At 43.4% G+C, this 127,401-nt stretch overlaps 1 protein-coding gene across 4 annotated transcripts; it reads left to right on the forward strand.

Moving 5' to 3' along the window:
* The first annotated feature begins 36,926 nt into the window (after nucleotides 1-36,926).
* LPAR1 (lysophosphatidic acid receptor 1) lies at nucleotides 36,927-104,963 on the forward strand. 4 transcript variants are annotated; one of them, XM_032205714.1, is made up of 4 exons: nucleotides 36,927-36,986; nucleotides 60,042-60,210; nucleotides 72,049-72,796; nucleotides 103,921-104,963. In XM_032205714.1, exons 2-4 carry the CDS (start codon nucleotides 60,151-60,153, stop codon nucleotides 104,220-104,222), a joined length of 1,110 nt encoding a protein of 369 aa, XP_032061605.1. In that variant the 5' UTR covers nucleotides 36,927-36,986; nucleotides 60,042-60,150; the 3' UTR covers nucleotides 104,223-104,963. The 4 variants fall into 4 exon arrangements, with proteins under 4 accessions (XP_032061605.1, XP_032061607.1, XP_032061606.1 ...); XM_032205716.1 differs by lacking the exon at nucleotides 36,927-36,986 and adding an exon at nucleotides 51,104-51,259; XM_032205715.1 differs by lacking the exon at nucleotides 36,927-36,986 and adding an exon at nucleotides 58,644-59,024.
* The last annotated feature ends 22,438 nt before the right edge of the window (nucleotides 104,964-127,401 follow it).

Below are 127,401 nucleotides of genomic sequence, written 5' to 3' on the forward strand. Positions count from 1 at the left end.
GAACCTCAGGATGGCTGGACTCAGCTTAAGGGAACACAACCGGAGCAGCCTCTTTTGCCACTCTTTCTTTCTTTTTTCTTTTTATTTTCCTACAGTTACAAATGCCGTAGCAATTACTTTACTCACATTTTTTAAGCTTTTCTCCACCACTGTGAACAGCAGAAACTCTGGAAAAAAAAAATGCATTTCCTGGAGCTTCATTCATGTTCATTCATTCAGTGTAGCCTCAAGCAAACAGCTGAATGGGGACACAGGATGAGCAAGAGAAATACACTTATCTTAGAATAAAAAAAAAAAAAAAAAAAAAAAGAGAGAAATAGAAAAAAAAATAGAAAGAAAAAAAAAAAACTTCTATGCCAAATTGATATTTCTCTTTCCACTGTCAATTAGAATTATGGAGCAATATATTAACTACTTCTGCCAGCTTCTGCATGCCATTATGAAGGCTACAATGGCAGCTGCAGTACGTGGTCTTGTGCTACAACTGTCTGCAGAGCTCAAGAACCACCCTGATGGGCAGAAAGGGGTTCAAAACTGAGCGTTGTGCTCCAGGAAAGATGGCAAAATCATCTTTTCTGATGATAAGCAAGCAGGTGAGGTTCATTGTGCCACAGTATAATTTTGCTAAAATTACCTAAGTTCAGCCAAATCCATTTCTTACTGTGTTAAAACAGGTATAACTCCTCTGTGAGACAGGTAACTTTTTTTAAGAGTGGTTCAAATGGATTTGGATCTAAATTAAGTCCTAAAAAGCATGCATTCTTGGTTGGGATTATCTTTTAGTAAGTGCCCTAGGAACTGTAGATTTTTTCTGAAAAAGCTTCTTATTGATTTTGCAGAGTTTTGATCAAAGAGCTGTGGGACTGTCACACTAATGGAAACTTGTGATTTTTGGTGCCCCTGGTAGTTTGCATTCAGTGTGAGATAGGTTGTGAAATCAAAAAGGTCTGTAGTTACAAGCACAGAATTAAAGGACACTTTTAAGGAATGTTGAATTTGGTGGTAAATTCCTCTGAAAGCTTTGGCTTACACAAGGACTATCATGATTATTTTATTACTCAATGCCAGGTTTGCTTTTCCCTTAGCCCATTTGATCTTAATGAAATCCACATTGCAAAAACCCCATGCAGTCTGTAGGGAATATATACAACCTTGCATGTTTATTTAATGTTGCTTACTTCAAGACCACTTAGGATGAGGAGAAAGAAGAAGGCTTGGTCTCTGAATGTGCAAAAGTAAAGGCAGATACAAGCTGTGTCAGGAATTAGGGGCACACTTGGAATTAATTAGTTTCTGTATTGCTTTGAGAATATTATACGCTGGGCTTGAGAAGCGCTGCTGATGTCATCTGCCATGAAAGCACAGCTGGAGCGCAGCATGAAGGCAGCAAAGCCCTGGGACAGGATCACACTCTTGGTATTGCAGCCGCAGCCACGTGCAGTTTTCTGGGAACTGACGCTGCCTCACAGAGAAGAAAGTCACTCAGGAAGCATAGTGGTGGTGGATCTGTCCCCGCAGGCAGGAGGGAATCCTGCCCAAAGGCAGGGCAGGTGTCCTTTGGACCTGATGTGGCACAGACATCCTCTGGGTCCGTGTGCTTGTCCAAGCCCTTGCCAGCTGGGCCTGCCTGCATCTTCACGCTGACCTCTGAACGTGACAGGGGGATACTTCTTGCACCAGGGTTTCAGAGGCATCACAAACACCCAACCAGTCCAGTCCCTGCAAAACACCTGGAGCAGTCATATGAGGCTGGCAGAAGAAACAAACAACCAGCCCAATTTAGGGACAGGAGGGGAACGCTTTGACTGGTGTGGCATCAAGCCAAGTCCTGCTGATTGCCTCAAAGCACAGGCTGGGCATTGAGCTTAGACTGGTGATCCCAGCTCAGCACGTTGTGGTGATTTTACTCGGATGGGCAGCCGAGCTCCACCACAACCGCTCTCTCATTCCCCCTCTCCTCTAAGAGGAAGGGGGAGAAAATACAACACAGAGAACTTGAGGTTTGAGATGAGAATGGCTTAAATAAATGGAAAGGGGAAAGAAAGAAACAGAAGAAACCGTAAGTCCATGCAGAAGCACCGAGAGAAGGGAAAAAAAAAATATTATTTTCTACTTCCCATCGATGAGTGATGTTCGGCCACGTCCTGGAAGCAGGGCCTCAAAACGCGTAGTGGTTGTTCAGGAGGAACAGCCCCCTCCCCACGAGAGCCCCCTTTTTATTGCTGAGTGTGACATCAGGTGCTCTGGAATATCCCTTTGGTTGGTTTAGGTCAGCTGCCCTGGCAATGGCCCATCCCCAGCCTGCTGGCTCCTGGGGGCTTGGAAGGAGTCCTGATGCTGTGCCAGCACTGTGCAGCAATAGACACTGCACTGGAGTGACACCAGTGCTGTTCCAGCTCCGAGTGCAGAGCACAGCACTGTGTGGGCTGCTACAGGGAAAGGTGACTCCTGCCCAGGCAGACCCAACACACACATAAACCTTGAGCCAAGCATCTTCTTTGTCAGGGTAGATCTGAACCAAGGAGCAGAAAAAAGTTCTTGTTGAAATGCTAGCTAACCATACGCTGATTTTGCAGGTGCTGTCATAGTGTAAACTTGGAAAAAGAGAAAAAGGGACAAACTTTATGTCAGGCAGAGCTGAGTATAAATCGGAATTAAATGGACTTTGCATGACGACTGTAACTGCAGATCAATTTTCCCCAGAGCTACCTCACTTACAGTTGATGAACAGCATGCACCTTTCCCCTAGCTCCATCTGTTGTGACATTGCCGCTTCCTCGATCACTTTTGTGTGATTCTAATCAGTTTAAGACTGGGTTTCTTCTAAATCCAAGGCAAACAAGAAGCTCCTGCCCAGGATGCAGTGGTCTTTGCAGAATTGGGGCCGTTTCCTTCTGCTTCAGCCCTTTTGTCTCTGGACCTTGAGCAAAGCATTCCCCATACATTAGTGCAAAGTGATGTTAAATCTAGGAAATTGCAGCTGTCTGTACTGATATGGGCAGAGTTTGGCTTTCCCTTCACCCATTGCTAGTAACAGAGCAGCACTTCATCTGCATTTACAGCTTGGTAAATGCAATGTCATCTTTCAGCTGAAATTTGGCTGCACTGTGAATTGTTTGTCTCTCTTCCCTTTCCTGCACAGCTGGAAGTGAATCCCTCTCCAGTCCTTTTGGGATGGGATGAAGAGTGGAGAGGGGGAAAAAAACTGGCAAGGAAAATGCTTGTTCCAGATAAAGTGAGGTAAGCTGAAGTTAATCAAGGCAGCGTCACCTCTTCAGGGATAAGCTGACACTTGCATCAACACCATTTTTTTGGGGGGTAGCATCTGCAGGGAGAGCAAAACCAGCAAAGTTCAGCAGCCTGGGGGAAGGGGAGTGACTGCTGGCTGGTGGTTTGGGCACAGACCCGAGAAATAAGCGTGTGCTCTCAGTGCCCTGAGGTGGGGAGACAGAAGGGAAGCGCCCTGCCGTGCCATGCAAACTGTGGCTGACCCCAGCCTGCGTTCCTCAGCAGTGCTGGAGCTGCATCTGCTCATAGCAGTGCAGCCGCTTCCCTCCCTCCCTGAGAGCAGGGGGAAAATCACCGCCCTGACGAAGCATTTGAAGCGAAGCTGTGATGCACCAGGCTCCCACCGAGCCCCAGCTTGATGCTGCAAACAGCCCGGAGTGTGACTCAGCCCCACGTCCTCCTGCCGTCACCACCAGGACTGCAGTTGGGGCTGCAGGAGGGGCTGCAGGCAGTGGTCAGAGAGAGTCACCTTCTCCCCTGCATACGTGACGCTTGCAGGGCAGGAAAGGTCAGGACCGTGCAGACAGTGAGGTTTTGGGGTTTTGCTTCTGGAAAATACACTGTGGGTTTTTTGTCAGGCTTGAAGTTCTTTTTTCCGCAAGTCATCTCAACAGCAGTCTGCTTACTGCCACACGCTGCTCATTGCAGACATCAGCTTGAACATGCTTTCTGCTACCAGCTTGGGAAACCTACAGCCTCCTGCAAAGGTTTTTAAACTTGCAAGCAGCTGCAAGAACTGAGCACGCAGCTGAGGCCCAACCAGAAAGCCAGATGCACTAGCCTAATTAAGCTGAGGCTGTTTAGAGTGATGTTTAAGTGACACCAGTTGTGAAGTTTTGTGAAGATTAACCACCCACCTCCTAATTGCTTTGATATTCTTCATTCTCCCTGCAAGGGAATTAGTCTCTGCAAGGGCTGGTAGAAAGAAGAGTGAGGAGCATGGCACAAAGAAGTAAATAACGACTGAGTGGAGTTTCTTTTTTAAACAATAAAATGTGGAAAACCTGTAGTTTCTGCAAGGCAGGGTACACCAATAAATAGAAAATTCCTAAGGTCCCTGAGAGCCTAATTAATACTGGCTCAGATTTTCAGATGCACAACCATGCTATTTCCTCCTGTTTGTTAGCACACTACTTTCTTATCAAGACAACAATATTGTATATGTAAGCAACCATAAAGTTGATTTGATGTCAAACAGGGAAGTGTAATACATCTGTTCACTCATACGGCAGCTCTTTAGATTGGGGCAGTTTTCCTTGCAGTGAATACTTGCTCTGGGATCACTCCAAGTGTATTATGTTTCCTAAACTTGTTTGGGGGCATGGCACACCATGAAAGGAAATCAAAGCAAGGAGGAGAGAGCTGCACAGAGCTTCCAGCACCTGCAGCGTTGCAGCTATGGATGATTCCTTCACCCTGGGGTGCCTCAGAAGGACTCTGCTAAAAGCTCCTTCTCTTTGTAACAGTCCTGTTCATTTACATGGTCTGACTTTGTAGTATCGTTCACAATTTCCTCCATATTCTCATGGCTCTTTTTTCCTGAAAAGATTTGCTTTTCTCTTTCCCACAGCTCAAAACAAACAAACAAACAAACAAACAAACAAACAAAAAAAAAACACAAAAAAACCTGTCTCCCATTCACAAGCAGACCATCATACCCACACACCAGTACAGTAATGCAATGATAATCATGACTTGGAGTACACCTAGCCATCAGCAGCAAGCCTGTGACAACTGTCTCCTGAATCCCACCCCAGTAGAAAAGGATAGGTACTCCTTTCCATGACCCACGTGGGACTTTCCCTCCTCTCAATTAGGGCTAGGTGAAACTTATCTACACTCTACTATAGAATGCAGAAATGGCCATGTGTTTATTATTATTATTATTATTATTATTATTATTATTATTATTATTATTATTATTATTATTATTATTTTCCCATGGTACACTATCTTAAAATCCTCATTGGACTCACATGCATGCCTCAGACTTTCACATCACAGACTGTTTCAGCTTGGTATTGTCACCCCAAATAGTGGTCTTACAGGTGAAGCTGTTAGACATCACAAAAGCAGAAAATAAGCTGGCCCACCCACAGGTGTGCAACGAGGTATTTTTTTCTGTCAGTAACTGTGTTTCCATTTTGCTGTCTGTCTGAGTGCCACCAGGTTCGTTTCCAGCAGAGGGCAGAAACAGACACGAGGTTCACCAAGCTTGCATTTGAAGTACGTGGGTTTTGCCAGAGCTGCTCAACAGAGGTGGGCCCAGACCGAGATTTTAGCATCCAGAGGAGATTGACAGCATTCAGTCATGTGCTTGAAACTAAACTGGGAATTCACCACAGCTGTGATGCACTAATGGAAAAATTCTGCATCCAAACACCACCAGCCTTTGGGAATACTTGTGTCTGTGTTTGCACTTTATCCATGTCATTCAAGCCTCTCTCAGATTTAGAGTTTTTCATTTCCAGGGATATGAAAAGTCATTATTTTTTTTGAAGCATACTTCTCATTATGCTTAACATATATCTAATTTCTTAGGCTTAATGTCACTATATGGTCTGCAGAGCACACTGCACAATGGCACCCAGAGGACTATGTTATTGGTAGCGTATAGTTCATGGCAAGGCTACAGAAATTAAGAAAGAATTATATTCTGGAAAGTGGTGCCTGTGTTAAGCAGGTGTTACAGTGAAACAAGCATTTTCATGCAAACAGCACATCCCAGAATGTGAAGTTAAAATAATATATGAGAACCTCTATTTTGGGAGTGGGCTGTATTTCAAAACCTCTATTTTTCTTCTTCTTTCCCCTTGGGATCTTTTTCCCATCTATCTTTGCCACCCTCTCCTGCTTTCTAGTGGTGACCCTGCCAGCCTTGCATCAGAAGAACAAAAAGCCCCACAGAAGGTGCAAGTTTTACCTCTCCAGGAGTAGGTGATGGCTTCAGAGAGGTCAAGGGTCCTTGTAGGGTAATTAATTTCCTCGCCCTGTTCCCTGAAGAATATTTCTGCTATAATCCGGCTGAAAAAAAATATACACAAAACAGAAATTGTAACTTTTGAGTTCTACCTCAAGAAGCACATTTTCTACAAGCAGTTTATATTCCCAAAGATTCCAGTTTATGCACTAAGGTTCAAGTCACTTTTCTCAGTATTGCTGGCAATCAAGAGTTTCTGTGGCCCTTGGTTTTACCTTCCTCATGAACTCAGATTTGCAGGTTTCTTTTCACAAGAGTGCAACTTTGTTTGGGATTTCAAAAACATGGGATGAAGGACTAACCCATACATTTGCTTTGTTGCTTTAATTTGGTGAAAGTCTTACTGCATCCATTTAGCTGTGGCAATGCTGGGTAATCAGAAATTCATTAGCTAAATGCTTTTAACAGCATGAAGCAAGAAAATACCTTCATAGGGAAGGGAAGGGAAGGGAAGGGAAGGGAAGGGAAGGGAAGGGAAGGGAAGGGAAGGGAAGGGAAGGGAAGGGAAGGGAAGGGAAGGGAAGGGAAGGGAAGGGAAGGGAAGGGAAGGGAAGGGAAGGGAAGGGAAGGGAAGGGAAGGGAAGGGAAGGGAAGGGAAGGGAAGGGAAGGGAAGGGACCTTAATGTTTAAGTAATAATAATAATAATAATAATAATAATAATAAGGAAAGAAGCATTTTCCTTTTTCTAGAATACACTCTGGAATTCTTGAAAAAAAGGAGGAGGCATTATATCCTTCAATAAAAATTCTTATTTCTTTGTAATTCTGTTCTGTTACTTGCATGCACACTGCTACTTATGAGTATCCCTCCCACTGGGTCAAGCAGTCACAAGCAAGCAGGGAGGAACAATTCGCCCACACTAATTAACCTTTTTTTTTCTTTTTCCTACTGAGAGCAATGTTCAAGGTTGCAGCTGCAAGCCCTGTGAGTGCCCGCCCTGAGAGGAGGGCCCACAGAAGCAAGGTTGATAGAGCAACCGATAACTAACGTGACCCCAGCCCCTGAGGGCTGAGAGGCACAAGGCTGCCTTGTGTGGTGCAAGGTCCCACGGGGCAGTGTGGCTCTGTGTGTGGGAAACCCATGCTGGCCTTGCAATAACCACAAGAAATTGCTGGGCTGTCCCTCATTTTGCAGATGAAAGCCATTTTTGTTCTCTGGTGCTAGTAAGCAAATGAGATGGCAGGTGGTTTGTCGGATGGTGCTAGCACGTTTGGAAAGCCAAAAGAGCTTACAGAGGCTGAGAAAAGGCACAAAAATAAGGGACTCTGACTAAAGTAGAGAACCGGGTGACGTCAAGTGTCCCTGTACACTGGACTCCAAGCCTAGCTTCCTTCCTCTTCTGTTGAGCATCGTATTTTCTCAATAACCCATGCGTAATCACTTCCCTTCTTCACACTGACATGCTGACTTAGTCTGTCCCAAAGTCTCGCTCGTGTCCTGCTTCCTTTGTGCCTCTGCCCCTGCTGATGCATTTCACCCATCACCTGGGTGCCATCTGGGATGGGGATGAGTCCTCTACTTAAGCAGGAGCCCACCAAAGCCCACTCTGATGCCCACAGGCTGTGTAAGTGGCTACCGGAGTGGGCCAGCACAGACCAGGGACAGGACGGCAGCTCATCCTCCCAGGGTTGCAGGAGCAAGGGAGTACCCTCACTTTGGTTGTGACCGCCCAGCTCCTGGGACAGTTAGTACTGCAGTGAGGATAACCATGAGGGTGAGCTTCTTACAGTGCTGGAGTGGCCTGTAGTAAGGACAGGCTCGATGACAGCAACCTCAAGATGTCTGAAATACCACAGGGATCCTCTAATGGGATTCAGGAATGCCTTTATCCTCGTTTACTGGCTACAACTGGAAAGACATATGATTTTAATTTTAGCTCGTTCTCTGCCGTTTGAGAGGGAGGTTTACAAGAGCATAAACTGACCAGGAGAACAGCTCTGCAGAGCAGCAGTTCACTGAAGTACCCCACAACACTTAAAACAGAACAAAACACTATATAGCATGCACCTCAGAACACCTGATGGAATAGACAAAAATGACCAGAGAATGGTTTCATGCTTATAAGGGTGTATTTTTTTTATGGCTATGTATGTGGATTTGTGCCTCTCCACCAGCCAGCTGAAAGTAGCCACTGTACTAGGCATTTGTAGTTCTTCATACTTAAAAAGCTGCACAAGTTGCTTTACCTCTGATCATTTTGTTAGATCCCAGAACAGATATTTTATTTATTTATTTGTTTGTTTGTTTGTTATCTCTTTTTTGTTTTAGCAAGTCTTCTGGTAGGGTTTCTATAGGATTTGGGCTACATGAAGGAGACAAAGAAACAATATTTATATTTAATATGACCAAAAGAAATGATTGGATGTGTTCAGGAGAGCGTCTGTGCTGCTGAGCATTTCTGAGTACAGTAACAAGAAGAGAAGAAGAAATTAAACCTGGTAAGAATAAGAGGAGGAGCACAATTTGGTGACTCAGACCTAAAAGCTAACACTTGAGGTGGATGATATGGGGCATTGCCTCTGGCTACTATCTTGTTGTTTGGAAAGACCACTTTTTTTTTTTTTTTTTTTTTTTAATAGTCTTTGTTTTGTTGTGAGCAATATCTTGGAACTATGTTTGGGACAACACAACCTAGCAGGAGGAAACTTTGTCCTTGCATCCTTTCAGTAGTTCAGTGTTACATTTAAAACAAAACAAAACAAACAAACAAAAATTAATAGGGATAATGGGTATTTTTATTGGTCCTCTATTATAAAATGTTCCTTATCTACCCTCAAATCCTGCCTTGACAGCACACAACCCTTTCTCACCTCATGTGTGTACCTGGAAAAAAAAAAGGAAAAGAAGCATCTAGAAACCACTTGATCCTTTCTCAACCCACCCCAGACCAGGCTTGGTCACTGCAGCAGAACCTGGGCTGATGCAGTATCTAGTGAAGGTGACCTTTGGACTACACATGAGCAAGGCACTTGTCTGTATTTTGGAGTCCTGTCTCAGGACCTCATGTGTGACACAGGCAGGACTTTTGTCCCCACAGCCCTGCTCATGCCTGTGTGGGAGGGCAGTGGCTGAGATGAGCAGCAGCACGGGCATAGGACATGGATAAATACAATAGCAGCCACAAAGTGCTTAGATATGTACAGTACCCAGAGTCATATCTCTACCTAAAAAGCAAGCGGCAAAGCAATAAAACACTTTTTTATTTTTATTACATTTATAATGGACAAGTGACATCGCTTCTGAGCTGGGAGTTATGGGTCCTGAGGAGTCACTGGTTGTGTTTTTGTTCTGTTTTATTGTGGAGGCCGTGAGAGCCCTGCTTTGTGCACATGTGTGTGCATTCAGGAGCACACTCCTGTGTCAGGAATATACCCAGGGCTTGCCCAACAGGGCCAGGAGGTCCCAGCCCATTCCCCATAACCTCGCCTGGCAGACAGCCTGCAAGCATAGCAGCAGTGACGGGGGCTTTGCTTCCTGGCCGCACAGACTTACTTTCACTTCACGTTTAGGCAAATTTGCCTTCCCCAAGCACAACTGGAAAAGTCAACAGGGATGTCAGGGGTTGTGTTAGCTCAGGCTCTTTCAGAGCATTATTTGGCACAGCGCATTCCCAGGCCCAATAGTACTGAGCACTGAACAGGAAAAGATAACTGGGGTTAACTGCATATAGATTTCTGTTTGTCATATTGGTAATGCCTCCGTCAAGATAATGCCGTATCTCAGCTTAAATTGCTGTGTTATCTGAAAGCCAGCCACTGCCAAATAAAACAAAGGCAAATTCACTCTAAGCTTTCGCCACTCAGGAGTGTTGATTTTAGCCACAGCTGTTTGGTACCAGGTGAGGCCACTGAGTGAAGGTAAAGAGATATCTCTGGATGGGCTCCTGCAGCAGGGAATGGGTGGCTTGACAAGGGAGAACACTGCCCAAAAAGCAACAAAATTACCTGGAGAAGTTGGTCCTTTAAGGCCTTTTCATGCTCGGTGGCAAAAGATGCAGGGGACAGGACTGCCAGGGCCCCTTCTGCTGGCTGTCCCTGACACTCACGCATGGGAGTTTATTTGTCCGAGTCAGGGATGCCTAGATCTGGAAGACAGGGAGCAATTACTTGCACTGGCAGAAGCTCCCATAGTAACCATGGGAAAGCAGCTCAAGTCTCAGTGCAGCAGAGCAACATCTCACAGGATTGCAGGAGAATAAATCCGACCTGTGCTCAGGTGCCGTGGCAGCAGAAATGCGAAGAGGCGAGAGTCACAGCATCGCCTGTGAAAGCAATGCCAGTGAAGTGTCGTAGATCTTCATCAAAGGAAGAGTGCCTCTGGAAAGCATAGTTCAGGCGCAGCAGTGTGAGATGTTAACCTGAACATTTAGAAAAGCTATTATGTGCATTATCACCACAAGAGCACTGTTTATGGCTAAAGCAGTATGTTTATGGCTCAGTAAAGTAGAAGCTCTGCAGTGAGAATTAGACTGTAATTGCATAATGGACCTCCAGTGTATTGAGAATTGTAGCAATGAGATTTTTAAGGAAGAAAATGAGGAATATGGTTCTGAGTATATAAATAGAGCACAGGAGGCTGAGGCTTGGAAACAGAAGAACAAGAAGAGCTTCTCAGCTGGAACTGACCTCCGAACAAACTCTCACTAGTGTGGACAAGCACAAAACACAAAACATTGGGTAAACATTGATCCATCCTTCCTAGAAAATGAAAGAGTGACAAATTAAGTACAGCAACTCATGTTAACAAGAATCAATAATGATGATTAGACAATGAGAAACCATCTCTCATCCAGAAAAATGTTCCTCTGTTCTCAACTCACAGTATACCGAGCTTCTCTCCAGCACATACACTGACACCCTGTTTTCTTCCAGCAAAAGGGAAAGATACACATGTAAAAAGGCTGGCAGTTTTTCTTGATATCTAGTAACTGTTACAAGTTTCAATAATATTTTTAATATATAAAATTATTTACAGAACTGGTTATTTTTTCATTAAATACCAGTATTAAGTAACTATATTCATTCTGTTCTATTCACATTAAAAAAAAAAAAAAATCAGTATTCTTTTTTTTTTTGTTTTGTTTTCTTTTGTTTTGTTTTTTAAGGAAAAGTTCCATAAATGAGAAGAACAACAAAGTTTCAAAAATGAATTGGGATAAATTCCTGGATGACAGGTCTGTAAGGCATAGGAAAGTACATCCTAACATCCCCAACACAAAGAGATGCTAGGGGAACAGAGCAAGGGCAATGAGCTGAAGAGCTCAGCCAGACACCCATGCTTTTCCCAAACATAATCTCGTTATGCTGGTTTTCAGGACCAAAAAATGAGCTGTATGAACCAGGGAGCTGTCCTGGTCAGGTAGAGTATTCTTTTAATCTTACCCCAGTGCAGATTTAGGTGTTAACTGAATTAAAATGTACTGAATCTAACTGGGGAAAATAGATAGGTAGATAGATAGATAGATAGATAGATAGATAGATAGATAGATAGATAGATAAAACACCAGAAAATATTTCCAGGAATAATGCTGATAACTAGTAAGGTGGGGGTAAGAAAACTTGTTCCTTAAAACAGAAGGTAAAGACATACAATAACAAGGACATTTTGAGACATACCCCCCCAAAACTCAGAACAGTAGATACCTTTTTAGATAGAGTTACTGAGAAAATTATTGCGGTTTTCTGTTCTTGAGTGTGGACAAGGGTTAAGACCAGTCTAATGGTGAAGCAAGGGACTGTACTCACTGTGGTGTTCTCAGCTGCACTGAGCAAGCTTAAGTGAAGAGCTGTTTGCTTTCTTGGTGATAAAATTGGGAACATCATTTTATGGGTATCACTGAGGCAAATCTGAGCCTAAACCAGGCATTGGGGTTTGAGTTCAGGCTTTAAAATATTTGTCAGGTGAAAGTGGGCTCCAGATTTATTTAGAACAGGGATGATAGTCACAGGGCTTTCCAGTGACAATATTAGGGAAGCATTCCCCTATGAGCCTTCTAAATCTAGTCTCAGCCCAAAGGTAGGATCAGAGTGAGAGTGCAATAAAACAGAAGTCTAAATGCCAAAGGTAAGTTATGGATGGTGTTTGCAAGTGTAGACCACCATAAATGTAGACCTCTGGCCTAAAGGTCCTTTGAGTAGGACACTTGTAAACTTCCATCTTCAGGGTACCACTTCATCTTGTGAAATGGGCAGGTTGAGATATTTTTTTTTGTTTCAGTACAGTGGGATCTACAGAGCTACGGCAGTGGTGAGAAGCAAACAAAGAATTCAAGACAGTTGGTGTTAGCTTCTAAGAGACAGACATGCAAGTTCCACTGGGTATCACTAAGATAAGTGTAAGCCTAGGGTTAGTCCAGGTACATTAAAGCAGGAGCAGAAGAGCAATAGTAGGGATGTCATTGGGAAGACAGATCCTTGGTTTAAGGGTTTAGGATAAGAGATAGAAGTTGTCTACACTGAGGAATTTACTCTGCCCAACTAATATAGAAGGCTACTCCCCAGCCTACAGTTAGAGTATGTTGCTTCTCAGTATCACGGGTTTGAATTTGGCTTGTAAAAAATCAAAGAAAATATTCTGAGAATGCCTCAAGGTTAAGTTGTGGCAGCTTCCAGTACGGTGCATTTGTGTCCTAGAAGGAACTGTGAGCAACCAAGGAAAGTGAAAACTCACAAAGCAGCAACAAGTTGCCTTATCTCAAAATTCTCTTTTTGAAAACACATATTGGACACAAGTATTGCTGTGAGCATGCATTGGACACACTATGTACTCACCATGAATGGGTGTTGGTTTTTTTTTGTGGAATATCAGCCTCTGTAGGACTGCTAACAGTACTTGAAAACTACAAAGGGACTGCAGTACCTACCTCCAGAAGGACAAAATTTGTCCCATAATGAAGTACATTTTTGATAGTGGGAAAATGCTACACTGCTTCATAGTGGAAAAATAAAAATAAAAAGACAAAATTACCGCAAAACCTGGCTTTAGCATTTGCTTTAAGATTTCTAAATCTGTCTTCCACTCAAAAGCAGATGTGATTAAGATGGTTAGTATGTCTGCACTGAATTTGCAAAGCAAAGTGCTTTCAATGGTCTTTGCCAATCTGTGACCCCAAACACTTTACATGTTTAGCTAAGACGTTTAAGTTCTGTTACACCTCTCTCCAAGCAAACCTTGTTATTTCTATGTGTGAAATGAAAGGAAAACCAAGATGTCTCTAACAGTCTGTGTAACTGAAGGTATTCCAGAGGATGGGAATACAAAGAGATCCATCAACTACCTTTACTGTTTGTATGAGTAGATATTACTGGCATCCTTATTTCTAAATACCAGGGGAGGTTGGACAGACCACAGATTCCAGAATGTTTTATTTCATAGTCTTCTAGTTTGACCCCAAAGTTTTGGTATAGGCTTTGAATCTTCCATTTTGGTTTGTTTTCTAACCTCTTTATTTTGATGTGACTTCAACAACTTATTCAGACCCTCTTGAAAGATATCAGACACACAAAGATGGTAACTTTCTAATGGATTTATATACCCTTCACAACTCTGCAAAAAATTATGTACTGCACTCCTGCTTTACAGCAGACTAAAACACTCTTTTTTTTTTCATTGTGTCACTTCACAAAAATAAATAAATAAATAAATTTACACAGTGTCAACATCAGCATCAAGAAAGTATCCCATTCTGTTTAACTAATGACTTATTATTCTCCTCTTGACTACATGGGAAACATGAGTTGGACCATCCACTGTATAAAAAATGTCTTTCGTTTCTTCTTGGTATTGAAAAAAATTTCAGTCCAGAGATTAGGAAGGGGTGGCCATGTTCCCAATTTGAGCAAAATATGCCCTAATGGTTTGCCCCTAGTATCCAACTCCTTTTGTTGCCTTAGATTTCTTCCTTATTAAACAAAAGAAGTAAAGCCTCTGTAGCAGTCATATAGATTCTTGGAGTACCTCCTATAGGTAGCCCAGCAGAAAGCCATAAGGAAGGTGCCTTGGACTTCTCCTGGACCATTTAGAGTGAGTTATGCTCAAACACTTGTGTGACTTTGCAGGCAACAGTTCAATCCCTGTGTCCTGGGAGTTCTCTCCAATCCACTTGTCTTGGGCAGAATTTAATTGCAGAATTAATTTCTTCCTCTCAGTACAAAACAGAATTAAGAGCTGGCTCATGTGACTTTAATCACGTGCTAAGTGGAAACTATCTTCTAAATGTTTCCATTTAGCCTAACTTGAGTCATTTCTCAGAGGTCAGTGCTGTGAGGATTCAGATACAAGCAATATACAGTAAATGAGGACAGGAGGTTAAGATGAGAAACCAGATGAGCATGGAAACACTCCTGTACAGTAATAAGAACAAATGGATTTGCAGAAATTTAAATTGCTTTCCTGGAAGGGACAACACAAAACCTCAACCTCTCTGTCTTTTTATACCTTCAGTTGCTTTACTCTGTCTTTTCCTTCTTTATTTCTTAAATCTTATTTTTATTTTTTTGTTGTTGTTGTTTTTTCTTTAAAGTACTTCCCCAAGGTGACTAGTCCTGCTCACAGCATCTCTCCATTCATGGGGAATGGATGAAATGCAATAGGACTTAAAAGGCTACCTCATTTTTGATCTAAAATTCACCTAGGGAAAGATTTTTAGTATGGATGAAAGTAAATGCATCATGTAAAATCATCTGATGTGACTTGAACTCTGGGCGTTTAGTGCTTTCATGGCTAAACTGTGAGCAAAGAAAGGTTCTAGAAAATATTAGTCGGAAAGTTGCTCTGTTGTGGTTTGAGAAGGGATATATTAGTGGGGTTGTTGTTTTCATGCTATCAGTTCTCTCAGCACTGACTCTGATGTATTCTTTATACAGAAGCTGCAATTAAACGCCCCTAACGTAACTCAAACTCTGCAAAGCTTTGAAATGAGTTTTGGAGTAAGAGGACCCAGGGAAGTAAAGTAGGATGTGGAGAAGAACAAATTAAATACACTCAAAGGAGAGACCTCCCATGCTGGAAATCTGTAATTCTCACAGGGTTTTCTGGGTCTTTTGTGTAATGGCAAGACAGAGACATGGAAACAGAAAAAAGAGTTTTTTCCATTCAGTAGGGATAATAGGAAAAGGAAAAATAAGAAAAATAGTTTCAGTAGGAAACTTTATGCTTCCAGCCAAATTATCCTGACATAAAATCCCAACAAGGAATGTCTTGCATGTATGTTCACTAATTATACAGGCTGCAAGGATCCATTAAGCATCAGGATGCTTTCGTGCTCTTTCAAACTAAACTCTAACATGTTGAGGCTGCCTGTTATTTCAGGCTGCACATAAATCTGTGCCGAAGTCAGAGGGAAACCTGCTGCATTCACCTGTTGCCCAATCATTCCATGTCCTCACTGAACTATGCAGCAGTGGGGTGTTAAATGGCATGAAAAGCACTTGTGGAACCACGATTTGTTACACTCGTTACCTCTGACCTGCTTGTAATTCACTGCTAAAGGCATACAGCTCACTCTGTTCATGACCCTCCCTCCCATGTGGCACAAGCCTTCTCCTCTCTGTTTACTTACATGCATCTTGGATTTTCCCTGTACTTAAAAAACGTGGTTGGCCAAGTGCAAAATGCCAGAACATCACAACTCCTACATGACGTCCTGTCTCCTACTGAGGAACCGGAGTTTGAAGATTATCCCACTCTTTCTTTGCCTGGGATGTGGCTTTATTCTGGAATATGAAAAATATGTCACTTCCATTCTTTACTGTTCTGTTCCTGGTCTGAATTTAGAGTCATGTCTGGGTGCGTCAGTGACAAAACTATTATTTTTTGTTGGCTTTCATTCTAGCCAACACTCAATAGCCACCCAGGGTAACAGAGAAGGAGCCATCTTCAATTATTTTCTCTACTTTGCTGCACAATAGAAATAGTGTACGTTAGCCAACATTTTGTTAGTTTGCTCATGAAATCAATCAGATTCATACCAGAGCAACTGCATCACTGAGACAAACAATATTCAGAGAAGCAGACTTCTAACTTTTTTGTGCATGAAAAAATTTGGGCTTGTTTTCCTCTTCTCACTTCTGAGAATACTGAGTCAGTTTTGGCTAACACACTTGCTCTTTAAAATACTATCCCTCTTAGCTGATGAAAGAAAGAAAAAAGGATGGCTTCTTTGCTGGAGGAAAATGACACGTTTCATGAAGAAAGATGTGCAGCACTCTGCTGGGTACAATGGTTCTTCATGCTAACAGCTGGCAGTCTCTTTCTAACCTCCCCATCTTCTGACTGAGTATAGAAAATATTGCTAAGGCACTTAGGCAGTTTTCACATTTTCCTGGTGTCTTGGAGCACTGTTTCAATTCAGTTGTGGCACAAAGTTTCCTTGTTGAACTGTGTTATGCAGAAGTAGCTGAGGTCATGTGAGTACACACACACAAAAAAAAAAAAAAAATCCTGCATGCAATAGGCATCTCAGTTCAGCCCCCAACAACTGGTCTCTTCGAGGTGAAAATCAAGGAAGAAAGGAAGGAAAAGGTTGCTTCTTCAAGCATGGGGTGAGCCAGAGAGATTAAATAATTATGTGCACACATTACTTTCTGTGCAGAGTCATGAGTGGCACAGTGTGGACTCCCGTGGTGCTGTCTGCATGAAGGACAAGCAGACAGGATCCTTACATGACTTCAGTTTGCAAACTGGAAGGAGTTCTTCCTTGAAGAAACAGGATATTGGAAGATACATGGATAGGCTGAGAGATTCAGAATGTATTTTTTTCCTAAGCCAGAATTTGTTTCCGCTGCTGACTGATTAAATACAATGGTTAAATCTGGCAACCCAACTGTATAGGGTTCTAGGGGCTGCAAGGATTCAATTAAATTTGGGATAATCAGTTATACAACTGCAGTGCATGAGTGATGATTAGCCCCTGGCAAAAAGCAATGGTGCAAAACAGGAGAATTTCCCCTTCTTTCTCTCTGTGCTGCATGAGCTTCCACAAAGCGACAAAACTCAAGGCCAAGGAAATGTTCATTAAAAGAGTCTTTTGCTTTTCCTTATGATTCTACATTTGTCCAACTAAAGCCCGTCTGTGGCCCATGGCTGTTGGCAATGCAAGCAGTGGCAATGGCAGCTTTGTGGGTTGCTTCAGTGTGAGCAGAGCCTGAGTGCCTAGGAACAGCCCCAGTGTCTCTGCAGGGTCTGCTGTCTGTATCACAACAAGCTGATGGAGAAAAAATACCCATCACAGAAAGAAAAAAACAAACAAAAAAAACACCTACACCCACATGTTCACCCACGTTTTCCTGCCTCACCCTTGAAAGACTCAGTTGGGAACATCTGAAAATGTTTCCTGTCCATGTTGTAGGAGGCAGTGGAGTCTCAGAGCTTTGAATCAAACCCTGCTCACTCCGTGAGGATGTCCACCTTCTCCTGGCTTAGCCTTCTGGTGCTGAGCAGCATGAGTAGAAGGGTTCAGGTAACCTTCTCCCTACTTCATGTACCTTGGTACAGCTGTCTGTATGTTAGTAAACACTTAGCTGTTCTAGTGCACTGAAGTGATCGTCAAATGAACAGGAGAAAATGAACCTCAAATCTGCTATGGGAAATTACCAAAACTCACTCAGAGATGTCACTGTGCATGCACAAGCTGTGCATCCGTCCTGATACTGCTGAGTAACCTAAATGGCTGGGTGTGGCAGTGAAGGGTGAATGCCATGCTGAAGAGCCACCATGAAAGCTCACCTGCCAGTTGCTTGTGCAATTAAGACACCAGAGAGGTGTGTTAGGATGTCCTCCATAAGAAGCAGCAGACTCGCACTGCTCATGATTGAGCAAAGCATACAGAACAGTCAACTAACAATAGCTGCAATGTAAGTCTCATTTGGATCTGTTATATTTTTACAACTAGAAAATGAGACTACCATGTGAATCAGGAACAGTTGCAGCAAAGGTAACAACATGGAGTCTGCTGCTGCTGCCATGAGATGAATACGCCCAGCCCGTTCTTGAATGCCCAGATGGAAAAAAAAAAGAAAAAAAAAAGACAGAAGGAGTAACTTGCATGTGTTGTTCTGGAGTTAGTCTCCCACACCTTTTCCCAGAGGCCTTTCAAAATGTGCAGGAGCTTATTCGTGCATATGTGCACTGCAATCAACTTGAGGTTGCACAATGAATTACACCCTTCAGAGAAGTCCTCAACATGTTGAGCACATAAAAGAGGCGTGATCATGGGTCACATCCATGGCAGAACTGTCTTCCATCACCTGGCCTGAAGGGCTTGAAATTTCTCCTCTAAAGCATGGTTATTTTTATCTCTTCCAAAGAACAACCTATATAAGCCCATGTGCAGCCATGCAAAGACCTAGCATTTATTTCTTTTCCTGAGAGCTCCGAAGAGCCTGGACACCATGACTTGTGGAAATGAGCAGCACACAGACACATTTGTGCTGTCAGGAGGGAAGAAGTAGCATCTCTTCACAAGCAGAGATAGTGCTCAGGTGGGAATTTCTCTCTTTAGTTCTGCTCTCTCCTTCACTGCTGATTCTGTCTGCTCTGAGGTTGTAGTCAGATATCCATCCTCCCTGGGAAACAACCTTAAAAATTTCTCCTGTACACCTTCCTTTCCTTGCTCCTCTGGCTTTCCATTAGACGTTTTCAGGGGAGACTGAATGTTGCCACATTCTGCATTCATGCCCCAGATATTTCCAGAACTTCTTTCTGGATGGTGAAATGATTTTTCCTGCTTGGCAATGAAGTCTTCTACTCTCAAAAAATACCAGAAATACAGATTTTATTTTTTCTCCATCATTATGTGTATTATTATTTTATTTTTAGATTTCCAGTCTGAAACTCTGTTGAGATCCCAGTTCCCACAGATCTCTGCTGGGCGGACTGAATTTCATTTCAAAATTCTCTGGTTCTGTGAACATGTATCTTTGATTTTCACACTGTGCTAAACTGCATGAATGCTGCACGTATCTTACCTGTTCTCAATTGCAAAACTTGTGGTTTCTGTTAGCTGTTATTGTACTTCTCAAACAAAAATAGATATAAAAAATAAACAAATAAATAAATACTGATGATGTTACCCAGGTTGTAAGGATAATTTCTTGGACTTAATTGAATCTGAGCTTTGCTTCATCTACTTGTCCTTATCCAGGTGTTCTGCTCTTATGAATGACTCCGTACATGCATTGTTCAGTGGCATACCAGCAATGAAGGCCATATCAGCAACTATTGACTATCCATACGCACTAGGATGTGTATTGTTCATGCACACATTCATGATCCATCCCTGGCAAGACCTAGTGCAACTGGAAGCAAAGTGCAGGCACATTTTGTAAGAGTATTCATGCCAGATCACTGTTTACTCTTTCTCTTGCACTAGGAAAGAGAAAGGTGGTGTGCTATATCATATAGCATATAACATGTCATTTTTCTCTTTCCTAGTGTTAATAATAATGGCAACTGAGACCAAAAGATGCTTCACAGCAAAGATTTCTTGAAGCTATTCTGGGAGTTTGAAAAACAGAGACTTGTGTTGCATATGCTATGATGGGCTAAGTGGATGTGTCTGGTCTACAGAGGGCTGTTCTCAAAACTTTCCATCCACTGCTCCTTTCACCCCACGGGGTGCAGCACTTGCAGAAAACTTTTCAGACTACAGACAGCTCATAACTCTTTTCCAGACATCACTGTTGCTGTGATTACGTGTTGGGGGCATTTTGACAACAATTTTGTGTTTCCAGTGCATTGGAGGCATCTCTTTTCTTTTTCAGGAAGTGCTGACGAGCTGTGCCACAGCTTCTTTTAAGTGGTACATGTCACATATCGTTAGCATTACTGCTGGGACTTTCATGACTGCTGCTCTATTGTTTTTCATCTTCTCAGTTGCAGCTCGTGTTTCTGACATCTCTATTGGACTGATATTAATGAAAATTTGGCTAAGTTCCCATATTTCACTGAAGGTTGTATTAAGGTGGAACTACACTTTTTTTTTTTTTTTTTTTTTTTTTTTTTTGAAGTTACGTGGTTTTTACTTTGTTTATCTTTTGTATTTATTTACTTTTTTATACCCAAATCTGAGGGTGTTTCCACCTTTGCATTTGATTAGCTTATTCCTTCTTTTGCAGATTGTCACTTGGCACAAAGCTCTGTGTTTCCCCACTTTACTACAGTGTCTGCCCCAATCCTTAGGTCTTCAGTATTTCTTCACATACCTTTTCTGCATTGTTTTTCCCTCCTCTGGCTGTTTGCACATCTCCCCCTCTTTCTTTTCTTTCTTTCTTTTTTTTTTTTTTTCCTCCAGTTTTTTTTTTCAATGAGCTTTGCTCAGAAAGTTTCCACGCCTCTCAGCTCCTCCTGCTCTTGCTCACTGGGTGAGCATTCAGTTGTCCCACATGCAGTTTGAATTGCGCTGTCTCTGGACAACATCATTTTTGCTTCCAGTGTGCTTTTTCTCCCTCCTGTCAAACCCATTCTTAGTAAGGGGGGAGTTTCTCACAGCACTGTCTTTCTTTGCCAGCACGTGCTCTGCCTTTGGTGACTGTACCTACTCTGCATTTTCCATTGTGTTTTTCCCCCCTCTGAAGGCAGAGATCCTGTTTCAGAAGAAAAGTTGGAGTCACACAGGTGCACCTGTACTTTCAATTTACAGGACACGATTAGTATGGCACAGATTTAGCACCTGCTCTGTGATAAACAGGGTATATCAGTGCCCTCTTTTACTGTAGGAACGAGGTGCAGTGTAGAACGTGGCTGAATCTCACCAGAAGCACCTGGTCAAGCACTTTCCACCACTGTGCTCTGTGAAGAAGTTTCTGTAGGTCAATTTCAGACAGACCTGGGCAGGTGCAATTCTCTCACTGTCACAACTGGTGGGTTTGTTACCCCTAATCCCCTCCAGCTGTATTTTCAAAGACCAAAGAGGGCAGAAGGATCTGACCCTGGATATTTTTTTCTGCTTTTTGTCTTTGCAGAATGCTAGCTGCAGTGTTAGTTAAGCTCTCTACTGTGCAAAACTGCTTAAAATAAAATCACATATTTCTGAGAACTGACTGTTCCTCTTATTGTGACTGTAGGAACAACACTGCAACATGATCTCCTTTGTCACAGAAATTATAATGCCTTCTGGCCAAAAGACAGGAGTTCTGTTTCTGCTTAATGGCCCCTTCTGCCAACTCTATTTGTGCTGAGTAGCGTCTTGCTCGGCAGATTCTGCTCTTGAAGCCAAAAGAGGAACCTCAGAATGAGGAAGGGCAGAAGGATTAGCCCCACTATTACATATTTATTCCTAAAATTTTTGCTCAGAGTGCTGGACAATGTTTGAAACCTTAAAAGAAAAAAGAAAAAAAAAAAAAAGAAAGAAAAAAAGAGAGAGAGAGAGAAAAAAAATGAAAGAAAAAAAAAAAAAAAAAAGAGAAACCAGAAACCAGAGCATTAGGAATCTGTTCCATTAGGAACTCAGCAGGAAGGTGAAAAGTTTAAACAACTGAAAAACAGAGTAATAGACAACAGTTGGAGATTGTGGTGCAGATGCATATGTACTAAAATACTAATGGAGTATGTTGTCAAAGATGCAATACCTCTAGTTCAGCCCTATGTAAACAGGCACAGCTCCAGGGGAATAAACCAAGCTTCACCCACTTAAACTCTGAATACATCTCCGTGTGTGTCTGTACACGCATACGGAATCTGGGCTTGAGAAAGGAAGGATTTTACTTGCACATGTTTTGATTTATGTCAAGCATATAAAACCTTCAGGTTTATTTTTTAAGGTGTATTTTTATTTCCTTTAATCAGAGCTGAGCAAATTTTGCAGAAGTCTAGTTTCTTAGTTCTGGCACTTAGGGAGCTCCAGAGTCCTGTTTTCAATTCTTAGCTCTGATAAATTACATGCGCAACTTGAGCAAATCACTAAATCCTTCATTTCTTAATGGGAAATATAATTCTTCCTTCCCTCCTGCTCTCTGCATATCTTACTTATTTAAATTGTAAACTATAGAGACTATAAAATACTGTTCCAGCATATGCATATCTGGCACACTACAGTCCTAATTCCCATGGGTAGAAGCTGGGAGGCAGAAGAGGGAATAGGTGCTACTGCAGTACAAATAATTTCCAGATTCACCAGTAAAGGACTAGGATTCTGTGAAGGGTAAGAAGGCAACTAGGCAGAAATTGCCTTTTGATAGATGAAAGCACATGAGTAGCCATGAGCCACTAGAGCTTTCATCCAACCTACTGCTCACCTTCATCAAAAGGAGAATGCTACACAGCTCAAGATTAAACAAAAGAGCAGAGACATATAATTACTTTCTGTTGGGTTGATTTTCCTTCCTTCCTTCCTTCCTTCCTTCCTTCCTTCCTTCCTTCCTTCCTTCCTTCCTTCCTTCCTTCCTTCCTTCCTTCCTTCCTTCCTTCCTTCCTTCCTTCGTCCTTCCTTTCTTTCTTTCTTTCTTTCTTTCTTTCTTTCTTTCTTTCTTTCTTTCTTTCTTTCTTTCTTTCTTTCTTTCTTTCTTTCTTTTTCTTTCTTTCTTTTTCTTTCTTTTACTCTCTCCTTCCTTCCTTCCTTCCTTCCTTCCTTCCTTCCTTCCTTCCTTCCTTCCTTCCTTCCTTCCTTCCTTCCTTCCTTCCTTCCTTCTTCCTTCCTTCCTTCCTTCCTTCCTTCCTTTCTTTCTTTCTTTCTTTCTTTCTTTCTTTCTTTCTTTCTTTCTTTCTTTTTCTTTCTTTCTTTTTCTTTCTTTTTCTTTCTTTCTTTCTTTCTTTCTTTCTTTCTTTCTTTCTTTCTTTCTTTCTTTCTTTCTTTCTTTCTTTCTTTCTTTCTTTCTTTCTTTCTTTCTTTTTCTTTCTTTTTCTCTCTCCTTCCTTCCTTCCTTCCTTCCTTCCTTCCTTCCTTCCTTCCTTCCTTCCTTCCTTCCTTCCTTCCTTCCTTCCTTCCTTCCTTCCTTCCTTCCTTCTCATATTTTCTAACCAAAACACAAAGCCTTTACAACTGCTATGGTTTGAGTTTATTTATGCATTTATTTGTGGTAAAGGAGTAATGGATTTTTTCATCTGTGCTGATGATGCTGCCTTCTGGCATCCTCAGTCCTGGTTGCTTTTATCCAGTGCTCGCCTTTCAAAGCCACAAGAAGGTGGTCGTGCATGGAAACCACCCCAAAAAAACTGACTGCAGGCAATACTCAGAATGACAGAGATGTTTAGCTTACATGTTCTTTTCCAGAGTCTCTGTTTCTGTATGCCTAAATTGGCTGGCATTTTTAAGTATATACTTGGATGAGGAGACAGAGGAGGTCAAGATATACATACTTGGAAAGGAAGACACCCGAATAAGGAGGAGGAATGTGTGTCCTTGGGTATATACATTTCTGCTTCAAGCAGTCACCTCAGCCTTGGACTGCCAGGCTGCCCTCATTCACTGAGCTGCTCAGATGCATTAGTCATGTGTTGCTTAAATCTTAACATGATATCTAAAATCACTCACGACTATGGGACAAAACCTGTCTTTTCCTGCTGGTAGGAGAGAAGGGTGGGGGGTGGGATTTACTTTCCAAGCAGATGACAGCACTGATGACTCTTTAGCCTTTACAAAAATGAAAGAGAAATACGCTGTCTTCTAAAGCATTCATCTTAGGGGAGGTTTTCAGGTACAAGGAAAAAAAGAAAATCAGTTGAAAAGACAAGTCATCTGTGCTGTCCCCTTATTTCTGTAGTGTAGAGATGATTGAAAGGAGGAGATAGCCACAGTCCTTGGACCAAATGGAATTTTTGCCTGTTTTCCAGATAACATTGTTTGCAAGAGGAAACAATGAAACCCACATACACAAAAGGTCTTTTTTATTTTTATTTTATTATGCTAGATAATCACTTAGGAAAAATTCAGTTTTCTTCCTGTCTTTCCATAAATTGCTACTTTATAATCTCAGAGCAGCAGCACAGAGCTTTCCCAGATTCCCATCGCTGACACATAATCCCAACAAATCCAACTCCTCAGCACAGGTCTCCCAAAATTAAAAGGGGTTCAATCACTGGGCTTGTATCTTTGGCATCCCAAGCCCCCATCGGAGCGATCTGCAACACACTGGCTGCGTGGGGCAGCGGCGGGGGGACGTTCAAAGCCAGCCTGCTTGCAGACTTGCCGCGGGCTCGGAGGGGGACTTGATGGTTTCCAGCTGTGCTTATTCGACGGTTTCCTGGCTTTCCGCAGCCGTCACGTCTGCCATCACACAGCGGAGGCTAGAGAGGCTGCAGGGAGGCTCCTGGCTGCTGTGGGGCCGCTCTGACAGCACAGCACAGGCACCATTGGAGGTAGGCCTCCATGAACTACCAAGGCCTGCACTTCATCCCGTCGTCTTCTGCATGGCTGGCAGTGGGATGTCGTGACATACCTGTGGCCAGTGAGGAAAGAGGCAAGCCTGGTGGCTGTGATACCATTGAGGAGCACTAATTTGTGTCTATGTCATTACAGCAGGGACCTCAGAGTTGTTTCAGAAAGTGAATGAAATTAGGAGAATGTCTGCAGCAAGGCATGCGGCCAGCAGCAAAGATACTCTCGATGCTAATGCACTTCTTGTGTCATGTGAAGCTCAAACCCAGGATTCACGTGCTCCCAACAAGCCAAAATCTGTGGGGTGGCAATGTTTCAACAGCATTGCTGTTTTTTTATGGTAACACCCATGGGTTGCACTCAAAACTGATGCTGCTCTTTGTGTCAACACACAGTCTCTGCACCCAGGAGTTTACAATCCCTGCTGTTGCTGTCGCTAAGCTTTGTGCTGATGCTTTTCAATGGAGCATTTGAAAGGAGATGTCCTCCTCCTCCGCTTCTCCTCCCCCGCCTTTTCTCCACCACTCCTAACTGGCAGGAGTTTCTGAGGATGATAATCTTTTAAAAGATATATGTCTTAAATGATGATCTTTAAATGATATATCACAAAATCCATGCATGGGAAGAAGAGGAGCAAATTTATTGTTCTTGGTTGTCCCTGGGAGGCAGAGTGGAAACCAACAAATTAGAATGGGAAGGGAGAAGGGGAGAAATATTCTCGTCTTGCCAAGGATATTGAAACAAGCTCTTTCTGCTCTGTACAGGGAGTCCCCTTACTCTGAGAGAAAACTTGCTCTTTCTTGTACCCAGAGAATCTCCTGTAACTCCAGTAATGTAAGGCCAATAAATCTTTGGTGTAACAAAGCCCATTCTCCTGACTCACTAGGAAGCAAAACAGGGAAGTCCTGCTGCCTCTTATTCTTAAATTTCATCCAGGGGAGCACGGGTATTTGTTCTGCAGAATGAGCAGCGTAAGGAGTGCTGCAATTCGAGGAGCAGTGCTGCTCTCAGCCCCTGCTTGACTGACTGACCAAAAGAGCATCTGGAAGCCACCCGCCCCGAGCCACAATGAGTGCATTGCTCCAGCCTTCCTGGGAATGTGCTGAAATAGGGGGGTATGTTGCTAGTTTGAAGATGAGGGATTTTGCTGTATCGCACTCCTTTCAAGTGCTAATGGGAGTCACATGCTGAACTACCTCAGCATGCAGACAGTGGTGCAGACCAGTTCATGCAAAGCCGCTTAACTCACGTTAGCCCTCCCCTGACACTGAGAACTTGATTTTGACCTCAATCATTAACTCGTCATTGCCTACAAGACTTGTGTATTTTGAGGCAGTAACTGATTTCTGGAGTTCACAGAAGATAGGCATGTTACTGTGCGAATAACTTTACGGAGGTTTTCTTGTTAGGCATTAGGTCTCCACAAAACATAATCCTTCACTTATTGCAGTAAATAAAAGTTTGGATGAATCACGCTGATGATGAGAACAGGTCACAGCTCAAAAGGCAAGAAAGAACAATAGGGTCCAAAAGAGTTTGGCTGAGAATATGTCCTTTAATGAAACAAATTCAAAAAATATCCTAGCAACATTCATGAAGATGCTGTAAATCATGGTATTCAGAAAGCTTCCTTAGCAAATTTTACAGATTGTTATTAAAAATGGAAAGACTATACATGATAACAGTCTTTTTATGAAGAGAATTTTTAAGCATTTTACCTCAGGACTTTTCACCCCCAGCTGCTTAGTGCTCCAGTCAGATTGTCAGCATGCCCGTTCACCTTCTGGGGAACATGCACAATGGACCTTTTGGAAGCTGGTGTCATCTACACTTGCAACCAGTTTCCCCTACCTGAAGGAGAAATAGTCACCCCTCCTTTACCTTGCCCTACTCTCTGAAATCAGCAGGTCATGGAATCTCAAACATGCAAGTCCTGGGAGCAGACACTCATTCAACCCACCAAATGGGGAAGCACTGTTGGTATGGTTAAAAACTAACTAACTAACTGACTAACTAACTTCACCTATTCACTGCATATGGGACCAGGTACCCCCCTGGTCAGGGTTGTGAGAACTGTCATTATTGCCTGTATTCACCCTCAGCTGGGAAGGACACAGGGTGAAGGATGCATTTCACTTGGGTCATCCAGCTGTCCATAAACCTTAAGAGTGCCTTCAGGAAGAAAAACTGGCTTCTGGCATACACATAGAGGAAGTCCTTCTTTCTTGTCCTTGCAATCTGCTATTTTCCTAAGGATTTCAAACACGGATTTTTGCTGTGTATCAGAAAGTAAGATACATTGCTAGGACAACAGATCTGTGACCACAAAGCTGAAATAGTACACAGAAGTTATTGACTGAAGAGGAGGTGGATTTCTGATCCTTTTGAGGGCATGAATCTTGCCCTGTTTCCATTCTTCCAGCTGAATGGAAAGAGGCACTGTGACACGTCTGTTTCCAGTGATTCAAGCATTACACCACCTGAGTCAGGATTCCTTTTTATTACCAATAGATTGTGTAAAACCCCTAGCTTCAGATGTTCTTCCTGACTAGAAAGAACTTGGTGGCCTTCAGCAGAAAGCAGTCAAAATGGGACATATTTTTAAAACTTCTTCTGAAAGCAGCTCAGGAATGGGGCCACAGCACATGCCATCTAGAGGTAAGGCTCTCAGTATATAATGTTGAGCAGCCTAGCACCTCGGTCTACTTCATCCTACTCAACCTTAACAATTCAAAATATTAACAAGAATTTTTGCTTAGAAGAGAAAAAAAAAAAAAAAAAAAAAAAAAAAAAAAAAAAAAGTTTGATGTATCTGTGTGGGCTGAGATGCTAAAGACCAAACTTCAGGTCAAGCATTTTAATAATCTTTTATTTATAATTCTACTTTTCTATGGGGTAAATGCTTTTGTAGTTCTCTTAAACCTTCACAGGGCTTACAGAGCTACCCTCAATGAGAAGAAAATATCTTAGTTTTTAGCTTTTATGCACAGCTGGAGAGATGGAGACTAATTTTTGCCTCAGGGTCTTCTATGAACAGGTTTTCAGGACAGTTTGAATAGATCAGCCTCAGGCAGTAGTTTTACAATTTTGCTGTTGCTTCTCATGGTGGCATCCATTTAATGACATATTTGAACAGTGTATGTTCTTCTTCAATACCTTATACCGTCAAACAATCCAAAATTTCACATTTTTAAAATTACCGTTATTCAATTGATTTAAGCCCAAACACACAACTGCAGATCAATTTCCTAATTCTGATTGGGGGAAAAATAATAATAAAGTGCCTATTTTAATCACTCATTGTTGAATTTCCAGTTGTTAATTAGGTCCCCAAACTAGTGGGTGTCTTTCTCTATTCTGCTGTGTTGAACAGTAGGAGTAGGCAAAACCATACAGCACAGCCTGTTTCTAATTACACTCTCATATTTCCTCTTAATGAACAAAAAATCTCCACTCCGTGCATTGCCTGTTAACCCCTGGAAAGGTCAGTGCCTTGCTCCTGTAATGCAGCACACGTTTTCCCCTTCCATTTAATACAGTTATTGCTTTCTGGAAGTGAGGATGTTTCTTGCCCAGGCTTGTGCAGAGTTAGGCTGGCCCTTTTCATTCACTGTATGTATCTGAAAACTCACTTAGTCTGCCCTCCAGTACAATACCCGTCACAGATGTTCCCTTGCCTACTCATCCTTTGTGTACACAATTGGTGACTGATAAAGCATGTTTGTCAAAAAAAATAAGTATAATAATAATAAAATCTACATACCCTTGGCTTGAAGATCTTATACTATGGTACAGCAAGGCCTTGGATTCAGGTATTTCTGGTCCTGTCCAACCTGACATCCATTACTTTCATCAGCAAAACTGTAGGAACCTTCAACCAATGTTCTTCTGCCTTACCAAGCAGTAAAGGTGGGCTTTTTTTTGCTCCTTTCTGTCATGGAGGGAAAAAAATATATATATTATGTCAGGAAATTATTCCCAATTAACAAGCTTCTAATTACTTATTCCAGTGTTGAGAAATAAAATTAAACAAACTCTTAGAGAGACATTTCAGTTTTGCTCCTGACACATCTCCTCCCTTGGTGCGGCATGGGGTTGCACAGGCACTGGGGCAGGTGTGTTGGGATTCCTTGGCTTTGGTCTTCTCATTCCTTACTCCACAGTTCCAGCATGGGCTCTTCTCCAGTCCCCCTCGGAGTTCTGTGTTGCCCTGTGTCTCCTTCCTGCCTCTGCTGGGGCAACTCTCCGCTCTGCTTTGCCTGGGAACTGAAAACCTGCCTGCTCCTGAAACCAAACCTAAACATCAAAAAGTGATGTGGCCTCACACCCGTTTCATGGCACAACTCAAAAGCCTGAACTGGAGCTATTTCTGGTTTCTCTCGGGGCTGAGGAGGTCACAGGCTGACAATGTCTCCAATGAATTACCATAGAAATTACCAAAACTTCCTCTGTGCTTTGGACACCTTCTTCCTACTAACATAACGGAGAACTGGACATCCAGATGTCTTCTAAAACCACAGTCCAAGCCAGCAAACTTCTGGCAGCTGCTCAGTAAAGCAAAAGTGGCATCAGGGAAGGTGGGATCATCTCTTAAAAATATAGGGCCAGACTTTTTTCAGGCTTAAAATGTCTTTAGTCGATGAAGTCAAGGGGTCTGTTCCCCTAACCTACTGGCATTAAACAAGTACTTTATACTTGCTTTTCATCATTGCCCTTACTCTGCCTGCCCTACAAAGGCGACACAAAGGAATGACAGGAACATTTGCAAACAAACGCTGCAAATATTATGTGTGGGTTTGTAAACACAAGCAGTGATTCAGCCCTAAATGACCAGATTGCAGCAGGCACTCAGGCCTTCAATTATTAACTAAAAAGGCTGGTCTGGCCCAAAGTCTTCCCTCTGCGATGGGTGAGGCAGAGAGGGGGCATTTCACTGAGTGTGCAGGGTTGGGCTGGTGGGAAGGCAGAGTGGTGGCCCTCATCTCTCACCATCAGCAGGCAGAGCAGATGTAAGGGTGCAATGTGTGTTTCTGGGTTACATGGGCTTTGCTCCCAGGGTGGTGGGAAAAGACTTGAGATGTCCCCACCACAGTGGCTCTCCTCACTCTCCCTTAGGAGGGAGCTGGATCCAAACCCACATGTCCTTTCCATCTGAGGTGCCCCAGAGTGTCCTAGCCCGCTGTTCCAGAAAGACCTCCATGTGTGCACCCTCTGCTTCTGTGCCACATCTCAGATACCCCATAGTATCCAGGTAGAATGAGATGGTGGGGTGAATCCCATTTTACAGCTTGGTTTTGAGGCTGGAGGTCAGCAGTACTGCAGCCCCTGCCTTCAGCATCCCTGAGAAGCAACTCTGAAGTGTAGGAAAAGCAAACCACATAGAGGGCTGCTGGCTCTGCTGTCACTGCTGTCACCTGGTGTCACTGCCTCTCCCATCCCAGCCTGCTTTTTACTCCTGTGCTCATGCACCAAACAGGGAGCTGAGGAGAGCAGACACCAAAAGATCCCTCAGCCACCTTCTTTCTCACTGTGATACTGCCCCAAAAAGCTGCATCAGAACTAGTCCCTGAAAGCCTCAGTGGGAATTAGGAAAAAGGGGGGCACAGGTGGCTCTTGGGAACAGAAAAAAAGCAGAGACTGGGTCTTCTGAGCTGTCTGCATCCACACTGCTCTACACAGAAAGACATCTTTCCCTCTTTCTTCCCGTGTATTTTTTTTTTTTCATTTCATTTTACTATAATTTTAGCTTGCTTGATAACTACAACCTTCAAAGTGCTGACATGGGAGTAAAAGAAAAAGAAATGAGACAGCTGGCTTTACCGGTGGCAGTAGGAATTGCAGCCTCTCCAGCGTCCCAAAAGCTCCTGTCCATAAGGTCTATTCAGACATGGGGCCCACAGGTGAGCTGCAGAGGACAGAGATAATGCTTCAGACCTAACTACAGGAGTCCTGTCTGTGAGAGCAGGTGGCTTCAGAGCTGTGATGAGCTGCATCTAGTGTAGAGTTGAGTGTTGGAGCTGCGAGTGAGTTTACAGTGGAGGTTTAAGCCAGAAAAAAAGGAATGTGCCTGTGGTAACACACCCAAGTAGTGAGCTCCTAGACTGGTCATTAATTAAATCCTGGAGACTGGGTAAATTACTGTAATAGGAATGTTATTTAATGAAGGGGGTGTGTGCTCTAGGGGAAGAGTGTGTCTCCCAGAACCTGACATCATTCCTGCATTTTCATGTATCTGGAAGGAATTTCTCCCTATACGTACACCCATTATTATTTTTTTTTTTTTTGTCCTCGATATTCATCACCGGGTAACCCCCTTGACTGTAACAGAGAGTCACCTGGAATGAATTTGCCCATGCCTTGGAAGAATATATTGTGCGTGGGTCCTGCATACATTATTTAAATGGCAGTACTAAGAAAACAGAATGAAATGTGTTCATCAGCCTGACTGCCAGAGGTGTTGCACACCTGCAGGTCCCATTTAAGCTCAGTGGAAAGTGGAGGCTGAGGCATCTCCTCTTTTGCGTTCTGAGGACTGAATAATTTATCGGGAGGTTATTGAAGGTTTTTAATGGTGCAGTCAAGTCATTATAAGCAAAAAGCTACAAAATCAAATTCAGAACAATGAAAGCATCAGTTCATTAATGGAACAGTTCCAGCCATCTGGCATTCATATGTTCTGTGCTGGGGCTGCTATTGCACAGACATAAATGACCCAATCTTACCTTCAAGCAAGAACTTTCATTAACTGAATATATCCAAATTCTTTACAGTTCAGCTAATATTACAGATTCTGTCCTTGTCCTGTGGTCCTGTGTTTTTGTTTGTTTGTTTGCTGTGTTTTGTTTTTTGTGTGTTTTTTGTTTTTTTTTTTTTGTGTGTGGTTTTTTTTTTTTTTTTTTTTTTTTTTTTAGGGGGGGGGGAGGCGGGAAGGGGAAGTGATCTTATTTATTCATTCATTTATTTTGTTCAGCTACTGCTTCAATCCTAAGCCACATCTCCTTTGGGAATGTGTGTTCCCAATCTCCCTGTCGGCACAGCATCTTTTGGAAAACTTTTAGTGGTTCTTGGTGCCAAAGCTCTGGAAGAAAGAGAAGAGGCAAACTGTATTTCAAGTGAAAATAATAGCACTGATTATAAATACCGTCGCTCCAAATGAAAGCAATTCTAATGTAGGACTGATTTTCTCATTTGTCATTATTTAACTTTTTCAAATGAAACCTTCAGCAGCTCTTCAGAGATCTGACATTTAAGCAGACCAAACTGATGCACAAGGTTATATACAGTACAGAGACATCCATCAGACTATTCCAAGCATTTTTTATTAACCCACTGTTTTATTAGGAGTACAGTGTTCAGCTTACTAGCAGCAAAATATCATTCAGTTCCTGGTGAAAGGGCACAGGGGGATAAATCACGCATTCTGGATGCTGCCTGTGTTAGCTAAGGATGTCCATGAGGAAAAACTCTCCATCATCTGCATCTCACAGCTGCAGACAAAGAAGCGGCTGCAGTAGGGGTGTCAAAGCAGTGCAACCCTCTGGATCCTGCTGCACTTGCTAAAGCTAAAGTTCTTGGCTGTCTCCTTGCATCCTCACAAAAAAAGACAATTTCAGTCCTTCCATGGCAGACCGGGGCCCTGTGCTTGACCAAGAGACAAATTGAAAGCAACAGTCACCTTACAGCTGCCCCGAAACCCAACATTCCTAGTAAAATTAACAAAATGTTAATAGGGTTTCAGTGTCCTGGCAGCTACATGGGCTATTCGGCATCTTGTATAAATGCACATCCTCCCCAAAACAGGGGCAGTGACAACAGGCTGGTTACACCTGCAGCCAAGAAGGGCAGATGCCACATTGGGCTCTTCAGCAATGGCAGCCACCTTGGCCCCAACAAAGCCAGCATCCCACACTCCACACAGCCACTGGATCTTGCGCACTCCAGTACTTGATGCCATGTGGCTCAAAAGATTATTAGCTGCAATGCTAAGGATTATGGTCCTATGCAAGTTACCATCGGATTATTTGGTAACATGTTGAGCTTCTTTACATATCTGACAATAACTTTCTCAAAGCGTCTTACAAACCCCAGCGCAATCATCTGTATTGGGTTTATGTGGCAAGGTTTTGGTAGCATGGGGCTGCAGGGGTGGCCTCTGTGAGCAGTGCCCAGCAGCTGCCCCATGTCAGAGCAGAGCCAGCTCCAGCTGCTCCAAAAGGGACCCACCACTGGCCAGAGCTGAGCCATGAATGACGTTGGATGGACCTCTGGGAGAGCACAGTTAAGGGGGGGAAAGAAGTTCTGGGCAACAGCAGCTGGGAGAGAGGGGTGAGAGCCAGCCCTGCAGCCCCCACGGGCAGTGCAGCAGGAGGGCAGGAGGTGCTGCAGGCAGGCAGCAGCAGTTCCCCTGAGGGCTGTGCAGGGAGAGGCCCCTGGTGGAGCAGGCTGTCCCCCTGCACCCATGGGTCCCACATGGAGCAGATCTCCACGCTGCAGCCCCCCCATGGGTGGAGGAGCCCCCAGTGGAGCAGGTGGATGTGGCCTGGAGGAGGCTGCGGCCCATGGAGAGCCCCCGCAGGAGCAGGCCCCAGGCCGGAGCTGCAGCCCGTGGAGAGGAGCCCACGCAGGAGCAGGGGGTCTGGGGGGAGCTGTCACCCACCCATGGGGGACCCGTGCTGGAACAGTTTGCTCCTGGGGGATGGATGGACCCCGTGGGACGGAGCCGTGTGGGAGCAGGTCCTGAAGAGCTGCTGCCTGTGGGTAGCCCCCACAGGCTCAGTTCAGACAGATGCTGCTCTGCTGTCTGGCACAAGGCTGCTCCAAACATCCTGACGTGGCCCAAATCTTGTCATGGAGATGGTACAGCACGACCATCCAGGATGGGCATGGGCTGAAAGTATTTTCTCAAAGGAAAGGCCGGACTTCCAAGCATGGTAGAGTCATATTAGCCTTCCAGTAACCAGCTATGGTGCAGGAGAACCAGGACGAGCTCTAGGCTGAGCAGCATGAGCCAGTGAGAGAGAGAATTTGTGTGGAAAAAGTAGCTCTTTGACTTGAGAGCTCTCCAGGTTTCAGAGTCCATGGCTCATAGGATGCTGCACGCAACATCCCTAAGTACATAGCAGGAGGCTGGATGAGATTGAACCAGGGCAGAACTACAATGACACAAAGATTCTGCAGCTTTGGGGATAGTGCTGTTTGTTTTCTGCATGACTTTTAATCCATCTGAAGGTGCTCAGGAGAGCAGCACACCTTCCAGCTGTGGGATAATGTTATTTGTTCAAACTTCTCTGCACCCTGCTCCAAACAGATATGTTTGAACAATGTTAGCACTGGGGTTCTGGTATTACAGATATAACCAATAAGTAAAACTTCAAACTCTAGAGAGAACTTTCTTCTGCCTGCATTGCTGTCGCTGCTCTTCATAACATAACACATGCTTCAGCAATGCACTATGGACTGCAGTATTTTCGGAAACTGGAACATTTTTAAAAGCTGCTTACTTATAAGACCATTTCATCTGATCAATAGAAAGTCTATGTTGAAAATATTTTTCAAGTTCTCCAGTCATTCCTACCTCAGAGACAGCGATGTTTACCATTTTTTTATTCACTAAGATACTAATTGCCTTCTCATCTAATACTTCCTTCAAAACACCCACTGCGCTAAAAGATACAACACATTCCCAATCTGAAATGAAATATCTGTCATTAAAAGAACTCCGCAGTACACTGCACAGAGAAGTGCCAGAGTGAAGAGACATCTTAACTGTAAATTCCCTGAATTTTTATTTTTTAATTAAAAACACGAGAGGTACTTTCCAGGCCCAGACTGAAGAGGAATGAGATGTCTAACTTTTCTGGAACTGCATGAGTAATCTTGCAGACACTCAGCTCAAACTGTATGAACACTGAGAATTAAATGTAAATATATCAATGTGTGTACATGCTAAGCATATTTATGATTTGAATCGATTCACAAAACCAAGCACATGGAACTTATGTGGTTTGTTCTGGAAACAGACGCTTTTTCCAGACTGAAGGATGTGAAAACTACTTCCCTATCTAATGTGATTCAGTACATCTGTATGTGATTACAGAAACACGTTACAGACTGCAGAGCAGCATAGCCAAGTCTCATAGAAGTTACATTCATTAAACTCTGCTGGACCATGTGATCTTCCCTGGACCTTCAATATTTGCCTGTTTCTAAGCTTACTGAAGTTCCCCTATATTTTCTAGTCAGAGAAAGAATGGAGGACTGAGATTTAATTAATCATGTTAGCCCTTCAAAAATAACAAGTCACTGTTTCAGGGATGTCTGAAGCTACTAACAGAAATCAAAGGAACTGCAGAGCTATTTCTGCTTAAAGTATATAATTTCACCACTTCTATGGATTAAAAAATGATTTTTTTTCTTATTATTTTTTTAAATGTATGTCATCATTTTGCCATCACATAATTCCATCTCATGCATAGAGCAGCATTTTCCTACAAGCACAGCAAAGACTGCTGTTTTCCTTCAGGCATCAGTAACTCGAGTCACTGCCGAGAAGGTCTTGACTACCAAAGCCATACTGTAACCATCCTAGGTGAGACACTCTTTTTATGGAGTTAAGTGCTGGCAATTCCCAATTCACAGATGCAGTAGCTCTTCCTACAAAATGCCTTCCTACCTGCACCATCCCAGCGAAACATGCTCCTGCATGCTCAGGGTGGTAGGTCTCACCACTGACATGAGAGCCCTATCAGGTTATTCCTTGCTTGAAGCTTTGATAATTTGCATTAATCTTGGTTGTTGTAGGGGCATCGGGGCAACCGAATGAGCACAGGACAGGAACTGTGGACATGTGCAGGCAGTTCCTGTCCCAAAAAGCCAAGGAAAATCCTTTCTCCAATGAAGCTACTTATGGAAAGCATATTGCTACAGAACTGGAGGAATCACTTTTACTCTCTGAAGATCCGCTTTTCAAACAGTAGGTCATGCAGATGACTCCAATTCTGCCCTAAGGGCAGGACACCTGTCTGATTTAGCTGTATGTTTTAAGTGTGCAGTTGTTCAGACTGGATGCAGCCTGTGCATAGACAGGAAGCTAACAAGAACTGTCCTGGTTCTTAGTGTATGGGTGCTAAACCAGGTATTACGGCTTGTGACAGAACATCCATCATGGCCTCATCTGCAATCATTCAATAACTTGCTTTGAGCACAGAAGAAACCAAACATTTTGCCAAGTCAATGGCTTGCTGAATACTTTACAAGTCCTTTGAGCATGTTGAATACCAATCTCTGTGCTAAAGCACAGTGCTGAGCACAGAATAAAGTCCAGGATTTTGTGGGGCGTAAACATCTGTCTTCGTGAAACACACACGCATACACAGACATACCCATTGTTGATGCACAAAAATGCATTCAACTCTTTCCTAAAGGGAAAGAGCTCCCAGCCAGCCATGACAACAAGAAATCTGGTCATGCTGACACCCAATACCTGTCAGTGACTGCTGAGGCCAGTGTCATCACTGTGTTGATGATGCACAAACAAAGATCTGCCTTCAGGATAGCTACCTCTGCTGGTTTCTGGTTCCTTGAGAAACAGAAGAAAAGAGTGCTTTAAATGGGCTTGGTCTTTTCTTTCATTATAGGCTTTTGTACTGCTGCAGGCACTGCCGCCGTGTTTAGCTGTAAGTAATCTCTCCAAAAATCTCTCTACAAGCATGTAGAAACACCTAGCCATGTCAGCCACTAGGCACTGAAACTTTGCACCAGATGCGTGCACATGCAGAAGCGGCCTCTAGATGCTACTGCAATCCAACTAAATCGGATGTCGCCGGACAACAAAACTCGCGGCGAAAAAAAAAAAAAAAAGAAAAAAAAAAAAAGTCATTTGAACCTGTTTTTCTATAATGAAATAACTCCTCTAAGCCTGGACAAAGCACCCGCTGTGCAACCCTGCCCCCTCCCAGCTGCTGGCGTTTGGTGAACCTACGGACCGATCCCTGCAAACTCCTGCCGCCGACATCTCCCGGAGGTCCGGGCGCTTTCGCAGAGGCAGCAACTCTGTCGCTCCAGCTGCGTACCGCTTCAAAGTTGCTTTTTCCCCGAAAAAAGAAAAAAAAAAAAAAAAAAAAAAAAAAAAAAAAAAGATTGCAGTCGGTCCTCTCCTTCCCCGGCACCGTGCGGGGACCGGCGGGGGGCTGCGGGGGCGCACCTGGCCCCCGCCCGGCGAGGCGGGCGGAGCGGGGGAGGAGGGAGCCCGTCCCGTCCCTCCCCGTCCCTCCTCCTCCTCCTCTCCTCCTCCTCCTCCTCCTCGCCTCCTCCTCCTCCTCCTCCTCCTCCCTCCCTGCGCGCCGGCGGCGGCGGCGGAGCCGCGCTCCCTCCATCCGCGCCCGCGGAGCCCCGCGCAGCCCCCGCAGGTAAGCGCCCCCCGGACCCTGGAGGGATGCCCGGCTCGCCTCTCCCCCGGGTCTCCGAGCCCGCTGTTGCCCCTTTTCCCTGCCGGGTTCCCGGTTTCTGAAAGTGGTTTTGAAGTCCCGTGGGTGTGCGGTGATGCCCGGTGCGGTGCGAGGAGGAGGAGGAGGAGGAGGTGCGCCAGTGGGGAGTGGGCTTCAAGGGCTGTCCGTACTGGGTCGGACCGCTGCTTCTGCCGGGCTAGCGCCTGCGAGGTTGGCCTGGAGTAAGGAATGGACACTTGTTTGATTAAGGGTCGCTAACAGTGCTGCTATTGTTCGATGACTTAGAGCCTGTCCACATTTTCTTCTTATTTTATTTTATTCTTTTTTTTTTTTTTTTTTTTTTTTTCCCGTGAAGCCGCTTTGGGTTTAGTTATACCAAGTTGAGGCAGTGGAAAGAGTCCCAGCGTTAAAAAAAAAAAAAAAAAAAAAAAAAAAATGGTTGCCACCTTTCTCTCCTGACTTCTTCACTTCGGACGATGAGCCCGCTGAAGTCAGGCAGAAGCTGCACTCCTGTGTCCGTGGTGCTGGCAAAGGTGCGGGATGGGCAGGGGATGAATGACAAGCACAAGGGTAGGGAGTAGAGGAGAAAGGCTGGGAGGGTGGAGAGCGGGAGGGAAGCTTTAGGACAAAAGCCGTTAGCAAACTAAAGTGAGAAGAGGGAGGTGGAACCAGAGGGACCAGCTTTGTTCCTCTCGCTCTTTTCTGCATGTTCTTTTCAGATAGCTCCGCAGTGGGAAAACCTGAAAAACCTTCTTCCTGTGAAAGTGCATGAAAAGTCTTCTGTACAGCTCTTTAGCAGAAAAAAAAAAATGTTGGAATATGTAAACATTTTTTGTCTCGTGAAGCTCTCGTTGAAACAAGCTCACACCTCTCTGATTTCTCTTGCAGCTGAGTGTCCATGAATAAATTAGAAGCTGCTCTAATCCTCACTTTCTCCTTGTTTTTTTTTTTTTTTGTTTGTTTGTTTGTTTTGGAAAATCCGAGGCAAACTAACTTGCAAGAGCCTCTATAGTCATCCTGCACTCCCAAAGGGTCAGGGAAGTGGGGTGGCTGCAGCCGCTGGCTCTAACAAACTTTTGCTCCTGTATCTTTTCAAAGAAAGGCTCTTGCATGCTAGGTCCAGTTTGGTGCGCCGTACCATTTGGTCTGAAATGAGTCACCCTCAGGTCTGAGACTCATGTTTCAATTTGGCAGCCAGGACTGCGTGCCATGCAGCCTCGTTACTCCTGTGTTAGGATGGGTATAGTGTAGTATTAAAACAATATGTTCTGGCAATTCCAGCCATGGGCTGAAGCAGCACTGTCTGCATAGGCGTAACTGAACTTCTCTCCTGCAGCTTGCCAATACTGGCTCTAGGCATGTTGTGCATTTCTCCTTAAATGATACACGCTCTGACTTAGAAAAAAATTTTTGATACACCTCTCTTTTGTTGTTGCTTTTATTAATTATTAACTACTAAAAATCAGGTGTTGCCCTTCTCCAGAATAGTTTGACATTGTCCCATCCTATGCAATTGTACATACACTGTGGTTGTTCTGTCTGCAAATTAGTTTCAGCTGCAAATAACTGAGGAAATGTTATTTAGGAATACTGGGAAGCTGTTCTGTGCTCGGCGTGGTGCTGCTCTTATCACTCCCTATTGCAGGTTGCACTGGTTAGACCCTTGGCTGCCGCAGTAAACCTTGTTCTGGGAAGTTATCTGTAATTGTGCTGGATGGAGTGGGAAAAATACTGACTGGTGTCTGCTTTCTTTCCCTCTCTTCAAAACAAATATTGAGGATGGAATGATTAAACAGCTTTTGAGACAAAACACGTGTGCAGTGCGAAACTAGACTGTGTACCCAGCTTTAATATGTGAACCTAGCGTGTGAGTAACAGGCCATCCTGTCGCTGTGAGCAAGGACACTTAAGGCCACATGGCTTTCAACAGTAGCTCTGGAAGAATGTGTTCTTACCTAAAATACAATTTCTTCACTACAAAGAAATGGGATGAAGTAAAAAATAGTCTTTAAGTTGGTCCCCTGGTAAGAGTCACAGTGAAACTATGTGGGGAGCCCAGGGGTGTTGAAGGAAGCGTTTTGCCCTGTAGCTGAAGCTTAGGTAGAAGTTATATAGGGTTAGCTTTTACATCTCTATGACAGGCCATTAATAATGCTTGAATGAATAATTAATGGTTTCTCTGTAGCCTCTCCGTTCTAACCTTGCCTTGTCCAGCATTCAAGGGTTTAAACTGAATGGTGAGAATTCCTGCCAACTATCTTTTGTCACAGGGGGACCACCACCATCCTACCTTTGGGTATACAGCAGCTTTGATTGTTGGCTCCTAGAGGTAAGCAGCCTCCGTCGGGTATCTGAAGAGCTGGCTTTGAGCACCTCTAGGTGGTGACCTGCCAACACTCACTGAACACTAGCACAGTGTCATTGCTGTGTGGATGGCTGCTTTATTGTATGGCCTCAGGTGAAAGCAGGCTCTGCCAAAATCCTGAGGTAGTTCTGTTGCTGGATGAGGAACTCTTTGTAATTGCTTTTCACGGTATTGGTGATGGTCCAAGGACACCCAGAACTGGGGAGTGGGAACAGGGGGTACTGTCAGACTGTTTTCCTTATCATTTCCAAAAACAATTTGAAATTTGATATATTCATGGGAGATCTCCCTCCCCCACAGAAAATAAATAAATAAATAAATAAATAGATAAATAAAAGGTGTGTGCAATTTAAGGGACACTTACAGTTAGTTTATATCCATCTAGATGAATGACTTCTAACTACAAACAGTGCTAGCAAAAAGAAGCTGTTTTACTGGAAGGAGGATAGAACAAACAATATTTGATCCATGCAGCATCTTTAGTTATTTGTGATTTAGTTATTTGTATGTAATCTGTTATTTCACTGAGTCTTCCTTCACAGTGGGTTATATTCATTTTTCCTTTTTTTTTTTTTTTTTTTTGGCATTTTACTAGTAGAAAAAGAAAAGGAAATGAACAGACTGACTTCAAAAAGTAAACAGAGCGGTTGAAAAAAGACAAAACAAAATTGCGGGAGTTATCAAAAGGCAGCTGTAACAGATGAAAAAAAACTATTTGCACTCTTTTTTTTAATCTCCTTTCCTTTAAGTTTGCTTCCCCTTCAGGTGAGGTACCCATTTGGGTTCTTACAGTTTAATGATAATATGAGGTGAGAACACTGCCCACTGCTCTCCAGAAAAACCTAATCATGAGTGACTCACGGTGGTGATGGCTTGAAATGGTAGTGATTATACATGCGTAATTTTGCTTTTCCAGGTGATACTGCAGAAAGGTGACATGTCTCAGTGGTGCCCCTTTTGGACTGAACTTAAACATTTCTCTTTTTGTCTGCTTTTTCATAGTAAACTTCATCAATGACCCATTGATGTCAATGATGAATCTGTGTCAAGATTGAACGGCTTTGGATCTGACCCAAGGCTAATGTGTCACTCTGACAGAACTATGAAATTATTCCCAGGGCAGAGGAAAGCTCTGTCCAGGGAAGAAGAGATGCTCTTCTGTTTAGATTTCAGGGGACTTGAATTTTGGTTTTCTTCATTTGTCTTCCAAGCTCAATTGATCTAAAGCAAGTCGTAGCTACATTCCTGCTCTTTCACTGCTGTTCTGAAGGAAATTGAACATCTGAAGCAAGTCTGCTGCCTTATTTTGATTTTCAATAAGCTAGAGGAGAATTCTGAGAATGGTCTGTCAATGTATATCAAGACCTTATTGCTTTCACCCAATGCTGTTTTTTGACGTCCTGTCACTCTTCCCAAGCAGATGAGAAGCATACCTGGTTTGCAAAACCTCGGTCATTGCTTGGCTGAAAGGTTGCACTCTAGGATTAAATTGTTTCTTCATTTTTAATATCTGGTGCCTCTGATTCTTGAAATAGTATTCGTTTGTTCAATGTTTAGTGCTGGTAAGGAAAAGAGCCCATTTAGTGTCAGTTCAGGTAGAAAACACATGGACTCATCCCACACGGCCCCACTCCATGATCATTGCATTTCTCCAACAAGCCCTTGAAACAGACCTTTTGAGGTGGTTCAGGCTCTGCATTTCTGTGTGGGGGAACAATAGCCATGCTTGGAGCAGTGCAAAGTCTTCAGCTTTTCCTGACAGGCACAGCCTGGAGTGGTTTGTTAAACACATTTTTCTGAGTCCTGCCTTCATGTCCGACTGGATCGAGCTCCTTCTTGACCCAGATAACGTCGGCAATTACGTGAGCTCACATAAACGGGAGAGTGCCGGCGCCTTTACCCCAGGGTACAGAAGAATTTATTCATAAAACGAACATTGTTCATCACATCACATGTGGTGTTTTCGCCACAGGTACCACTTGTGAGAACTGCGCCGCATTTTTGTGCCGACTGGATTATTTTTGTTTAAAGTTACTTTAACTCAAGAGGCGTTGGAACTGCTTATTTTCTTTGGCTTCTGCGTGGCATACCCCAGATAACATTTGGAGGTGCTTTCACCTTCTATTTAAGAATACAAAGGTGCCAAGTATGCGAGTCTAATATTGTCTTTCTGCATCTGCTTCTGTGAATAACAGGCAAACCTCTCCAGAATTCATTTTTCTAAACTGTTGGAAAAAAGTGATGATGAGCTGGGTGTCTGCATATGATGAAGTTCACCTCTGTGCAATACACCAGTGTGAGGCCTGCACACCATTTCACCTTTTCCTCAGGAATTTACATGCTGCAGTGACCCTCTGAGTAGGGTGAATTTCACAGGCACTCTCTAGACAGTGCACTGTTTCTTTGCCAGTTAGAAAATGTATTGCATACTGTACTGCTTGCAGGAGCAAGCAAAAAAGCGTTGGATTGACATCAAAGGCAAAATCTTTCTGTACAAAATGCTGGAGATTTTTAGAGTGGTAAAAGTCTGGCAAAGGAAATGCATACTGTTTTTCATTGTAAGCCCCTCTCCCTCCCTCCTCCCCCTCTTTTTAGGGAGTGTGTGTCAAATACGAAATGGTGCCAGCACATTATTTATGGGAGCAGTTTGCAGAGACTTTTCTTAGAAGTTATTTAGCCATTTGGGGATGATTGTTTTCAGCCTGGATGGAAAAATGTATGTACAACTAGGGCAGTATCCTCTTTTTTCCCTCTTTTTCTTTGTCATGAAGAAGCTAGCTGCAGCTTTGTTTAAAATAAATAAATAAATAAATAAAAAGTAGTGAAACTTGTGCCTTCCTTTGAAGGTGAGTGATTATTTAGGGCTGCTGAGCTTAACATGAACTCCAGCAAAAACTTACAGGTATCTGAGCAGTCAAGGAAGTGCTGTACAGGTCACATCCATTTTTTACATGGTTGGTTACGCTTTGGACTGGCATTTGCAGGAAAGGAGAAGGACTGCTAACCTCTCAGGAGTAATATCTACTTGTAATACCTTACAAGTGTGCTGAGTGTCATTTGTCTGTTGTAATGCGGTATTGGTAAAGGATCCATAGCCAATGGATTTCACTGAATGTTCAGTGGTGAGTAGTGCAATCTGTTTTCAGCCTGGGGGTTGGACCTACAAGATGGTGTCCTGAAGCCTCTGGGCTGCTGCTGGTGGTTGCAGGAGAGAGTGAATGCAGCTGCAGTGAGTGCTTTCATCAACATTACAGCTAGTAGAAGGAAATTGTGTGCACGAGATGCCTGTTTGTGTAGCTACTGTTCCCATGCATACCGTGACAGGTATGTTTCCAGCAATTCCCTGGAGAGACTGGGTCTGTAGCTTTACAAGGTATGTACAGTGGTGAGGTGAGCTGCAGTGAAAAGGCGTTGCTTTGATGTGGTAATGAAGCTGTAATGTAGGATGTAGAGGGACAATTTGACTACATTGCCCCAGGTTATGCTTTAGGATTAAACATTTTAGTACATATCTGCAGTTGCCTCATAGCTTTAAACATATAAAACTAATTGTTGAAGCACAAAATCATTCAGGAAATTGCCAGAGGAGTGTACAACAAACCAGAAGAGGTTCAGACAGAAGACAATAAGCCTGTAAGTCCCAAAGGAAAGCATTGCACAGTAAATTCCATACTAATACCTCATGGTACGTGAATATTGCACTTGGAAGAAGGTATCTTTGCAAATGTGTACACAGCTCTGCTGACAAGTCAGGCTGATGGGTTTTTGGCAAATTACTGGTACAAGACGATATCTTGAAAGTTCTCTGGGTCACATCGAGAATACCCCGGGCATTCCCATCTTGTCAGGAGGAACCAGACCCGGGTACAGGAGCACCTTGTCCTCTGTGCCAGTGACACCTGGGACCTACTGGGAGTCACATTTAAAGACGTGTGTACCATCAACATCATTTAGATTCAGTCAAGAAGGGAAGTCTTAGCTTTCAGTAAGTGATTCTTGGGACATTCAGCTATTTCTGTCCATGTGTCGAGTTCAGGATGGTGTTATAATATGGTTTGAAAAATTCCCCCTCTTGTAGACACAAGGCCAGTACTCCAACACAGTCTGTGCTTCCTGTGCCTTGTCCAGGAAGCTGGATTTGCTTATCATTTTGCTCAGATGTTGCAGCATGGTAACTAAATGATAGTCAATGTTTGGAGAAGTATACAGTATTCAAGGAATACCATTGTAAATGTGATATGTTGTACTTAAAGGACACATCCATAACTGTCTATGGGGCTCAGTGGTCTCTGTTTTTGCTTGCAGTCCCTCCCAAAATGCTGCAGCACCTGCACTGAGCACAGTATCTGTGATTTGAGAGCTGTCCCTATGTGGCTAGCTACAGGTCAAGTTCATTTTGCTCCTCTTTGGATGGAACTCATAAAAACTGCACCTGAGAACAGAGTGTATCCCCTTACAGCAAGTATGCAAACTGGAGATGGCTTTTCCAAATCAATGTTTGCTGTCCTCAAGTTCCTTATTTACAGCCGTTGCAGCATCCAATTTCACATGCCCCATGCAACTGAGACTGCAAGGTGACTGAAACTGCAGGATATTGCTGTGATCAAAGCAATTCAGGTAATTAGTGAATAGGCTTAAAACAGGTCCGTAGAAACTTTGCATTTTTGCAAACAGCTGATAGGAATAGCACAGCTCGTTGCCTGATTCTCCAACAAATGCAGTGTGTTTCTGTTCCTTGCTTAAGCTTCACAAGCAAAAGCATCCTAAGAGGCTCAGCCTAGAGAAAAACATGCAGGGAGAGCTGTGCAAGCTGATGACAACCTGATGACAGGAGGGAACCACGTGATTGTTGAACACACAGAAATGCCTTAAAACTAAGACGCCTCGACAAACATTTCTGCTGTGGCTCTGCAGTTTGCATCCTCAGTGTCTCCTTCATGTAGTTCCTTATGAGCAGAAACTACGTTGTCCAGATTTTTGTGACAAACTTCAGATCGAGAGACTTGGTTAACTTCTATCTATTTATTTTTTTCTGAGTGCTCCACAAGGACTGCACAAAGGGGCTCTCAGCATGATCATTTTGGGAAAGCAGTTGCTTTTTGGCACCACAGCATCTGCACTTTAGCATCGGCAGGCATGTGGGAAGGGAGGGAGAGAAAATACCATCCTCCCTCGGATCTGCCAAGACAGGCCATGTGTCTCAGTCAGCAGCGGGCCCCGGCATGATGCTGCTGTGCCTCTGGCTCCCACAGCTCTGCCAGAAGCAATCCCTGCCCCGTATCCCCCTCTGTCATTTCTGCTTGAGGTTTGATCTGTATTCCCCCTCTGCAACTGTGCAGAAGGGACTCTCACTGGTGTGAGCTGCATCTCCACTAGAGGGGGGTGCCAATATAGTTATACCAGGAAACTTTGAGGATTTGGTGAGTTACACTGCCTAATGCATCCCGACAGGCGTGGCTGGTTGTCTGCTGGGGTGAGTGGAGCATCCTTGGAGGCAGAGCTACAGCGGGACCCAGCAGTGGGTCCCAGCAGTGCAGCATCATCCACAGGGGCTGGCCGAGCAACAAGCACTGGGTTTCTCCAAAACGGTGTTGATTCAGCTAGAGCGCTGTGTGCATGTTTGCAAAAGTTTGGCCAACCTCGAGGATGCTGCTGAGCCCTGGGAGAGATGGATCGTCATCAGTGGGCTCGGTCCTTCAGCTTTGCTCTCGGGGATGAGCTGGGTGCCCCTCTGGAATGCCCAAGAAGTCTGGTGGAGGGGTGGACAGCAGCATGCTCCCCTCATGTGGCCCGAATCCCTTCGACTCCTTAGTTTAGGTGTACGACCACAAAAAGAGTTGTAATGGTTCCTCAGTAGTGCTTCTGCTATCTGTCATAACAAGGCTTTGGAGTATGTGTGTGTGTGTGCGCTCAGGTGTTTGTGCCTGTGGTAAAGTAAGGTCCAAGGAAAACATTTGAGGCAAACTACTTAATTCTATTTTTGTTTGTTTGTTTGTTTGTTTAATGTTTTTTTCTTTTTTTTTCTCTTTTTTTTTAATATATAATAATCAATTTTTCTACAGTTGCATTTTTTTAATCAAACTACTTTTTCCCTTTCTTTGCTCTTTAAAACTTGTGCAAAGCAGTGCATCTGACAAGAAGTAAGAGAGAGACTGGCTAGTGCTCGGACACAAACTTTTCCCTCATTGTATAAATGTTGAAAGTACTTATTTTTATTTATTTTTTTTTGTTTTCACATCAATTGCATTCTGCCTTCTGGCTTTTTTTTTTTTTTTTCCTCCTGAATTCCTGGTATCTCCCAGACACACTGCCTGAAATATGTCGTTCCTGCTGGACGGTACATATGCAGAGGACCTAGTCAGAGAAGCTGAGTAATCATTGAAGTATGGTGTGAATTTACAACAACCTACTTAATTCACGTGACCTCTTGTATGCCCTGAAAGCCCCGTCTGCTAAACACAACTCAGAGTTAATCCAAGCCAACTCTTAAAGGGAATTAGTCAAGCTGCGTGCTAATCCCCTGTGTTTACCTGCATATTCAGATATGCAGCAGCCTGAGCTGTATCAAACCTAACCTGATAATTGAGAGGGGAAGGGTTGGAGGGGAATGTGATGAAATTTTGGTGTTTTCTCCATCGTTTCGGGGCATGTTTCAGAAGTGATTTGTATTTATAAATCTTGAATTTGTGGAATGATCAGAATGAGCTACCTGAGGCCAAAACCCCATACTTTGCTGCAGCTCTCTAGTGAATACCTCTGGAGGTGCTGCTCCCAGGATGTTGTGGGGGTATATGGCTTCCTGATCATCCCTAAATGTTGTTCCTCAAAAGCTGCAGCTGGTAGAGGCAGGGCAGTGTAGATGGAGACGCATATAGTGTGGACCAGGGGGTTAAAAGAAGTCCTTTTGATCCCCACCCAGAAATTAGCATCCAACCCCAGTTTTACATCATGGGCTCACAAACTCCACGTGTATTGTTGTGAGCACACTTGCATGGTGGGCAAGAAGTAATTACCTTTCATTTGTCAACATTAGGATTTTTGTTGTCTTGAGCTACTGGGTTCATTGTCCCTCCATTGTGGTGAGATCAAAGGTAAGATCTTATTTCTGGGTCACTGCTGTCCATCAGATAAGTTTGTTTGTGGCCTTGGGAAAAAGCAATGACGTGAGAACAGGGAATTTAAACCCTGCCATTAAGATAATTCTTCCTCGTTGTCAATTCTAAGTTCTTTCAGACTTCGTTTGGCTTAGCTATGCAAAATGCAGTGCAGCAGAAATTACCAGGATAACGGCCAATTGAACTGATGCAGATGTTACAGAAATATTTCTGAATCAGCTTGAGTGTTAATTCTAGTTTGTTCTGAGAGATTGATAAACAGTTACTGCGTTGGTGCTGGCCTGAACCACATTAAGCTGATGCCTTGCAGTCTTTTGTGTAGTTTTCTGTGGGGGTTGGGGGGCATATTTCTGCTTCAGATAAACTTAATTAAACTCCTGTTTGCACACCATTGGTCAGGGTCCATGCAGATCTATATTAAGATGGTACGTTTTGTAATTTGAGGTTTGGGGTTTGGCATGCTTAATTGCGGACTTCCTTGGCTTCAGCATTTCCAGATTATTGTATTTCGTGGTGGTTCATTTTGTCTGAAGAATGAACATGTGTTTTGTGTGTGTGTGTGGAGGGGGTGTATTTGCTTTAACTTCGGTCCCCCTCAGAGCTGTTTAGAGAATTGTGACATTCTGTTATCATCCAGATGTTTTTTATCCAGTGAAAAGGATAATGCCTGAACGTCTAAATACAAACTCGTTTCAGAAGAATGCCAGACTACTACTACTTCTTTATGTTTTAAACAAGAAGTGGATCATGTCAGGTAGGGTTAGCAGATGGAGTCTATGTTGCTGATCCATGGAAGTGTTGAATTGTATTACTTTGCTTTTTATTTTTTGAAAGACATAGTAGAACTCTGTAAGTTATTATGAAGAACATTTCTTGCTGCTTTTCCTGCTGAGGACGCATCTTCGTATTTTAAATGGTGATTTATACCTTGATACGAGGATTTAGCCTACTGTTGTCTTATTGATTACGAAGAAAAGTAATGAGGAGAGTTCTCTTAGTTAACTCTTAGTTAAATTCTCTCCACTACCTGTGAGAGGCCATGCCTCCCCTCTTGGCTCTGTGTTGTGAAAGCTGCTGCTTTCAATCCTGGCATTCAGAATGGCTTCAGTGAGCATCTCCTTGCTTGGGTTTTGTCATTGTTTATAATGGAGGAGGACAAAAGTATGCACTGCATTTCCTTTTTGCATGCCCCCACCCCAGTGATGCTGGTGACAGTTAATGATGCATCCTAAAGGATGAGCTATCCATGGTGACTTTGAACTTTTCTCCCCGTTGGTTAAACTCTTCAAATTTCAAGTCTGCCTGTAGGAATAAACCATTTTGAAAGAGTTTCAGAAATTGTTTTGAAATAGCTTATTTTAGAAGCATTCGGTACTTCAGAAGTCATTATGATGAAAGTGCAGATTATGAAAACATTGTCATATGACGGCAGTTTCCTTGTGGTTGTGCTCTGAGAGACCATCCACATTGAAGTTACTTGTTTACATAAGCCTGAGCACATTGGTGTTACTTTCCAGCAGTCAGTGTCTACGCATATTTTTCTCTTCTTTTCTGGTGATTCTTTTATAAAGTTTATTTTAGAGTAATGGAATGATGTTGAAATTCATTGATGGCATGAGTTATTACTCTGGCGTTTTCCTAGTCTACATTGTCTGTACTTGAAAGAAGGAAATCAGAAGTTCACTTTCAGGGATATCTTATTATTCCAACATTCACTGATTCAAAGAAAAAAAAAAAAAAAGGAAAGAGAAAATGAACAATAGAGCAGCTGCTGCCTACAATTGTTTATTGCAGCTGATGCTGTGGTTAGTACAGATACTTTAAAGAATTAAATTAAATTTTTTTTTTAGTTCGTTTGTTGCTTTTTCTGTTTGCTTGTTCATTTTATCTTATGCCAAACTGATCATTTTGGTGAAGAAGCTCCTAATATAACTGAAGAAACACATACATGCCAGCCAGCATCCCTGTGGTGGTAGATGCCCACTCACCCCCTCAGCTGAGAGCAGGAGGAGGCTCTGCAGCTTTGCTGAGTGGCAAAGTAAAAAGCATCTCTAAGCAGTCTTTAATGTGCAAGAATTAATGAAGGTTGTTAGGAGAAGCTATACTGCTGATAGGTAATGACTGAAATAAGTCTAGATGTTCTGACTGGTGATGGGAAGGCAGCCTATCAGAGGTTGACATGTTGGTGTAAAAGGTGGAAATTCAGGAAAATGAGAAAACTGAGGAAGCCACGCAGAATTTCTTAGATCTTTCAGACAGAGCTCAGAAGAAGCTTTTCAGAGAAGTAGGAAGCTTCAAGAAAAGATGAAGTATAATTATGGAGAAATTACAAGAATATGCTGTCCAACAGATGTTTGTAGAACAGAAATAGCATAAAAATAAGCAGGAAAAAAAAAAAGCTGAGCAAGTGAGGGAATGGAAATTGAATAGTGCAAACTGACCTTGGTCTGGGAAGTACACAAAAGACTTTTAAGAGGGACACCTAAACAAACCAAACAGAAGTTTTGTCTGATGGCAGATAAGATTCTAGAGAGCTCAATATGTAGCAGAGTGAGAAAAGGTGTCTTGTGTTCAGTGGGGGAAGAGAAGGTTATGGACAGCATGGTGGTGGCACTTTTAGCAAAAATGTTAAGATACGACGAGTGCCTCCTGAGTTCTTTGAAGCTCATCTGAGCAGTATGAAGAGAAACTTGGAGTGCTGCTGCATGCCTTGTGGATTAGCCTCCAGCTAGGTGGAATTCACTCTGTACCATAACTGACAAGATTTAGGGAGAGTGCATTTATGATTTCACGTTACAAAACCAAATACTGTGGATTTGTTCTTTCAAAATGTGTTATTCAAAATGTGTTATCTACTTATTAGTAAAACATAGCATTTGCTTTTTAATTTTAGAAGTCAAAATAGTAAAGATGCACGTCCCCTAAAATATCCTGAGGCAAAGGAGTTAATTGTTTTGGACACAGAAAACTAGAAACACTCTTTTTTTTTCTTTTTTTTTTTTAATTTTTTTCTTTTTTTTTTTACTTTTTTTTTTTTTTTTTAAATCAGATACAGCAATGTTTAGTTTCTTGCCTTCATGATAGGATGCTTATGTGCCTTAGAAAAGACCTTTTAAGTGACCCTCTTGCTACCACTGACACAGAGGAGGGAAGATGCGTTTTTTTTTTCCCTTCAGGATGTTCTTGGGCATTTCAATTAATCTGAAAACAAATGTCACAATTGGCTAAATAAGCACCCGTTCTGCTTCCACCAACACTGTAGTGACGTCTCCCAGCCATCTCCTCAAATACCTTTTGCCGTGAGTAACCAGCAAGAGGAAGTTGTGTAGGTATGTGTAGCAGAGCAAGGGGGGTCAGGGCTCTCTGACTTCAGCAGGGATGGACCTGTAGCAGATGCTTGGGGAAGTGGGAGTCCTCCTGCCTTCCTTGCCTGTCATTAGGGTCATCCACAAAACACATGAGAATTTCATGGGCACAGGATCAGGCTCTTGGTTTGCCAGGATAAACGAACAGACAACAACAAAAAACAAGAAGACAAAACAAAACAAACAAAGACTGAAACAATTCCAAGAAAAAGGAGTAGCTTGCAATCTTAGGAATATTCATCTTACTAAAGAGACTTTGTGGTGGCCACAGAAGGACATCTATAGGATGTTTCTGGGGATCAGCATTACAGTAGCTAAAGGAGAAAGGCACAAATGCACAGGTTAATTGCAGATGTTTGAGCTGTCTGCCCTTTGGTGAAACCCAGTGCATAGCTGTGGTCAGCCTGCTTTTGTCATCTTCAAAAGGGCAATGAGGCATGGTGAAAGGCAAGCCAGGCTGGCTTATGGAAATGATTTCCCTGCAAGCTGAATGCTTCAGGATAGTGTATGGTCTACTAAAATTTTTGCACTGCAAGTTTGTGGATAGAGATTTTTTCTTTTATATATATTCAAATTGATCTTCCACTATTTTTTTTTTTTTATTATTATTATTTTTTTTTGGATGGGTAGAGGCTCTGCTGTTGCCCTGCTGGGATGACTGGGCAGGTTTTTCTCCTGCCCAATGTAATGTAAGCAGATGGTTTCTTGGAGGGAGTGACTCTGCATAGCACTACTCTCTTACTGTTGTAAATAAGCAAAGTGTGTGGTAAAGGAGTAACGTGATGGATTTCCTCCATAATGGTGCACTGTTGAGGTAGGTGCAGTTCCACTCTCTGCAGAGTTCATAAGGCTGCTTGGCGAGGAGGCTCCACCTGACACGTTTCTGCATTCCCTGCTGAGCTCTTTGCTGGCTGCAGTCTGTCACGGAAAGATTTAGCAGCAGTCTTGCAGTACTCAAGAATTACTAATTCTTGAGGCCAGAACAATGATCTCTTCCTGATTAGCTACAGAGCCCCTATTCAGAGAAGTATGGCTGATGTCATTTTTTCGAAGCACAGGCTGAGCTGCCAGTGCAGATGACATCGTTTTGAGGTTCTCTGTTGATCATTGTGTTGTGGAAGGCTCCTACCCAATGTGAGTGCAAATTTTATCATGTGCTGAAATAATTTTCTTTTTAGCCTTGGATTACTGCTGAAAACCTCACCTTTCTTCCCTGTCTAAGGAAGGCTAAGATTTGTATTGTGCTCCTGAACATGAAAGACTGAGGCAATGGAAAACATCAGCCTTTTCTAGCTGCAGGAAGCTGCAAAGTCCCCTGGAGCACCTTATTAAAAACCTTGGAGGTGTACAGGTGTGAATTGGCTGAAAGCAAAAGACAGAGTAGAAAAGGTGAGTTCCTCTTTATGTTTTAGTGATACCCTCTTGGATTTCTGCATTTTTATTTGGACTTACTAAGTTAGCTCTCTAAGTTAGCTGAAATTTTTTGGTAGATGCTTTTCAGATGGATGGGCAAGTTGACATTAAATTTCCCAAGGAGTTTTTTATTGTTATTTTGGTTTACGTGGAAGCTAAATGCTCCAGACAGAGATGCTGTTCTCGGTCAAGCAATCTGTGGGGTGGCGTACTGGTAAACAAGCATCATGCTGTTGATGCTGCTGGTGGCTAAGATGTGGTCATGCATGTATTATGCAAAAAGTATGCATCATGCAATCAAAGCCGACATCATGCAAACACAGAAACAGATGTATTGGTAATGTTGGACCACAGCAATAATAAAATCCCTGATACTGTGAGTATTTTGTAACGCTGAATCTCTTCCAAGACAATTGTTCAGGACTTTTTCATCCTGAAGACGGAGCAGCAGCAGTGTAAACAGTATCTGCTTTGACATGTTCAGGGGCTGGGTTAGGTCTGGGCTTGTGAAAGTTTTTGTCCTTCTGCTTTTCTTGCTGCCGATGTCACAAGTGCTCAGATCGTAACAGCCTGAGATGAGCCAGAAAGCAGATGATGTGCACGGGATAAAAGCAGGATGTTTCTGAGCAGCTGGAGCAGGGGATCTCCACTCTCGTGACCTGACCTTGGGGTGCTGCTGCTCCTCAGCGGGCCAGAGCATGCCAGTGGTGAGGCAGCAGGTAGCAGGCACGTGCTGCCCAGAGGTCTTGCCGGAGGCTCCTGCTGTCCCTCCGTGCTTCTGCAGAAGGCCGTGTTAGCCTGCCCTGCTGCTGGCTCTGTCACAAGCTCTCACTGGACGTCCTGTGCACGCTGGAGCTCTGGTAGTGCTTCTACAGCTCTGTGCCTTGGGAGGCGGCCACCAGCTCCATGGATATTATTGCGAAACCTCATCGCCCTGCCATATAGCCAAACGGAGACTGCAGGAGGGAGGGGTTAGTGCCACCCAACTGTGGTTTTGGGGCCAACCAGATCAACGCTCCACTGCAGCTGCCAGGTTGGGTACTACTAACTAGTCATTTGTTGATGACTGTGAAGCATGTAAAATACTGCATTATTCGTGTATCTTCCTCCCTTACTCCCTTTCTCACTCCTTTCCTCCCTTTTCAGCCTTTTATTTAGCCGCTTAATTTGTTGCCTGTTGTTAATTTGTTGTATCAGGTTAGAAATGCATCCTTCTTTTCTTTTAATAATTGCTGTGGAAATGTTTGTGCGTAACCAGTGCATTACATCACTGGTACAGATATCCTGAGAGCAGAAATTACCTGGATGGAAATTGATGTTATTGGATTAACTCACTCAGCCTGCAAAAGAGAGTGTTTCATCTCTTAAACTGTGTCTACAAATAACTGGCCTTTAATGCCAAAGTGAATTAACCATTGATTAGTGAAAAGAAATGACTAATTAATTTCTCCACAGAGCCAGGGATTTGATGGAAAAGTGTCCCTGGGTATGGATTAATTTCCAGTTGCAGTCTGGGCAATGTGTGTGCTGCATTCTGGGGATGGGTTGTTATTTATATAAGCATCTTGTAGTCTATGTCTAAAACACAATTTTTGGCTCCCATCTGATGTGATAACATAACAACAGTGCAGAAAACTTTACTATGTTTTCTGTGAGTGTCTTGATTATTATTTTTTTCTGCAGGACTGAACAGGTAGCTTGGTTTCGTGGCATCTTTAGTCTGTGATAGGTCTTTCCACTCAAACTGAAAAAAATTGGCCTTGCGCTTTGGGCTGGATGTAACTTTTGTGCTATGAACTCTTGCTAGTGGAAAAGAGACAATCGTGTATGTTTTACTCTTCATTTTTTGCAGTTTCTGTAAGGGAGGGATTTCTCATCATTGTGCCTGAACTTATCTATATACTAGCAAATTTCATTAAATTCATGTTTCTAGACTGTGAAGTTAGGCTCAGAAATGTCTGACCTTCCTGGCATAGGCTGTCTCCAAGCAGGTGACCATAGTGCCAACACTGCAAATGGAGTGGGCTTTGTGAGGAGGTGTGTTCTCCACCGTGACCATGGAGGCTGGCATTGCATGGGCTGTAACAACAGGTGTAACTCATGCTATTTGATGGCATCAGGTCTAAAGACATGCTTAATAGTTGCAAACTTTTCCTCATATAAGCATATACATAGACATTGTTATGATGCCGTCAGTGCACATGACATCAGAAACAGATAGTTGCCTTCCGTACTTTTATTGACAAAATCATTCCTGACTCCAGCAGTGTAATTTCAGATTCACTGCTACTAAACCAGCTTAACTGGTGCTGTTACTTTATCCTGCCACTTACTGCTATAGTAAAGGATAGTGGATGCAAAGACAGTCTTTATCCTGCTTGCTGGGGAGAGCCAGGCTGGTGTCAACTATGCTGCAGAAACTGTGGAGCAAAACGTGTATTTGAATGCACACAGCATCAGAGAGGTTTGAAAGGTATGGTTAATTTCACACTAGCTTCCAAGATGGTGACAGATCTTTTGAAGGAAGAGAAGGGGAGGTCCCTCTTCTGATACATAAGATACTTGAAGGGGTTTTTGCAAGGAAAGAGACTCTTTGAGTAAGAAAAAAAACAAACAAACAAACAAAAAAAAAAAACAAAAAAAAAAACAGCAAACTTGTTGCAGTTGTTCAGAAGGATTTAAGGTAAGAACACAGCAATGTGCCACACCATCTACCAGGAAAATTACTTCCTTTTTTGTTTTTATCTTCTGCTTCTTGTACCTAATACTGAATCATAGCTATTAATGTACTGCAGTGTTTTTAATTAGTGAGCAAGCTAGCTCAGGGCACAGAAGGCTATCTTCAATTACAGGCAAAATGCATCCTAAAACAGAGAGGGTGGAAGTGGGAGGAAATATGCATCACAGAGATCATAACCACTGGAATTAATTTAGCTTGTCAGAATGCTTTGACAGGTCATTCAGTGGAGCTTCACGTCTCTTACGCAGATCACTCTGCAAAGGTGTTTGTCGTGGCACACCGTGCGCTGAACTCACTGCGGGATTCAGCAGGCTGGTCCCTGACACAGAAGCAGACAGACTTTTCCTGACACGCCACACGAGGCGTGCCATGTGAAAAGGAGGAGGAAAGTCCTGAGGTGACAGGACAGGGAGCTGGCACACAGCTTTTCCTCCTTTTTTTCTGCCAGTTGAGAAGTAGTGAATGTGTAAAAAAAAATGCAGTGCAGTATGCAAAGGTTTGCAGAGACTCAGTGCTTTGGTGAAGTCAGTGCTGACAGCAGACTTTGGAGCATGCTAAAAGAATTTCACGGAGACCAAGAACTCCTTATCTGCATTTCTGTGGTATGAATTGCCCTGTGCCAGTCTGCTGAGACCATCATTTCACGGTTGCTGGTACCTCCGCTCAGTTATGAAATCATATTGGTATATCCTGTGGTTTTTCAGATTTTTTTTTTTGTTGTTATTTCTTTGAAGTGTATGTCAAGATAAATTTGAAGAGTTGTTGTGAAACATACTTTTTTTTCTGAATAATTTTAAGCAAGTGAATTGTATTTATGTAAACAAATGTGTACACCTACTGTTCAAGGTCTGAACGTTGTATGCAATGAAGTCTTTCCCTGAAGTAACATAAGGACTCAAAAGAGGTAATATCTTTATGTTAGGAAGGGGCAATGTATGCAATGTGCAAAAGAAAGCCAACATTTTTGCAATAGTTCCTCGCAGTCACTATATTAAAGGAAGAAAGAATAGTAAGTTCTCTTCTCCTTTCTTAGCAGCATGAAATTGAAACTAATTTTCTGCCTTTCATTTGTACTTTATGTGCTAGACAGTGTATCTGTAGTTGTTGTTCTATTAACATGGTGAGGTTACTGAAAAGGAGAGAAACACCTCCATAGTAGGTAACTGAAAAGTCATGTTTGTGTTGTAAAATCTCCCCCCTTTTTCTATTCTTTATTAAAAAAAAAAAAAAAAAAAAAAAAAAAAAGATTTTTTTAAAAGATTAAAAAAAAAAAAAAACTCCCCCCCAAAAAAAGATTTTCTTAAACTAAAAGACAAAAGGTTGGAAGAGTCATATTACTACCAAACCTCCCATCTGTATGAAATGGAGCAATCACAGACTTCATAAGCTAAAATGAGCAATGAAGAAGTATTGAGTGTGCTAATACAAATCCAGACCTCTTGGTGCAAGAGCACTGAGTAAAGTTGTGGGTCATCCTTTTGAGTGCAAAACCCCTGCAGGATGCAGGGAGCAGCATAGAGGTGGGCTATATTATCGCCATCACTCTAACAAGTGGAGAAATGAGGCAGCAGCTAGGCTGAGTCATGGTTACAGCCCTTCCCTGGACCACACTTCCTTGTCTTTTTGCCTTGTAAGGCTGCCGTGGCAGGGTCATTCTGTGTCGAACAAGCTCAAGCTTACAAGCAGCAGTTGTCTGGCAAAGGAGGCTGCTGGAGGTGAGTGATGCCAGATGATGGCTCTTGGATGGCAAGGCTTAGGGTGCCATATGAAATGAGGAATGTCTCTGGAGCGACATCTGGAAGTGGAGCCCCTCTCTCAGATCATTTTCTAATTTTCTTGCCTTTCTAAATGTTGTTTGACTGTTGTTGTTCTATTTTCCTTGACAGGCTTATTGGTCCTAGCCATCTGGGGTCAATTAGTACTTAAAATTGTCCTCTTTGTAACTGCAAGTTAGGCTTGTATTAGCTAGAGGTGGCCAGGGAGGGTAGCCTTCTTTGAGCCAAATAGGTTCAAGTTCACACTAAACTAGTATCTTCTAAGTCGTCTAAGCCAGAAACTTGATGTCTGCAGAGAAGCAGTGGTACCAAAGGATGCTGTGATAGGAATGCAGAAAACCTAAGCTGAAAAACAACTACAGTGCAGAAAAACTGATATGATCTGACATGGGAGACAAACCCAAATTCTGAAAATCCAGTTTCCTGTCCAGTCCCAGAGCCTTATTCTAGCAGAGGCACTGTGTGTATTTGTGGTCCAGGTGAGATGTGCAATGATTCAGAATTTGTTGCTACCATTGTGTCACTCTAAATCACAGATATGTATGTGCTATACTATATAATTGTGTGTGCAGGGGGAGGTGTGGGGCGTGTTCGTTTTTTCTGTTATTGTAATGTGTGTTTTAGAAGTGGTTCCATCAAGACTACGTTTCTGTGATGCATGATTGCATTTCTCCTAAGTACTCAAAGTAATGCCAAAACTGCATTGTTCCTCTTTTCTGTGGTCTTGGACAGCTGGTCCAGAAATTATGATGCTTAATCATGATGTGTTTCAGAGCAGCATTTAATTTGGTGAGAGTGCACTCCCAGTCTTCATGTTAGACACCTGCCACTCTGTCAAGTGCCAGCTGATTTATCTCAGTTACCTGAAAACACAGTGTGTTACCATAAATGACTTTCCAAGTGTTGTCGTTTATGGTGAAGTTTCATTTTCTGAAGATGAATCATTTTTTCAGAGGAAAAAGAAAGTCTATAATCTTCATTTTACTGATTTTAAATATGGATCCAATGTCTTTTCCCATGTTTCTTTTGGTAGTTCTGTAGATGGACTCGGTAGGGATGCAACTTATACCAAGAGAAGACTCCATGGAGTGGTGTTCACATGTGGCACCTGCAATTACTGTGTTTGGGAGTGATATGTGGGAATCTGTTTGCAGATTTGGAGACTTTTATTCAGTATATTGTAGGCATTAGGTCATCAAATATCATAAGGGGCCACTCCTGTGCTTTTGTGTAGCAGGCTTCCTGTTTAATAGAGATTACATTTTCTGCCGTAATGCCCCATAGTGAAATTCATTATGAGATCCTATTGCTTTTATTTGTAGTTCTTGAAAACCTCAGGGCTCCACCCTGAACTCACACGGGTATTGAGTTAGGTCCCACCTTTGTTTGCCTGAAAGAAGGCAGCCTGTTTTTGCACCTCACTGAAAGCTCTATCCCCTCGGCATTTTGTTACTGCTGAAGGAGACAGGGTGGGGTGGGAGCAGGGGGGAGAGCCCTTTTGTACAGCCCAACTCTCTTACAGTTCGGCTGATTTTTGGAGCGTAACCATTTGGCAGAAAGTCGTCATCACCACTCGGGTTGTGCTCAGGATGTTGAATAGCTCTGATACGGCACAAAAACAGCAGTGGCCCCATCTTGTGCATCCCCGTCCCTTTCCATCTGTGCACTCCTACCCATGTATTCCTACCCATGCATGACTTCTGTTCGGTGGGCAGAGCCTCAGGTGCCTTAGTCCTGGAATTTTAGCCAGAGAAGCAGCAGGGTAGTGCTTTAGTGGCATGTATGGCATCCAAGATATCATGGGTGAATCCTATGGTGGTTGTTTTTTTTAAGTCTTTTGCATCCTGCTTTTTTAAAATTTATTTTTATTGCACCAGTTGGAGACACCTTTTGCCATGCAAGGTGTATACAGAAGCACCCTCCTTCTCCCTGCACAGATTGAGGGATTGGTGCAGCACAAGCAATGAAAATGTGGGGAGGTGCAGAAGGGGAAAGAATAAATGTTCATATGCCTAGGTGTTTTATTTACCAATCCTGTTGGTTCTGTTTATTGGAGAGATGGTGAAAAATAACTACAGAAATATTGTCTCATCTGTGTTAAAGTACTCATTGCCTGCTACAAGATTAGGCTTATTCTGTCCTTGGTGTACTACCAGAAGTACATAGAGCTAGAAAAAGGGTGAAAAGATTCACGACTTTTTTTTTTTCTTTTGTCAGTTTTTCTCTTCTGGTGTGTGATGATCTCTAGTAAAAAAATAAAAAAATAAATAAATCATAATTTTCTCTTTTCTATATGTGGCAAACAGGATTCTGAGCACACATCTAGTTTTGGTCTAAAATAGTCCTCCCTAAAGTCTGCTTCATCTGTAATATATTTCTTCTCTTCACTATGCAACAGCAGCAACATTTCAGGAGTAAGAGAGTAGAATAAATTTCAACAGAAACTAACAATGAGCTGCTGTAAGGTAGGTTCAGTGTTGTTGCTGTACTTCAGCATGTTTGGAGAATGACAGAAACTAAGGTCTGGTAAGATGTTATTTAAGTTACATTTGTGACAGCTCACAAGACAATGAAAATATCTGCCAGTTGAGGATCTTGAGGCTCTTGATGGAATTTTACTGAAAGTCATAGTCTTGGTCAAATAGCAAATCTTCTCTGAATCAGGAAAGCAGTAGTTTCAAGTTGACAGTATGTTAATGTTTCTTTCATCTGTCATGCACAGTGGAAAAATTAGTGAATTTCAGAAAATAGACTGAAGTTTGTTTTGAAAGGGAAATAGGAAGCCTGAAGGATCTGCAGCTTGGCTCTTTGATTTCCAATGAATGTTTTCTTGGAGGAATGCTAACTCTCCATTTTCTGTCCTCTACATGAGCATAGTAGTAAAACTTTGGAGCAAGGAGTGGAAAGAATGAAAGGTTACTAGCAAGAAATTAATAGGAAAGAATAGGGGTCACTGGAAAGCTATATAAAGATGGAAAAAATGATCCTAGAGCTTGGAAGATGAGCCAGTCAGCTACACGTGACGTAAGGCAGGCTGGGGTGTGCTGAAATGTGGAGCTGGCATTTAAAGATGATGCTTCATAAGAAGGAGGAATAATTTCCACAGTGGTGTGCGAAGGCTGAGTTTAAACGAACAGAACACACACACAGACAGAGACACACAAAAAGAAAAAAAATGACTCAGAAAACCATGTGGAGTGCAACTTAGCTATCCTTTCTTGGCTGGGTAAGTAAGGGCTGGCTTTGAAAAAGGGAACCGAAGGCTGGGAGCGGTGGTAGTGTTGTCTGTGTGCTTGCACCATGGTCTCTGTTTGAGAAATACTGGTTAGGTAAGGGATCATTTCTAGTGTATTTGTTGGATGCTGAATACAATTTGTGGGAGAGGTTTTCCACCGTGACTTATAGAGTAGGAAGTGGTAGATACTGTGAGCAATAGGATTTTGTCCAAAATCCCTTCTGTGGTAGCTATTTTGTGGGACATGTTATATATGTCTGGCCTGATTGTGGAAAATAAATTAATAACTCTAGTGGCATCAGTCTGGAATTTTTAAACGGACTTGATTTCTTGGCTGTTTACAGTTTTCTACCCATTTGTTTGCTTTTCTTTGCACATGAGAATAGAAGCATATGCTGAAGGTGGTCAAATCTTGATAATCATGATAGTTAGAGAAATAGCTCCATTTTGTTGTATCATCTGATCAGCAGTTCAGTATGTTCACCTACTGTATGCATCTGGAAAAAAAAAAAAAAAAAAGGTTAAAGCACATATAGGATAACGTAAATTCATTACAATCTCCATGTTATTTTTGTTAACAGAGAAGAAAAGTAGTGTGCTCACTAAAATGTAAAACAACACCAGTTGAAAAAATAAATGTATCCTAAATTCCAGCAAGTAGTTGTATGCATACTCTTCTGTGAGGTTTCTCTGTTGTTTCTTTCACTGGGGAAAAAAATGTTAACACAATTCTAGCACTCTGCAAGTGACCATCTTTATTTGGAAATGTCTGCATGGCCTTCTTGCAGTATTCAGTTTCTGTGAATTCCATTTTGTGTGGCTGAGTGAATAGTTTTGCTGTTCTGTACCACATTACACGGTGCCCTTTGAAACTTCTCCTGCAAGTCCATTGTAAGCAGGTTGGGTGGTGCAAACTGCCAGGCTAGTTTTGCAGCAGCTGAGGGGCTCATGTGTTGACTGCACACCCAGTTTTCTTGTTATTCTCAACGTTTTTTTCCTTCCTGCCAGGAACAAATGCCAGCATGACTAGGATCTGAGGAAGCATCTCCGTATTCCTACCAAAAGTTCACGGGTGCAGAGGAGGGGTGCAAGGACAACAGGGACATTTTGAGCTAAAATGGATATCCCCACCGACTTGGTGCCGTCCTCCATGATGTCGCAACCTGAAGTGATTGAGGTGAGGAGATCGCAGTGAAACTCTTACATCTGAACTGACTGAACCTCTTTATTTCTTCATCAAATCCTAGGTTTTTTCCAGTCTCAATTCTGAGTCATCGAGGGAATTTTCCCTGAAACACTGTATTGAAAACACTCATCATTTGCTAAGAATGTTGTTATACTTTGAGGCATTACATTGCTGTGTTATAATACTATTTGTAGAAGAAAATATATAGCATATTATGATCTTTATTGTTTCTACGTAGGTGGTCCCTGCAGTATGGTTTGATTTTACTGTGCATAATGAATACAAAGAAGAAGGTCGTGTTGGGGTTCAGTTGGAATAGTGCTACAGAAAATTTCAGGTTCAGTGCTCGTATCAGGAAAGCTAAGGTTTTAAGCCAAAAGCAGCAATAAAATTAATCATATACTTACAATTACTAACACACTAACCTTCCTTTCATGAATCAAAGTGTGTGTTTAAGCCTCAATATTTATAAATACCTAAGCGATTTCTTCTGCTCCATGTACTGAACGCCAAGTACTTGTGCCTGCTGGGGAAGTAAATATTACAAACAGAAAAGGAGATGTTAGTACCAGTCAAGATTTCATCTCGGAAAGTATTTTCAAAATCCCGTTGACTTCACTGAGACCCAAGAGTCTGTTACAAGTTAAAGCTTTTAAGGGTATGTACATTAATGAACATTGTACTACCGTTGATTAAGGTAGATGACACTGCCAGAAAATTGGAGATCTGAAGGTTTTTTCATTTGTTTGCTTTGTTTTGTCTTTTTTGTTGTGTTTGTTTGTTTGTTTGTTTGTTTGTTTCTCTTTGCCAAAAATAGTTTGGCTCAGGAGAACTGCAGCTCTTACCAAAGAGCACAGAGCAGAACCCAAAATCTGTTTGCAGGAAACTTCTTTGTGCTCCTTTTCCTCCTGGTTTCAAATGGAGGTAGATTTTGTGCCTTCACAGCAGGTCAGGACACCTAGCAGAGATTATGTTTGCCTGTGTCCTGGGGTGCAAGGCTGCTGATGGACTCTTCTCCCTTTCTGGAGAAAAGCTTCCCCAGGCCATCTCCTTGGTGCTCTGAAAGACACTTGCACCACTGTCTCTGTGGGTTCCTGCTTTGAAGAAAGGCTTCTTTGTGTATGAGAAATGTGTGTAACTGTTTAGGGATAACTGTTCAGGATAAATGTTTTCTTGAAGGAAAAATACGGTCAGCTGTGGTGCAAGAATGAGTGGGAGAAAAGATACCACTTGTAAAGGACCTGATGTGAAAATGGCTTTCTAATACGCATGGTCACTGTTCTGTTGTATTTACAATAAATGCACCCTTTCTCATAGTTTGCAAGGAGTTTCTGCTGAGTAAATCTTGCATGGGACTTGGATCACTAGACCAAAGACTAGAGAAAAGCAGATGATATCAGTCATTGACTGGTAACACAGATGGCTCTTCCTCCCTGTCTGGGCTTCAGAGGCTGTGCTTCCATTAGGTTTGATTTGGGAACAGAAAAGAAATGGCAACAGAAAACAAAGAAAAGACTGATATCTCAGTGTGGGTTGCAAAATATCATTCTCTCAACCTCATGTCATAAAAACAGACTCCTATTTCACAGATGATATCCACATGGGCAGGCTTTTGTGCATGCATGAATTCCCCACAGATTTCAGTAAACCATCCTGGATGTTATGGTTGATACAGGGCTTCAGTGTTATGTAGGGGAGTCATGGCTCCAAAGAACCAGCCTGGAATTTGTCTTTCTGATGGTAAGGAACGTCTCTTTAACAGAAAAGGAGGCAGTGAAATGTATCTAAAGAGGATGATCACTAAGTGCAAGTACTGCAGTACAGCAGTTTCACAGGGAAGGGGCTTGCCTTTAGCATTTGTGTTCACATTACAATGAATGTTGGTTATAGTTTAGAAAAATGTATTAATTACAATACAGTTCTTTTCTACAGCACATTATTTTGCCTTTAAAACTGAGCAGATACCACAGTGTGCTGCAGAAGACATTTTGAGACTAATGTTTAAAGGATATTTAAAAAAGCCTTGGAAGTAGTTTTGCATGCTTTCTGCATGAGCTAGATGACATCACATTAAAAAAAAAAGTTTCACTATTTTTTTTTTTTTTTTAAGCATTATCAGGACAGTTGTTTTCCTTTCATTTGGTCAGTGTAGTATTAGAAATAAGTATTATCTATTTTATATACCTGTGCATTTATATGTGTGTATGTATATAGATCTCAGTAACAAATATTATTCTGTCTGTCATCAGCCCTTTAACTGCATAGGGACAAGCAGAGACCTCAGCAGTACATTTTCGCAGCCTGAAGTCCAGTCCTTGCTTAGGTTTGATCCTACAGATGCTTGTGGTGGCACCACACTGGGGAATTTTCTGCTAATTTAATTGTGATTGGTATTTTTCCTGAGATTCATTTTCTGAGTCAGGTAACAAAAAGATTTCTGAAAGTAGCTTCTTGGTACAAGGTGTGGCATTGCTATTACTTCTTTAAGTATTGGTAGTGTGTCAACATAGGAAAAGGTTCAGATGCATCTCTACAAGTTTCTACTGAAGCAAAGCTGTTTTCCACAGTAGTGTCTCTTGATATCCTCCCTACATGCTGATCTCTGTAAAGCTCTGCTCCAACCTTCTTTGCCCCTCCAGCATCCTGTTACCACAGATGACGACTGGGGAATAGACTTAAGGCATCTCGGTGAAGTTTAAATGTGAAGGATAAGTAAAGTTTCAGGGTCATTTGATTATCCATAGCTGGAATCTGGAATAGGAAGTGGTTCAGTGACAACACTCCCAATGTACCAAAGAAGTCAATTAAAAGAAAAGTTGCCAGAACATGCCTTGAATTTTTTAGCTATGGGGTTTTATTGTAAGGCTGAATCTATTCATTTCAAATTAGACAAGCCATACTGTTCCTAAAGAGAGAGAAACAACAAAATAACAAAACTTTTTTCATTATTTTTAAGGTTCTCTATGTTTTTTGGCAGATGTGACAACTTCATGTTTCAGCAAAAAGATAACAGAAACCTGATTAGTCTGATAATGCAGTAAAGTAGAAAGTTAAAGCAGTCTGTAGGAAACATTTAGCATCCCAGAGGGCTTTCTTTTTAGCAAAGAGGAAGCGTAATAAGTAGTGATCTAAACAGAGCAATTTACTCTATGGAGTGATTAGTATCTTCTCTTCTTGTGAATGGCATGAGATGAACTCTTCTGTAAAAGCTTTGAAGAAGAAATTGTGTGAGCTCTACTTGCTTAATGAGCTTCGGACTTCCAACAGTGCTTCAGAAATGTTTAAAACAAGAAAACAACAAAAATTCATCATTCTCTCTTTGCTTTTGCCAGCAGTGGATCCTACCAGCCAAATACTAGAAGTAAATGAATACATTTAAATAACCGCCTTGCAGCGGTTCCAGAGAGAAAACCGGAGCATTTCCCACTATAGTGGCCTTTCATGGCTGTGTGGTTACCAGAGCCAAAAACCACTTCTTCCACTTAGTGCCATTGAATACTTCTTTATTTTCCCTTCCCTTTGTTCAAATTAGAGTGGGAGAGATTTAAGCTATCTATCCTTGGCACAGAATGGTTGTGTTTGGTATCTTTTCCCTCTTTTCAATGATGCTGGAGAACCCCTTTCCCCAGTAAAACCCAACATTTTACATCTTGGATTTGCTGCTCAAACTTCTGTAGCTGGGAAAGGCACTGAATTTTTCTTCCTTTCTAAGTGAGTAAACAGAGTACCCTCTGTATTAAAACTGACCTCTTGGGGTGATAAAGTAAATGAGGGGAAAAAAAAAAAAAAAAAAAAAAAAAAAAAAAACGGTTTGTGATTAGGGGTGTAACTACCCAGGTACAGACACCACAGTGGAAACTAAACTACCAGTGTGCCTTTTTTTTTTTTTTTAATGATAATAGATGAAATTATCAGGTGTTCAAAATATACTTTCTATTTGTTCAAAACAGACTGGCATTGCCTTATAAGCAGCTGTTTAGTACTGTACAGACAACCTAATGACAAGGAACCCTATCGTTGTTGTCAGAACCCTTAGAGAGAAAGATTTTTCTGTATTCTGTTAATACATTTCACAAAAGAGTGCATCAAATCAAACAAAACCAAAACTATCTGACGTATATTTCAAGAAAAAGATGTATTTGCAGTGGTAAACACAGGTCAGCCTTCTTTCCATTTTGAAATCTTAGTTTCCAGCCCACCATTAAATGTGCTCTGCTCATTAACATAATTTTGAATAGGCATTTGCTTGAAGGCTCAACTCTCCCAAGTGCTTGCTTTGCTGGTATGCTCTGTGAGGAGTGATGAAAGGTGTGCCCTGGAAATGGAAGTAGCCCCAATAGCCTGCAGCATTTTTTCAGCATAAAAGACCAGTCTTTCAGCTGCTGGAGCCAAGAACTAATCCCCAGCTTGGCTCACAGAGCAACAAACTGGGCCTGAAGGATGCTTGTTGCATTTCTTTATGCATGGAAACGCACTTGGGAGTTTTGAGGTGTGGGTTTTGTGGAGGCTTGTTTTGGTTGGTTGGTTGTGTTTTTTGTTTGTTTGTTTGTTTTATGTTTTCTTTTGTTCTGATGTTTGTTTTTTTTTTGTCAATGGTTGTTTGTTGTTATGTTCTTTTTTTTTTTTCTTTTTTTTTTTTTTTTTGGCACCCCTGGTTTCTTCCAGTGTGAAGGCTTGTAAAGCAACACAAAGAGGGGACTGTGTGCAGTATCACCCTCAAAAAAGCTCTTCCCAGGGCTGGGTAGGGCTGTCCTGAGCTGCACTCAACCTGCAGAGCAGCCTGCAGGAACATGAGAGCAGGTTGGATACCTGCCACGGTGTTCAGGTGGAGGGCAAGGGTAAGGCCAGGAGGGTAGGGCAGGCAGGCCTATGGGGAGTGAGCCAGGTGGCTTATTGAAGAAGCTAGGTCTGTACCATGACAAAGACATTTTTTGAAGGTGTGAGAGGCAGCATATTCTGGTAACCTGATGGAATATAAACAACTTCTTGCATTTCTTATAGTGCCAGGAGGTGTTGGGCCTATACCAGGCCTTGTCTGAGATCCCTCTGCAAGGAGGAAGAGGCAGCTGGGAGCCCAGCTTGTCATGAAAGCTCCTCCAGAAGAAAATGAAGCTCAAAGAGTTTTGCAAAAACCCATTATGTAGTCTGTATGGGATATTCAGTCTCAGCAACCCAGAAGATATGCCCAGTCATGCCTCTCATAGTTGCAAAGTGAATTAATACATTTTTGCAATACTTAGACGTTGCAGTGGTGGCTCTTTTGAGAGGAGTTTGGAAGGCAGTGTTGGGGCAGCAAAGAAGTTGACTGGTATCAGAACAAGTCTTGGGTAATCAAAGAGCTAAAGCCAGCCTTGCAGTGGAAGGGGGAATATGACAACGTGAAATTATACCCTGATTCAGGTGGTCTTTGTTTCCTACTGTATTGGAAAATGTTAATCAGAACATGCAGGTAGAACTTGTGAGGGATGCAGCTCATTTGAAAGTGAAGGGGCTGTGGAAAAGAAGCAATGATAAAAAAAAAAAAAAAAAATGTCTGAATTATTTGGTAGGCTGTTGTATGGATGTCTTCAGTCTGTCTTCCACTGGGTATTTTTTTACAGTCCTCCTACCTTTTGATTTTCTAAATCTCCTTAGGCAGAATTCTGCAGTGAAAGATATTTTGTTTGCATGTGCATGCTTCTTTCCTGTAGCAGTAGAAAATGCAAGAGTGTGGAACCAGACAGTTAGCTACCTGGAGACCTGCTGGACCAGCTTGGTGTGCTCCTGATCATTACTGCTCTTCACCAGTGAGAATTCAGTCTGTGCGTTGCATGATCCCTGATTTATCTATCCTGAAAAGTTGTAGGGTTGCATCTAGGTATTTGAGACCTACTATTTATGTTCCAGAAGAAAAGCATTTTTATCCTTTGCTGGACTTCCTGCTCTTGCCCGTTCTGTTTTTTTAGCCCATGGAAGCTATTTTTGAACTTGCTTTTGTAGTAATGGACAGTGAATAAGCACTAAGGAAGGTCAACACCCTCTTTGGTTTTATAGTCAATCTGTGGAGGTTGTAATCATAGCTTCCAACAGGATCTGTGTCACTTGTGAATTATACCTTCCAGCAGTCAAACTGCTTCTTTTTCCAGTGTTGCTGGTGGTTGGGACTCTTTGGTACCCTGAGGGTCTAGATGTGTTAGGTTACTCTTTTTAAGTATAAACTCTTGGATAACTAAGGGCTTCTCAGTTTGATTTTTGCTAGCTTGGACATTTGTTAGGTCTGAAACTCAGCAACATAGTCTACTACAAAAGCATTCTTAAGATGTTGCCACAAGGTCTATAATAAGTAATTCTTTTCTTTATCTTGTCATAGCTGAATTAAAGGAATCCCCTTGCAAAGGGATTAATTTCTCCCCTCTTTTCAGCTGTGAAAACTGAAAAATTATTCTAGTGAAATTGAGATGGCTTACTAAATCTAACATGCATGTTTTTATTTAAATCTGTCAAACAGTTACTTTGGACAGTTCTGGAAGATGCAGTTCTGCAAAGGGTATGTGAAAAGCTGTTGGATCTTGGTGATAGCATTTTATACTTTTGTTTTACAGGCCTAAATAATTGCATAAGGTATAGTAGATACAAGACTTGATGAATCAGCACCCTTGTCTGAACACTTTCTTGATTTTGGACTTAACATTTCGGGTAAATGACACCTATCAACTTCTATTTTTACAGTAAAACATACCATCCTTTCCCCTTTGTTTTTGAACCTCTTATTTCCTTTGCATCCCATAGTCTGAACAATAGTTTTTGCTTTTCATTAGATAGTGGAGATTTTTTGGTTGCAAATTAGATTTTTTTTTTCTCATCTGTTACAACTTTACTTCTATAAAGACCATGAGTTTGCAATTGTGGCTTGAGAAATTATTTACATATTGAATCAATTATTCCTATACTTACTCTCTTATGCTTATTTTAAAGATATTCTTAATTGATACCCTTTTTGAGGATTTTGAAATTGGCAGTTTCCCCAAGTTTTTCAGCTCTAGCCTTCCTGGTATGTTGGTAAATTTCAGAGTACTTAGCTAAATTCAAAGCAGTGCTATTGCTTTTCCATTCACTGCTGTACTAAATGTAGAGCTGTAAGCCACCTACTGCAGTTTTGGAGTCCTAACCTACTGTTTCCAATTCTGACTTTCCTCTGAAATATTTTCTGGACTTCCGGATAGCACTGAGAATGATAAATATTATTTTTGGGATCCAAGGGTAGCTACCTAAGAATTAAAATCTCATCCTGTATAGGATGAGTCTCCTCTGAGTCTCGCAAACTTCAAGGAGACTGCATGCAAGTTGAATGACTTCTGTAAATTTGAGGTCTCTGGCTTCTACTTGGCATTTTGTTGCATGCAGAGTTGTCATCTTTCCCAGGCTTCCTTGCCAAATAAATGGATTTTCATCTCCCCTTCGTGTTCTGGGTAAGAAAACAGCAGCATGTCAAGGTTAATTCAGTAAAAGAGAAAAGGAGAGAAACAGACTGTGTTTGGAGGGCCTAGGGTTAAAATACTTTTAAAACGTTTTCTTGGATATGGAAACATTTTTGTGGCTTCCAAGTTTTAAAGGTTCTGTAAAAGTCAGACCTTAGTATGCTAAGACTGTTCATCTCTATTTCTCCCAGCAAGGAATAAATGCACACATGTCTTGGTGGGGGGTCTTTTGATGTGTTTTTTGGGGGGAGGTGGGAGGCTAGGTGAACTAAGGAATTCTGCAAATTCTCAGATTGCAGTGGGGTTTATATACTGATCATTTGCCATTCATGCACTAAGGTGGTAGGATCCTGAGCTCCCCTCTTACCTTACAGCTCCAGGCACCCACTGCCTTCTCCTCTCCAGTCCTTTTCCTAAGAGGAGAAGGCAGTAATGAGCAGCTCACCCAAGAATAACCCCATGGGCAAGACCTCTCCATGCCTTGGCCCAATTCCTCACCCCACTCTTTCAGCCATGCTGGAGGGGCTAGGGCAGCAGCAGGATGAATCAAGCACTAATCACTGGAGAGAAAGTTGCTCTTCGTCCCAGCCTCCCCATTGCCACCCCAGTGGCATGGTCCTATACCACCACGGAAGAGGAGCTGAGGGGACACGTGTAGCAGAGCGTGGCTGGAGAGGCCAATGCCAAGGTGCCATTCTCACTGCAGGATGAAAAGGTGTTGGCTGTAAAACCAGAGTGAGTTTTCTTTATGAAGTCCTGGTGCCGCATTTCCCAGTCTGTGTGCACTGGGTTGGGGTTGTGCCTATGTCTCAAGTTTTTGAGGATTTCAACCCCATATACTCAGGATTTTCGTGTTCTTTGGCTTGGATATTAAATCAACCTCACATGGTTAGAGGAGGCTTTGATTTCAACCTGCTATTATTCCATTTTCCTTTATCTGTCTTGTTGGTTTGTAATTCAGATGTTTTTTTTCTGTGCAGACGTGTTCTGGAGATTTAGTTAGCATGGGTAATTTGTGGCTCAGTTTGTTTTAAACTTCTGTTGAGATACACAAAATGGATGAGGTAAATCTCAGGGCACTGCACATCTGGCTCACCCATGCAATGAAACACACTGAGTGAAACTTCAGGAAATTAAAATATAAACTTCCCTGCCCCTTTTCCTGCAGGGGCAGGAGAGGGGCTGGGTCTGCCTACTTGTGTGTGTCATTATGGTATGTTAACACTTTCAGTTCTCGGAGGTACATTTTATTTCCCTCTTGCTAAAGCCTTTGCAGCCAGACAAAAGTGTCATGGGTAAATGTGGTGCCTTGGTATCTCTGTATGTTCGTGACCCATGAGGTCAAAATCTTCCCGTGGATATCTGCTGGCATCCGAGAAAGTCCATCATCTGGAAGTCCCCTATTTGAACTTTTGTTAGTGACCTGTTCCTTATTACTGTCACTAATGGGCCCATTTATTGTGGTGTCTGAAAACTCCAGTGGTGAACACGAATCAGTTCCCAATTTAACTCTCAAGAGCAAACACCTGCATGACCGAGGCCCTGGAAAACTCTTCATTCCCCTAGGAATGAAAAGATTGCTGTTAAAGGAGGATTCCAGGTTTTGGATTAGCATGCCCTGAGCACAAAACTTCTCTCAAAATCCTTTACATGACCGGAGTCTTTTGTTCTGTATTCAAAAGAAAAGAAACTAGTAAGCCTCATTCTGTTCATCTGGGATTATTCAGGTGCTGCCCTGTTTTCAAACTTAACAAGTCTGGCTCTGTAGCACTTAGCATATTCTTATGTGTGTTGCACACATTCAGCCCTGGCTTGTCACTTTGTGAATGAGACAAATGCAATGCACTTTGTGCATATTACAATGAGCCTTGTGTTATCCTACCTTGTCTCAGGTTTCGTATGAGGAGCATGGGGAGAATATTACTAAATGAGAGGAATATTTCACGTTCTAACCCCGAATGCAAAACAAAGTCAACACAAGGGAAAAAGGAAAGCAACATCTACCACATTTTCTATTTCTGAAATTAAAATATATGTTCTGCCATGTGTAGTTTGTGTCTCACTGCAGGAACAACAGGGGAGCAAAAGTTGTTAAGTATGGGCAGCAGTCATCTACAAGGAACATTTAGATCAGTGAATACATGGGAAAAGATAGAATTTATTCAGGATCACAAACCAGATTTTGGAGTCTTGAATTCCTGTGTAACTGAGGCTGTGTCCAGATATAGAGGGCAAAAAACAGGGCGTTCACATAATTAATGCAGATGTTGGCAAGCTTTTATAAGGTCCGCTAATTCATTCCTACGACTTCCTCCCTCCCTCAAGGCTTCTTATAGTTGACCTGTTATTACCACACAATATTTAAGCAAAGAATTAAAGCCAGATGCCTTGTAGCTAGGTCTCCCTTTGTTAAGTATCCCTTGTAAATCAGTTTTTCTGGGCAGTGGAAAGATCGTACATGAGAACTTCTTTAAATTCTTAAATAATTAAGACTGAAAGGGTTCTAACCTAGAGTTGATGTATCCTAGAGGAACAATAAAAGTTTTATAGTAAGTATGCTGAGAAATAGTATTTACTCTGGCTTTTTATTATCCTGGGTCTGCAAATGTTTCTGATAAATGTTTAGGTTAGAGGTAAAATAATTTTTAGAAAAACCTTTTATCTTTTTTCTTTAACACAAATCTAGCTATCATGTGGCAGATTTGGGATACAGGTGGGAAGTTTTGCACATTGCTTTATTGGAACTAGGCTAGTTGTGGCGACAAAGACATGCAAATTAAAACAAACAAATAGCTCTGAGTAGTAATTCTAAGGCAATCTTTATCAGATACTATTTTAACTTGTGTCCAATTACTATTTCTGTTTCCTAGTTGTGTACATTTTTGGTTTCAAAGTGAAGGTTATGTTAGCTGTAGCATTTCCTGAGAATGGCTGGAGCTGTCCAAAACATGTTGTTTTTTTGGTTTGCATGTTTAAATGGGAAGAAATTCTTATCTTTTAATATTGTTGATCTGTTCCTCATTCCAGATTATTACCTGCTTTCTTGCTAAAACTGCTTCTCTTTCTGTGTGTAAGGAAAAAAAAAAAAAAAAAAGTAATAAAAAAATCAGTCATTAGAGTTTCACAGCCATAAAACTAGAGACAGGTCTCCTGAGCCTCTTCAAACAGAGACTTTTCTGACATGAACTTCTTGTTGGTTTTCTTTTTATTATTATTTTTTTTAAGTCCTTTATGATAAGCCATGCTAAACAAGGAACCAGTATGCTACTCAAAAGAGTTTCTTTTTCTGAGGCTTGCCTTTTGGGAATTACACCTTCAGTAATTGATTATAACTTAGGAAGGAAACTTATTAAGCATTTTCTTGTTGGCCAGTGTTTTTACACAAAGCTGTTACATTCTGGTGGGGTACAGGGCTTGCTTGCTGCACCTATAGCTGTGCTCAGCTGGGTACTCTGGCAGGAAAATTAATCATGTATTTCTTGACATAGCCATAACAATATTTAATGCAAGAAATAAAGTTTGCTGCTTTTAACACGTGTTAAGACAAATATTGCTTTTTTTTCTTTCCTTGGTTCGCTCTTTCCTTTTCTAACTGAAATAAGCAAGTTTAGGTGAGTTATATTTAAAGGCACAGCGCATTTATAACCCAGTTCAGCAACATGGTTGATAGTAAAAGGAGAATGCTCATAGAAATACAGTGGCTTCCTTTATCACTTATAAATGCACTTCATGCTTTATGGACAGATAGGACCACTGGCCCAGGGAATTTACATTGTTAGTACACATTGATGATTTTAATTTAGGGTTGTTCTTCCCCATTTTTAAGACAGCAAAACAAGAAATGTCCCTGACAGAGACCTAAATGAATGAAAACCTCCTGAGAACAGCAATAATTTTTCGTGCTTTTTGAGGAGCTTGTCTTTTAACACAGCTACAGACAGACAATGTTTTTATGCATTGATAACATAAATAAGGCATTGTATAACAGAGTTAACTTTTTTAATTATGAATTGCATGCCCTTCTCCATGAGTGAGTTTTTTCAGCAGGTCTGCTTGGCCAGAAGCTCTTAATATTTACTATGTAATTTACAACGATGTCAGAAGTCATGCTAGTTCCCAGAGCAGATGGAAGTATTTCTGGTGGTTTCTAATCTGGTTGCAGTTACTGGACTCCTCAGAGCAATTGTTTGTGAGTTGTGGAATGCTATTTGTTCTGAAAAAATAAATTTGTTCTGAAGCGTGTTCCCTTCCTGCCTCCAGTGCCTCTCCCAGCTCTCTGTGCATGCCTTGTCTGTGCAGGCAATCATATGTTTTTAGTTCTGATGTCGTTCTTTTTCTTTCTCTTCCCCCTCCCCTCCCCCTCTTCTTTCAGTCCACAGCCATGAGTGAACCACAGTGCTACTACAATGAAACCATTGCCTTCTTTTATAACCGGAGTGGAAAATATCTAGCCACTGAATGGAACACTGTCAGCAAGCTCGTAATGGGCTTGGGGATTACCGTCTGCATCTTCATCATGCTGGCCAACCTCTTGGTTATGGTGGCTATTTATGTCAACCGCCGATTCCACTTTCCTATTTATTACTTAATGGCCAACTTAGCTGCTGCGGACTTTTTTGCAGGGCTGGCCTACTTTTACTTAATGTTTAACACAGGACCCAACACTAGAAGATTGACTGTAAGCACCTGGCTTCTCCGTCAGGGTCTCATTGACACTAGCCTGACGGCCTCTGTAGCCAATCTGTTGGCCATCGCTATCGAGCGGCACATTACAGTCTTTCGCATGCAGCTACATACTCGGATGAGCAACCGGCGAGTGGTGGTGGTAATTGTTGTTATCTGGACTATGGCCATCGTAATGGGCGCCATACCAAGTGTCGGATGGAACTGTATTTGTGATATCACTCACTGCTCCAACATGGCACCGCTCTATAGTGACTCCTACCTGGTCTTCTGGGCTATTTTCAACCTGGTCACTTTCGTGGTCATGGTGGTCCTATACGCTCATATCTTTGGGTATGTCCGCCAAAGGACTATGAGAATGTCCAGACACAGTTCTGGACCCCGCAGGAATCGGGACACGATGATGAGCCTCCTGAAGACTGTGGTCATTGTGCTTGGTAAGTGTTTATTTCATCCCCCCCTATGTTCCCCTCTCTGTTTCTTACCAGGTGATTGCCGTAATGCATGTCCAACTTCTGGGAGGTCAGCAGCATTTGAAGGGTGGTAGAAGAGGCAGGGGTAATTAGAAGCCCCAGTATTCGTTACTGTGTTGGGATTATCAAGCTTATTTATTGAAGTGCATATCAGAGACTTGGTCATTCAGCCCTGTGACATGAAACTGATGAAAAAAACAGGACCTGGAGATGTAAGGGTTGTTGGTTTTGTTGTTTGTGTGTTTGTTTGCAGCACTGCAGGTTTGAACCCTATAGCAGCAGCCCATCCTGGGCAGTGTTCACCCTTTTGCTCTGGAATATGCCAAACGGCTGCAATCTTAAAAAATATTACAGGGGAAGCTGCACTATCCACTGAAGTACCTGTTGTTTCCTTCTGCTACTCAAAAAGCAGTGTGCATATCCAGGCAGTTCTTTGTGTCTGGAGAACAAAGAGGAGCTAAAGACTATCAGTGAAAGGATTTTACACGTTAAGCAGGACTGTGTGTACAGTATGCTCAGGTCTCTGCTATAAGGGTATCTAAGTAACTGCCAGTTCATTTATGCAGAAAGATACAACGTGAGTTATTGGTGTGTTTCAGCACAACACTTGGGAGGTCCTTGAAGTTCAGGGCTTGGAAAATGAGGAAACATCAGGTGAATATTATGGCACACTTTGGGGTTGGATGTTTTTCTGTCTTTCTGTGGATGGGTGTATTTGATTTTGGTCTTGGGCTCTCAGCTTTCTTATATGAAAGGACATGTTGACTATACTGGGTACCACGCTCTGGTGATTTTCCTTGCAGTTTCTTCTTCCCTTTGTAGCAGCAGATGTTGGTGAGCTGCGGGCAGGCAAGGATGGTGCTGGTTGCTTCCTCAACCCCAGCTGTGAACCCACTCATGAGACCGTCCAGCATGGTACATGAGTCTCTTGGGATGATAGCTCCCTTTTGCATGGTGAAGTTGCCGTAGTCATCCATAAACACCACAGTACCCAGCCTGCAAAGACCAAAACTTAATCAAGGTTCTTGCTCTGAAGTCCTAATATCCATGGTTTTACACTGTGATCTTTGCTTTCTAGCAGTTACTGCCTGTACAGACAAGGAAGATGGTTATAGAGCTTTGTTATGAGTCACTATGACAACTCGTGTTTTAGTTTAAGAATGTGCATGCTGTTTTCTGACCTAGCAGTTTGCTTTTTAACCAGAATATGAACTGCGTAGGACTACCCTGTCCATCCATTGGAAAGCTGTATTCCTAAGTGTCCTGCTTTTCTCTTTAGGGAAAGAGTATCTTTCAGAGTTTTGTATGGGAGGCTGTAGTGTTGAGTTAAACCTCTTCTGACTGCCTGGTGGTTCAGAAACCTGTCTCTCCATACCTCCCTCCTTGCAGAAGGCAAGATGAGGTGAAGGAAACAAAGAAAACTTGGACTTTGAAGACTTTTTTTTTTTTTTTAATAGATCCTTGTTTCCTCTTCTGAGTAAATTGCTTTTCATATAACAGTGAAGTATTTCCTGTGAGGAGAAGGACTGGTGTTCAGGCTTAAAAAAAAATAAAAAAATAAAATAAAAGTGAATAGGGAATAGAAAGCACCGATAACAGTAAAATGCAGAAATGTAGGAATATATAAGTCACTGAATAAATTGCAAGTGGTAGTTAATACCATGCGTGCACGAGGATAGCAGGAAGTGTTGGTACTGACTGTACCCTCCTCCATTCTCCTATGGGTAAGAGCAGAGATCACACTGAAGATGTGTTGGCCACCCAGTACCACAACAGAAGAGGAGTACAAAGAACCTAGAGCAGCCCCCATTTTTCCTCATAAGAGCCTCTATTTTTCAAGGTATTTACTGTTCTCAAAACTGTGGAACAACTCCAATGGTTAAATAGCATTAGCCAAACTGAAGGTGACTACAGTTTAACTGCTGATGTAGGCCAGTAGTATCTCTGATTCTTCATTTAGAGTATTTGGAGGAAATTTGTCGGTACTGCGGGTAGCACATACTAAGTTTTCCACAAAATCCTAACAGGACCTTGTTTCTTGTCACTGGTACAGCTAAATTCATTCAGTGTTGTGCACACACTTTGCCTTAGCACCTCTTCTAGTCTGCAAAACCCACCATTTTTAGTGTGAGACAGCGTGGTCTTTTGTTGAATCTTTTGAGGAAGACAAAGCAACTTCCAGGCAGTTTGGCTGGAAGAGTTCGGTTGTAGGGCTACTGAGTAAAGCAGCAGCAGTGCTTTCACCTCACTGTCATCTGTGAGATGCAGCTGCAAGGTAAAGAAGGCTGGGAAGCAGCAGTGTAGAAATGAGGAAGAACAGCCTGAAGCCAGGAATCAGGCGTGGGGGCAAAAACAGAGAATTTGGGGAGGTTAATTGTTTGTACATTGTAGTGTTAAGCAGATTGCTAGCTGAACCATGAGAAAAGCTTGTTAGTTGCCACCAGCTGATGAGAGCTGCCCCGTATCACTGATTTATCACTTCCAGTGGAGGATTGTTCTGGTTCTGAAATGAAAGTTGAGCATCATTTGGAAGCGCTGATTAGGTAGGAGATGTTTGAGTTTGGAGGAGAGAACTTGGAGATACCCACTCCTCTGGGTGTCTTGGTGCTCTTGCACTGCTTGAAGTCCACTTGCAAGTCTGGTTTAAAATTTTCTCAAGCAGCAGATTTAATTTCAAAGAGTCCTATGTCCCAAGTGGCTCCTCCCAAAGCTAGCTGATCCACAGTGCTGCAGGGGAAGAGTTTGTCTGTTTCTGCTTTGGGAAAGGCAGAAAAGGTGGCTCTCCTGGACTGCCTGGAATGGCTGAATGTGTATCTCATGCTGTGTGGCTTCTTCTGTGTGAGCAGGTCACCTCTTCCCCTCTCTCCATCACGCTACCTTTTGTGGGAAGGAGTCAGCATAGGAGCTGCCTGGCAACCCCGGTCCTCGGGCCTGGCCGGGACCCCAATTTCGGTCAGGACCAAGCGCGATGCTCTGGGGCTGCCGGCGAGCAGGACGGCCGCCAGCCGCCTTGCACAAGCAGGCGATTGTGCAGCAGGAGAGGTCGGGGTCTGGCACCCAGCGTCATCCTGCAGAGCCGGGGTGCCGAGTCCTGGGAGCACGTCGGAGGCAAAGAACAGATTTTTTTTTTCTTTTTGTGCCCTTTTGTTTTGGGCTTTTTTTTTTTTTTTTCCTTGAGTGAAATATTTTAAACAGAAGGAAGTGATTTCATAGTTGAGCCCTTTTTTTTTTTTTTTCCTTCTTCTAACAAGGCGGCTTTTGAAATCTTTCAAATGTAGCAGGGAACATAAAGCTCTTTCTCCAGAGCATGCCTTTTCCTGTGCGCTGGGGCTAAGGCAGGACTGATCTGTATACCGCACACGGCCATAAAATCGGGTCTGGTTTGGCTTGCAACCCAATGACACTTTGCATTTCACCACGAACATGTGTTAGGTTTAAATGAGCAGTCAAAGGAACAGGCAGAAACCTAGCGGATGCAACAGCTGAAAGCTGGCATCTTTCTTCCCTTCTATCGTCCCTATTTTTGTATCTTGTTTTTAAGGACAAAGCTAAACTGCTGTTCCTTGTAGAACTCATAGTTGGAATGTGAAAACACTTGGTGGGGCCTGATTTGCAGATTTGATCCAAAAAGGGGTGACAATATCTAACTGCTCTTTTAAGAAGTGAGGAAAACACCAAAAGGGGAAAATAATAATAACAATAACAATAACAATAATAATAATAATAATAATATATATATATATATATGTATATATATTTCAGAGCTCAGGCCTGAAAAACTAGCTCTGCTTTAGGTTTCCATGAAATGAAAAAAGTCCTGTAAGGCTAGGTGTTTTTAGGTGTTCTTATATACATGCATTGTAGACTGCCTTGCTCATCAGCTCCTGTTTTCATAATGTGGATAACTCTTCCCTAAACCTCTGTACACATTTTTGGACAGTATTCCCTGTCTAGAATGTAGTCTTTGTCTGAAAACCTTCTTTTGCCACCATTATGATGCAAGAGACAATAAAGGCAAAAAAATGAACCTGGTGTGTGGTTCCCCAAAAGAATGATTAAAATGTGGGGTAGTTTTGTTAGTCCTTTCACGGTAATTAGTCAACAGGTCTTCCTGATACAGGGTGGAACACTGCTCTATCTGAGATTATGATACTGAGGTTTTATAACTAAATTTAAAATAACAATAGCAACAGCTCTTCCTACAATAGGTCCTGCCAATTAGCCTTCTGTTTTGGGTGAGTTTGGCCCAGACCAGGCTGTCTGTTGAGCTGAGCACCACAGTTACCCTCCAGGACAGAGGGAGAGCAAACAATGCACTCCTCATTGCTTGCCCTTTATGTTCCTGGGAGCTAAGAAGACACTTAGGCCTTCCCAGCCTGTAAGACCATCCACTCTGTTTGTAGGAATAAGGTTTAGTTTGTAAGATTCTGAAAACTAATGTACGCTCAAATTTGAAAAGAAAAAAAAAAAAAAAAAAAAAAAAAAAAAAGCGAAGGTTCTTTTTGTCTAAACTGTTTTGATTTAAAGGACTCTTTCTGTTTTTGAAGACAGTTCCTTTCCATCTTATAGTGAAGCAATAGATGCAAGGAAAACATCTGGAAATTCAGTATTAACATCTGGAAGGGTGGAACTGCTCAGTAACAGCTTTTATCCTGCCTTCGCTTTCTGCCACAGTTATGAAGTGCATGAGAGACTTATTTTTGTAGTTTTGTAGCTTTTCTTTCACAACTAAGTACCAAATGGGCATGGAAAAAGGCAAATAACTGTGGTAACACACTGAGTTGCAACATGCTGTATGTAGACAGGCGACTAAAGCACACAGCATTTGTTATTGATAACTTTAACCTTGCTGGGTGATTGATTAAAATGCACTGTTTTATTCCACAATCAAAAACATGGAGTTCTATGAGGGCACACTTTTAAAAAATGTTTTCAATATCTACGCTGTCTCTTCCGACGTGTGGGCTGCATCTTTTCCCACTTCCTTCCCCCATGAAGCAAGACTACTAAATTTTCAGTAGAAAATGAAAAGAGCAGGAATTAGTGCTGCAGCCTGAATGAAAACACCCCGAGTGTCACCGGAGAGACGTCTTTACTTCCATACCCCTGCAGTGTCACGTGGATAACAGGCATGGCCTGTCTTCACTGGCTGCTAAATCTTAAAGATTTTAAACCTAAGCTTCATGAAATTTGTATTTTGACAGTCACCGAGTAACTGGTCATGGGCTGGTATCAAGATGATGCTGTCTAGCCAGAGCTTGGTCATGGATTCACTTGACCTTCAGCAGACCTTCCCTGCCCATGGAAAGTTACTCTCGTGGTCCAAAGCAAACATCAGCCCCAGTAACACAGTGCAGCTGATATGAGGATCTCTCAGAGAGGATGGGGCTTAACTCTGAGCCCTGGGGCTCGAAGATGACAGCTTCACCTCACCGCCTTCTCCCTGTGGAGGCCTGCAGGCATGAGGAGAGGCAAGGTGTTCAGCGGTGTTTTCCCTGAGATGACTGGAAATAAACATGTCGTCTTCATTTGGAGACACCCATCCACAAGGTAGCGGTGGCCCTGCTTGGGCCTCCAGGTGTTTTTCCCTTAACATGATTGCATTTTACATGTACAGCTGAGATCCGTCTGGCGTTAGGCTGAGGGTGGCACATTTCACATCTTCCCTGGAAGTGGGGGGATGTGAAGACGTAAATACCGGGTTACCCTGTGGCCAGCATGGGGGGCTCATTCAGAGTCACCAACCCGGCCTGACCCCTGCATCACAGTAACGTCGCTTGTGTATTGATTTAGTCCGGATGGAAAAACAGGGCAATAAACTCTGGGACTGGCGCTGGCAATACGAGCTTGAGCATCAATGACTTTCTGTTCTAACACACAGGGTGCAGTTATGTGCAGACCCAGTGTTTTTAGATAAGTATATTTTAAAAGTGCATAAACTGTGAATTTAACCCACGGTCAAGTAAACTGGGAAATTGTGGCTGATGACCATAGTCTAAATGGAGCGCTCCTCGTGGAGTTTATGAGATTTAATTCTTATTACCATTGTATGGGCAGTGTGGAGGAGGGGAAGGTATATAATGAGTGCTTTCAGAGCTCCAGCATGACTGCAATAATTTCAAGCTGTATCATCAAATATTTGAATGAAGAAGTGAAATCTTCATTAAAATGCAAGATTTTTATACAACATACCTAATCCTGTAAGATTTTTGATGGCTTGGGTTGCTTTCGCTTTTCTTAGTGGAAGTCCTTATGAGCAGTTGTGATTGCTCCTCAAAGGAATCTTCAGAGGAAAATAGAGAAATAGAGAACACGTACAGTTTGGGGTGGGGATGGTTTCCAGGGCTGTAAATGCTTATCATGTATTACTTTTTTTTTTTTTTTTCCTGTCTTAATAACATTTTGATACTGACTTAAAAAAAAATAAATCTGTGTACCTTCAGCTTGTACATAGGTGAAGGAAAATGGAAGTCTTCAGATCATTGCTTTTATTGGTTAGAGTATTTAACTGTGAAATCAGTCTGTTTTAATACCAGCAAAAATAGAATTTTAACAATGTCAGTCATCCATAACAAGAGTGGACTAATAATTTTTATATTCATACAAGTGTCCAAATTCTTATTTTCTTGATATAATTTTCTTACTATACTAGCTAGATACGGCATTATTTTATAAAGGGATTAACTATTTTCATGAAAAGTAATTTTTAAAAAATCAGAAAAATGGTTTTCTGCTCTCAGTTGAAGGAATGGAAGTATGAAAACTTCCTAAGGATGAAAGCTGCAGTGCATACGTAATTATGAAGTAATTGGAGTGTGTCTTAAGATACTTTGAACTTGGATGGATGTGTTTTTTCTTGCTTACTTTTCATATTCTTCTAGTAAAAGCAATAGCATGTGTGCTCTGTGACACTTACTGGTCTTGCTAAATCTCACTCACTGGTCATTTTTACTATTGTTTATACTCCTGAAAACAAATTCCAGCTGATCTTACCAAATTTCGCAGTGTGGCCCCAAACCAAATCCTGTCTTGGTGGTACCTGGCAGGTGTGGATGTTGCGAGGAAATAAAGAATAAGGAAATGTGGCATGTGAAAATAACTGTATGACCAGTTTATGTCATAAACCTCATCAGTAGCTTCCTTTTTCAAAACAAGCCTGAGCGAGCTCTTGCTGCTGAAGCAGAAGTTTCTGTTGCTCTGGATCCAGACAGCTCTTTCTGTGAACCCAGAGCATGTTTGGGTGTGTTGGGGATTTGGTTCTAAATGTTTTGCCTAATTTCTTCACTGATGCTCCCAAATAAATTTATTGCATCCTCAGCTAAGGCTGATACATCCTTGGTAACAGTCTTTTCTCTAAAGTATTCCAGGTGTCCCTGTGTAATTCATCACTTCACCCTTGGGAAACCCTTTGGAAGTTTACCCCATCCTTTCCCTATCAGTTAGGAATAAACATTATTTATTTTTGTTTGGGAACTTTTGAAACTGCTTTGAGGAACTTCCGTCATTTCCAAAGGCAGGAATGTGGTTTTATTTTACTTTATTTTTAAGGGGGAAAATCCCTCTAGTAAATCCATTTCTTTACATATGATGGAAATGAGGCCCTGTTTAATAAAAGTCTTTCCCCTGACTTCAACATAATTTATTACCTTTCAGGGAAGAAATAAATTTAAAGGGCAAACTCTCTGGGTTCCTCCAAGAATGGCCTGAGAAATATAAGCCTGAGTAGTTCAACATTTACACTCATGTTCAGGTTTTGATTTAAAAATAAATAAATAAATAAACAGATAATTATAACTGCTTTCATAGGTGGTTTATTGCTTCCAAAAGGCTTACAAAAATGGATTTCAAAACTAGGTTTTATTCTCATCAAGGCCAAGGGAATTGTTTTTTATCTGTCTTTATGAATAATAGCATTTGAAAAACACAGTCTTACCCCCAAGCAACAGAAAACAACCTTTTAGATTGGGTTCAGGTGAAATAACAAACCACAGTCTCTACAGTTAAATTCACTTAGTGAAAATGCACATGAAAACAAAATGAATTAGTGCCGTATCTCAGTTCTCCTAATTCCACCTACCAATGCAACAGCCATGAATGTACTCATCAACCTGGGCTTCTCTGAAGTAGCTGAGGTGGACACTCATTTATGGCGTGTTCGTTCTAACCTAGAACTCTCGGCAAATTTTGAAAAAAAGCTGAAGGCCCAGGGTAGAAATTGTTAACAAGAAAAAATGAGCAATCTGTGTCTGTAAGAAGACATGCATGTGAAGTCTCAGCACACAGCTAAGAAGACCTGCTGATCTTAGGCTTTCTCAGCTGAATATTTTGGAACAGAAGATGGGATTCTATCCTTTAGAGGGGGCTACAATAATGCTTTTGCAAAATGGCTGCTTGCAAGGTAACATTTTTATCTTCTGGAAAGCACATAGTTGCACAGGGAGTTTGCTTCTAAACGTTTTGCTTAATTTCTTCTCTGACTCTCCCAATTGAATTTATTGCATTGCCAGTTAAAATTGTTACACCCTTGGTAACTGTAAAACTACAGCATTTTGCAGTGTGGGAAGATCTGGAGTAATACACATGTCCAGCACAGGCTTGGGTGTTTTCATCTTTGAGATGTCATTTGAGTATCACTGGAAACCACTGAAGGGCTAAGCCAAGACAGCAAAGCCAGATTTACAGATAGACCTCATCTTGAGAAACTGTGAACAAAAATGCCTGCTGTTAACTTGTCACATTGCAAAACTGTGTTCAGTGAAGCACTGAACGATCATTTGTTTGCCACAGTGGAAAACATTTTGAACAAGAGGCTGTTTTGTGGGAGAGGATAAGGGTGCTGCTTGTGGTGTGTTTCACCTCACTTGAGCAGCAGGAGAGAGTAGCCCAAGTCCTCTGTTCATCTGATGGTGTCCGTGAATATAGAAAAATAAAATTTTAAGTCTGATATGATTCCTGCTTCTATAGTTTTAATGAAATTATTGCTCTTGATGTCAAAATACCTAATTAATTCCAGAAGAAATGCTCATGGAGACATCTGAGATGCATCATCTGCCCTCGTTTGGATTGGTGGGATGGTGACTGCAGCCCTCGAACAGCAGCCTTTGTGCCTCCCTGCTTGCAGTCTCAACATGAGAAATGTGTTAAAGGAGAACGCCTAGTTGTTGGTTGGGTTTTTTTTGTTGTTGTGTGTGGTTTTTTTTTTTTCAGTGCATGCATTTTGAAGCGGAATATGTGAATGAAAAATGTAATTTGAGTACTTCTCATTCTGGCGTCATTAGTGGGACTGCTTCCTATTTCACACAGCTGTGGGCACCGTCACTGACCACACATGGACGTTTTTTCTTTCAGACAAAGGTCTTCTTTTTCTATGAATAAGGTTTTGCACACACTTGCACACTTGATGCACTTCCTTAAAGTTGAAAGTTTACTGCTGCGTCATGGCTGGTGGCCATGGCCAGGCTGCTGGCGAGTTCGGTGGCTGCCTGATTCTGGGTGTTTTTTTGCTCTCTCCTCTTCCTCCTTGCTCCCCATTGCCTCTCTGTCCAAAAGCGTGAACCCTTTGGGAACTCAGCTTTCTCGAGAATTTACTCTCTTGTTTATTTGAAGCCCTTGGCCTGGTGAGAAAGGTCAAAAAGCATGATCTGTATGAGCTCAGAGGAAAACCTGGAGAGCGGATAAAAGGACTGTGAGGTGGTATGGAAGGTCACAGGGCTTCAGAAGCAATGACATCATTTGCTAAGTCTAAAACATTTTGTTTGTTTGTTTGTTTTCTGCCCTCAACATGGTCTGTTGTGTGAATCTGCTCGCTGATGAGGAACTGGGGCTCGGGGAACCACCATCAGTGACAAAGCTTGCTGCTGTGGGCTGCTGCTCAGAGTGCAGCGCTCTGTGATGCAGTGGGCTGAAGCAATAGTGTCCTGATGTTGGTGCTAAATGCCTGGGAGGTTATTTAAAACTAGCAGACAAACAAAACCATGCTTCAAATAAATTTGTGAGGGAGGCGAGAAGGAGCACATCTATTGTTTTTCATTGTGTTGGACTAAGAAGTATCTGGGGCTTTCTGCTCTGACAAATGACTTGGCATCTGAGTATGAAGTTGAAAATATATCCATAGATGTGCAGGGACAGTCAAGATTTTTGAAACGTTTTCCTTTGTGAAAGAGGAAGTTGTCTCCTAAAAAAGAGGGAGAGGATTTAGCTGTTAAAGCAGGAAAAGCTGCCAAGCTACTGCCTTTATCTTCTTTTCATGAAATTGTTTCCTCTGACCCTGGACTCAGTACCTTCCTTGTTCACCTAAAAGTGGTTTGGGGAGCTGTTTCCCATTTTCTGATATTGCTATAACCCCAGGAAGAAGTTGTTTCTACATATGGCATTGATAATTCTCTTCTGCCTTTGTCTGAAGTTGCTTTTAAGTGCCCAGTTTTTACTTTTCTAGAATTACAATGAGTAACGTAAAGTTGAATTTTTCCCAGCAGAAGCAGTGTGTGTATAAAGAAAAAAGCTGTGTAAATCTATTGCATATTTACAGAATAGCTGCTGCTCTCTTCCATTAAAATAAAAATGAAAATTGTAGTTCATAAAAGGAAAACTGAAGGAAGATTTTTAAAAAGGTATTAAATGGTTTTGGATGTGTAACTGGATTGCTTGAGTGACATTTATTTTTTTAAGTTGGTTATTAATTATCAAAGTAAGCATATGTAATAACATATTTTCTACTGTAAGTGCATCCTGCTTCTGTTAGAGGAAGGGACATACTGGAAACTCTGCTCACACATCCAAACATAGCATGGTTGCTGCACTGGTGCCCCAAAACAGGGCAGCATGCCCAGCTGGGTACTCAGTGTCGCCTGCCAGTCCCATTGGTGCAGATGCTGTTACACACATATTTCATTTAGTTCCCGTGAATTGTGAGGAAAAGCTTCTACATAATTACCAAAAATAAATAAATAAATAAAAAATAAAAAAGTTTTATTTCATTTAAAGTGAGCAGGTGAGGAACAGGCAGGTTTTTGATTTCTCTCATCATCTGGCAGGCAGTGTGAGAAATGAAGAGTGACTAATAATATTATTACAAAGTCTATCTTGTTGTGCCTATTAATCAGCAGCCACAAGGTCTGTGTTTGATATAGGTGGGTTGCATTTAAAAATTTGCCAGCAGAGCCATTAATTTGGTTAAGTACTTTAAGTAATGAGGTGTCTACCTCCAGGTTACAAACTTTTAATGGGGAAATGTATTTCTTTCAGTGCATAGTAAGGAACTGTCAGCTTGTAAGTGACGTGGAAAACAGCCCTTGCTCCCAGTTAATTGGGAAAAGGGCCACGAAGAGGTTGCATACCTCCAGGCTCTGAAAAGCCTCATGAATGGGGAGAGACACAGGCTGAAGGAGTCAAGCCATGTCTTTTCTGCAAATAAAAAGGCAAGGCAACTCCCCTTTGCTCATACCATGTAGGAAGCAGTGTGAGAGCGACTGTGTGGGTGTTTCTAACCCCTGTTTGCACAGGTCAGAGCGGAAATTTGTAATGTAAAAGCTGTTTGTCTTGAGCTGGCAGACCTGCAAAGCATGTCTGCAAGTGTTTGATGTTCCACGTTGTGTCGGCTGTGCACACCATGGTGACCAGGTTCCTCCTCTGGAGGCAATGAGTGGCATGGAAGAAAGATGTGCCAGGCACTCATGCAGGCATGGGCATTTTGGTCTGTTCCATTGGAAAGACTGTCCTGCGCAGACAAGTAATAACCAGGAGATCCCCTGCCTTTGTCATGTGTGTGCCCAAGCAAAAGAATGTAAGAATATAACACTAGCATATTTTCAGTTTCTGATAGTAACAGCAATGCAGAAAGATAATTGGTTCTTTGTTTCTGAATCAAAAATTTCTCCTCTGTCTGTTTTGTACTGATGGTATCCAGTTTGCCCTCTGCAGCAACTCTTTTGTTTAGATACTGCTGCACACAAAAGAAACTGCTATGTATTTCTTGTAGTTCTTATTTGGACTGCCTTTTGAGCTTTCCAGACACACATTAACAGTTTGCAACTTGGAAACTTTGCCCTTCCTGCTCCTTGGAGGAGCAGAGGAATGCATTTGAGGAGACTACAAGCTGTTCTTCTACCTTAAGGTACAAGGTGAACATAGCATGCAGTGTTCCTGCTGATAGCCTCAGGTATTTCAGTCTCAGGCTCCATGTGAGAATAAGTTTCTCTCTTCCTTTTTTCTTTTTTTTTTTTTTTTTTTTTTTTCACCTGTAAAGAATTTAGAGAGGTTGTGGTCTGCATTCGGGGTGGTTCAGAGTTATGCCTCCATTTTTGTACCTACAGCTTCACTTGAAGCATGTGACTTGTCATCTGAGCCTATTTATAGTGAGTGTTTTTATATATAATTAAGAATAGCAAAGGGCTTGCTTGGTCAGCAACTCTTCTTCTGCTGTAGGCTCCCACGCATGTGCCATAATAAAGCCACAATCTCCATTTGCTAGCTGCACTTATCGCACATGAAACTTTTAGGTTTACCCAGTTGCAGGTACGAGTATTGAAAACAGAAGGAGGTTTGCCTTGAGACGGACGTGCACATCAGAGCCATAGAAGATACCTTCAATGAAGGTCTACACCTGGCTTGCCAGAAATCAGGCGAAATGTAGGTTGTGCTGCTGGGAGTCACATGGATGCTGGTGGGTTACTGGAAGGGTTTCCCATCTTAGTGTGCAGGATGGATGTGGCAGGGTGGTGCACAAGTCCTGAAGGCTAAAAAAAATAATCTGTAAGACTGGCAGTAGGATGAAGGCAAGATTTGTAAGATAGGTAAATTGAGTGCACTTTAGTTTATGTTGTGTTATGTCTAAGATACTGACCACCCATAAGGTTAATCTGAAGCATGCAGCTGCAGCGTGTCTACTGTTTTTCCCAGCATGCTGAGTCATACCAAGCACCACTTAGGAAACCAAAGACTGATTTTCCAAGAACTCATAATGGCTAAAATTCTTACTCTGAAGCTGACCAGTAAATAGTTCATGGTAGAGAAAAGGAAATATCTCTGTTCAGTGACAGTGGATGAAACTTAACAGGGAGAGTAGAAGAGTGTCTGCACCTTGGTCACAGAAGCTGATAGACGGTGTTGTGAAATACAGAATAAATCGATGTTTCTTACAATGCTTGGCATACTTTCTGGAACTTCTATGATTTCCCCGTTCATTTATTTCAACAAAACATTCTTTTGGAAGTATCTTTTGTAGTACATAGCAGTGGAACACGTTCATTTTTTCTTGAAGAGGTGACAGTTTTTTCATCATCAATGTAGGTGCTTGTTGCACAACAAGGTGAATGGAGGAGGAGTGCAGAGAGCTGGCTTTTGGCTCTCTCTGCCTCTGTTCTGGTGCCAGGACGTAGGCATCTGAGATGTGAAGGTGAGGGGGTTCTCAGCCACACTGGGGTCCTCCTGCAACCTCTGCTGAAGAAGCTTGCACCCCCAGGGCCACAGACCTGGTGCTGAGGGCATGCTGGCTTTGTCCTCCCCAGGTCTCTGCAGGAGCTCCCATCCCAGTGGCAAGCCCCCTTCCTGCCACCAGCAGGCATTAAAAACAGATTTATTTGAACAATGAGTGAATCTAATCAAACTGTTGTCAGGAATGTGCTTTGAGAATACAACCTCTTACATTTCTGTTATGGATATGGATTTTAATTTCACAAGAAAATGGCATTTTATTAACACAGAACTGTTTATTCAGTGTGCTTTTTCTGGTTTGCTTGTTTGTTTTGAATTTTGAAATGCTTTGGGTTTGTTTTTATTTTTTTGGTGAAATTACATGTTTCATGCACTGCAGTCCACCTGCAAGTTGTTTACTTTCAGAAAAAGTTCTGAATGCCCAAGACACTTTCAGAGTTGTTTATATATATATATATATTTAAAAACCTCACATTACTTTTGAAAATGGTACTTTTTTTTTTTTTTTTTTTTTTTTAATCTTGCTTGCCATGTTGGGTAGGTGGTCATTTGCTCAGAACATCTGTATTCAGATACATTTGCCTGGGGACCACTGGTTTGTGGGCCATCACAGCTAGTTGGCACCTGCAGTTTTCTCTCTGGTAAACATGTTCACAAGTCTAAGGAGCTTTGGATTACCTCTTCTATGGTGCTCAGATTTTAAGAAGAAAAAAAAAAATTCGACTGAAAATGCCCCCTCCTCCAGAATACTGATAATGGTTGGTGCTCAGAAACAGTGCAGGTGGCATCCCTGATGCAGCAGCTTGTGGGCAGACACAGGGCCACAGACTGGTGACTCTGCAGCTGGCGCTGGGATGTGCAGCATTTTCAGATTCCTGGCCTCTGGTAATCCCCTCTGGATCCACCTGAACAGAGGCCAGGGCTGTCATGCTCTCCCCAGGGACACAGGTAGGGCTGGGGCGGGTCGATGCAGAAAGCAGTTCTGCCTGTTTGGGAATTTTCCTTTGGGAGGGATGTCCAGGCACAAGCTAGCTGGTGGTCCAGGACACGGCGTTTGTGACAGTGCCTCAAGCTGCAGATGTGCCCATCTCCATCCAAAACTCCACAAGAGATCTGCCCCCAGCGTGGGATGAAGCAGGAGTTCAGCATCTGGCTCTGCCAATGCCAGGACTTCGCCTTGAACACTGCAGAAATCTAAGCAGGGACATGAACCAGATAATAAAACCTGACCATGAAGTTACCTGTGACTCATACAACAGAGCAGATCCTGCAACGGGTCAGCTAAGGGATGTCTCCATTGCGTATTTCATTGCTGAGTGGAAGTCTCCCTAAAAAAAAATTAAAAAAAATAAAAAAGAACTAAATAAAATGTTATATGTGCCAAAAGTTTTATTAGAGAAGCTCTGACATCCGGCTTTTCATCTGAAGTTTAAGTTCACTGCCTCTTTCTGCTGGTGTTGTTTACAAACAGGAAAGAGAAATGTATGCTGTACGTAACAATTTTATTGAGTATCTTTTAACTTGCATGTAAGAAAGCTGAAATCAATATATATATATGCACAAGCAGAAGGCTTCTGATACTTCTTTAGAGAGGTTTTTTGTTGTTAAGCAAGCAGTTAGTGCTATGTGTAGAAAAAGCACTAGTATTGCTTACAAGGCTGAATGTATGATTTTGCAGGCAGCATTTTGCAATAGTGGTATAGTGGACCTCTGCATGTGCTTTGTAAATCTGTGGTAATAAGAGATGTATGTCACCACATCTTGAAACTATCTCCTCCACTTCTGTGACATGGACAGACCACTTTTTTAACAAAAGGAAGAAAAAAAAAGAAAAAAAAAGAAGGAAAAAAAAAAAGAGGAAGAAAAAAAGCCTGCATACTTGGAAGTATATTTTCACTGTTTAAACACCTCTATCTCCAATGCCCTAGGGGGGAAAAAAAAAAAAAAAAAAAAAAGTGGTTGGAAAAGTCAGGCACATTGCCAGCATTTTAAAGAGCTGTTAGAGAAGAGCTTCTAGGCTAGAGATAGGTTCAGAAACTTCCTGAAGCAGCATGAGAGATATCAGTAACAGAAACATCCGAAAGCGGTTAATCATTTGCTAACTCGCTTCACGGATGAATCGTCCTGCAGTGTAGATGGAGGGGACTTGTACTGGATTATTTCCATTGATGGATTATTTCCATCCTTTGAGACCGAGGCGCGTGTACAAGGACTGTGAGGACGCCCCCGTTGCTGTGGCTGCTGCTGCGCGTTCGCCCTCAGCGCCATGCCCTCAGCTCTCGCCCCAGGCCTTGCCTGGAGCTCACGAGCTCTCAGCAGCTGATCAGCATGCCTTCATCACGTACTGGAAGCAGCTGCCTCCCCAGTTGTCCTGCTGCTTGAGAACAGCCATGGGTGAGGTGTTTTCGGTGCCAGCAGGCCTCATGGAGGGTGTGCATGACCCCTCTGGCGGCCTGCTGGGCCCTGCCTGGCCCTTCTCACCAAGAAGACCAAAAGCAGAGGAGCCTTGGCTCCTTCTCCTGGTCCATCTCCCATTAACATCTCCCAGACAGCCACGGCACTTCCCTCCACTCAGGTGCTTTTGCTTTCACCACCCCACAAAACAAAACACAACAGGAAAACATTTAGACGTCCTTGAAGCCAGCCAGCACAAACAGAGTTGTGGCAGTGGCTTAGATATGTTTCCAGCACTCTGTTAACAACACGCTTTTGAAAAGCTGTGCTGTGCTAAATAAGCCACAGAGAGACATAAGGGCCATTCCTCAATTTGCACTCCTTCCCTGCTCCCTACTTAGCAAGTTGCAGATCACTTTAATTATGAATACTCCTACACCCCCCAAAAATAAATGAGTAAATAAATAAATAAATAAATAAGTTACCTAAGCATTGTGGCAAGGAATGGTTTTGTCAGCAAATGTCTGGTGATTATTCAGCACAGGAAGGAGACGGCTCATGTTCTAGCAGTGCTGGCTTAATGGGACAGCCTGCCAAAGTATCACAAAATTCAGAGAGCATGGCTGGGGAAAAGGACGGAGAGGCACCAGGTTGCCTGTGGCCCCCTTCTGTTGTAAATAACTTCTGGAGTTGGCTCTTTCCATGGTTTGCACGTTTTTCCATAGAACTTTTCTGAGAAAAATCTTCAGCTTTAAATATTTGCATGCATCTGTTGCAGTGCATTCTGCCGTTCCCTTACCTGCTTTCAAGCCTCCTGACAGGGTGTAGCGTACTGCATTTTGTGGACAATCTCATTCCCTTGCTGCTTGATGTGTTACTTCCTACCGTGCCCTGCTCCATCTACTGCAAATTACTGCATTTCCCACTCAGAATGCCTGGATTGCAGCTACCCTGTAGCATAGACCTGCTGCTAGCAGCGGTTTTGATGGCTACCACTGAACTAAACTTTCTCCTATCAACCTCAAAGTCCTTCCCAAATTGACACTGATGAACACAGGCATTATTTGGTGGTGCAGAGTAAGGAGGAGATGAGGACCATCCAGGCTGTGGATCAGAGACCTTTTTTTTTTTTTTTCTTTATTTTTCTCTTTTATGAATGTGATGAATAGGCAATTGCAGTAATGTATAGAGCATAAACACCAGTGTCCAACAGCAGCAGTCTCGAGGGAACTTCCCTGACCAACTGGGAGGACACCAAAGACCAGCACTGTCTGAACAATGCTGTTTGTGACTTGCTGAGGCCAAGCCCTCTTATTTTTGGTAGGGTGTACAGAAGTCCCAGCGGTGCTCTTGCACCTCTCCATTCTCTCCCGCATCCTTCCTCAGGTAGGTACGGCCCTGTTCTTGCAAACAGTGGTCAGTGTAGGAGGAGGGCAGCTGCACCACTGCCAGCACCCATGTGCTGAAGCACCAAGTCCAGCACCAGGGTCTTTGCAGAGCACTCAGGCATAAGCTGGTGACATTCCCTGCATCTTGTCTGGTAAGTGTCACTTGAGGAAGGAGTGCAGTCAGGGATAAACAACACCAGTGGGTGTTTTCGGGAAAGAGTTTGAAATACCATGGGATTGTTAAACTTGCCGTCAGTTGGTCACGAACACCTGCCCGGTCATTGCCCTGCTTGCAGCCCCCTGTTGTCATTGAGCAGCAATAGACACAGTTACGTGTCAGGGTTCAAACAACAGGGCAGCAGAGACAGAGCACTTTAGCATCAGTCAATACACTTGTGGTGCCACCAGCTGACCAAGGAAACGGAAAGCTGAGTGATTTTGGAGCAGGCAGCCGCATCCCTCGCTGCCTGCCTCTTCAAGAAGGTACCTGAGACAGAAGATGGTGTGCCTCGCTCTTCCCTGCGCGTAGCTTGCACAACAACTAGCAAGAGCCCAGCAGATCTGCAGCCTGTTGTGCTGCTTGGTTTGGGACTTATTATGTGAGGCACAGCTGTGGTCCATCCCCAGGCTACAAAGCCTGCCTTCTGAGGAGAAGCAGCTGGGGGCATGGGCTCTTCCTGCAGAGCTGACATGGCTTCTCTTCCTTCTGCATTCATCCCTGATTTTGCTTGTCTGGTTTTGCTGTGCCTGCAGCTCTGAGCTGAGCTGAGCAGAGAAATCATGAGAAGCCAGCTAGGATCACCAGGAGTTTTCACTGACATCCACCAAAGGCTGATCTGAGGGTGCATCAGGGCTCCCCCGCTTACGCCTCCCCTGCACGGGTATTTTTGCCAATGTTACCGCAATATTTCTTTCATTGTAATACATTTAAAAAGAAAATGAGGTCAGCTCTGATTGACTTCCTTTAGCATGTTTGGGTTTTTGTTCTTATCTCAAGTTTAAAGAAAAAAAGCTGTGTATTTCAAATAGAACACATGGAGTACTTCTTGGAAGCAATTACTTTGCTGAGTAGATGGATTTTGCAAGCAGTTTGCTTACATTGTACTAATTGCTTTTTTTTTTTTTTTTTTTTTAAATCTTGAGTAGAGTGCCTTTTGCCTTGAAGGTCTCCATTTATCTCTTGTTGTTTTTCCTTTGCTTTAGGTGCAAGCCCACAGATATCTGCTCAAAAACAACTGCAGAAAACTTCCAAACTCATACATCAATATGTCCACCCCAAAATAATCAGACTTAACTGTGAGCACTGCCAAATTATAACATCTGAATGATCCTGCAGGCACTGTTTTGGGTCTGTGCTGTAGGAGGAACGCTCAGTGTTGCTGTTGTAGTTATTGAAACAAAAGTTCCTGTGTCCCCATATTCGACCTCCCGGACATGTGCTGTCTCTGCAGTGCCTGTGAGCACACCCTGTCTGCTTGGCGCTGCAGGCTTTCAGCCTGGAGCAATGCAGAAGCTGGCAGCAGGAACCTGAAGAGGTGTCTTTTTAAATCCCAGTGGCTCTGTTCCACCTTTTCTGCAGCTCCATAACTGTGATGCCTCGTCAGCCTGGTGGCTGAGCTGCAAGCAGCTGCAGCAGCTGAAGGTAATCCAGCTGGACATTGCATTTATGGTTTGGTAGCAGTCCTGGTCCTTCACTTGCTCCTTCAGCAGGGAATAACAGCAGATGTACACTAGCTAGGGCTTCCGTTTCGCAACCTGCATCCATGATTACAACACTGTGTTGTTTCAAGTGGAAGGATGCATACCAAGACCTTCTTTTGAAGACTGATAACCTTGCAGAAACTTTTTGTGTGAAAAGCACCAGAGAGCCTGGAGGAACCTTTTGTTTTTCTTTTAGGGAGCTGCTTTCAATGAAGCTGTACCTTTTGTGACCTTTTTCTTTTTTTTTTTTTACAACTGCTTCTGGAAGCCAGAGATATGATGTCTTTGCTGGGTGTCTCCCAGCTTGTACACTGCCCCCTTTCCCTGAAATGATGTCCAGATCCTGTATCTAGAACCTCTTCCTGCAGCATGTCATGCAGATGTGGCCAGTGGGCACAGCATTCAGAGTTGGTAGGAGGGGATCAGAAGGATCCAAGTGCCATCCCAAGCATGCAGAACAAATCAGGCTTGCTTTTCGGATGCCACTCTTTTGTCATCCTCAGCATTTAGTCTCTGCCTTTCCAAGTGTGTAGGAAAAGCTTTCACGGGTGTCTTTTGCCTCTGGCACCCCATGGTGTGGGCTGCCTGGCACACAGCTGGTCTGATATATCTGATCAAACTGGTGTTACTGGTTATTTTAAAACGTAAAGTACCATCCTACTATATATAGTAGCTATCTGAAGTATTACCAGATCAGCTCTAGTCCGCATCTCAGAGAGTTGTTTAAAATGCCTTTTGTGTTTCCAAAACATCTGGATGGTTTTGTTTTCAGCCAGCAAAGGTTTTACACTTACCCTCACCTATGTCTTGCTCTCTGTGGACCGAGGTCCCTGACTGGGGAGGGTGCTAGGAAGGACCCGTTCCCAAACTCTGCCCCACCAGAGCAGCACACTTCTCTGAGTGCTCCTGGGGAGCCACAAGGAGCTCTGTGCAGCTGGGAGAAACCAGAACCCACCCTGGTCTGAAGACAGCTGGCCATGGAAAATAATTACCGTCATCTCTGGCAGTGTCATTAGGGAAGCCAAGGGTCTGGGGGAAGCAGAAACGGCTCCCCCATGCCCTGCAGCATCAGCATCCAGAACAAACTGAAAGAGAAGACCTTGCACTATTTTTTTTCGTTGTTGTTACTTCTTCTGTCATAGCCCAAATCTGCAGCCCATTATGAGGACACTGGCACAAGCAGTGTGCCAGAGGTTGAAGGAGTCGCATCCTCAGAAACACGCAGATTGAGCAACCTTCGATGTGGTATGATAGTGCTCTTTTTTTGTGGTTTCAGAAGCTATTTATATAGAAATCTTTAAGCCACAGTGACGCAGGATGTGGTGGTAACGCAGTAGCTGAAAGGCAAGCACTATTCTTGGGCACTTCTAGGTCCCATGCTTTGCTAACAGCGGGTTAAACTTAGACCTGGAGAGCACACTGCCAGAGGTAAAGCGCTGCTCCTGAAAAGCAGCTGGGACACAAGAATTGATCTGCTCTGCCAAATCAAACTCTTGCCAGTGGTACATGTGTGAATGTGGGGAAACTCACATATAAGACTCATCACTGGCCTAACCCAGAAGCAGTTTTCACAGCTAACTTTAGGGGGGATGAAACTGGGATTCCCTTCTTCATAGGGATGAGGGGTGTCTCCTGCATTCTGAATTTCTCCCTTGCTTTGATTTGTACCTGCTCACACTGCACTGAGGACATAATGCAGAACTGTGCAGAGCATCCTTTCCCCAATAACTGTATTCCAGCACTTTAAACAGCCGAGAGAAAGGACCAGCTGAAGATGTACATTTTTATTTATTTATTTATTTATTTATTTATTTAGTGATATAAAGCCTTGTTTGGCAATGTGATTCGCAAAGCTGTGAGTAAAGGCTAAATTTTATCAATGTGGTCTTCTGTGTTTGCCTGAGAAGTTTTAATCAATATCGATTCAGTGATGGCATGCACAAGGGAAATTACGGAGAAGCTGCCACTGGAATTCAGATATTCACCAACACCAGTGAAACACTTGTAGTCTTGTTCGCTGTATCTCCCATTTTAAGTATGGGAAATACTGTTTTTAGCACAGTGAAATTATATGCTGCAGGATGGCAAACACCCTCCTGACAGGGGGAAAAAAGTGCCTACTGTACACTTTTGCAATGCTGCTTTCCACATGATAATATTTTAATGAATCCACAGACTGGCTTCATTGAAGTTGATAAAGCACTTGTCTTTGATTCTCCCTGACATCTAAGACTTAAGTTAGAGTATGAGGTGATCTTATCCAGATAGTGCACATCAGGTGTTCCAAGGCAAACCAGAGGCATCTGTGAGAGCCAAGAGGTAGCTGCTTCCCTTTAAATCATGTCTCATCTGCGGAGTAGAAAGACAAGCTAGAAGCTGTGTTTTCTGCCTATCAGCCTCATCTAGACAGGTTTAAATGAGTACATGTAGAATTAAGTGCTGAAACCTGGAACTTACTCCTCTGATAAGCTCTCAGTATATACTTACCACAAACAAAATCAAGGTGGTTAATCTCTCGGTGGTTCTCTTGTGAAGTGCTGTGCCATGCCTGTCTGCTGTCCTAAGGCTTTATCCTGCCTCTGCTCTATCACTGCTCTTTGTAGATGTTTCGGTGGTCGGGTGATTGCAGGAGCAATGTCCTCTGGGCCTGGACACCCTCCTTCTCCAAGTGAGAGCTGCTTCAGCTGCGGCATGTATGGGGGACTTATGTGCATGGGCTACCCCAGGCTGCTGCCACGTTCAGGCAGTATTTTATTTTGTTAACGTTCAGATGAGGATGAGGAGGTCTGCTTGGGAAGGAGGCTATCCCAACAAATCCAAAAGACCATCGGATCGTCCAGGAAGACATATTCTGGAGTCTCTAAAATCTGTGTTTTGTGTAACTGGGCTTAATGCAATTGCCTCAAGGGATGTCCACCACACCTTACCAGCTAACTGTCGTTGCATAAATTCCACTAGGGCTCTATCAAGTAAAAGCACACACAGATTTCTTGCAGTTGAGTGTACAGTGCTGCCATTTCAAGTGTCTCTACCCTTTTGTAGCACTTTGTCCTGTTCACAGTCTGGTACAAGCATGGGAGAAGCTGTTTTTATTCCTATTAAGGAAGCAGATAGAGGCTAATATGTTCCTTCTAATATTACTAGTTTCGTCTTACGTAAGAATCAAAGCAGGCCTTTACACATGAAGTTGCATCCACCCATGCTTCGTTTGGAAACTTGTGTTGCAACTGGAGCTCATCCAAAGATAATACCGGCAACGCTTAATGTCCCTGACAGCAAAGGAAAATACAATTAAACAATCTCATGCACCAATGTCGCTTGAAATCTGCTAAACAAAGTGTATAGCTTAAGTGTGGCATTGTGACCGCCCCTGGGGAAGTGCCAGAGTACACAGGGGGTTTAAGGATTCCCAAAAGAAAAGGAGGGAAAACATTTTTTTTTCAACACCACCGTGAAAGATTTTTCTGTGCTTAAAACCTGCAGGTAGTTACAGGGGTGAAGAAACGCCCAGGTCCTGGGCATGCTAAATATACCTTGGAGGTACAGGCAGAACAGAGCCCGGCTTGTGAGCTGCCTGCGGGGTGCCAGCTGTCCTGCTCCTGCCTGAGGTGACCTCTGGCCATGAGCCTTCACGTGTGGGTGGCGTGGCCACCACAAGGACTTTGGGGTTGCCCACTCTCTGCTGACCTGCAGGGCCCCCGCACAGCTGATGCTGACAGAAGGGATGGGGTTCTTGGCATCGTCCATGGAGACACAGGTGCACGTGAAGGGCGTTTTGCGTGTCTTCAGGCTCAGAGTCACCACAGGGTCACTGCTTGTCACCCGCAGCTGCCCCACACCAGGGGCTGAGGGCCTCACCAATTCCTCTTGCCTCTGGGATGCGTCTGTCCCCCAGCTGGTGTCTCAAGTCATGACCGTGAGCAACCACTGCCAGTCAAGGGGAGGCTGAATTTCAGCTAGGTCGTGCAAGTGGGATGCCAGCTGTGGACTGAAAGGTGATTTTCACCGTGACCCAGGGACACCAGCACCATGAGCCCCAGGAGCCTCTGATCTGCAGGACTTTGGTGCTCTTGTTCCAGCCAAGCTACCACCGCTGGTTTGGGACTGCACGAGCATTTCTGTCCACAGCAAAGCGTAAAGGCTCATGTAGAATGGCTGAAAGCTGAAAAAGACACTGAGGTTTCCTCTGTATGTCAGGTTTTTGGCAACAGAGGAACTCCATGGGGACTACTGTTTGTCTTTACACAGAGATAAATGCTCAAATTGCTTTGGCAACAGCCGGGCCTTTATTCAGAGATTAGCTTCACATATCTTTATGAATTTAGAAATCAGTTGGAATCCTGACCATTGGCACTTAATGACTTCCTGTTTTTGTCTAAAATGCTTTTTTTATAGATAAATGGCTTACTTTTGTGGAGAGAAAAAAAAAATAAAAAAACACTGTCTCTCTCCTGCAGTCATTAGATCAGTGACGAAATCCATTTTCCCTTAACAACCTTTTGAGCTGAGGGATTCAAATGGATGTGGATAAGCTGCCTTAGGTTCACGTGTTTCCTTTTTGTTTCTGAAAGCAGCTCACACATGCTGTCTTTGGAGGATGTCCTTTAAAACAGTGACAAACATACATTTGAAACAAGGGGATATCCAAACACCTTTGGTGGAACAACCTTCACAGCGACATGGTCAAGTCCCCAGCACTGCAGGCTCTCAAAACACAACCAGACAGGGTGCCAGATAGTTTCATCTAGGCTCCTTTTTCCCACAAAATGATGGTGTTTTGAGGTCCCTTCCAGCCTGGGCTGTTCTGTGGTTCTGTGATTCTGTGACAAGGGCAAAAGAGACAAGCAGTCACAGGTGAAATGTTAGGTGTTATTGTTGACAAAGATAGCCATGCCTTAAGCACTGAACAAATCAAGTGCACAGGAGCTCAGAGATGAAGACAGATGTTTGAAGCAGACACATGCTGCATTCCTCCTGGGAAGAAGTACATTTTGGAGGAAGATATGATTTCTGTGCTTCTCTACAATGCAGCTATCAGTTTGTGCAAAGTCTGACCAAACACAACAGCTTAACATCCTGAAGTTGGATTCAGGAAGAGGTTGGAGTGTGGGCATGCATCTATCTGTGAGGGAGGTAGGAAATCAAGGGGTGTATACAGTGCTAGAAGAAACAACTTATTATTTTAAAGTCCTTTTGTCAACCATGCATGCACTAGATTGAAAAGTCTGGCAAACCTGTCCGTTTTCCATGTGAAATTGGGAAAAACTGTTGGAGATTTTCTCCCTGTCCATAAGGAGGTCAGGATTTTGTCTATTAAATGCAAATTCAGACTTGCTCAGCTCATGGGAGACTTAAAACAGGGATCCCAGGAATGGGGCAAGTATAGTTCTGTGAAGGGCAGGCTGGTAACTCATAGCATTGGGACCCTTCCATACACCTCCTAGCTGGGTGTTTTCTCCTGCTTCCTGTATTCTTTTGCCCCAGACCGTCTTCCAAGAAGTATATGTAAGGTACTGTTTCTTGAAGATGGATGCAGATTTTTGTCAGCTTTCCTTTGTTCTCATTTCCCATTTTGTACTGCTGGAGATACTGCCCCTTCCCCTCACACACAACCCATCAGAGAAATGTCAGGTGTGAAACCCAAAGTTTCTACTGCATCAGAGTTTCACAGCCTGATAGAAAGCATCACGTCCGATAGAAAGCAGCATTTTGCAGTCAGTCAGAAACACAAAGCATGGTAAGCCCCAAGCCTGGTGGAGCCTTGGAGCCTGTAGATGGAGGAGCAAGACTCTCATATCTCAACTTTTGCAGACTTTGCCAAATCTAGCATGGGGTTATTTTACCTTTCTTAACCTGGTCCTTTTTTTTGGTAGCCACGTTTTATATTTTAGAATAAAAATTCCATGGGTGAAAGCAAACCTTGCGCCAATGCTGACTATTTCCAGCAGAAAACTACAGATAACAGCAACAACTGTGTTTTCATTCAGTAAGAACTATAAGCTATATTGTAGTAGTGTTGTGGCAAAATCAGGGACAATGATGTCAGACTAGCATTAGAAGAATGACGCCTACGCTCTGTATGTTTACAGCACGATAAATGGTCTTCACAGGTCCCTTGCATATGTAATAATCCAGCATTCATTTTAGATTTCATTCTATAATATTTCTATCTGGGGAAAACAATACATAGCTATAAACGTGGACTACTTCACACAGTCCTAATCTCCATCCGAGCTATGCACACAATAATATGCGGGGTGATAAGGAGGCTTATTGATAAAGCTTAACAGATGGCGAGGGCATGAAAAAGTGCAGTTGTGCTGCAGCTGATGAGGTTTTTCCCCAGCTAGCATAGCAAGCGGCTGTCCCTGCTGAAGGTGTCATTGTGCTGGGAAATATCTGGCATTTCTGAAGCCTTCTGGCTGTAGCTCTGTTAAATACAGCCAGGGCTCTGTGCTTTTACACTTGTTTTTAATCAGCAAGGCAGATGTAATGCAGAGTTTCCTCCACACCTCCACCACCTTGCTGCACAAGGGGCAGGCCACTGCTTGCCCGCAGCTCGTTTTGGGTGCTGCAGTTTCTGTTTTCTTTCTCCACGCTTTCCAACTGCAATACGTTCCAGATTTCTCCCCCAGCCACCAGCCAGCCAGGTCTGTGCTGCTGTGCTCCTGGGGAAGCTGTGTCCCCACGTCGTTGCAGCAAGAACCTGCTCCCTGTCAGTCACCAGTGGTGGTGCTCAGTGTCCTTCCCTCTCTTGGTCCTCACTGGCCTGCTGGAGGAGGTGGTGTAGCTGTCCATCATACTCTGACACCAGGATGGGATTTGGAGAGGACAACCTCTCCTCTTGCTCCCTAAATTGAGCCCTTTCCATATTTTCCTCCTCCATCCCTCCTCCAGATGAGGAACCTGCAGGTTGGGCTTCAGAGCATGCCAGCAAACAGCAAAGTCGGGGTGGGCACATGGATGGGTGGAAGAGGACTCACAGCAGGGACACACAGTGGTTAAGGAAAATGGTTATGGAAAACAAATGTTTCAGGACAGGAATGTATTGGTGCAGCTCACATCTCACCAGAGCCTGAGAGTAACCTTCTTCATGCCCCCTTTCCCTCTTTCCAGCTCTGGTTTGCTGCTTTCTGCTTGAAATGCATTTTTTCTCCCCATTCACGAGCAGCAGAGGATGCTCCGCCCTGCGTGTGGGAGATCAGGGTATGGGCAGCAGCGGTGTGTGACTTGGCAGGAGCAGCCGTGCTCCTTTTATTTCACCATTGTGAGCGAGGGGAAAATAAATGCTCATGGAATAAATGCAGTCTGTCTTCGTCCAAGGTGAAAAGGCTGAAAAAAAAAAAATAAATAAATGGTGCTGCTTAGGAAATGCTTTGCCTGCAAGCTTCAAGAGAAGTTCCAAGAGCAGCTGTGTCTGGGCTGGGTCATGTCCTTGGCCACTGCAGGGACACCACGGTAGGGGACACGGGGGGACAGGGGCACGTACCCATGCTTGGTTTAGGGTCTGTGCAGGGTCTGCCCTTCACTTCACTGAAGAACAGAAGAAAGCTCCTTAAGACGTACTGGGAATGTTTCTCCTGCCCTCTTCAACATATTTACTATTAACCATGTCCAATCTTCTGGCTGAGCGTGCTTCTCGGGAGGGTTATAGCCATACTTGCTTTGGCTATAACCAAGTTTTTGTAAATACAGGCATCAGTGTGAGACAGTCTCCACCGGCAGCAAAACAAACCATCCCAAAAGGTCTGTTCTTAGTGATAAACTCAACCATGGCACAACTGCCTGTGGTAGCACAGATGTGATTTGTCTCTCACAGGTACAGCCTTAAAGCAGTACATGTATTTCTGTGTGTTTCAGAGACTGGTGTTTACCTTACCCTTTTTTCCTTCTGTACTGTGTGAAATTTGTTGCATTGTTTTTGCAGACGTTCATTAGAGGACTGAGGACTTAGCAATAACTATCTGGTTTGTCAGTGTTTATCCTCATGTGGTGGTATGTTTCCTTTCTGCTGCTCTTTTCTTGGAGTTGTTTTCTCTTTTGTTTTTCAAGTTGCTCATTTTTGTGTGATTTATCATGCGTGGTTTCGTGTGTCTATTGCCCACAACGGTTTCTACTCTCTCGCAATCACATCTTGACATGATGCCACACTTACCCAGGAGTTTCCAGGCTTGTAGCTACCATGGGTTTTATTCCAATCCAGACAGCTGCACTGGACAGGGGTTCAGGGCAGACGTGATGCAGTCATACCATGGTCACTGGAAAGCCCTCAGCACCACTTCCCCGCAGCATAGCAAGCCAGATTGTGCTCGAGGAGCTGGAGTTTCAGCCCCGAGTGAGATGTATCATCACACAGCAAGTTTCAGAAGATGAGATTTGTGTCGTAACTCAGATTTCTGCTTCCCGGTCTATAGGGATGCTTCCCCTCTTGTCTCATTAAATCTTGTTAAAGGATCCTGTGCTATTTTCCCTGTTCCCCCAAGCTTTGCCACCCCTCATCCTGATGGGCATTTCCCAGGCCCAGAGGGCTGACCTTGGCCATGAACCATGGGGATGTTGCTCACGCTGCAGACCAGCAGCCAAGCCAGCTCTGCGTGGGGCCAGCACCCTACGGGCTGCCAAGGCTGGAGGCATCTCCCCAGGACACTCTCTGTGCAGGCTACTCAAGGACTTATCATCTGCAGCTTCATTTGTGCCTGGTGGGCCCTCCCAGTGCCATGGCAGGACAGTGACACACCCACAGAGATGATCAGATGTGATTCCTTGAATGCAGTAGATCTGCTTTGTATGTCCTTGTAACGTGGGTTTCATGGCATTTGTAAAATGCTACGATGCACCAGGGAGTTGATCACTTTGGGCTCCTCTTGGTTCTGTTCCTGAGCAGAAAAATACATAAAGACTTTGAAGTATGCTGAGGGCTTCTTGGCATATAGACAGCATGATGCTTTTGGATCTTCTTGTTTCATTAGATGTGATATTTTTAGGTTGTTGGTGAAATCAACGCACAGCAGACTTCAGAAAAGGGAAGAATTTAACCTCACTTTTAGCTTGGTGTCACTTTACTTTGACAAATATTCCAAGAAAGAAGTAGAAAAAATAAACTCCAAGCTCTTTTCATTCCAGGGGAAGAATTCCACATTTAACAGATGACCTACATCTGAATTAGCAGGAGCCCGACACTTTCACGTTCCTTGCACTGCACCTAATTCAAACACGCCCTCACCGTGAGTGATGCTTCCCAGTATTTTCCAGGGCACTGACAGTTAAATAACAAGTGAGAGAAAACCCGAGGCATTGTTTGTGTCACCATTTGCAAGCACTTAGCTTAATAAGCCACAGGAGCCATTAGCGTGGTGGGAAGTTTTCCTAGGAAAATCCCAGAGGCTAAAGGGAAACAAAACCCGCTGGAGTGAATGGGGCTGGCTTCAATGGCTTTTGCTTCCCAAAAACAAACGAGCCGTCTGTTCCGAAGCCTGAAACCCACACTGTGTGCCCAAAGGTCAGTCCCGGACCTTGTGTGGAAGAAAACTGCGTGGAAGAAACCAGGTGGGAAGTCGTCAGGGTCTGCCACTGGGGGACAGGGCAGCCCAAGTTACCTCTGGGGTCTGGAGCCACGTGTGTCTTCTGCCCTCCACAGCCTTGTCACCAGCTGGCACAAGCAGCAAGGCAGCAGCATGCAGAGTGACAGCTTCCTCCTCTCTCAGAGGTGCCTCAGGCATTATCCCTATATTTTTTTTTCTTTATTTTTTTATTCTTTTTATTTTTTAAGGGCAGAATGAGGAGCACAGAGAGTTTAGTCGCTTGCTTGGCTACAGCCCTCTTTTTTCTGGAGTGCAACCATGTCAGGCCTCAGCATGTAGTTTATTGGACCTACCTTGAGATACTGAGGAGCCTTGAGAGGCTCCAAAACTCCCCTTGAGACCAATGTTCAGAGCAGTGGGCTGCATGTGGACCTCTGTCAGTGAATCTGGGGCTTTCTCAGGGGCTAATGGCAACCTGCCTCACCGTACTGCTGCTTCTTGTGGGCAGCAGTACCCAAAACTGATAGCAACAGAACGTCCTGTTTGGTACGTTCAGTTTCTCCACAAAAAAGATTCGAAACAAAACAACAAAAGTTGTTGGAAAATTGGAAGCTTTCAATCGCAACTTTGAGCAACCCTAGGAGAGCCTTCCTGTCAGCCCCATTGTTCCCATGTTGGACATCTCTGCTGCAGGCTGGGTGAGGATGCTGTCATCGTCTTTTGTCCTTGACTGGAGATCCCATGACTTGCAGAGTTCCCGTCTCTGATGTTATTCTCCAGAGGCAGCCCATAATGAAGAAAATACACGCCGAAGCTGGAACAAAGTCCACCGCTGCCTGGCTAGCTAGGAGGCTGAGCACAACACGCACAGCTTCTGCAGCAAGTGGTTGAATTTGAAAGATTTTCTCAGCTTCTGCAGAAATGAGCTCAGCAGGGCTGCTCCATGAGGAAGGCAGCCTCTGAATCAGCCTGGGCCATCCTGTATATGAGGAGATGCAGCTTTCTACTCTTGCAGGAACAGGTATGAGTGAGGGACAAAAGAACAAAACCCTCTGCCCAGATTTCAAGTGCTCTTTTCCAGGCCCGCTGGAAGCCGAAAGAGCTGCAGACAAAGGCTCTGAAGTGGACTTGTGTTTGATGCCACCTCACTGTGGGAGAATTTCAGCCCTATTCTGTAAATCTGCTGCCAGCCCCTAACAAAGCAATCCAGCAAAAGAAGTCAGGGCTTTTGTACAAGCAGCTGGCAGCTCGCCTCCCAGCTTCTTTCCCTGTTTCCCTCTGCGTGTTTTTGACCAGCAAAGTGATAGGCATCAAGGGGCACTGTGGCACCACTGTTTGCAAGCAAACTTGGCTTGGGGTTGTTTTTTTGGTGCGTTGAAAACCTGTGTGTGCTTGCCCGATTGGCAACCAGCATCTTGGAGCACAGCACACCCTGCAAAGCCATCCAGAAACTGCTCTTCTGCCTGATCTGGGTGAGCAGCATCCGAAGGGAAAGGTGTCTGTGTGGCATGCAGCTGCTGCCCAAGCTGGGGACAGCAAGCAGCATGGCAGAGTCTGACTGAGGGCAGCTACGGGACCTATGGGGCTCACTGCTGCCAAAAAAAAGGGAGGCAGCATGTTAGCAAACACCGTGATGAGACAAGAACCTGCTGGAAACAGTGCTGGCTGGGCAGTGCTGAGAAGCCCTCGTAGCTGCTCTTAAGCCTGCCGGCAGATGATAAGACCTCGGTTCCCACCCCTACCAAGCATGTCAGCCTGGAAAATCTCAGGAGCACCGTCTCTGTTCTGACAGGATCTGTGTGCAAGGGCTTCCCCCGTCATGCTTGGATTCAGAACCTCTGTAACCCTGCGAGTTAGCATCACTGTTTGACTCAGTACTTCCAGTACAATGTGAGGCATTTTGATTTCATTTCTGCATTGAGCTCCAAGTGTTGTTCTGGGCTTTGTCCCCATCAGGGCTCTGCAAAGCAGAGAAAGGAGGGGGAAGCATTTTAATCAGGGTAAGGCTCTTTGGCATTTACACTATTGAAGCCCGAGGAGTCTCTGAATTTCTGTTGAATAGAGCCCTAAGAAAAGGAGTAGATTTGTTGAAGGACGGCATTTCAGTGCAAGAAGGATGTGTGTTTAGGACTTTCCATTACATAATAGGGCTGAAATGGATTAACAAGACCCAGGCTTTCTTTTTTCTTGAGAATTGCTGCCTGCACCACTTTTCCTCTATTACTGATGCTTCAGTCACAGCTCTCACAGAAAGGTTTCCTTTGTTGTTATTGGTTCGAGAAGTAAATTACAGCATTGTTTCTCCTGATCAAGAGATTGATTAGTCAGAGGCCTCTAACTGAAGGGGAAAATGTTCCTCATCATCAACTTTAAATGCAAGCATATGTGCCAAGTGGAGAACATTTAAAATTGTGAGGAGGGTGGAGGGGGGAGGCTTGCTCTTTTGATGTGCTGCCCATAACTGTTCATGGGTCTCTGAAAGGCAGCCGTCTCATCAGGTCAGTGAAGAAATAGTGTGGGAAAGATGCCCTTGCATTAGAAAACTAAACACCACCACCTCCAGCTGGATGGTTCTTGTGGTGTTGTGACCAGCGCCAGCACGCTGGTATATCTGTGGGTTTTGTTGTGTGTTGTCTCCTCTCCCCCTCACCAGGTGCTTTCATCATCTGCTGGACCCCGGGATTAGTCTTGCTGCTCCTCGACGTCTGCTGCCCACAGTGCAACGTCCTGGCCTACGAGAAGTTCTTCCTGCTCCTGGCCGAGTTCAACTCCGCCATGAACCCCATCATCTACTCCTACCGGGACAAGGAGATGAGCGCGACCTTCAAGCAGATCCTCTGCTGCCAGCGCAGCGACAACGCCAATGGCCCCACCGAAGGCTCGGACCGCTCGGCGTCCTCGCTCAACCACACCATCCTGGCCGGCGTCCACAGCAATGACCACTCGGTGGTGTAAAGCCCCCCGCCAGCCAGCCTCACGGCTGATGAAGCCACCCCGGGGAGGTAACCCACTAGTAAAGGTGATTTTTTTGTTGTTTTTTTGTTTTGTTTTCCTCAAACACTAATGGACTACGAGAGCTTCTCTTCCAGGCAGCCCGGCACAGCAGCGGGTGCCGGGACCGGCCGTGCTGCCAGGCCTTTGCCTTCTGCTCGCAGAAGGTGGGAAGCAGACGCCTTGCAGCCACGCTCACCCCTGGGAAGCCTCGCTGAGACTTCGTCGGCCCTCGCGGCGTCTTGGTGCCAGTCTGAATCAACTCTGATTAATTAAGCTTATACCTGCTTCACTGCATTTACATGTAGCCACTTAGTCTTTTTAAAAAGGGAGTAAAGGGGATAAAAGTATGCCTTTCATTTAATAGACATGTAATATTTATCACCATCAGCATGCTTTTGATGAACATTTTCTGTGCAGGGAGTAAAACTGTGCTCTAGTCTTCGTATCCTTAGCCACACTGCCGTAACTACAGTAAAAACAAAAGTATTTTTTCTAATACAGGCAACAGGAAGATGATGGAAACTGACTCTTCTTACCTTCATTACTGGTGTTAGAGAGCATGCATGTTCTGTGTGTATGCAGATTGTTTTAATTATGGGAAGAAAAAAAAAAAAGCTCGTTGTAAAGTCTGCAAGAAAGTAGAAAAGCATAGACTGTATTCCAGTGTTTATTTAGATTATGAAATAAACAATACTCTAGTCACAAGGTATTTAATGTTCTTCTTTGAAGTGTGGTATGAAATGTGTAATGTGTGAGGGGTCCCAAGTTTTTCAGGGTCAAGTTCTTAAAGTAGGACACATCTCTAGGGCTCTTCAAGGGCTACAAACATATTGGTAAGTTTAAAAAAACAACAACAACAACAACAACAAAAAACTTATTTTAGCTGTTGGAATGCTTTTCTTGTTCATTATGGAAAGAAATGGGATTTTTAACATGAAAAATATATATATATGTACTTTAAAAAAAAATACTTTTCTTCTAATAAGAAACACAACAACTTCTGTGTTTTGCACTGAGAAATGTTTGTAGGGTATCTTCTAAATTATTTACCCTGCATTTCAAAAGCAGTGGGCTACTAAGAATGAAGGTACAATTTTATTTAGTAAAGTCAAGACCAAATATGCAGCAGTCTATTGCAAATGACTGAACCATTCTATATATAATAGTCACATATGCACATTACTATGAAAAGCTAAGCTGACAGATGGATTTTTTCATATGTAGCTGTTTCAAAGAGAAATACCACTAATGTGAATTTCACCTCCCAAGAATCAGTGATGTTAATCAAAATTTCTTGACAGGAAGAAACATTAGCAAAGATGGAATCTTGCAGACAAAGAACTTGGGACCTTCCTCTGGGAAACTGTGTGTTCTCCTAACAATGTAAAATATATCGACGGTAAATTTCTAAGACCGTTTTCCTTATAGTAATATGTCTCTATAGAAAGAAAAAAAAAAAAAAAAAAAGTAAAAAATGTGAGGTGTATCAGTCAATGTAATGTATTGGAATGTAACATAAGGGACTATATTCTCCCATGTGGGCAGGGAAGAAATGGAGATCAGAGGGTCAGCTCAACTCAAAGCAGAGTTTTTAACACCTCTGTTTAAAATCATGGGAAAAAGCTGCTCAGAAAAGGCAGTTCCTTGCTGAGAGAGGGAAAAACAGCAAGTGAGCAAAACCTGTCCCCACTAAACACAGTGAGAGTTTTGCCACTGCTTTCAGTAAAACTGAAATTCACTTGTACTGTTAAGCCAAATTTGTACAGACACTGTGGAAGGAGGAGTGGGAAGAGGGGATAAATGAAGCATTATCTGCCATCTGATCAAGGTATCAAATGTTGCACTTCCTTTGGACAAAGCAGAGGTCTTTATCTGATTGTGTTTAAAAGCAAGTGAATCTAAAGGCTGATTTGTGTTTTATTCATGTGACCGTAGTGAGAAAGAGAACAGGCTGTATGAACTTTTTCATGTAAAAGCATCTGCTTGCGAAGCCACTCATAATGTTTCCTGGTGCCTGCATGATGGCCGAGCTAGTGCAGGTAAGCAGGAGAAAGGAGAGGGTAAGAGTGCCTCCAAAGAGAGAGGACATCTCACAAACACTTCTTTATTATTTTTTTCTTATCTAAAATGTGCTCTGAGTCATTTTCTCCCCTGAATCTAGGGAGAGCACTTTTTCCTGTCCCCAACTTCCTCACAAAAGGAAGGAGCATCATAGACACTTTATTTTGGGGGTAGTCTTCCTTTTCCCAGTGTCCTTTTAACTGCTGTTTGCATGTTCTTCACAGAGTCTGTCCTGGATAAGTTGGGAGGGTGATGTTAAGAAACAGCAGTGTTTCATTCACCCCGGTTTTCTGTGCTGGAAGTGCGTGGTGGTTTGGGAGAAGCAGTGGGTGAATAATTTAATGGGGAGCGCGATTGTTCACGACATGCTGGTGGGTCCAGGGACCTGACATGAAGACGGATGCCCAAGGAGGCTCTTGTGTTCTCATTACCATTGCAACAGGTGGCAGGTGCTGCCCAGGTACATAGATCAGATGTTCTCCAAGGAGGCACTCGACAATTCATGAAGCTGGACCTTTCGAACTCCTGACAGCAGTTAAATTTCAGCCGTGGGATTGATTAATCCGGGAGCACTTCTGGGAGAAGGGGGCTTTTCTAGAAGGTGAAGTGCAATGCAAAGGCAACAGGATGCAAAAGTTGCTTCTAAGATTCCACTAGAGGAACTAACTGAGCATGTGGCTGCTGTTTAAAGATTTAATTAGTGCTTTGTTTTATTGACGTGATCTCCCTATACCCTTGAGAAATCTGATCTGTGGATTGAGTGTTTCTTTGCAAGCTAATGAAATTAAAGCTGCTGTGAGCAAAGAGAATAAAATCAAGAGCTTGGAATAGAAGAATTCTTTTGCTCTCTTCTTTAGAGTGGCTCCCATGCCACTTGGTTTCGTCTCAGATTTTTTTTATCTTTTACTTCTCCAATCAGGATTTTTCCACCTTCATTATGGAGATGTAGAACTCATTTCTGCTATGTGAAAATGTGGTGTGAAGTACTTAGGGGAAAAAATTGCTCCACTTATTTTTCTTATCTCAAATCCTACAGAAGGTTTTAAAAGACTTCTTAAAATACCAGCGATCCTCCCACAGTCATTAAAATTCTTCTGTTGCTGGCTGCCTCTGGCCCAAGTAAATCCTCTTGAAGTTCAAATTTAATGGTGTTTGTTTCAGCAATTGTAGCGGTGGGAGCTGTGTATTTGTAGCAAAATGGCTGATGAAGTCACCTGCAGGTCAAAGAAAATGTGTTTTCCCTACTTCATTTATTCAGGGTCAGCACAAGTGTGGAAAGTAATGGAAAGGATTGCCCTTGAATGAGGGATTATTAACCAAAATTATAACTACCCACTGCTATCACAATTGACATTAGAGGCTGGGTGACGCAGTGGTCCACAGAGTTGCTAGTTGCAGCATTTACACGAAAAGCTGAAAACATGATCTTTGTTTTACACAGTGCATTTCTTGTTCTCTGGGATCTCTCTATAGCTGGCTCTCTATAGGCTGGCGGCTGACTGGGATGCTGAAGGCTGGGCACGTAACTGGCACAAGGAGAAATGGCAGACCAGTAAAGAGCTTTTACAGTGCTTCCTAAAACCAAGCATACCTGTCCATAATGCACCGGTAGCAGGTTTTTTTTTAAATAGTTGCCCCAAGACCAACCACTGTTTTTGTTTTTGTTTTTTACTTTGTCTTTTGCAACTGTTCAACACTATGGCATTGCTTTAAAAAGCTGGCAGGAAAGGCTTGCCCTGGTTCACTTGGTGAAAAAGAAAGGCCAAGCGTGCTACACATGTTCATGCTGCAAACTACGCCTGAGTAATTTGGGTGTCAAAGAGGGAAGAAACATTCTTGTGACTGACATCTTACTTCTGCTTCCCCTTCAAAATGCCTTGTCAATATCAGCATAAATTGCTCCCTGTATGGCATTGAGATGAAGCTTCTTGGGTCACTCCAAGGAGTATGTTTTTTGACTCTGCGGGTCAGGCCAGCCCAGACTCCAGGAGCAGCCTGTCTCGGGAAGCTCAAGCCAGCCCTGCTTCTGAAGCAGGTTTTACAGCTTCTTCTGACCCTCCTGTTACCCCCATATTATGCTAGCAGATGCCAAGCTTAATTAGAATAAAGCCAGCTGGATTTTCGCTCTGTTACTCTGCCACCACCGGCTCTGTCTGTCCTCACTGCAGGTAGATGCCTATGGACTAAAACCATGAGTTTTTGAAATAAACTTGTTCTCCCCAAGTGGGATTAAGGAGGGTGCCACCAGCTGGAGAGGCTTTGCTGCAGACACTCCTACTCTGCCTTTCACTTATGGGGAAACAGGATGATGCCAACACAGAGCTGGGAGAAATAACCCTGCATCCTTTGGGCCCCTGAGATGGACAGAGGATGTCAGAGGCCAGCCTGAACCAACTGGCTTATTTTCCCAAGCGCTGCAGAAGTGCCATAACTCAAATATGACCTTCTCCTTCACGGTCTTTTTAAGGCGCCTATCTGCACAACAATTTGCAAGTGCTCTAGTTAGCACTGATAAATCAGAACAAAAGCTGACAGAATAGGAAGGCCACAAATCTGCAACCCTACACTAGCATGGTTGAGACTTCCTATCTCAGTAGGCATGCATAAACCTTAAGTAAAATGTTATTAAAGAAAGATAACTGCCACTTGTGTTAGACACCACCAGTACTAAGGGCTGGCTCCTTCGCTTAATCCCAAATCTGCAAGTGAAGAAGACAGGGAATTCTTCCACGGGGAAGAGATGAGACCATGGAAAGCATTGCTGTACTCTCATAGTTACAGTGCAAGTCTATCCATTATGTTCTTTCCCATCACTTCTTCCAGATAGCAGACAGTCTCAGCTTGACACTGATTAATGTACTTGGAAGGTCTTTGCAGCTGCAGTCTCATGGGTTTTGGGGGCCAGACTGCACAGGCTTGATTGGAAAGACCACTTCCAAAAGACAACTTAAGTGTCCAAACGCTCATCCCCTTCCAGCCATGCCTTGTCAAGAAAAGGAGCCCTTCTCTTTCCTTCCATTTTCTCCGCTTGGAGGATTTTCCAAAGAGTTATTCAGTCAGCTCCAGCTTTCTAAGTACACCAATGAGAAAAGAAAAGGTAGATACAAAAACATACAAGGATATTAATCTATGCTGATGTCTTCTGTAGTATACGGAAATCCAACCCACTGATAAGCTGCCACCGTTTTAACAAGAGCCTCCATGAAATGTTCCCCACTACCTATGATAAACTTCTGATAACCAGAAGTGTATGTGGGAGACTCAGGAATCTGTTCATTTGTTTTCCTGTTTAAACAAAACTGTGCTCATAGCTCACAAGTATGGAGAGAGCCAATGAGGTTTGGCAAACAATTTTGCTATTAAGTGCACTTACTGTAAATGTTTAGAGGTTGTATGTAGCACAATGAAGTATTTAGTGTGTGTAATATGGAGTGTGCAAGAAAGGCCCTTCATTGGGAGAGCTGGTATGTTGGGTGTGGAGAGGAATTCTTGAAGTGTGTCTGTGTGGAGGCATGGGCTTGTCTGGCCCGTGGAACAGCACAGGGATGAAATGCAGGGACAATGAAGGGACAGGCTGTTTCATGTAGATCACTCAATGATCATTTCTGTTCCTGAGTCCTACCTGTACCCCCCTTCTCTATTTCAAGTCCGTATTTGCACCTCTTAACCTAAGGCCCTCTCTTTGTGAGGCACAGAAAAGTCTTCATAAGACTGCTGCCTCCTCCCCGTTTCCTCTTTTCCTTTCTCCCTCTCCCTTCTCTCTTTTCCCTTTTCCCTTCTCCCTTCCCTTCATTTTTCCTTTTTTTTTTTTTTTTTTTTTTTTTTTTTCCTGTGCATGGACATGTTTCTCCTAGAATATATCCACACTTTTGATTTAACCATAGAAGGTCATCCACAAACTAGCCCAAGGCCGAAGAGCTTATATATGGAATTGAACGTGTCCGTGCACAGATTTGTACAGCTACGGAAAGCAGGAAGAACTGGAAAATAAAAAGGGTTACTGCAATGCTAGTTGAATGCCACTGGTTTACAACTCTATTTTTATGCTAATTCCCACTTCACCCACATTTGGAAGGAAAGCGGTCTTTAATAAAGGGTCAATTAACCCCTTGCCTTTTGTTAGAGAAGCTGATCACTTACATACTGTGAAAAAATAAGTGGCTGCTTCAACATAACAGCAAATAAAGTTGATGTTCCTAAAGTAGAATTACAGTACTAATCAGCTGGGGCATTATTAAATATCTTACAAAAACACAAAAAGGGAAAAGTCCAATTTTTTCCTCTCCCAAAACACTGGTGATCCATGACTAACGCCCTGGTGATTTGCACGGCATGGAAGTGTAATGTAAAGCAGCCCCATAGGCTTGATTGCTGGACATAACACACAGAAAGCCAAAACACACAACTGCTAAATAAATCACGCCTCGTGAAAATGCAATGCAGTGCCTCTGGGATTTTTTGTTTTAAGAGCTGGATCGCCATTTGCTGGCAAGGTTAGAGTGTTTATATGGCGCTCAGTTAATGTTAAACACACAACACGTGCGGCGACGCAGGACGGGGCCGCAGGGTGCAGTAGGAAGCACGCAGAGCACAAGCATGGAGAACCAGCCTGCTTTGGGGTGACGATGCCCAGAGCCTGGGGCACGTTCCCCAGGGCTGCAGGGGACAATGTGCCCAGCTGCCACTGGCCCCAGCCTGGAGCAGAGAGGGGTCTAGGTCCATTAGGACTTTGCAATCCTGAAGCTGTGCTTCATAGGGAGAAAAATGGAGGGTGCACGTCCCCTGTGGTGCTGCAGCAGAATGGTATCCACCACGGCCAGTGTGCTCCTCGGGCTGGGGCTCCAACCTTGGCTGGTGCATGCTGCCCAAGCATCATTGCCTTTGCTTGCCTGGCTTTAAGTGCTTTGTGTTTGTTCACATGCAGTGTTTGTTGTTGTTGTTGTTGTTTTGTTTGGTTTTGTTTTGTTTTGTTTTCCTGTGTTGTGCTTTCTGAAATCAGTCTTCAGGTCGGTTGTGGCTGGGATGAGAGAGCTGCTGTGGCTGGGGACCTTGGGCCTGGAAGCCGAAGCAAGGCTGTCTCTGCCCACAGGAGCCAGCAGCAGCACTGGCCCTGCTTTACGTGAGAGCAACAGTCATCAGGCCTCTTGAGGGAAAACTCTTTACAGTCCTATTGCTGAGGGCGACATCAACATTTAGACCTTCCAGAAGGTCTAAACGCACTTCTGTCTTCTTTCCTAACCAGCCTTGGTCAGGTTATATGAGCTGAAGTGGGAGGCCGTGTCTGGTTTCAGTTCCTAGCATTAGCTGGGGTTTGCTGGAAGACCCCCCATCTGGCCTCCTCACTCAGATGCCCCCCTGACTTTTGGCCTCAGCTTGGAAGCTCTCTAGGAAATCTCTTCGGCTTATCTGTGCTCACACCGGCACCAGGCTGCGGTAGGGGGGCCAGGGCCAGTGGGAGCCACTGCAAACGAGCCTGCCCCATGTTTATCTCAAGTCTTCCCCTTGCTAGCTGCGAGGCCTTCACACGCCACCATCCTCCCATCATGGCACGCAGCCTCCCACAGGACTTCTCCTCTCCCTGCACCTGCTCTGAAGAGCCCTTCCAGCTCCTCGTTCAGGTTGTTTTCCTCTGAGCCTTCTCCAGGTAGCCCTGAATCCACCGTGAAACAAGCCGCAAGGTGCTTGCCACCACAGGCACAATTTCCTTGTAACTCCCCGAGGATGAGGGGGGAGATAAACACAGCACACGGAGAACACAGAAAAGAAGAGTTTCAGAGGGGGAAGGACAAGGCAGGAGAGACTCCCCCTCTACCTTCAGCACATTATTTTGTGATTATTTCAAAGGCTATCAGTCAAGTTCAAGAAAGGTTTCTGCTACTTTTTTCTCTTAGGAAGGATAATGCCCTTTTCATGGCATGCCTTTTTTTGTTTGTTTGTTTTTTGTTTTTTGTTTCCTTTGTATAATGGAAAACTTTGTTGTTTTAGGTGTATTTCATTTATTAAGAGCTCAAAAGGCCAACTGAAACAAGGATAAGCCTTCCCATTTCCCACCCACACTGAACACAAAATTAAACTGTTTTTACAGAAATGATGTTTTACCACTAAAAGATTGAAGGATGCTTCAAGGACTGACATGTGTTATTTTTTTATTTTTTTCACTTCTCGTTTTTTTTCCAAGGTCCACAATATCTGGATATTTTAATGCTTGTCCTGCCACAGATTTTGAAGTTTGTACATTCTTCTTGTCCTCAAGTGTCTCTTTGCGATCCTGCTTTTTCAAAATATGTAAACACTCCTTAGTTCAAGGGAGTTACTCAAAAATGTGCCTGGTTTGAGCTAGGCCAGCTGCTATTGCCTTCCAAACCCTTCTCCTCTGTGCTGACAGTGAGGGCTGAGTATGAGCCACAACTAGATGCTGGTAAGTGACAATTATTTTGTTTAGTAATTATGTCAAAGAAGATGCCAATATCATGCATATGTCCTTACAGCTAACACGCTGTCCAGCAGGCACGCTGGCTGTCCCCGTGGCATTACTTAAGGAGAAACACCAGGAAAACACACTTTCCTGCTCTGGAGTGGGTTAAGAGCTTGAGAAAGCTGACTGACCTTTCTTTTATTTTCAAAACACAATTCCTGCATCCTTGCATGACCACGCTTTGGGATGAGCTGTTGTTTAGTCTCCAGATCATCTGCCCAGCCTCTCGCTATTGCAAGACTTGCACGCTCTTTGCAAGTACTCCGAGCAGCAGTGTCAGTGGAAGTGCTGGTGGGGTGAGGACTGCTCAACGTGAGGCAGGAGGAGAGGATCCAACAGCAGGCTCTGCAGTTCTCCAATCCTTCTTTTTGGTCTGTGTGGATCAAGGAAGCACATAGAGAGGTAAACTGGGGCCCTTAACTGTCAGACCTCCTTGCTTGTCAGCTGGAGGCATGCTTAACATCTGCATTGCGATGGCTATTTTGGTCCAGGAACATGAGACACATTTAATGACTTATTTTAAGTGCAAAAATAAAACACAATTGCAACACAGGCAGCACGTTTACTTAGACATACTCCATGAAAACTTGCAGGGTTAGCAGACTTTCACTTAAAAGGTTGTTTGTCTTTTATTAGTATTGTTCTATATTTCTGTATGGAAATCTGACAGAAACTGGGAAGAGTTACTTTTTTTCTAAACAGAACACAACCTGAACCTCAAGTGCTCGAAAAGTCTGGAAAAGCACAGAAGGCAATAATAAAAGGAGAAATTATGATTTTTAAATCACCATCACAGATGACAGATTCCTTTTTTCAACAAACCATGTAAACCGAGCTGCTGTAGAAAGACTGCAGTCCTTGAAAACGCTCACCAGCTTCTGAATCCAACCTGCACACAGTGAGGTTGCCTCACCAGGAGGTATGTGCCACAGCAGATACAGCCAGCAGGATGAGTGTATCCCACACTTTACAGCAGGGTCTGGGGATTTTTTCTCCCCAGCATTTGAGCAGAACGTTGGAGGCTTCCTGGAGCACAGCTGTGGCCAGGCTGGGCCATTTTACTAATGAACAGACAACAGGCAGTTGTGTAAGGAGAACATGTAAAAAGTGATCTATACAAAATCCATGTTCAGAAAAAAAAAAAAAAAAGCCTTTGCAGCACAGTTGCTTTGTTTTGTATTTTTGGTTTGTTTGTTTCTGGTGCCCCATTCCTTTATCTGCAAGTCTAGGATCTCCCCAAAGCATTTGCTTATCTGCAGAAACATAAAGTTTCGTTAGAATACTTTGGCAGAAAGTCAGACAGGCTTTTTCTTCCTAGGTGCACCAAGTCAATCATGAACGTGGCCACATCCATTTTGCTGAGTATGATGGAAGAGACCCAGCTTCCCTTGCATAAACGTGTCTGTACCAGTCCGCTAGTGCTTGTGCCAATCCAGGTTATTCTGGTTCAGGAACCAAAAGAAACTTCTGGTAAAAGGCACCTTTGTTCCAGTGCTTTGTATTACAGTGTGAAGGAGCAAGCTCTGAAAGAAAAACATCACAGCCAGCCCAGCATGCACCAGTGAATTTTTTTCTGATGTAGGCCATAGACTCTTAAGTAGCTCAGACACTTTTGAAAATACTACTCTTCATCCAAATAAAGTAAAAGAACAGCCAATATTTGGAGTAAGTGGCTTTGCTAGTAATGTTGCTTAAAGCAACCTCCCACAGGCTTCCACCTTCAGTGAGTAACTCCATAACTGAAAAGTCTGGAGGTGGCCCAAGCCAAACAGTGTGTTTTTCATTAAGAGTGGAAAAAAAAAAATTATACTGTGTATAAATTTACTATGAAGCCATGTTGTTTGTTATGAACTAACAGTGACATACGTGTGATTTTAATAAAGAAAACCATGACTTCATTAGTTAACACAGTGTGGAAGTCAAGCGTATGATGAAAAACAAAGCAGATACAGTCATTCATCAAAGAGACGTTCATCAGTAATGCTACATGAGCCTTTGCAATAACACCGCCAGGCTGGGTGGGCTTCCACCTACTCCTTCCTCCCTAGCCAGCCCCATTTGTGACTGGATTTGCCCCCACAGCTGGCAGTGGAGGGCTGCCCTCAAGGGCTGGGGCTGTGGTCCCACTTGTGCCCTGCTCCTGGGGCTGGCTGGATGTGCACGGGGCCACAGCACCAACACAGTGCAGTGGTTAGGTCACTGCACCAACACCACGTCTGGTCCTGCTCTAACCCAGAGACAGTCAACAAATGCAAATTACCAAAAGAGAGAGGAAATACAGCCAGTTGAGTAAAATATTGGAGCAGGACTGGAGATACAGATACGACTCCTGACTCTGCCACAGGCTGTGCATGGCTGTGGGCAATTTCCATGCAGTAACTAAGTTTTCCGCTTCAACAAGGGGCAGTAGTTTTCTCCTCTCTGTTCCCTTTCCACCACGGATACCACAAAATGGGGAATGCCTCTTTGTAATGCTTTTATGCAGAACTCGGAGCAATAAATGAGCATCCACCAGGAAATGAGGCCATTTCTGGTGCAGGACTCAGGAGTCCCTCCGTAGAGCAACTCAGTCACTCAGTTGACTCGCTGTCAACTCCAGGATGAGCTGCTAAGTAATGTACTTACCTCATTCTTTGGAGTTGGGACCAGAAAGCAGAAAGAAGGAATTACATCAGAATGCGGTTGGACACTAAAATAACTAGTAATGAAGGAAGAAGACAAAATGTATGTTCAGTGTTGGTAAACCAACAGGGGAAATATAGGAAAAGGTGAATGTAATGGATTTAAAGTAAAGTTGAAAGACTTCTTGCAGTCAAACCTTGCTGGACAACATCCAGAAAGCTAATGAGAGCGTAAGGCTTGCTTTTGTGCAGGAGTGGAGATGAGGAAGGCACCGAAAGACCTGCTTGAAAGTAGGATGCTGAAGTAGTGTCCAGTGGGAAATGACTACATTTTCTGACAGCCTGGAAGACTTGAGTTAGCAAGTTTATCATCCAAGCAAACCCAGATCCTTACAGCTACCGAGGAAGGTTATGGAAAATCAGTGGGACCTTGTGGACCTGTGAGCGGCTCTCGAAGGTGAGCCTGTGGTACTTGGGAGGAGAGGGGAGGGAATGGGCTTTGCCTGGAAAACAAGGCACTGAGCCATACAGCACCAAAATATGGCAAGAGCACAGAGGGATATTTGTTAGAGCAGACTGACTTGACAACAAGAGATGTATTATGAGGGATTTTGGCTGGTACCTACTGCATCAAACTCACTAGCAGGAGAGATGTCTGTTGGATGGGAGCATGAATCCATAACACCCCATGAAAAAACATAACCTGGCTTTTCCCTGGCCATGTTCCCTGGATTTCTCTCCTGGGCTTGCTTTCCTTTCATGCATGGTACTACCCCAGGGGCAACGAAGAGATAAATACTGAGATGAAACTTGTAATCTGGGGCTGAGTAGAGCTCCAGTGACCACATCAAAATGACCTTCTGTGGGCTGGCTGCCAGCTTGCTGGGGTTGGTTTCCATTGGACTTTGTGCAGGATGAAGTCCAAGCCATCCGGCTGCTAGCCCCTCTGTTTCCTGTTGTGCTGAGTTTAGTTGGGCTTATTTCTTTCCTTCCCATTGTTACAACTGAAAATAGGATCCTGGTTTCCTTCACCAAAGCTAAGGCCACAGCCATAGCCATATATTGCTAAAAGTCAGCCCAACGCTGTCTTGCTGAATTTTGTTGAAACAACCAAGTATGGCAAAGCTGAAGGAAGGTGGTAGGACAGTGGCTTGAAGTCTGCCTCACTGCAGTGTGCTCATACCTCTGTGTAGAGAGAGAGGGGAAGGCAGTATGGATTTTCCCCTGCAAGTATATGCATAACTGAACAGGAATGTCATGTCCAAGACCAACAAGGTTGGTGCCATTGGAAGGGATTTGACTCTAAAATATTGCAAGTTACAGAGTGCTAATGGACTCAGAACGCATGCAAGACTTCCCATCTACGTAATTTTGAATAATCATTGAGTTCAGGGGTCTGCTGCCTTCTCCCAGCCTTTTTCTTCCAGAAGAAGGAAGTCCTGCTGACTGGAACATCCCTACCATGGAGGGAAGAGCACGTCTCCACTGATGGTCCCAGGGACTGAAACCTGCACAGGGCTTCCCACACTGCCCAGCAGCATGCCTCAGGGTGGATGTTCAGGATACTCAGTGGTGCACACCAGTGGCTTGGCTGGAATGCCAACCATTTGTGTCCATCTGATAAGAGCATATGTCCATTAGAGCAAACACGTGCTCTTTGGACAGGCCAGCATTCTTTGGAGAAAAAACAGCATTCTCATTTCATGAAACATCCATCAGGTTTTCTGCAGTGTTCAGCACTGCACCCAGCAGAAGTAAGAACTATTCCACAATAAGTTCATTAACTTTTTTTTTTTTCTTTTTTTTTTTTTTTTCTCATAGGCTTGCAGGTGGCATAACCTGCACAAATTAGATGTAAGAGTTAAAAGGCTTTAAAATCATACTAAAATAGGTTATTCACGCTGCTGTCAGAACCACACAAGATGAAATGCAGGAAGTGGTGTTACTGTCATCCCTACGATCATGGTTTTGTATCATTTTTCTGTATGTACCAGCTGATCATATCACAACAAAAAAAGCTACTCCATATATAAGTCTATAAAACCAGGATCAAAACCTGGGCAGTGTTTCTACTAGCTTTCAAGTAAGTAAGCTAAACCTGCCTTTGATAACATGTAACCCTGGAAAACTCATGAACATATAAAAAAAGCTGAAGTCCAGATTACTGTTCAGATCAGGGGCAAAGTTCCCCTCTGACAAGGACTGGTGTTGAGTCTCTGAGCTGCTTCCATGACTGCAGGTGATCAGGGCATGGAAGGCTGCAAGCGTGACTGGAGCATGGATAGTACTTGGGTGAGACTGGTTTTGAGCATCAAGCACAAATTTTCAATCATCTTTATCATTATCCTCACAGCACTTTCCTTTTTTTAATGTAAAGTTCATGTTCTTAGTTTGACATAATCGCTGAGGTCCCCAAAGAAAAGCTCTCCACATTATTTTGAACATCTTGGATAGAACTAATGCTGATGGTGGGGAAAATTAAAAACCCTTTCTCAGCCAGTGGGAATCCCAAACTAACTGTGCAAATGCACTTTAGGGAAACATTCCCGTCCAACATGTGGGCTGTTCATGCCGTATGTCTCTGGGACATCATAACCAAGAGCAACAAGACTTTTTATTCAAGGAAAACATGGAGCTCTGAATTCAGGTAAAGACCCACATCCAGTTGGGCACATGCCTGTTTCCTGGCACATTTTGCACCCTGGAGAAGTGGATGTGATTGCCTGGAGACTCATCACATTGAAGGCAAGAGAATTGTTCATAAAGGTAGGATTCAGAATAACCTGATTTCTCCTGCAACTCCTTTTAAACATTGTGAACACTTAAAAAATTTTGTTCCCTGAAGCTAAGTACTAAAATGCATTTACCCTTCACATTTTCAAAGGTGTTTGCTATCTGTTGTCCTTCTTAGAGTCAAAAAAAAAAAATCCAAGAATAAAACGATTTACCATTTAGTTTGACATTAGCTGATTTTACCTGCTTCCTAGTTGGTTATCCAGCTACAATAAATTTAAAGCTGGTAGACAATGTGGTTTTCTTCAGGATATTTCTGTTTCAGCAGATGATTTGGCATGTGGAAAAAGAAGTGCTGTATTTCACCTGCAAGTCCCTTCTTCACCTGTTGAGAACAAGCCTCAGAGTTGTCTCAGTGGTGGGCAGTCCTAGGAAAGCGCAGGCAAAGTTTGTACATCTGCTGAGGGAGAGACTCACTGCCTCATGAAAAAATCCTCACTGCATTGTGAGGTTTATGATAAGCAGAGGCCACGGGACTGTGGGGAGAGAGGGAAGCTGGAGGAAGGGATCGGAGGCTGACTGAAGGATGTGTTTGGTACGAGCCTTATCGGCCAAAAGGGATGGTCCAAAGGAGCTGGGGAATGTGCAGAATTCCAGGCACGAAGATGGGTCTGCCTTCAGCACATACCTAGCATTTCTGACCCCCGAGGATCGTCCATCCCCATGCAGCAGCAGCCCTTACAGATCCCAGAAGGGTCCTCTCCCACCTCCAGCTGAAGCAGGAGTGTTGAGGAGCCTGAACTGCCCTGCGACACCGCTCACCGCCAGCGGCGAGGAACAGCAAACGCTGAAGGGCTGAGCCAGGCTGGGCTGCTGGAGATCTCTCCAGAAATGATCCATCACACGTTAGCACAGACGTGTCAGCAGTGCTGACTGCATTTCCTGCCATTCCGTGCAGGAGCACTCACACCTGATGGGGGAAGACCGGGAATGAGCTGAGGGATAGCTCTAGGAAAGGGATGTCAGGATGACGCTCACTGTACCGAGAGGTGTTAACACCAGGAAGGGAGAAACTGTTGGAAAAGGGAAGTGTGGGGGCTGCAGAGAGGAAATGGAAACTGAAAGCAGAGCCCTCGTAGACAGAGGCTTTTCTGTCCGACGGATCCAGGGAGTGATGTCACTGCAAAGTGGTGTGAGACCTGTTGCCTCTGATCCTCCAACCCAGCACACATATCGCTTGCAGCCAGGTACAGGTCTCTCTTACACAGTAATTTAAAACAATTTTCCTCATGATTCCAGAGGAGGATTTTATTTTATTGTGTTTGTTTTGGTTTGATGTTTTTGTTGCTGTTGTTTTGCTTTGTTTGTTTGTTTCCCATTGCACTTGCCCTTACCCGTCCTCCCAGGAAGAGGAGTTAGCCCAATGCTGGGCAGTTTTCAAACTCTTATTTTTCGTGCTCTGATTATCGATAGCAGGTGAAATGCCATGGCTCTGTAAGCTCCAATGGTAGTCATAATTGATCTTTTCTTGTCTCCCACGGAGCATGTCTTCAACAACCCTTTGCCCAAAGGAGCATTCATCCTCCAGCACCATAAAGGACAGATGAAGAGGGGGGCCCTTGCTCATTTATAGAGAGCCTCTGCTTTGTTGCATAAAGACTTTCCTACATTTTGTTCAAGGTGATGCACTTCTTGGCATGTGGGTGATGTTCACCAGACGGCAGGATTAGTTGTGCATGGAAAAACAGGACAAAATGGGACAAAATCTTAACGTTCTGGTCTAAGGACACAGGCATTACAGGTTCACCAGGGAGCTGAGGATGACGCCTACAGAGAGGAACCACCTGGATCTGCAGGTCTCCACTCTGCTCCTGGTGAGTCCACGTCCAACCTCGGCATGAAGGCTTTATGAAGGCCTAACACAGTAAGTTGAGGCAAAAGCCATGTTGGTAACCTCAGGCAATGTGGCAACTCACCATAAAGGGTTGTCATGTATTGGCACGTGGTGCTGTTAACAAACATAGCAAACTTGTAGAGTATTATGCAATCACTAATTGCCTGGGGGGAGTTATCCAAGCACCATGTTATTTAATAAATCAATCAATCAATCAAAAGGTAAAGAAAAATAGAAAAATGGGGGGGGGGTGGAAAGCTGCCTGCCTCAGGCCTGCTGAAGCTCCCATGGGTGGGAACGCTGGAGAGGTGGTGTGGCTGGGTGGACAACGTGTCCCCAGGAGATGTCCCCCCATCCCAGGATGTCCCCTCATGCTGGCCAGATGGCTAATATGGGCTGGAAATAGCATTTAACTCCTGATATGACACAACCACACTGCCACTGGTCAGGAAATGCTGGTAATCCTACCCAAAACCTAAGCTCCTGGCAGAGCAAGGAGGGGGAAATGCAGGTGTGCAGCTATCCTGGGGCACATTAGAGGACCAGCAAAGCACGGATGCAGCAAGGGGACAACGTCACCCTCTTCTACCTGCATGTCCTTGCACCCCGGAGGATGCAGAAGCACTTCCCAGACTGTGTGCCCAGATGCCAGCTCCATCATGGTGATGATGATAGCAGGAGCAGGCCCAACCTGGCGTGTGGATGCAGGAGGATCTCTTCATCCACAGCTGTTGTCTCGCTGGTGCAGCGGGAACCTGGAAATCCATTAACCTCACATTTCTTAGCTCCGTGCCCAGAACAGGCAGATTAATCATCTGGACTATCTTCTAAATTATCTTCAAGTGAATCAAAACATGTGCATCTGAGAAAAGTGTGCAAAGCACCGTGGCATGTGAGCTGTGCTGTAAAAAGCTATCCCAGAGTTTGGGACTGCGAGGCTTGACAGGTCTCTTCCCACAGCTGGAAAATCCATATTTAAGCAACGTGATTAATGGAAATTCTTGTGGGATGGATTCTTGCGAGAAGAAGTGTTATTAAGAGACCTTTTCTCCCATAAACGTCCAGAGGTGATCTGGAAAATCTGCCTGCCTGGAAAAAAATCAAGGCAGCTAAAAGGTAGCTTGACCATTGCAAATGTGAAGTGTCCCTTTCAAAAACAGAGTATTCCTCCTTTTCCACCAGCTGCAGATGCTGATTGCTCTGGGTCTGCTGCCACGTAACAGGCCCCTTCCCCTCTCCACCTCACCTTCTCCTCGTCTCTTTTTGAGCATGCTCCTTCTCTTTTAAGTGTCTCCTGACTCGGCAATGCTGAGTCTGCTCCCTGCTGTTTTGACCAACACCTCAGAGCTTCTTTCTGTTAGCACATTTCTTCTATTTCTGGGTTACCTCCTCTGCCAGATGGTACAATAACTAACATTCATCTTTCACCACTTCCATCTGAGATAAGCCTCTCTCCATTTTGACCTCGCATCTCAGTCATATGGAAGAAGTTGTAGCTCCCAATGTCCCAAGCATAGTTAGCTGCACTTGTCTGCAGTAAAAAATGCTTTTATTTCTGTTTGCTCTCTCCTCTCTGTTCCTGCCCTCTTGTTTCATCCCCTGATGCATATTGTCATTGATGTGGGACAAAAATATCCTTTTCCTTGCTTGTTTGTGCAGCACCTAGTGTCATAAAGTCCTAGCTTTACAGGAAGCCCCTCATCGCTGCTGAGAATTTTGCACCAAATTTAGACACGTTGGCTGAGGATTAAAGGGGCATGAGGGTTTGCTCTGGCATGAAGAGATAAAAGCCTGGAGTTTTGCACGTATGTAATGATTACAGCAAAAACAGATTTTCTTCTAAATGAGCCCACCCTACAGAAAGAAATATCTGGGAGGCCCTATCCTGCCCATCCCTGCACGCTAAAGCAAAGGAAGACAGACTGCTTCAGAGAAATGGCATGCTAAACTCATGAGCTGCGTACGTGGTGGTGCGGGGTGTCATGGATGAAGTTCTGTCTCAATCTGTTGCTAAGCCCTTTAAAATGATTTTGGACAAATATGAACTTACTCCTCCAAGGACACTGATTCAGTTATAAAACTGTCTATTGGATCAGTGAATATATGAATCAGACAAGATGTTTTCTGATGCTCTCTGGATTCCACAACTTGAAATAATTTTGCTGGGGAAAAAAAAAAAAAAAAAAAAAAAAGTCAGGACTGCGGGGAGCAGTTAATGTGAGTTTGATGTGAGTTTGAGAAGATACATGGCAGATGTGTATTTCCTGGCTTTTTTTTTTTTCTTCTTTGTTTCCAGTGTTCTGCTCATTTTGCCCATGCACATCAGAGCTTTCCCTTTTCAACTTCTCACACTTCCCTCTTCTGGAGCTGTATGCTATCAACAAACAGGGGGAAGAAATAAATACCTGTGCAAACAGTGATACAAACGCCTTCCCACGTACCAGCCTCACCTGACCCAGCACCCTGTGGCAGCCCATTGTACTGGTTTTAGTGGGACTGAGGGAGCAGGTAAGTGTCACCCAGGTGGGAAGCCCAGCCATGTCCCTGCTGCAGGCACAGAGTCACTCCTGCAGTCCCAGGCAGCAGGACACGGAGCACAGGGACTGCCCCAACAGGATGGAAAGTCTGGGGGTGACTTCATTCAATTCATCCAAGACTATTCCCAGCTCCACCTCCTATCAGCAGCCTGGTTAGTGAATCAAATCTCTCTGAGCTGGCAACTCTTTTCCACAGAACTGTTCTGGGAGGGATTTTTGGCTAGTCACAGGGGCCCTTTAGTCAAAAGTAAATTTTCTAAGCTAAGAGCTGGTATGGGAATTTTATCACTTTGTAGTGGTTCAACCATATGCAAAGATGAAAAATGTTTCCCAAAGTGACTCTAAAGAAAGGAAAATAAAACAGAATGACCCCATACCAAGCCAGTCCTTACAGCCACATGCCTTGTAATTGAAGCTTTAGGAAATCATTAGCAGGTTTAGTCATGTTCCCCATTACCTATAATGAAAAACTGCTATAACCACAACTTCTATGAACCAGTACAGTGTCACTGTTCAGTTTCCCAAACCTAGGTTACTATCCTGGGGAAGATTACAGGAAAGGCGGTCATTTTACCCTATGTCATCCTCATGGCACAGGCCCATTTTGCAGGGTACTCTAAAAATTTAGACAGGAAGAGCCATAATGCACTGCAGAATGGCCTCAGTCCTACCTTGTAAGAAAGTTATGTGGGAAAAGATTTATTATAGGCTAGTGCAAGATTGTAAATGATTCATGCCTAGTGTGTGTCACAGTGGATTTCAAGTTGGAAATAATTGATGGCTAGAGGCAACTTGTTGCCCTTTGGACTCCTTAAAAATTGATTGCTAGTCACTAAGGCAATTTACTAAGCACCCATTAGCAACCTTTTTTAAAACAATTTGTGTGTGAACCTCAGTGAAAACCATGACCTATGCTCTATTTCTAAACCTTCTTCATCTACAAAGCTGTGTTTTGTCGCCAACTGCTGCCTTTACTCACTCAGAGCCCGTGGCATGATTCACCCATTTCCAAGCACCTATTCACCAAGGCAAGTACCACTTAGGCTGACTGAGGAAGGCAAAGTCTTTTTCACTACCTCTGCTACTCTACAATCAGACTGTTTTTTTTCCGTAAGGGAGGATAAAATTGGCTGCAAGTTCACAGGGAAGATAGCACAGGAGATGTTTTCAGCTTCTAGCAATGCAGAAGACAGAAGCAGGGTGGGCGAGGCCCTGTGACTGCCAGACAGGAGCAGATACATGCTTCTCCAGATGTCAAAACCACCTGCCCTGCTGCTGGAAAAGGCATCTGTACTCCGACTGACTCAGTAAACCGAGCCTGCCTCGTCGTTACTCCTCAGCCATAAAGCAGCTTGTCCGTCTTCACAGAAGGAAAGAGCATAAAAGAAGGCAGCAAGGTAGTTTTAACAGCTTGGCTAGCAAACCTAGGGGAAAAAAAAAAAAAAAAAAAAAAAAAAAAAAAAAAAAAAAAAGCACACAATTAGGAAATCACATTTTCTGTGTTATGGTTAAGTTGATTAGCAAGATCTCTGTGGCAAGCTCATGAGGAGATGTCTGGGGGCAATCTAGTCTCCAGCACTCTGTACCCAAAGCCAAGCACGGCAGCTTGCTGAGGACAGAAAAGCACGAAGTGAGGCAGCAGAGTGCCCAGGATGCAGCTGGCAGGCAGTGTTTTGTGGACCCACAGCATCAAGGGAGGCATTGGCAGGCTCGTGCCTGAAACCCAGCACCACCAGTCTGGGGCTTTGCTGGTGACAGGTTCCTACAAATGCCCAGCGTGGGTTTTTCACGCTCAGTGTGAGGCAGGACACACTTTTTTCAGCTGCACCCTGTTGTTCGTGCCCTCCCTGCTCACAGACCCCTCCTCTGCATGTGGTCTTTGACCCGCAGTGTGGTGACCAGGCCGTGAATAACATCTCTGGCTTCACGCTGCCCTGCCTACTTCCCCATCACTAGCCCCCCCCAGGGGTGCACAAGTGACCCTCCAGTCTCTGCAGGTTTTTCATCATGGGGACCCAGGAGACCATTTGCTTCCCTGTTTCGGGTTTTAAGGGTGTTATTTCCTTTTAGTGGATTTTTCTCAGTAAAGTTTCTGAGGGCAACAGAGAACTTGGAAGCGTCAGTGCCTGTTCTCTGCTTTTCCTGCACAGGCTGCTCCTTCCCAAAGCATCCAAACCAGGAGGCAAAGGATGCAGCCAAAGGTGATTGTGTGCCTTGTGCAAGCTGGGACCTGGCAAACAAGCCACTTTTTAAACCTTTTGGGTGGTGATCTAGATGTCACCAAGGTTAAATGCGACAATTTATTTTGCTGTCAGATACTAAACTACAACAGCAAGAGCAACAGGAGAATACACAAAGAGGGGAAAAAATCTATTTACAGACACAGCCAAGGAGTGTGAAGCGCAGGGCTGCCCAGGAGGGATGTTCCAGCCCCTGCATGTGATCTGCTTGTAATAAAGTAAGAGCCTGAGCCATTTGCCATGTGCCAAGGCCCAGTGGAACAGCACAGCCCTGCCATTTGGCCTTTCAGCATCTCTCCGCTTCATTAATTTTCCATATCTTTCCTCTCCTCACTTTTATCTCTGGATTTCACTTTCCATCTCCCATTTCATTTTTGTCTGCATGGGAAAGAGCAGAGCAAGACAACGCGATGCTGTGCAGCGATGGCTGCGGAGGATTCCCACGCAGAGCCGGTGCAGCGCAGCCAGACGCCTGTAAAGCTGATGGCTTTTTTTGAGGGGGGAAGATATGCTTTGTGTTCTTTTTTTTTTTTTTTTTTTTTTTTTCTTGGAAAACTCATGGTGAGTTCCTGTGTGGAGTTTGCCAATTGTGAAGTTTCCCAAGCTGCTTAATACATTCATCTTATTATTTTGTAACGCAGTCTTCAAAAACTGTCCCTGGCTGTCTCTGCTGACTCCCCTACCCTTTCAATCAGACCTCCTGGATAATGGATGTCTGTGTTTTTTTGCCACTGAAAGACAGAGCAGGGATCCATTTGTTAGTTGGGTCATTGTGTTATTTTGGCTGTAGGCAAGAGAAGGAAAAAAGATATTACTTTGAGTGTGTACACAGACTTTCAACAATTTTCCATTTTCACCAGGAGCATATCCTGCTATTTTTCACCCATCTCAGCGCTGCTGCCATGGATTTGTGCCTGTTCACACTTGGCAAAGATAAGGCATGTCTCATTTTCAGTGGCAACAGGACCCTGGGCCCAATGCCCTTAAAGGCAAGGCTGGACCTAGTGCTTTTGCTGAAGGACCCACCAGCACAGCACCGATATTTTTAGCTTCTGCTGATATGCATGACACTCGGGATCAAAAATAGTCAGTTTCTTCTTATTCTTCTTCCCTCCCCACCCTTAATTTTCCAGGCTGGTTTACGGCTAAGATTAGAAATGGAGGAGGGAATGAAATAATGAGAGAGAGCAGCTTCCTGGGATATTCCTCACTCACAAGAAGCCAGAAATCCCCCACACTGTTCAAACACAGTCCTTTCTACACATTTCAGGGAAGAACAAAGTTTCAACTCTTCAAGGTTTTATGCAGTAGTTATACTGACTTCTTTTGTGCCTGCTGCTTTTTACATTTTCTTTAACACAACTGCTCAGTATGAACCCAGCAATTCAAGTTTCTAGCATGTGACCTTGTTACATGTTGTAAAATCATTTACCATATTAAAATTTGAAGTAAATTAATGTTTTTATTATTAGTCCTCTGACAGGAAAATAAATGCGCATTCCTGTTCTGTCCCAAAGTAGTTATGTTACCTTGCATTTGGGATCCTGGGCAACCTGCTTCCCCAGCGTTTCATGATTTCATATTGATGATTGCTTTGACATGGCTGCTTGTGTGTAATGAATGGTTGTGTAACAGTATATGCATATCGTGAGATATTTAAGAACTGAGTCAGGGAATACATGGAGACATTAAATATCTGCTGTGTGGAACTGCATCTGTGATTAAATGCAGGAGGTCTGAGCAACAAAGGCCATACTTGTTTTACACAGTATTTCTGCAGGAACCAGGGCTCAATGTGCTCCTTGGGTATCCACTCTTAGCAGTAATTGCAGACCCAAACATCCACAAGTCATGGCACTACATTAAAAATCATGAATGGCTGAAAATAATAACTTTAGGGCACCCCTACCGGCTGGTTAGCACTCCTTCAGGTCTTACAACACTTTTCCAACATTTTTATATCAACTACAGGAAGGTTCAGAGCTTGATTCTGGCCTCAGATTCTCGTCTATCCAGGGGGCACCTGGGATGCAGGCTTCAAGAAAAAGAAAAAAAAAAAAAAAAAAAAAGTAATTTGTAATGGGGAGCATACCTGAGGAGAGGAAGCACTTCTCACCTGCTCCAGGGACAGGAAAGGGAAGGATTCCTCTTCTGCAGCAGAAAGGAGAGGGCAAGCTTCCCCTGCTTGGTGCTCTACCCCAAGGAATCCTTGCTCACTCAGATCCCCTGTTGTCGTGGTCTTGCAAGCTGCCAGAAAAACCCCAATCTACATTTTGAATCTGGGTTCATTGCACTGTCCTGTGTCAACAGCATCTGAGTGGTGGTCTGAAAAGTCAAGCACAAAGATCTAGCCGAATTCACACCTTCAGGGGCTTGTTTATGGACAGAATAGCTTTGTCCTTGCATTGCTAGAGGTTGCCATTGAGCAGCAAGGAGGGCTCTCATAAAATACTGGCCTGGGGCAATGTCACTCTGCGCCTGGAGAGACAGATTTTGTATTACTATTTTCTTAAGGTAACAGCAGAAAAACTTTTAGCTTTGCAGTTAGCTATATTGCCAAAGCTGTCCTGTCCTGCCTT

This window comes from Aythya fuligula, chromosome Z, assembly GCF_009819795.1.
Source record: "Aythya fuligula isolate bAytFul2 chromosome Z, bAytFul2.pri, whole genome shotgun sequence".
In the NCBI taxonomy this organism is placed as follows: Eukaryota; Metazoa; Chordata; class Aves; order Anseriformes; family Anatidae; genus Aythya; species Aythya fuligula.

What these genes read in the sequence shown, in the direction of transcription:
- LPAR1 (XM_032205714.1), top strand. Translation starts at nt 60,151, where the DNA reads ATGGATATCCCCACCGACTTGGTGCCGTCCTCCATGATGTCGCAACCT. An exon ending in CGCAACCTGAAGTGATTGAG is followed by an intron (nt 60,211 to 72,048) that starts GTGAGGAGATCG and finishes CTCTTCTTTCAG; the next exon opens with TCCACAGCCATGAGTGAACC. An exon ending in GACTGTGGTCATTGTGCTTG is followed by an intron (nt 72,797 to 103,920) that starts GTAAGTGTTTAT and finishes CCCCCTCACCAG; the next exon opens with GTGCTTTCATCATCTGCTGG.